The sequence below is a fragment of the Pleurodeles waltl genome, chromosome 11, assembly GCF_031143425.1.
Source record: "Pleurodeles waltl isolate 20211129_DDA chromosome 11, aPleWal1.hap1.20221129, whole genome shotgun sequence".
Lineage (NCBI taxonomy): Eukaryota > Metazoa > Chordata > Amphibia > Caudata > Salamandridae > Pleurodeles > Pleurodeles waltl.
In genome coordinates this window covers 319609456-319753634 of record NC_090450.1, presented here as the reverse complement: position 1 = coordinate 319753634, position 144179 = coordinate 319609456, and the positions used below count along the sequence as shown (strand labels likewise).

Here is a 144179-nt window from a genome sequence, read left to right as displayed (position 1 = left end):
AGAAATATATTGAGCACATTACTGATCTGAAAGACGATTTAAAGGAGTTAGAAGCAACAGGTGCATGTGAAGCAATAGGGAATGGATCTTCTGCTGTCGGCAGATGGTTTGGATGTCTAGGAAGTGGAACTGTTGGAAGCATCTTGAGACCTTTGTTGATTATTGCTCTTTGTGGGTTAATCTTGGCTGGGCATTATAAAGGATACACACATGCACAGATGAAGAAGGAAGTAAAGATAAAAAGAGCAGACATGGATTTAAAAGACAGACAGTGCAGATACTATGAAGACATGAAGCATCTATTTCAGGTGAAAATATTTGACAACTCCCACAAGGTTTTGAGAGTTCAGTCTGATAAGAGGTTACAATCTGATGTGATGGCTTGATTAGTCATCAGAGAGGGGGCTCTGTAAATTTAGCTCCACCCCTGATGTCACAACCTTGACCTATATTTGCACACAACATTTCATATGTGTGTTTTAATTGCATTAATGTAAAGTGTTGCACTTGAATTCAGAATAGAAGTGTATTTACTGTAGAACTAGGGAATAATATATACTGTGTGTCTTAACATTATTAAATGAACACATACTTATTTGAAAGGATTTAGAAACTAGCCTCATGTTATTGAAATGTATTAACTCCAAACATGAGAATTAATCATTGAAATGGGTGCACTAATGTTTTTGTACTTTGAATTGTACTTCATGTCTGCACTAATCATTGAAATGTGTGCACTAACGTTTTTGTACTTTGAATTGTACTTCATGGCTGCTCATTTACATGTGAATTAAAAATGTCATTGCATTTACTAAAAGATGTAGCCTGAATTGAATTTGAACTTATGTACTGACAATTTAATTTATCCGAAGTTACATCTGCACAATGACATGCATTTAAATTGTGCACAATTGCCCTGCACCTTTGAGCTGACTAAACTAGCCCTGAATTTTTCTCAACATGCAAAGCAGCCAGTTCACTACTACCCACCGCCAGGCCTGAATCGACCGCCGAGCCGAAGGTAGCCACCTTCAACCCGGCGGTCGAGTATAGACCGCCGGTAGGAAAATTATCCCATTTCCACCAGGGATTTCCTGGTGGGATACCCCGCCAGGTAATCCCTGGGGGAATGCATACTGGTGTCAGGAATACTCATTCCTGTCACCAGTATGTGACACGCTAGGCCCCCCTCCCCTGCCACAAACCCCAAATACCCCCCAAGCCCCTGGACACCCCCTGAACCCCTAAATCTAAACCCTACCCCTCCTCCCTCAGATCTCCCTGTAGGCTCTCCCCAAGCCCCCCTCACCATCCTGCACCTCCTTTTAGGCCCCCAAACCCTCAACCCCCTCAATACACATGCACGCATATATAGACATACACACATGTATTCATACATGCAGACACACATCCCTCCATTCACAAACACACACCCCCATGCATGCCCTCATTCACTCAACACACACCCCCTCCCCCTTCTTTCTCAGGCAGCACTTACCTGTTCCGTCACGCTGCTCCGGGAGGGAATGGGCTCCTGGGATGCTGCTCCGCCGGTATCGACTCGTCTCCATACACCGCCAAGCCTATGACTGCATCATTATAGTCGTGGCGGTGTCTGGCTGATGTGGTGGTAAGGGTGGATCAGCATCCACCCCCACCACCAACCACCAGCATGGCGCCTGGCAGCCCTCACCCCCATAAATGGCGGTGAGGCTCCAGGTGTCATTATATGGCAGGGTGCCAACCGCCGCCACTGGCGGTCTTCTGTTGATCGTCAGCACGGTTGTCGGCGGTGTATCCTGCCATGTTCAAAATGACCGTCTGGATGTGAGCAGGCAATCCCTTATTTATAAATTGTAGCTAAAGATGTCCAGATGACCAAGGTCGATGTCAGTCTCAGGACTAGTCTGGGGGAAAGTGTAGATGTTGCATCTTGCAACATGACACTGAAGAAGACAATGAAGTTTCTGATGGATTAATGAGGGGCGTTACTTGAAAGAACTGTGTGGTATTGCCTAATGTTCTCACAGATTGTTTTTAGCCATTATTCCTTGCGTATTGAGAGGTACAGAGCTCTGACTTTTCCCCTTATCCTTATTGTTAGAAATGGGGTCTTTGGTTGGCAGTCAGGTTACCCCCTGTCCAAGCAAGGACCCTTACTTTAGTAGGGGTAAGTCACACACAATCCAAATTATCCTGTGCCCACCCTCTGGTAGCTTGGCACTGAGCAGTCAGAGTTAACTTAGAAGGCAATGTGTAAAGTATTTGTGCAATACATCTTGCAATAACACAGTATAAACATCACACAAATACATCACACAGGTTTAGAAAAATATAGAATATTTATCTGAGTAGATTAAGGTCAAAAGGATCAAGATTTGATAAATACAAGTTGAGATATCACTTTTGTAATGATAAATAGAGTCTTTTAGTTCTGAAAAACAACAATGGTTTCTTGCGAGTGCAAAGTTCCTGGTTTGCGTCTAAATTATCTGCACGGGACTGCAGAGGAGGAGATGCATGGAACACAAATATGTGTGCTTCGGTTTCTCTGGGCGCACATAGATGATGCGCCAATGCTTTTCCACGGAGCAAGGGCTTTGCATTGATTTCCGGCGCGCAGGCTTTCGATTCTCTTCAGGTTGCAGGGTATTTGGACACCCCGGGGACGATGCGGAGAAATCCTGGGCATGCAGGATGAAGTTACAGGAGCTGCGTCGATCCGGAGGGCGATGTGGGGAAATTTCTGTTGCACGGCAGGCGCTGCATCGAATCCCCTTGCAGGAAGCTGGGCTGCGTTGTTGTGGCTCGGCGATGCTTCAATCTGGTGGGCCATGAGTCGAAGTTCCGGTTGCAACGCTGGCACTGCGTCAATCTCCACTCGGGAGCCAGGCTGTGTTGTTCCGTTCGGCGATGCAGTGATTTTCTCACTGCAGGGCAGGCTCTGTGTCGATTCCGGCAGGCTGTGGGTTGATTTTAGCTGCACAAGGAGTTCTTTGCAGAGATGAAGTCTTTTTGGTCCTGAGACTTCAGGAAATGGGAGGCAAGCTCAATCCAAGCCCTTGGAGAGCACTTCTCAGCAGAGCCAGAGAGCAGCATTGCAGCAGGACAACAGCAAGTCAGTAGTCCTTTACAGCAAAGCAGTCAGGTCGGAGTTCTTTGTTCAGTCAGGCAGCTTCTCTTAGCAGGTTGCAGGTTCTGATTCAGAGTTTCTTTCCCAGGAGGTATCTTGTCAAGAAGTGTCTGAGTTGGTAGGGTCAGAGACCCGGTTTAAATACCCAAATGTGCCTTTGATGTGGGGAAGACTTCAAAGACTGGCTTAGAAGTGCACAAGGTCCCCTTTCTGTTTCATCCTGTCTGCCAGGGTCCCAGTAGGGGGTTTGACAGTCCATTGTCTGAGGGCAGACTACCTTCCTTTGAAATGTAAGTGTCAGGCCCTCCACACTCCCAGCCCAGGGCATCATTTCCTTCTTTTTCCAGCATTTCCCTGACTTTTTGAGATTTTTCCCCCTATTTAGAAATCCCTATTATTGTAGGTTTCAAGCTAAATGGCTTTAGACATTATTCATGTTTAGCAGACGAGGTTGTTCTCTGCACATCAAATCGTATTGCCAATGTTCTGTATTGCTGTAACTGAACTTGTTGTACACCTTGTGCTGATGTGCCTAAACTTCTTCAGGAGATTTGGTTATCCTGTTGTGATTAAGTATCTTTACAGCGTGTTTATGAGATTGGTTTATATTAACCTGTCAACTTGTAATAAAATCCTTAACTTTATTTCTAAATCATGGTGCTCATTATCTAGCCTAATGTGCTGAACCGTTAATTGGAAAGTGTTGCGATTAATGCTAACTCTCTTCACTCTTGGTTTGACAAGAAAGGTTATTCAGAAAACTGGAGATTTGAAAAGGTGAAAAAAGGTGAGAGGTCAAAGTGCCCAATGTGCCATCAAAGCCTATGCAGAGAACAATAAAATACATTTATAATTTTACAGTCTCTGTATATGAAACATCAGCTTGCAAGCCAACAAGAGCTTCCTATTGATATAAATTAACAACCGCTCAAGAGAAAGGTTCGCCATGCTCATCTACTTTAAATAAAAGTTCAAAATTTCACGGAGTAAAACAGGTTACTTCTGATTCAAAAACTATGTAGTAAGCTACTGGGAAAAGACAATCCTTCTCATATTCCATTGCCAGAATCTCAACAAACAACAAATATTCACACTCCTTCAATATGTTATGCCTCTTCTGAAAGACAATAAAAATCGCTGAGACACTTTCAAATTACTAGCCATTGCCAATCTTCCTGCACTTTATGAAAAATCATTTATTATAACGTTACAAACTGATTTTTGTGCTCATATCCTCCTTGATGTGATTCGGTCAGGAGTCGGTTTCACCGATAGGACAGCAGAGGTGCTAGGCAGTGTGCTGGAGATAAACAATGATTCCAATTGCAGGGTCAGGTGAAAGCAAATTTTTACCTTCCCTCTTTGGCCATCCATGTTATCCTTTATCAATTCCTATTGGACTAACTAAAATTGAGTGGCCATGTTTCTAAATAATCCGAACATGACTGGTCCACTGCATAGTCAAAAGATACAGAATGTAATATTTGGTGTATTCCAGTGCTTAATTTGTAAATAAAAACATGCTGGTGTCCAAAGCTCTCTTTTGAAACACATGGATGGTGCGTTTATATGTGCGAGTCATCTCGGGCCTCTTTAATCCATTTACAGCCACTCCCTCCTGCTTCAGCTCACTCATGCAGCTTTCAGCTTTCTCCCTTTGTGACGCTTTTCCTATTTTCTTTTCCTCCACGTTTCCCATACATGTCTTTTGCTCACAGTAAATGCTTGATGCAGAAAACTGCCCCTTCAAAAATAAGTGCCGGTGCCCAACACTGGAAACCACTGGTTCAAATTAAGCACCTGTGTATTCTTTTTCCTTACCACAACAGTAACACCCAGGATGTCCAGGCTTTCCCTTGTCTTTATCTATAAAAACCTATGGCGTCTCTTGAACATCATTTGAAGTCAAGGTGTTAGTCAGTACTCACACACAGACTGAACAGTTATACTTTTATCGGATGGGTGTCTCAGACAGCTTCGTCTTCAACTGGTGTTTGGGCATTTAGAAAACGAATTGTCCTAAGACACGCTTAATCCTATCGATAAACGTTTCCCAGACAAACCAAAACTCCTAGGGTATGTAAACGCCAAACATAAATCAAGCTAAAGATTGTATGCAGCTTTAAAAAAAAAAACCTTTCACCTTTGAAATGTCGGAACTGCCAACGCGCCCCTTACTAGATAATTTATTCACTCTGGGACTCGTTTTAGGCCAATGAATATTTTGACCCTGATTGAAGACACCTTAAGACGAGATAACTAATCAACATGTCAATCAATAAGTCAATAACGTCATCAATAATCACCATAACAAATCAATTAGATTGATCAATAACATTAATAAGACTCGGAAATCACCATGACCTTTCAGTCATGAATAACCACACCAGTTTAGTACGATTTTATGATGTTTATTCCATATTGATTACAATTCTACTAGTAAGTTTATTAGTCTCAAAACCATGAAACACATCAGCATTGTCATAATATGACAACTCGAATAAGATTTCATCAAAGCAAAGATCATGAACATTAGAACATAACACGTCGTAAACATGGATTAACTTTTAGCAGAGTATTATTAGTGCATTATTCAACAAAGCATAGATTCAGTCATTTGTCTATTTGCGTCCGTTTAATGACACCCTTAACTAACCTCAAATTAGCATTGGCATGTTGGGCTTCATGCAAAACAATTTAGTAACACAAATTTAGAAAACATCTAACTATGGTCTCTGTCAAAAGAAGCAGTTGGTACCTAGAAAGGAAAGCCAAACAGACAATTACAATTTCATCATCATATAGTTGCCCTCCGTAATGGGTCAGCATACAGAGACAGTCTTCGTCCTCAGGACATCAGTTGATTCGCCATCAGCCAGGAAACAGAGCAAAGTTCAGCAAGACGAGGTAAGTAGGAACACTTCCCTCATAAGGAGTAGAAGTATAGAACGGGCAAGGTAAGGGTGAGGATGGTTTGAAGAGTCAAACAGCAAACTTTTTTAGGCAGAGTGACAAAGTGTCTGGGTAATAGCAAGAATAGTTCGCAATGGCATCTCTAATGGCTCCACCTGTCAAAGGTTTTTATCCCTTTTCTGTTGTACAGTCCCCTAATTTCCAATTTGGCAGGTTTGGCACACCACTATCTCCATCCAATGGTTTTCCAGTCGTACCATCAAAATTGTCACCTCATAACAGTTCTCACGTAGTTTATTGGTTCTTGTGATTGACGTCTCCAACGGGTAGAATGTCCGGTATGATTTCATATTCTTGTGGTCCTCTCGCATCCCCAGTCAGTGGTTCCATTGTCTATACCGGTTTAGGCAACCTTGTACCTGTTGCGAGTCTACACTGTTGCATTCAGCAAGAATGTTTCCTTGAGCAAGTCGAGTTTCATGAGAATGGATCTACTACAGTTACACTCATCTTCTAGCTTCTGGAAAAATATGATTACATGTCCTTCAGCAAGTCAGCACACTGCACGTTAGAAAAACACATTTAATATGAAACCGGGCAGCTAGGCCCCGACTCATGCTAACTAAGGCCTAGTGAATTAATTAGCAAAACCTTAATGTATAGCGCTTAATACTAATACAAAATCATACATTAGTGCATTAATAACTCATTATTAGTCAATTTTATTAGTCCCCGTATATATTGACGGCCACTCCCCATGGGCACATTTCGGACTCATGTTAGTAAAACACATTAATACATTGTTTATGCGGCATTATTATGCATTAGTTCATAAACATTTCATGTTAATTTTGATTATAAGAGCTACGCTCCAACACAACTATTAGCACATCTCAGTGCAAACTGATACTTTTAAGTCATGTTTTTTCGTGGCCACCCAGGACAAGGCCACATATATCTTGCATCTAGCATGTATTATCACATGCATATATATTGTATCCTACCTGCTTGGAAAAAAATGTTTGTAAAACTGCAGAGGTTTATAATCCTGCATTCCCCATTTACGCACCTTGAAAATGTATTGGTAGTATAGTATTGTGGAGTCAATATAAGTTCAGATCGATATTTTAAGCTTGATATTTTTTAAGAACAGCCTTGTATTGTACTGTGTATTCTTCTAATACAAACACTTGTTCTTAATCGATGCCTGTTCATGCCGTAAGGTAACTAAGACTGAAGCCTCCGCCATGCACAGTTTTCTCATCCATCATTTCTTTGAAAATGTTGCAGAGATATTATTAATGATGTCATAGAAGATGTCATGAGTGATGTAATAGCCAAATGCCACAAAGGTGGCCAGCCCTTCTCTGCGCAGGGCCTTCAGCCGTGAGTGGTGGGGGGATTTGGCCACAGGGCCTGGCCATGCACCCACCTTCCACAAGCCTTATTAGGTCCTGGGGATCCTACCCCTAAGGCTGAGAAATGAATAAAGGGAGGAAGCACGCAGCACTCCTCCCTGAGCCTAATTAGGTCCAGGGAGCCCATCCCCTGGGGCCAAAATATAAATAAAAGGGGAGGAGAGCTGCACAGCCCTCCTCCCTGACTCTTTATAGACCTCAGGTGCTGCATCCCTCACGGCTGTATCGTTTTGAAAAGGGGAGGGGGCCGTGCACCCCCTACCCTGGCCTATTTCAGCCCTGGGGACCCCATCTCACAGGGCCCTAGTTTTTAAAGGGGAGGAGGGCTTATTTTTTCACTATGGGATGCACATTTCCTTTTTCATTTTCTCTTTAGTGATGTGGTGGTGTTTCACTGTGGTTTAGCTCTATTCATTTTTTTTTCACACTTTTCACCTGTGTGGTTTGTTATGAGGGTTCAGCTGAGTATCATAAAGTGTTCTTTGGTTTTGGTCTTTCTCTGTGACCTGACATTTATCATGCTTTTACAGCCCTGAGGAAGTCTAGTTTCAGACGAAACATGTGTTAGCTGTTTTTTGGACTGCATATCCTATTGTGACATCAACCGCTTTTATGCAATGTGTTTATATATACAATGAAGATGCTTAATGTCTCATTGTTTTTCTCATCCGTGGATATAGTTTTGTAACATGCATGGTATGAGCTTTATAAATACATGTATGTGAATAAATAATCTTCCTATAATGAATTAATACAGTTTCAAAATTATTTTGCTTATGCTGTGCTCCAGTCAATTGTACAATATATATATATATATATATCTACATATATATATATATATATATATATATATATATATATTTATTTACACACACACACACATATATATAAAAATATATATATGTATATGTATGTATATATATATACATATTTAGATAACATAAGTCATTAAATTAGTCCATAATCAAAATTAAAGCACCTGAGAGAGCGTAGTTTAAATAATACATATACGAAAATGCTTATATTAATTCTTAATGATGATGCATAGAAAACGACAATAATAGTGATTTGCTTAACGTGCATTCAAATTATGACTATGATATATGTGGTCACCAATGTGTATGCGAACTAATGACAATAATGAATAAAAATTTTATGCTATGGTTAATCAAGCTTATATTAGCGTTTACGATATTACATTGAAAATATTATAGGCCTTAAGTTAGCGTGAGCTATGGGGTTTTAGCTACCTGGCTTTCATATTAAAAGCATTTTTCTGTTTTCCAGTGTGCTGACTCGCAAAGGGCCAGGACCCTGCAAATGTTCTTTTCTTCATCCTAATGTATCAGTACAATTCCGTTCTCATCCGCATGCTTGCTGCTTTAGTATGAGTTTATACCCAAAGTTGAAACAAAAGTAGATTAATGTAATGTACAAGGACGTTTAAACCATGGACAAAGGAACTCATGACCCGAGGAAACGTGCCAAGTGATGAAATAACCCCCGAATGTGCCACCTCCGAAGACGTCAATTATGAAGGCCAATCAAAATGTTATGAATTATCGTGGGGGTGACAATTAGAATTACCTAATGTATAATTTGATAGGTTAAAGATAGTGGGGTATAGTAAATGTCCAATAGAATTTTGGGGGAAGGTATTACAAAAAAGGGATAAAAACCCATGTCACAGAAGGGTCGTCGGAACTAGGTAGGGAATGCTATTGATTTTATCCAGAAACTCTGTCACTCTGTTCGGTGACTTTGAGACTTATTAAACCATCCTCACCCAGAGACTGCCCCTTTGCACTTCTCCTCCTTATGAGGGAAGTGTCCCCTGTCCTTTAGACAAGTTTAGACTGATGGCGTTTTGACTGATGTCCTGAAGACGAAGACTGATCCTGTGTGCTGACCTAATCCTTGGAGGGTAATTATGACAATGCAATCTGTAATTTGTCTGTTTGCTTTTCCTTTCAAGGTACCAACTGCTCATTTTGATAGAGACCATAGTTAGATGTTTTCTAAATTGGTGTTCTAAATTGTTTTGCATGAAGCCCAACATGCTGATGCTAATTAGTGGTTAGGATAGGAGTTCACTTCGACTGACGCAAATAGACAAATGACTGACGTTATGCTATGCTGAACTGAGACGTATATGACATTTGCTGTATTCTGATCTATGTTCACGCCGTGCTATGTTCTTATGTTTGTGATTCTTGCATTAATGAAATCTTATCACAGTTGCCATATTGTAAATATGCTGTTATGCTTCCTGGTATTGAGATTAACTCTTCTGCTCGTAGATTGTAATCAATAGGGAATAAAATTCATAAAATTCTATCAAAGTTGTGGTTATTCATGGCTGAAAGGCCATGGTTGCGCCAAAAATGTGATTAATGTCTTTATCCAAAGTAAAGTGCATTGTGGTGGTAAATATTGATGACATTATTGATATATTGCTTGACATATTGATCAGTTATCTCGTCCTACGGTGTCTCACCACTGGGTCACAAGATTCATTGGCCTAAAACGAGTCCTAATGTGTAATAAATTGACATAGAGGGACGCGTTATCACACCCACTCAGGCAAGGTTACGAAATTTAGGGAAAGGTTTTATTTTCGTTTCGCCGATCCAATGGCCTTGCTCACACAATCACTTTACCGTGCACACCTCGTAAAATACACATCTAATTCATAAACAGTGATGACGGACTAGCATAACAAATTTAATTTTGTATTCTCATGGGCGCCATCTTAGAATGTATCTAGTTTCATCCTAACATTTGACTGAGAGTACTGGGGTTCATAGTTTACTGTAGCTGAATCATGTATTTACAAATATTTACAAAATGTTTTTGACATTGCTCTATTTACCATAAAGGCCAATAGGAATGCACAGTGGAGTTATGTACGATCAATATATTGCATCTCTATAGCACTCAGTAATGGAATCTTTCACATTATTTGTTTGCATTCTTATATAGACACTGTGTCTATAGATTAGATATTTTTATATAGCATATTATTATCATACCATACACCTATAAGTACTAGGGGTTTACATTCTACCTCCATTCTGCTTGCTTCATATCAAACATCCTCAAAAATTATCTCTACCAAAAACTGTCATATTTAAATCATGAATTTCACAAATTTTACACATAGCAATGTGAACATGCATCATAATATCATCAAAAAATGTTGAGTCATAACTCAATAAAGTTCAGTATCGGGGTCATTGACTCTACCTGGCCTCTAGCCTTGCGATGTATATTCATGCTCTCTACCAATTCATTATTTATCTTGAGGATAGAAAATAAAGCTAAATACCATCTATTGGCTCACAGGTACAGTACATCCCATACCCCGTCATGAGTTGCTCTAATGTAAATCTCATATCTTAAATAAGCCATATATCTACCCCTGCCCTCATCATATTATCAATCAACATCCTCTATCTAATCCATCTCGCGGCTCTCTTCCTCGAAAGACTAAATTAATAATAATGTCCGACAAACTTCATTTAAAGAAAAAGAAAAGGAATCTAGTGTTGTTACCATAAACAGCACCTCACGTGATAGGAAGGATAAAAAAGTATATACACCAAAATTAAAAATGGTTTCTCACAGAGGAAGCATCACGAGAAAAGAGCCTCAGCTCAAATAGTTCATTCAAAAACAAACCTGGCTGACACATGTCCATAAACAATGTAAATGTGCACTCAAACCCTCGTCGAGATTAAGTCCATTTGGTATGAAGGTTTGTAAATCTATGATAAATTCGGACTCTTTTCTACGCAACTGTGCAACCCGATTACCCCCCTCGGGTTAATCGGGATATGTTCAATACCATAAAACAATCGTTTGATACGATCTTTCCAAAGGTACTCTTCAAAATGTCTTGCTACAGGGTACTTTTGATCTCCATGTTCTATAGCACGCATGTGCTCCAGAACTTGTTTTTTTACTGTACATGTTGGGCTTCCCACATATCTTAAAGAGCAGGGACATTCCAGCACGTAGATCACATACTGTGTACTACACATTCTGAATTGTTTGATGGGCCGTGTATGTGTACCAAAAGTTCTATACTCTTTTTTCCTCTGACTCGCTTTACATGCTTTCCACTTTCTACATGGAAAAAAACCGTGTAACCCAAAGTTTGTATCAACTTGTCTCACAGTGATATCGCTATGTACCAAAACATCAATTAAAGATCTCGCCTTACCGAACGTAATCCTAGGTCTCTCTCGTAGCTTGGGACCCACAATGTTGTCATTCTTTACAACATCCCAATATTTAGACACACTTCTCTTTACTGCTCTTACGTTGTTATTATATGTTAAGATGAATCTAGTTATTGGATTTTCATTCTTTTTGGATACCTTCTCATTAGAAAACAAAATTTTGTCTCTGGATATACAGTCCACCCTTTTACTGGCTTCACGTAATACCCAACTAGGGCATCATCTATCTTTGAATCTCTTTATCATAATCTGTTTTTTAATTCCATAATCATTATCTGTACTGCAATTTCTTCTAGTTCTTAGAAGTTCACCATACGGTATACTCCATTTAAGGTTGATGAGATGTCCACTCATGGCATGCAGCAGGCTATTGCCTGCCATTGGTTTTCTAAACAGGCGAGTTTCTATTTTACTACCTTGAATTTCAACAATACATCTAAGAAATCAATGCTAGTCCTGCTACAATCAAGGCAAAAATAAGATTGTTATTGGCATTATTTAGCCTGCATAAACACTTTTTCACTCCCTTCATGCTACAGGTCCGGACATTTACTGAAGAGTTGGTGTCTGAGGTCCCCCTTTTACACCCTGGCTCTGGAAGGTGGGAGAAACTTCTAGACTGTGGCTGTGAAGTGCACGGATTTCCCTGTCTCCCCTGCCCTGGCCCAAAATTTGGGGTTGCTAGGCTCTTTGTGTGATGGCAGTGCACAGGTTATTCTGTTGCAAGTGGGACTGTGCTCTGCTCTGCCCACCTATCCTGCCAGCAGATGGCCTATTCACAAACTCCTAATGTACCTACTGTGTGACTGTCTGGGAGGAATTCACAAAGTCTGTCAGTTACACCCAGTCATGTGACACACGACATGCTACAGGCACAAAAGGGCCAAAGGCAGAAAAATGCCAACTGTCTAAAAGTGGAATTTTTATAATTGCGATCTAAATCCTGACTTTACCATTAAATATGGTTCCTCACCAAAATTCCAAAGACACCAAACATGATAAAGCTACCAATTGGAAATCACAGCTTATTAAATGCAATAAGGAATCCACAATGTTATCCTCTGGGAGGGATAGGCCTCACAGTAGTGAAAAACGAATTTAGGAGTTTTCACTACCAGGATATGTAAAACTAAAAAGTACATGTATGACCTTTTAATTATACAGACCCCCTTCCTTATTGGCTTCTCAGGGTACTGCCCTAAGGGTGGCTTGTATGCACCAGAAGGCGAGTTTAAGGCTTGGTAAAGGGGTTTAAATGCCAGATCTGCAGAGCAGTTTAAATCTGCCCTCAGCCCGCAGTGACAGACCTGGGACATGTTTTATCCTACGGACATGTGCAGCGTGCAGTTGGTCTCTCAGGTCCTGGCCACACTCAGACAGACCCCACCCCCCAGGGCTGATTTTCTTAAAAAAGAGAGGGGGTGCATGGCCCCCCTCTTCAAGGCTTTCAATCCACCAGGGCTGTATTTTTTATTAAGGAGAGGGGGGCATTCAGTCCCCCCACTTCCCTTCTTTACAGGCCCAGGTGACCCCATTTTCAAAGTCCTTAGTTTTTTTTTTTATTGGGGTATTCGGCCCGTCTCTCTGTGCCTCTATTGGGCCATGGGGACCACATCCCCAGGGCCTTTCTTTTTTTATGGGGAGGAGGGCACCCAGCCCTCCCATTCCTGAACCAATAGTTGCCCTGGGGACCCCATCCCATGGGACCTTTGTTTTTTTTTACTTGGGGGTTGGCAGGTGGCTCCCCTCCCCAAGCCACTTTGGACCCTAGGGACCCCAACCCAAGGTACCTTTCTTTTTTATAGTGGGTGGAGTGTAGCCCCCTCCTTGAGCTAATAATGGCCCCAGGGATCCAATACCATAGGACCTCAGGTGGATGCCTGAGCTCACACCAGGGGCACCCACAAAACACTACATTGTGGGCAGTGTGGGAAGCCCCATGGCACACTTGGCCCCAGCTGGTTCATGAGCCAAACCCATCTGGTGCTGGCAGGAGTGGGCACCTTACCTTTGCTCCCATCCAGGTGGAAGCAGCGTTTTTTACCTGCTCCTGCCTGGTGGGGGGCAAAATGGAGTTCTCTGCCCGGGAGAGTGCAGGCAAGAAACCACAGTTTCCCAGGAGTGACCGCCCCGGGACATAGTACATTAATGTGCCCCAGGAGATGGGATCTCTTCAGCCAATATCAGCACATGGCCTCCCTCCCCTTCTGTTAGTATTTTAGCCCCAAAGGTGTAATTCTCGGGGCCCAACAGTGGCTTTTGGAGGTGGGGTGCATGCCCCTTCTCCATTATTATCTAATCAGCTCCGTGGATACGGTACCCGTGGCCCAATACAGGCTCACTGAGTAGGTCACATGCCCCACTCCACTGTATTTAGGATTTGGCCCCAGGAATGGGGTCTAAGACCCTTCTGGGATCCCCCATCCTAAGAAGGCCAGGAAGGCATTTGCTATCCCTGCCCTAACCTTTATATGCTTTTCTTTATTACACTTGAGACAGGGGACTAAGTCCCCAAGTCCTCTAATGGATGCCTGCAACATTATTTCCAATAAGCCCCCCGAAACCTTCCATCAAGAAACTTGTCAAACAATTGTATGTTTTTGAAAATGTTGTGAAGCTTGATTAATCGGTGCCAAAGTTATTAGCAAAACAAAAAAATCTATTCCCATTCAAAAGCTGACCTTTGTATAACTTAACCACCTAGTAGTGACTGGCACCAGCATACCACACTAAACAATGTATCAGCCCACATCAACCACTGGCTAAGTTTACTGTAAGTGATGACACATTCACACAAAGGGCCTGATTGCGACTTTGGCAGTACGTTGACCGCCATGGTGGTAGCTGCAGTCTGACCTCCGCCTCCTTGGCTGTCTGACTGACGGCTTCTGAGCAAAGCAGTTGGAATGTCACAAGACCACCGGCACTGCCAGCATCTGAGCTGCCGCGACTGCAGTGGTGGAGGCCCTGACTCTCGATGTTGACAGAGACTGCAGCGGCACCGTCGTAGGTATTATGACCTGCTTGACCTCCAAGCTTGTCATGGCAGTGACCCCACCAGGAACAAGTCGGCAGACAGGCTGGTAAAGAGGCCCAATAGAGGGTCGTAGGTGGAATGAGCTCATGTAGGGTGAGGCAGGGGACATGTAGGGCCCCCTATGCCTCTGAAGCCTGTGAGTGCACTGTGTGCCATGTACAACATGGTACATGGGAATTGTGTGCACGACGAGCTGGGGGCAGGGTACCTTGGCCAGCATTAGCTGCATCCTCGCTCCCATAGCCGAGGCATGCTGCAGCCATGTCTGCCTCGCTGATGCACCTCCAGCCCCGTAGGAAACTAAAGAATGTGGCAGTCTGGAGGCCGCAGCCCTGATGTCTTTCAGCAGACCACCACCTTGGCGGTCTGGCGATCCCACTGCCAAAGTGGTAAACAGGCACAAAGTACTTACCTTTAGTGCCAGGGTGGTACTTTGGCTATGTGTGCTTTTGAAACAACAAAAAAATAGTTTTACCTTAAGCCAACGTTTCTTTTAATATTGATGAGTGCCCAACAGCTCACCCAATATTAAAGTTTTACAAAGCTGTGACAAAACAAAACAAGCTCTGACAAAGCCAGAAGACCAGGAGGCATCTCCAGACAAATTTTTTTTACAATGTTTGGTATGCTTTGGCCTCCAATGAAAGTCACTACATTGGTGCTCTTTATGCAGTGTTATTAAGAGAGTTTTTTTTTGTTATTGCAGTGACGGGCTGGAACAACTGTTTATCTTATAGGGCATTTTCCCTAAGGACTTGTCCCACCCGAGGACAGTTTTAGAAGGTTTATTGGTACAGGCACACACCAGAAATATACGGAGATAGAGACTGAGCTAGAGGAGGGCTGGTTAGTTTTTATTCCCAGACCTGCTACGGCAAGTAACCCAAATCAACTGTGCCTTCCCACTGATTATGACCGTATCTTTTTACCTTCTGTCTTTCGCTGTTCTTTGCTATTCTGTGCAGTGTGTTTTGTTATTGTGCCTTTCCACTGTTTCTGACCAGATCTTTTAACCTTCTGTCTTCCGCTGTTCTCTGCTATTCTGTGCAGTGTGTTTTGTTATTGTGCCTTTCCACTGTTTCTGACTGTATCCTTCTACCTCCCGTCTTCCACTGCTCTTTACTATTCTGTGCATTGTTTCCTGTTGTTGTGCCTTTTCTCCACCGCTTCTGACCGTATCATTTTACCTTTCGCTGCTCTTTGCTATTCTGTGCATTGTTTTTTGTAGTTTTGCCTTTTTTCCACTGTTTTTACCTTCTCTGGGCCATCTCGACCCTTGTGCGCTCCCCGGCTCTGCTTATTCCCCGCCACAGCGCCCCTGCGGTCTGGCCCCCTCCCGCCCCCATTCGCTCTCCCGTTCCCGCCCGCCTCCCAGCTGCCCCTCCCTCCCACCTCCCCCTCTTAATGGCGGTCGCTGTGCGGCCGCGCACAGCGGGCGCACCGCTGGCATGCCAGAGCAAGCCCGGCTGTGCCCGTCCGCACCTGGATCGCGCCCAGAGCCAGTCCCCCTGGCCCAACCAGCCAAAATCCCCCCAGACTACACTACCACCCCCACTCGCTCCTCTCCCTCAACGCCAGAGCCTGCCCTAACTGCTTTCAAACCACCCCCACACAACCACAAGGCCCCTTCTCCTGCCGCACCTGCCTATTCTCCTGCTCCACCCCCCACGCACCCCACACCAACACCAAACACAACAGCCTCCACACAACAACATCCGCACCCACCAACAAACCCCACAACCTACACAAGCCCCACGCCAATGCCACCTCTACCCTCAGCAACACCACAAGCATCCCCACAAACACTATCACACATCACAACAACCACACCACCGCAACCATCTCAGCTGTCTGCTACTAAACACCCGGTCCCTACACAAACATGCCATAGAACTCTGGGACCTCATCACATCACACTCACCTGACATCGTCTCCCTCACAGAAACATGGACAAACCTCAAATCCGAGCCAGACATAGCCACACCCACCCCGGAGGGCTACAAACTCCAACGCAAAGACCGCCTCAACAAACCAGGAGACGGCATCGCCATCCTTCACAGAGACACCACCAAGGTCACCACCAACACCCTCGAAACCTTCAAAAACGCAGAATACATGCACTTCCTCATACACATCAACAACACCACCACCCTCAGAGGCACACTCATATTCAGACCCCCAGGACCACGCCCCCATTCTGTGACACCATCAGCACGCACGCTCTCACCACCACAGACTACATACTCCTCGGCGACTTCAACTTCCACCTGGAAAAACCTCACGACCACAACTCCTCCTCCCTCCGGGACAACCTCACCAACCTGGGACTCAAACAACTGGTCACAGCCCCCACCCACTTGGCTGGACACACACTCGACACAATTTTCACCTCAGGCCAACACGTCACCTACACCCACACCACCAAACTCCAATGTACGGATCACCATTGCGTCCACTTCTCCTACAACAAACCACCCACACACCACCACCAACACACTACCCCCTACTGCATGTGGGACAAGATCCCCACTGAGCTCCTGAACTCCCAACTGACACAAACCCCCCCCAACATTACCGACCCCAACACCATCGCACACAACCTCAACAAATGGTCCACCTGTGCCGACGTTCTCGCGCTCCTCAGAAAAAACATCACCACCCGCAATATCAAGAACGCCCCATGGTTCACCACTGAACTCCACGAGTCCAAACGCAAATGCCGCAAAGCAGAGAAAACTTGGAGACAAGAACCCTCCACCACAAACTTCTCTGCCCTCAAAACCACCACAAGCATCCACCGCCAACTCTTAAACACCGCCAAAAGAGCCCACTACAAAGAACGCATTGACAACAACTCCCAAAGCAGCAAATAACTCTTTACCATCATCAAAGAGCTCTCCAACCCCAAAGCCAGCAATTGAGACCCCACACACACACAAACCCTCTGCAACTCCCTCTCAAATCACTTCCTTCGCAAAATCCTGGACATACACAACAGCTTCACACCACACACACCCTCCACAAGCACCCTCCACCCACCCAACACAAACCCACCACACCCCCCCCCTCAACCTACTCACCACCTGGGCCCCCACCACCGACGAAGAAACTGAAAACACAATGAACTCCATTCACTCTGGCTCCCCCTCCGACCCATGCCCCCACCGAATATACAACAGGGCCAGCCCCGCCATCGCCCCCATACTCTGAGCCATAATCAACAGCTCATTCGAAACCGCCACCTTCCCAGACCTCTGGAAACACGCGGAAGTCACTGCGCTCCTAAAAAAACGCAAAGCCGACCCAGACGACCTCTCCAACTACTGCCCCATCTCCCTCCTCCCATTCCCAGCCAAGGTCACGGAAAAAATAGTCAACTCCCGCCTATCCCACTTCCTCAAGACAAACCACACACTCGACCCCTCCCAATCTGGGTTCCACAAGAACCACAGCACAGAAACCGCTCTCATCGCATGCACCGACGAAATCAGATCCAGAGTCGACATGGGCGAGACCGTAGCACTCATACTCCTGGACCTCTCCGCAGCCTTTCACACTGTCTGCCACCACACACTCCGCACGCGTCTCCACGATGCCGGGATCAGCCACAAAGCCCTGGACTGGCTCACCTCCTTCCTTGCCGACAGAACCCAAAAAGTCAGTCTCCCACCCTGCCAATCCTCCGCCACCAAAATCACCTGCGGAGTCCCACAAGGCTCCTCCCTCAGCCCCACACTCTTTAACATCTACATGACCCCACTAGCCAACATCCTCAAACCCCACGGCATCACCATCCTCTCATAAGCTGATGACACACAGCTCATCTTCTCCCTCATCCTCAACCGCAACACCGCCAAATCCAACCTACACACTGCACTCCTTGACACCGCTGCCTGGATGACAGCCAAACACCTTAAACTCAACTCCATCAAAACCAAAATAATCATCTTTGGCCCACACAAAAACACTTGGGACCCCTCGTGGTGGCCTACGTTTATGCAAAACACACAGCAATTTGGAACCAAAAGTACTGTTGTGGACGCTATTGTAAATGTTGCGTCCCAATCAAGTTTGACCTATGACCACTGTTGCTTCTATAAGGGTAGGACCTGCACCGATACCAGCTGTGGAGTCGGTGTGAGGAGGGGCTGGATGATGAAGCATGCCACCTCAAGTTGAATGAAAGCTTCCATCCTTTAAAACAATAACAGTAACTCACCTCAGGCAGACGAAAGTGACAGGAAGTACTTGTTGGTGTCATTATGATTAGGAGGCAGTGCTCCGTGATCATTTAATCCTCTGAATTGTCTCTGTGTAATTTTCCAGTCCTTTTGGGAGAGAGTGACCAGACCAACACGCGTTCATTGTGTGTGTAAAGGCCGTTTTTATTGGAACAGGTGCCCTTAACCCTACCCCACCGTGCCTTTGCCTTACAAAACTAAAACCTCACTAGACATCAATTCACCTGTCCCCGCCCCTCCCCCTCCCCTACCCTGATCCCTCTCCCCCTTATTCTCGTCCTGTCTCCTCCTTCCACTTGTCTCCTTTCCTTTCCCCCGTTCCATCCGCTTCTTTGAACCTGTCCGCTAATGAGCAGTCTCCTGCCTGTCCCTCTCTAATTAATACTCCTTCCCGTCCTAATACCTGAATTGCCCTGCCAACTCCGTCCTCCACCCGAGCTTTAAATAGCTGCCCTGCAGCTGTCCCTGCCGCGGCCCGCACCTGTCCCAAGCGACAACCTAACCCAAGAGGACACCTGCTCCAACAAACCCAACCTAAAAAAGGGGGAGGGAGGGAGGGAAAAGAAAACGCGGAGCCCAAGACACACGTCCCAGCCACCAGGTCACCTTTATCAAAATGGTGACCGGACACACAAAATGTCAGGTTAAATAATGTACCCACCCCCCTTAACTGGCACCCCGGACACCCAACCGCTTCGCGGGTCATTCCACCTCCCCCAAAAACCCCGGGGGGAACTCCTCGTTCCTCCTCTTCCCCCCGAGGCCCCACTGGGAGAGAGTGACCAGACCAACACGCGTTCATTGTGTGTGTAAAAGGCCGCTTTTATTGGAACAGATGCCCTTAACCCTACCCCACCTGGCCTTTGCCTTACAAAACTAAAACCTCACTAGACATCAATTCACCTGTCCCCGCCCCTCACCCTCCCTTACCCCGATCCCTCCCCCCCTTATTCTCGTCCTGTCTCCTCCTTCCACTTGTCTTCTTTCCTTTACCCCGTTCCATCCGCTTCTTTGAACCTGTCCGCTAATGAGCAGTCTCCTGCCTGTCCCTCTCTAATTAATACTCCTTCCCGTCCTAATACCTGAATTGCCCTGCCAACTCCGTCCTCCACCCGAGCTTTAAATAGCTGCCCTGCAGCTGTCCCTGCCACCAGAAAAAGGCCCTGACTTTTTCTGCACCCCCCAGGGCTCTTTGAATAACTTCTTCAACTGCTCCTTCACCTGCAACAGGTACAGCTCCATCCCTACAAAAGACAAGTGCACCCCATCATCCCTGAAAAACTCGACATCCTCAAACTTGAAATCTCCATGTTCTAAAAAAGTTAATCCTCGACCTGCACAAAAACCCTTCATTTCTTTGTTAAGCTTACGCCTAGCCCTCTCGATCGCCCCGGGCTTCCTCGCCCCTCTCCATACCCGACACGGAACAAACGCCGTAAATACTACGTGGCAACCTTTCCACTGCTCCAGCAAAAGCTGCAAGTCCCTTTTCATCATTTTCAATAGGTTTAAACCCGTGGTTCGCACTAAATCATTCACTAAATCATTCTCCCCTAAATGAATGACGAGCACGTCCGGACAATGTCCCCTGCCCATTGTGGCTTGAAGGCGAGGCAACAGCTCATTCCATAGCATCCCCCCTTTTCCTATCCACTTAAACCGGTAGCGCGCTGAATCTAAACCCAAGTTATCGCATATTGCCGTCCGCCGAGCCTGTCGATGAGCCCACTTTATAAACGAGTGTCCAATCACCCAAATTGCCAGGTAATCCGCTTCCGGCCCCAGGACAACACCTGAAAAAGAAAAAAGACATGAATCTACTGAAAGACACAATAACCACCCAAACTCCTTAAACTTCCCAACCCCGCACGTAACGCCTAAAACATTCTGATTTCCACCTTCCCAGGGCCATCAGTTACTCTCTACCCCATCCTTTGTTACCCGCCTCTGTAGCCACCCCAATCCGAAAGGAGTGCGTGCCAAATTTCATCGCATCCAGACCAATACTGGCCAACCCTTTTCGCAAAACTGCTAGCAGCTGTGCTGCGGCTACCCTTCTGCCATCCGCATGACAAAAAACCTGACCGTCCCAGGAAGTAGCCCCTTCACGCAAGCGGCCTCCCCAAAAAACTGGGCAAATAGACCTAACCGGATAAGGCCTAAGGTATACCGTAACCCCCAAACCTTTTTGATCCGTCTTTGAATGCCGAACGCGCAAAGCCAAGCCTTCTACCCCCTGCAGTACCTCGCTCCATCTGATACCCGACCTCCCCTGCAATCCCAGCAACTCCGACGCGCGAAACGCCCCGAAGAACAGCCACGCCATCAATGTTCTGAAGATTAGGGTCTCATCCCCATCATAACATATCTCCCCCAACACCAGAAGCAATTTTTTCAATTGCTATAGATATTGGCTGCCGCACACGCCCCGTCGCCCCCAACGATTTTTCCCAGCCCTGGAGAATCCTCATACCCAATTCCCCTGCCGAGGGAGGGTAGCCCCAAAGTAACTTTCCCATAAACCCCAGCGCCGACAACTGACTCTGGACTGCCCTTTTCCAATTAAATCCATAATAATTTGCACCACATCTTCCACGACCTCTTCCTGCCTTACCCGTTGCCGAGCCCCGGATCCTAAGAACTCTTCCCATGCTTTCGCATATGCTCGCCGTGTAGACGGAGCCAAAGAGTTCAAAACCAGCCGTAGCATTCGGAATTGCCTACTGTCCAAAGAACTTCCGGCATGCGGATTCTTCTCAGCGCCACACCCGTGGTTAATCCATGGAACCGCTCCCACTTCGAACGAGACAAAGCATCCGCTATGTCGTTATTCGCACCCGGCACATGCCTCGCTCTAAAATGTATGTCGTGCCGCAAGCATTGGAGAACAAATACGCGCATCAACTGTAAAACTCCTGGTTCGCGCGCCGACTGCCGATTAACCATCTGCACCACTGCCATGTTATCCACCCGGAAAAGCACCCGCGAATGCCGAAGTTCCGACCCCACAGGCAAACCGCCACTATCAACGGAAAGAGCTCCAAAAACGCGATGCTGCGACCCCCGTGTTTCCATTCACTCGGCCACTCTATTGCACACCAACATCCCCCCCAGTACAGGTCAAACCCAAAGGCTCCCGCTGCGAACGAGACAAAGCATCCGCTATGTCGTTATTCGCACCCGGCACATGCCTCGCTCTAAAATGTATGTCGTGCCGCAAGCATTGGAGAACAAATACGCGCATCAACTGTAAAACTCCTGGTTCGCGCGCCGACTGCCGATTAACCATCTGCACTACTGCCATGTTATCCACCCGGAAAAGCACCCGCGAATGCCGAAGTTCCGACCCCACAGGCAAACCGCCACTATCAACGGAAAGAGCTCCAAAAACGCGATGCTGCGACCCCCGTGTTTCCATTCACTCGGCCACTCTTCTGCACACCAACATCCCCCCCAGTACAGGTCAAACCCAAAGGCTCCCGCTGCATCAGAAAAAAGCTGGACGTCCCATTCGCAATCCCGCCACACCTTCAGGGGAATGCCATTAAAGGATTCCAAAAACGTTTCCCACATGCGCAAATCCTCACGCACCCCCACCTTCAACAGCACATGATGATGTAGAAGGGCGTGTCCTGATAAAGCCAGCGAAAGTCGTCTGCAAAATGTCCTTCCCGCGTGCACCACTCTGCACGCAAAATTCAAATGACCCAACAGCACTTGAACCTCCCGCACTGTGACCTTGCGCCGGCCCAGCATTTCAGAAATCCGGTCAATCATGTCCTCTTTTTTGTCGGCAGGCAATCTGGCCATACCCTTCACCGTGTCCAGCTCAATCCCCAAAAAAGACAGCGCCGTACTTGACCCCACTGTGTTCTCGGGAGCCAGGGGCACACCCAGGTCTCCCATTATTTCCACAAAGCCGCTCAGCACCACCGCACAACGCGGGCTGTCCGCCGGCGCCGCAAAGAAAAAGTCATCCAAATAGTGTGTTACCCATTGGTGACTCGTAATCCTCTTGAAAATCCACTGTAGAGCCGTACTAAAATGCTCAAACAGCGCACACGAGCTGGCGCACCCCATGGGCAATTCTTTGTCCACATACCATTTTCCTTGAAACTGGATGCCCAACAATTCAAAGTCATCTGGATGAACCGGAAGGAGCCTAAACGCTGACTTCACTTCGGTTTTTGCCATCAGAGCCCCTGGGCCCAACTGCTCAATCATCTCAACCGCCACATCAACCGACGCATATGACACCTTGGTGAACTCCTCCGGAATGAAATCGTTGACGGACGCTCCCTCTGGCCACGACAAATGATGAATTAGCCGAAACTGCCCTTTTTCTTTTTTGGGAACTACCCCAATGGGGGACACGATGAGATTCTCCAAGGGCCACTCCGAAAAGGCACCCGCCATACGACCCTCTTGCACTTCTTTGTGCAACTTCTCTTGTACCAGCTCTTCTTTCCCGCGAACAGACCGCAAATTCTCCGCCCACCGCCGCTTCCGCGGACCTTGATAACCCAAACGAAAACCGACACGAAAACCCCGCACCAACAACTCTGCGTCCCCCGGCCTGTCATATCCCGCTAAATAAAATTCTAAACGGTCCACCTTAACCGGCGTAAGAGCCCTTACTTGCCACTCCTTGCCGCAGACGCTGCCCGTCTCGACCACCATAGCTAGAGCCCGGGCCCCCACTCTGGGTTCCCCCCGAGCTCGTTGCGTTTTGCTGGCCGCCACATAAAGTGACCGGATGTCTCCCAGCACACTTGGAGCATTTGTGCCGGAACTTGCAGTACTCTCTGGTACAAAGTCCCTTATTATAGTCCCAGCAGGCCCCCGCTCGACCGGACCCCGAAATGTTGGACCTGCCTGGGCTAGAGCCCCCGGACCCCACCCTTTGGGTGGGCCGCTCCCGAAAGGGCCGATATATTATGGGCAAGCCACTGGCCGTAAAAACGGTCTTGCCAAATTTGGCGGGACCCATGGTGTGCTGCCACAGATCCGAATCTATTTCACCCCACTGCACCTCCGAATCCGCGGCCAATCGCGCCCTAAACTCCTCACCATACTGCCGCCAAGCATAACCCCCGTAGTTGAGTTGTGCCTTTCGTATGATGTCCATATACTTAAACAACGCAACGGACCGCTCCGGAAACCGCTCACAATAAACACTAGTGAAAATCAGGAAGGCTGCCGTCCAATTCTCTATCGTTACCGGCACCTTTGGTCGCTTTGAAAGCTCCCACTCTTCTTCTTTGGAGCCCTCCTTCGCCCTGACTTCCCGATGTAACAATTTAAGTATATCAATATATTCCCCTTTCCAAATTTTCTCTTTTGTCACCGACGTTAAATGCGCCCCTAGTGGTTTGGCCGTTCCCATGTATGGCAACTTGACCCGTTTCAACACCGGCTCCCTTTCCTTCTCTTCCTTCGCCTTCCCCGCCCCTTTGTCCTCTGCACCTCACTCTCCCTCATTACGCGTATCCGCCTTCTGCTCTGCCGCACCGTCCGTAGCCACCCCCATGTCTTGAACATACACTCCCTTCACCATTCGCACTGACTCCTCCCTCGCTTCCGACGCTACAGATACCATCGAGGAGGATGAAACCTTACCTGGAGACAAAAGCGGGGGCCGCTCCTGTACCTTCCGCTCTTCTCCTCTTACTCTCTCCTGAGAACGTCCCCTAGGCCGCAGAGCTGCGTGTGTTACCTGCAAAGACTTACGGACACGGTTAGAAGCTCCCCGCCCCTGCCCCTGCCGCTCCCACCACTCAGCCTCACTCCCACTAGTACGTAATTCCCCTTCTTCAAGACTCACATCAGACATCTTTTCCTCCCTAAACGATCCTCTCTCTACTCCATGCTCACCAGGGCCACCACACCACGCACAACCCGTATACTCCCCTGCGTTCTCCGACCATCTCGTTGACGGGCCCAGACATTGCTCCTCCCAGGCAGCGGCGTCGGGGGGCGCATCACCCACACTGCCACACCGCCCAGAAGAAGCGTCCGCAGCCTTCCGCCGTCGTCCACGCCATCCTGATGATGCCATCCGGCTAGCCGCCCCAGGGCTCGCCTTCCCTTCTTCCCAGGGTATCAGAGCCGCCTCCTGCTCACCTGGGTCCTCCTCATTAAAATCCAAAGGGCCCTGCCAAACAAGGTCTGGTGTACTAGGGTACAAAAACACCCTTTTTTTATCCCGCACCCTGCCCTTTTTCATGCCTATATCTTCTCCCTCCCCGCTGCTCCCATCCTCCTCCAACAATGTACCAACTTGCAGTGACCCATAAACCCTTCTGGAGGCCCTCAGTGTCCCTTCTGTTAAAGCGCCCTCCCCATCTGACCATTTATCCTCCCCTTCACCAGTCAACCCTTCCTCATCACTGCTGCTCCAAACGAGCATGGTGGGCCACCTTTTTGAGACTGGGACCTTAGGGTCCCTTTGCTCTCCGATTCCTGCTGCTTCCAACTGAGACCCCTCCCCCCCGCCTGACTGAGAGGCCTGAGACCCTCCTACTGCCTCCGTCCGGCTGCCTGCAGGATCCTGAGCCCCGAACCCCTCCCCCTGTTCCGCTTGTCCCGATGGGTCCGCCCTGGCCCTCCCAACTGCCACCCTCGTGCCCTTGACTCGGCCTGCACTACAACGAAGTAAAACCTCAGCCGCTGCCTTCGTTACTCCCCCGCACCGCGACACACCGCGCATCACCAAGGGGCTGCGACGAGCGAGATTCCTGCTCGCGCGCAGCTCTCGGCTCCGCCCCGCCCCTAAGGAAACCCTCGGGAATCCCGGGTCCTGCCCACGTCTTCCGGCCCTCCCGCGGCCCACCCCCGAGAAACCCTAACCCGCCCCCCGAACCGCCCTCCGCTGCAGAACTCTTACCTGCGCTCTGCGTCCGCAGCGGCAACTCTGGCCGAGGCACGGCACACCGGGCGGCCGGGCACCAGAGCCTCCTCTTTTACCAAATCCATCCGGCCTGCCTGCCGGAGCAGCGCCAAGGCCTCCATCACCTTCGGATCCATCCTCGTTAAAGCAGCTTCCCCTTACTAAAACCAGGTAAGCTCTCTCTAACTCTTATCCTCACACAACTAACGAATTATAACCAAAAACCTGCCCTGACTTAACCAACTGACGCCAATGAAACACTGAGATCAACACCACGTGAAAAAGAAAACGCGGAGCCCAAGACACACGTCCCAGTTTATCAAAATGGTGACCGGACACACAAAATGTCCGGTTAAATAATGCACCCACCTTCCTTAACTGGCACCCCGGACGCCCAACTGCGTCGCGGGTCATGCCACCTCCCCCAAAAACCCCGGGGGGGAACTCCTCGTTCCTCCTCTTCCCCCCCGAGGCCCCATTGGCAGGCAGCAGCTGACCCGGTAACGGCTGGCATGTACTCTACATACAAACCAACAGAACGGGAGTATTACTACGTTGGAGCTTAAATGGCGCATGTAAAGACCACTGAAAGAGAAGAACGACAATGCAAAAAAATCTGTAAATAATGCGAAATGTTTTAGATATCTACGCAGATTTGGACCAATAATGGAATAGATACAATAAAAGTAAAAGTGTTTACCTTTACACAATTTACGTTGTTTGGCAGTCATTTTAATGTTAGCATGTACAAATTCCTCCATCAACTGGGTTATATAGCTGCTTGCAACAGAAGACACCCTAGTTAATTATAGCTGCGTGGTATTCGAAGTATTACTTAAAATGAATGATACAAGCTTGAGCCTTCAATCTTTGGATTGTTGCATTCTCCACTGACGTGTATCTTTCCATAGTTTACTGTTCCTTATTCATATATGGGTATGTTGTTTTCTTGAACACTTCCTTCACATATTGGGATATAACACTAGTGTTGACTGTCTTTAAGTTATTTCGTCTTGGCAATAGCAATGTTCTTGTCTTTAGTTCTTTGTTCGCCCTAGCATCAGTTGCCCTTTTGCGTCTTGGCAGTGGTGCTGCTCAGGGCTTAATTTGCAAAAAAAGAGGTGCCGGTGCTCAAAGCCCTTCTCTTAAACACGAGGCTGCTGTAATTAAATCTACCAGCACTGAATACTGAGGCAGCGTAATCCTGAAGCCATCTCGGGCCTCTTCATTCCATTTACGGCCACCCCTGCCCCTTCAGCTCATCCTGCAACTTTCTATTTTCTCCCTCTATGACGCTTTTTAGTTTTTTCTTCTTCCGTCCATACGTGTCTTTTGCTCGCAGCAAATGCTTGAGGCATAAGAATAAGCCCCGGCCCTCACAAATAAGTGCCGGTGCTCAGCACCGGAAACAACAAGCACAAATTAAGCACTGGTGCTGCTCTTGGCAGTTGCTTTGTCCCAACGCGTGCAACCTTTTACTCTTCCTGATCAGGTTCGTCTTTTACTTAATAACATGACATGCCCGAGGCCGGACTATGCTCGGACAAGTAGGAAAGGTAACCTAAGGTGTTCTGATCGGGTCGTGGTATGGGTGCCCTAACTACTAAGATGGCAGTCAAGAGATACTAATCATGCAACACTTCTAGGGAAAAACACAACCATGAAGAATGCTAACTTGGAAGTTCCACAACTAAATGTATTTGCTTTTCAGTACAAATCAGCCTTTTACACTGCAGCACTAGTGTTTCATGTGAGACATAAGAGCCCCTTGGGTTTTTGAATGACTGCTTGTCACTAGGCTTGTGCATCTTTCTTACTTTAGAAAAGATAAAAAAAGTGATGGATGGAGTGAGTCAATTAATGTCAGTCACTGGTAATCTCAGTTACTGGAATTTCGTGCCACATTTCAGTATATGGTGTCTTGCCTATTATGCCATTCCAGACAGAGACCAGCTATGTGCACTTCAAATGTGGTATTGCACCAATAGGAACAGTACAGCTCGAACTGGCAATCTGTGTCCCCGTTTGGTAGGAACACAAGCAACCACATACCACTTTCTGTCTTTTTGGGTCTCATCAGCGAGGTGCAGCTTCAGTCCAATACTACAGTGAGCACAGCGTCCATTTCTGAGCGCTTAGGGCACCTGAGTTGTGAAACACAAAAAAGGGATGGTGCAAAGCTTGAGTGTCACAGTGAACAAGACAATGATGGATTGGAATGTAGCCCAAGTAATTATCTGTGACTGAGACTAATTCAAGTATTCCATCAGTTGAGAAGCCAGAATCGCAGTCCCTAGCTAAGAGTCTTAGAGTTAGATTAATGAGATGTTTATTATAATACATTTGGCATAACATTCCACAATTACATAAGCAACTCTTCAGTTCCAAGGCGTGATCACGTGTGATCTGTACATTTAAAATTATGAATTGAATTAATGGTGGGATTGCGTAAGGCATTGTGTTCTGGGTCAGTGACTAGTGCTTTATGGTCTTGAGGTGTTTGACAGGATCTAAGCTGATGGACATTCAGGAACATGAAGCAGGACATTGGTGAGTGGGTGGAGTTGGCCAAGGCTGTGCAGAGAATAGACCCTAATCTAGATTCACAGCAGCCTCAGCATAGAGCCGTAATGCCAAAATCAGAGTTGGCTCAGTGGCCCAGGAATGAGCACAGGGTAATGCAGAGGAACATGACTACCATTTGGGCATCAGGGCGCCAGTGCAGGCCTTCTGTATCGTTCATTGAGCATGCTTATTTAGAATAGACCCTATGTCCCTTCAATAGATAAAGAATTATATTTAAAAACAAATATTTCATGAAAGCTTGAGTTAAAATGCACATCGAGAAACATTGGAAATACACACCAACATAAAATTCACCTTCCAAAATTGGTCATGTGGTTTTAAGCATGTCCCTATTATCACTTACATGCTAATTCCAATGAGACTTTAAAGGGGCATCGAGTTTTTTTTTCTTCATTTTGGCACCTTGTGGTACCGCCACTAGAATGGGCAATACGTTACAGTGATGTTAAGAGTGCCATCGGCAGCGAAGTGATCTGAGATGTTTCCTCCTTCTTTGCTCACATGTCCTCTGGCGAAGGCTGCCCTTCTGCAAACTAGCTTGTCCATTCCAGTTATTGCAATGTGTTAGGGGTTCTCCATCTTCCCTCTGCAACTTGTACGTTGTAAAGATATTTACTGATAAGCACCTAGGTAACACCAACAAGAAAACGGACTGCTCTCGCCAACTCCTTCCAGCTTTCTTCCCTCAGAGATTCTTTCCCCACATTGTATAACACAGCTTCTTGACATAACTGTCTTCTATTGACAAATTCAGCCCATATTACATCACTCACACTACGAAGAGTAAACAACTCAATAAAAATATATTTAATAGCTCACAAAGAAATTTGACAAGCGTGTGTACATTAGAAATGTATGCGGTGACAATATAAACCATATGTACAGCAAAAACGTTTGAAATAACAATGTGGTGCAAATAACAACAATCATAAAAAATAACCTTTCATCGAAGTAGGTTGCCTCCTGTTCCTTCTAGGATAAAACAAGGTTGAACATTCGAATGAAAAACACCCCTCAACTGAGTTTTCTTGTCAGGCAGTGGTGCAGTTTAAGGTTTATTATGAAGTGATAAATGCCCCTTGGATTCAGATGTGTTTAATGCACTTGCAAGATGTGACACTCTCCAAACATCAATGAGTCTAAAATCACATTTCTTTTTACCTCTAGAATCTTATGAAGACCCATGAAATACGGGGTGCCTTCCTTCATAAACCTTGTTTTCTTTACCCATACCACATTACCAACGTTCAATTTGTCAGAACAAATCTGTTTTTATGCTTCCCTTGGTGTTTTGTCATTCTTTCTCTCACACACTTGTCATCCAAGCAACTAAGGCAGAAAGAACAAGTGATGGACGGAAAGCTGAACATTGTAAACACATTCACCCGCAGTACAGAAATCTGGGCCTAAATCCATCATTGTTTTTGCTACCCATGCCATTTCAGTTTGGCCCCACACATAAGAAAATCAGTCTTGACCCTGTTCCTCATTGGAACAGTCCAGCCTGAACTGCCAGGCCAGGTCCTCCCTGGACTGGAAACAAGCACCTGGGACCGGTTTTGGTTTATCAACCCTCATCACCCAGGCTAGCTTGACTCCAGTGGTATGGGAAGCACAGGAGCCTGATCTGGGCATACATGTCACAGTAGGGCAAGAAATGCAAAAAGAACAAGTGATGGATGCAATGCTGAACATTGTCAAATATTCACCCCCAGGACAGAGATCTGGGCCTAAATCTATTGGTTTTTTTGGTATCCATGTTCCTTCCAGTTTTGACCCAGCCATTTGCAAATCAGTCGTGACCCTAACCCGAAAGGGTTGAGTCTAGCCTGAATTGCCAGGTCAGGGTCTCCCTCTACCAAAAACCAGCATCCTGGGACCAGTTTCAGTCATCACCCCTCATCAGCCAGGCTAGCTTGAATCTAGTGGCGCAGTGAGCACAGGACCCATGTCTGGGCATACCCTTCCCATTTAGGGTGACAAAAGCAAAAAGAACAGATGCTAGTCCAGGACCTCCTTGGACTAGAAACAAGCATCCTAGGACCGGTTTCGGGGTATCACCCCTCATTGGCCAGGCTAGCTTGATTCAAGTGGCACAATGAGCATGGGGCCTACGTCTGGGCATACTGTTTTCTACATAGGGCGACAAAAGCAAAAAAGAACAGATGATGGACGGAAAGCGGAACAAATCAAACATTCACCCCCAGTCACAGATCAGGGTTTAATCCATCAGTATTTTTACTCACCATGACACCCCAGTTTGAACCCAACCAAAACGATTGATTAAACGCAGATCTTCGTGACTAGGGGTGAATGTTTGCATTGTTCAGCATTCCGTCCATTATCTATTCTTTCTGCTTTTGATGCCCCAGTGGGAAGGGTATGCCCAGACTTGGGTCCCATGCTCTCTGAGCCACTGGATTCAACTAGTCTGGCTGATGAGGGATGATACCCGAAAAGGGTCCCAGGATGCTTGCTTCTGGTCCAGGGAGGACCTGACTTGGCAGTTAGGGCTCGACTGTTCCCCTGGGGAACAGGGTCAAGACTGATTTTCATAGAGCTGGGTCCAAACTGTGGTGGGCAAAAAGACTTTACTTCTGAAGGAAGCTTTCTCAGGAAAAATCTGAAACTTTATCCCCCAGCAATAAGGACAAATCAACCCTCTGCCTCTTTCAAGATAGAGCTTAAATCTCGACTCATATTATGACAAACTGCAAGCTGACCTTTGAACGTTGAGAAAAGCAGCAGTCAGAATCAAAATATATTCGAAGTGCATACCATTCAGTCTACTTTGAGGCTGAATTTGAACTGAGCAATCTGACCCTATTCCTCATTATTCATAAATCTTGTCTGCAGAGTTGGCATTGGTTCTCTTTCCTATCCGGTATTCCCTGTAGAGCAGTGATACACAAAGTACGGCCCGGGGCCAAATGCAGCCCTCCTGACATTTACATGCGGCCCCCAGGTCAACAGCAGCACTGTGCTTCTGTTTATTCGACTCAACACTGGCACTAAAAATTGTTAAACAAACGGGCAAGTTTTTATTTGGAGCCTAGTTGAAGTTAAAGAAAATGAGTAACTAGGGTGTTCTGGAACTGTTAACTTTAGAAACACCTTCGTTATTAAAGACATCTTGCAACAACAATATAAAAGTATGATCTGTGTGAAATTCAAACAGTGCATTTCACTAACCTGCAGAACAATTTCACCTTAGTACACAACATTATATCAGAAGTATTTTTTAAAGTGATAGTTTTCAAAAATTAATTTAGAAACTTTCATCCCCTTCAATCCTACACACCCTGACAACAATGTGAACTGTGAACTAAAAGGCAAGTCAGTTGTTATGTGAACTCTTTGGGAGGACTGGGTTTCTATAAAACATGAACAACATTATAGTTTACAAAATCAAACACAGAAGGTTTTATACAGCATACATCCTGAAGACATATTTCAAGGTTATTATATGTGTTGATGAAGAAAAAGGAAAAAAAGGAGGTAAAGTGAAATAAAATATTTGCCTAGGATCACACAATATAATTAAATAGAGTAGCCGGGATTTATACCCAAGGTTTTGGTTTCACATTGGGCAATTCAGACCCTAGATGTATATGTTTCACTTCCCCTACACACACTTTACCATTACTCTTCCTCGCCCTACCTTCAGCCCTCTGACTGCCACCATGCTGGGAGGAATGCGGCCCTCGTTCAGATCAAAGACCAAACAGTGCGGCCCCTGCGAAGATATTTGTGAGTACCCATGCTGTAGAGTTTTGTATATTGATTTTTAATGCGGACGCGTTTCTGTACTTTTTTATGGTGCTTCTGGACGTCCCTTTCCTATGTAAAAAGCCCAGAGGGTCTGGTCTGTTCTATAAAAAAAAAAACTGTAAATAAATAGGTGTTTGTGAGGTGGCCTTTCTCTGCTGCGTTACATTTTACCTGTTCACGCTATGTGTCTGGAGGGGATCTTGCAGTGATGCTTCCTTCGCTATTCCTCTTTGTGTAGATGTGTGCTGTAAGTGCCGTAGTGTGAATTTTGCACTGCTGATGTCCGTACCATATCTGTTCTGTGTATGTATGAGAGGGAAGCTTGTACTGCTTATATCCAAGTAGTACAATTCATCTATGGCCTAGGAAAGCTGGATACAATATTTGCACTATACAAAAACCGAAACGTTGGACTAACGATCACAGTCCTCATTTACTCATTTGACTGACATATTTTGAAAAAAGTTTACATCTTTGCTTCACTAACCACGTGTTACTTTTGCCTCTTTGCGGTGTTGCCCCTACACAGCCTCGCCACTAAGGATTCTCGCGAGGCTTGCTGCCCTGACCCCTCAGGAGAACCACGTCCTCCTCTTCCACTTAAATATCCCTGTATCACAATAATTACAATACATTTGTTTAGTAGGCCTTTAGACCCTTAAAACATACATCCAGCGTTTAAATATCTTCATCAGCCAAAAAATTTGATCTGCTATGATAAACTTAAATTCATTAAAACATTCCCAAAATTACACAAAAGGTGACCTAGTATCCAAGCAATTTTCTTATCTCTGTCTTAATTAATATTCATTACACGTTTCCTTGAGGTAATTTAATTTCAGGTTAGCAAAGGCCTGAAATCTCATTCTCTCCTCCTTCCACAATAGTGTGCAGGTCATTTGTAAATGCTGTGTGACCAGTTTGAAATTTTCAAATTTCAAGCCTAATATTCTACTCAGAAACCCTCTCTAAAAATGTAAAGGTTTACTTCCTCACAAAAGATTAACTTTGAGGAGAAAGCACTTTTACCGCTTGATCTAGTCTTTTGATTACACCCTATTCAATACTATTTGCTCTACTCTTTGGATTACACCTGCACTGTGAAAACTCTGAATGTAAAGATTGTCTGAGATTTCTTGGGTCACAGCTGTTATCCCCTTAAAGCTTCAGATGCCAACGGTTCTCAGGATTTTCACATACCTTACATTGACTGGTTGGAGTACTGTTATCTCTACAGTCTCTAGGTCCTGCTTACGTTATTGCTACAGACTACACGTCTGACCTTATTGGCTTCTTCTTATTAATTTATAAGAGGATACAGTAAAGATTTGATGGACCTTTGGACTCGTTTAAGTTGCTGACACCTTAAGTCGGTCCATATCATAAATATCATCTATCAAAAAATAAAATTCTTTGGAGTCAGTAACTTTCACACACCATGACCCATTAGGTCATGAATAACCACACCGTTAGTATCAGTTAGAAAATGTATTTCCCTAGATTAACAATGCTAGTATCACATAAATTAGTCTCAAAACCACATGATATACGTATAAAAACAACACCGGTTGACCGAATCTTCAAAAGAATCTCAACTTGACTAAAGCATTAATAACTAATCCCTCTAAAGCCAAAGTACAAATCAACAATAAGAGTAATTGCGCAAAAGAAATTACATACACTTAGATTCAGCAATTGAGTAACATCAAATAGCAATTTAGTTGGATGCAGGAAACCTCTCTAACTTCAGATTAGCATCAGCATGTTGGAGCTTCATGCAAAAAGATTTAGTCAACATTAATTTTGGAAAACATCTAACTATGGCTCTATTAAAAGCAGCCGTTGGTACCTAAAAACAAAGGACAAAGCAACAGTAAAGACATTAGCAATTTGATATACCTTTCCTTATGGATCAGCAAGCTGCGATAATCTTCGTCAGGCGGACATCAGTGCGATTAGCATTGGCAACGGGACATGTAAAGGGGTAATGGTTCAGAATCAGGGATTCTAAGCTTTTCGAACCATTAGAAAGAAGTGTCTAAGGTAGGCATCATTTGACATCCGAAGTCTAAAGAAATTTAAGTTAAAGATAAAAATTCCCTAAATAAGAGAATTATCAAAGGCGCAATGAGCTCCGAGCATTGAGCACATAGGTGAGTACCAGCATTAAGCATGGAGCACAAGAAGAAAAGTGAGCAAGAACTCTTAGTGCAGTCCGGTTAAGTTGAAATTGTCCCACATTGGTCAAAGAATCGTACGATAACCATTAGTCCAAAAAATAATAATAATTCAAATCTAAGATATAACTAAACAGTCTTTCACACATTGATGATTGCCTCCTCTTCTTCTGGGCACGTTGTTCGACTCGTCAAGAATCAATTTTAATATCCTTCTGTCCTTCCGTCAGTACATCCATTGTTAGTTCCAGGGAACATCGCTTTCTCACACACTAATCTTTACATTGTATCTATAACTATTACACAATTTTCTAACAAGCAGTTCTCATGGGAAAAGAAAAAAAAACATTTTGCTACTACTATGATTTGGTCAACCTTCAGTTAGAACAAAGCATCTTTATTATTCATTAACATGAGATCATATTTTATTCTGATATTGCATTTCTAATAGAAGGCAGTGCATTATTATGGCCTAGACCTCACTAACTTGAGGCCTTCAGTTAATTTAAGCAAATATATAGCATTTAATCGTAAGTGAAACACACTACTACAAATTTCACATTCACATAAGTTCTGAATAAACCTTAATACGCTTTTAGTAGGACATTATATAAAACTGTAAACTTCGTACTTGTATAGCGCACTACTCACCCGTTAGGGTCTCAAGGCGCTGTACGCATACCGCTGTGGAACCCCTCCTGGCTTTTCCCTGTGAGGTGCCCACTCCTGGGCAACCTCCAAGGTGAAGCCAAGCATCCAAGCGCTGTTGGGGCCGTTGTGGAGATTAAGCAAGCTATTGCCCAGAGTTACAGAGTGGGACCCATGAATTAGATTAGGCACCAATGCGAGAATTATCAGGTCTGAGGAAATTGAGCCCAAGACCCGCCGAGGCAGGAGTTGAACCCTGGTCCCGGGCCAGCTTTCTGCATCAGGGTCTGCCGCACTAACCATTGAGCCACACTTCGTAGGTAGCGGCCATCCAAGTGGGCACATTTTCGAGGTGCACATTATTTTCTATATTAATTCAGTTTCTATGCAGATTCAAAATACAGAATACATGAAATATTTATTAAAATATTTTCAATGCTCACACTACTCCGTTCAGCTTAGCATCAGTACTTGTTCTTCTCAACTGCATTAGATTTTCCAAAACAGGCTGTACAACTAATCACTGCTGAACCTTTATTTTTTATCACTTCTCATATTTTGAAGCAACCACTCTGGTCACCTATTCAGGACCAAAATATACATTAAAGTGCTCTGTGAACTCCATTGCTTTCCATGTGGCAAAACAGATCTCCTAAATTTTTCTCTACTTTGATATCTGCTAGTGTGCCGTCTGGAACTCTTAGGCCCATATTTATAATTTTTTAGCGCCGCATTTGTGTCATTTTTTGACGTAAAAGCGGCACAAACGTACAAAATACAATTATATTTTGTAAGTTTCCACTGCTTTGGCATAAAAAAATTATGCAACTGCAGCACTAAAAAGTATAAATATGGGCCTTTGTTCTTAAGACTCTTTTTTCTGAAACTCCTACGAGCTCAGAAACAGATATTTTTGATGTATCATTCTGTTTAAAGGATCTGGGTTCATTTCTTTTAGATTTCTTGTGGTGCAAGAATATCGAGGACAGAATATCGAGAAGCAACATATGAAATGTAAGTGCATATAGGGAAACATAGATCTACTATTTCTAACTCCACTTCCACTTACCTTGAATATAAATGAACTGGGTAGGTGCATATATGTGGAGTTAGGTTTAGAAAACAGATTTACTTACCTGTCAATATTTTTTTCGATCTTTTGTCTTTGATATTGTGTACCATCAATATTCTGGGGTCTATACTCAAGATGCACACCTTCTTGTGACTTTATCTATAAATCTGCGTAGTCACTACTGACCTCCATGTACCAGGGCAAAGCCTTTTGGCATAAGCCATTGAAACAGGCATTAGAAAATGTAATAGGTTTGGCCATAAAACTGCTCTTTCCTGGATTGGCAAATTTGTATGTGTGGTTGCATGGCTGGATTAAGACTCACTGTGAGAATGGGTCAAAAGTTGGATGAACAATGGAGTGACAGAGTTTGTGAATAAAAAATGGATGAGTGGCAGCAGGTATTTTTGGTTGAAAGGGTAAGTTCATGGATGATTGGTTAAATAAGTTCATACATGTTGTCATGGATGGATGTGTGTTTGAGTACATGAATAGATCGGTGGGTGAGTGAGTGCTCAAATAATGCAGGAAGGTAACACTAATCATATAGATGGAGAGACAGTTCTTGTGATAGCATTATTTAAAATACAAGTTTAGTTCAATGTTTTTGTCAAATATAGGAAAAAATAAATAGTTTCACTGGTTGTTAATAAATTGTCTGCATGTTTTGGCACAGGCTTGACACAGAAATATGCAAAATCATGATAAAGTAAATATAGTGGTGAGAGCGCATAATTTGGCTGTGCCATTTTGCGTTTCAGGAGTGATATACAAATGTAATCAATGGCATATGTAATGTGTATTCAATTATATTCATGCTAATGTGGTGCATCAAACATCATATTATTCAAGGTGCGCTAATGAGTAGAATTGTAGATGAGTTAGATCAGTTCATAAAACTTTATTCGGTCCATCATGTGACCATAAAAGCACATAAAATACAACAATCATCACTGCACTCACCATATACCCCAATAAATAAACCTTTTAAAAATATGACATGTAAAAATCATTTCAAGCAAAACATCCTTAAAAATACATTTCTAGGTACCATATACTGTAGTTTGATAGCAGCCCTAAAGTAATTCACAATGGAGACATACATTTCTGGCGTAGCAGCAGATTGCAAATATCTTAAGCCTTCTTTGTGAAGTTTAAAGTGTGTATGCTTTAATATAGGGCAAAGAAAGTCAGTCCAGGACACTGAATACAGTTTACAAAGAAGCATAAAGTGCAGAGTTCATTGTGTTGATACCCCGTCACATGGGCAGCATGAAAAAAGTATACTCTTGAGCCCTCTATGGGGAAGGAAACTAAATGATGTATTAAATCCAACCTTAGCCTAGTGAGGTAAAACCTTTGTTGAGGATTAGTTAACCATGTCAGTACCCATTCATGCCCAAGCTGTTGGTGAGCTGCATCAAATTTAGAACAGAAACCATCTGAAGATACCTTACCATATGACCTTCATCTTTGTGAGACAGGTAACATTTTTTAATAATTCCCTTAATTTGAGGCCATGTCCCTTCGGGGAGATCAAAAAGTTGCTCCATCCAGAGGGTGCACAAATTGCTTTTAACGTGGGCGAGCCACGGACAGCGTGACATTAATCCAAATTCAGGCAATCCAAGATTACCTTCTCATAGAATGCCCCTTTAGGAGTACTCCAAATTTTGGCCGAAAGCAACAGAAAAGCCATACCCACACAATCTTTCAAGTAATCCATTCCGAGTTCAATAAAGCTTGCTGTACTTTGTGATATTGCTAAAGGCGACTAAGGAACTCATTCTCAATTACTTGCAGTTTACCTGGCACAACGCAGCCCCATAAACACCCAATGATAAGCATTTGATCTTATACATCTGGATCAATTCTTCAATCGGTTCACGCCCAAACAATTTGTAAATCTAAACAGCGCTTCAGAGACTGCCCCCATTTGTAATGCTCTTTGAGTAATTAGCCACTCCCATGAACCACATACATGAAGTAAAATACCTAAATAGCAAAAAAAGGGAACTTTCAAAACGCGGATTCTTCCTATGTGAAACTTTTTGATCTTAGTTGATTTAGGGCCACAGGTTAGAACAAAAATGATTTCTGATGATTAACCTTAAGGTTTAATTTACTCATAACATCTTTAAAACCAGTTAAAAGATTTTGAAGACCATTAGCAGTTAGCCCCAGAAGAACAGAGCCATCTGTATAGTGGAGGACTGGCATGGCATGCACACCAATTTGTGGAATGTCTATATTATAGGATTCTAGAAAGGTACCTAAAGAACTGATGTATATTAAAAACAAAAATGGGGCTAAGATACATCCCTGTCTTACCCCAATATGTTTTGTACACTCTCCAGCAAGAGTGTAATGCACCTGGTAGATGTATTTGTATGTAGACCCTGTACCAACGTCACCAGTGTGTGGTCAAACCCAACTGACCCATTAAGTCCCACAATATTGCACAGTCCACTTAGTCAAAAGCACAGAAGCGGTCCGTAAAAACCATGTGAAGGGCACCTCTCCTGGCCTTGACGTATTTACCCCAAATGAGAGTCAAGTTTAAGGCCTGCTTGACCATTCCCAAACTGGGCCTAAAGCCATATTGTAGTGGGGAAAAAAGGATTGTATTGGAGAAAAAAGGATGATGACTCAGCCCAAGACTCTAGTTTTTCTAAAATAACCCTTCCCAGAATCTTTACTGTAGAGTTCAACAGAGAAATAGGGAGATAACAGGAGGGAATACTGCGGTCTCCTTTTTTTAAAGATTGGGTCTATGATGGCCTCTTTCCATGAATCCTTTAGAATTCCTTTAAACTCTGCCCTCAAGACATTAGTCAGCATCGGGTCCCAGAAATCGATATTGTGTCTAAATCAGTCAGTAGGTACCTCATCCGGACCCAGCTCTTTGCCTTTGGCTGCTCCCTGGATTGCTCTAACAACTGCTGCATAGTCCATGAGGTCAGCTAGTCAATCTGCACTAACCCCAGGAGAGGCAGAACCTGAAACATCTCTTTGAGTTACTAAAACATCCTCAGGGTTGAAAATAGCTGTGAAATGATCCATCCAGTCCTGGGCACTAAAGTGACACTCAATTCCAGAGAAGAAATCATTGGTAAAAAAGGGTTGATTAATAACCTCCCAAAAGGATTTACTATCACTTAGGGCTGCCACTTTTTCTAAGTCCTCCCATGCATTAATCCACAATTCTCATTTTCTTTGTAATAGGGCTTGCTTGTAAACTTCTCTAGCCCTTCTTATAGCTTCTGGGTTGCACAGAGTATAGGAAGGGGCCTTTTTTAATGCCTCAAGTGCTGTTGTGGCTAAACCAAGATTTCACTGGGCGCTCCTTTACTGATTTATTTGAGGCTAACTCACGTGCAACAGTACAGAAAACAACCTAAAAACTTTACAGGATCTCTATGGGCATCCTATTAGTTGACATGCAGCAAGTGAAATCATCAGAAATTGTATTGATAAGGTTGCTGGAAAAATCTTGAGGACTGATTTTACTCCAATTTAAGCGAACGCCACCATTAACCGAATGCTCCATACGAAAATTATTTGCCACCTTTGTTTCCTCATAGTGGTGGATGATAAAACAAGCATGAATAGGATTGTGATCACTGAAAGGTAGGGGATGTACTCTAAAGGAACCCAAATGGTTTGCCAGATCTGAAGATAAAAGCAAGAAGTCACTACAACTACTCTTTCCCCTTTCTCCAAATGTAGGAGGAGCAATATTATTTTGTCCCAACATGTCGGCTCCATCAACCAGGTTATAAGACAGTTAGTTTATTTATATCTTCCCAGTAAAGAGTATGTAAGAAGTGCCCCCTAATACGCCCCTTCCCATCTGAGAACTCACATCTGCACACAGCACTCTACTGGCATTTAGGGCCGTATGTACGAACACTTTTTCCCATAGACACATAATGGGTAAAAACCTTTGCTACATCTGGCCCTTTGATATTAAAATTGCCTGCCCAGATAATGGAAGGTGAGACATTCTTCAGCCTATTATGAAATGCAAAAAGCGACTTCCCCAGATCCTCGACTACCTCAGGTGTTTGTTTTGCGAAATTATGATAGTAAAAATGAATTGAGATCAACACACTATCCATTCAGAAGTATACGATTTGAAAATAGGGGTGGCTGCTACAGCCTCCACCTTATAATTACTCCATGCACAAGTGACAAAAACTACCAATCCCCCCTTCCCTCTCCAGGCTGCTGTGGTTATGGTGGCTGAACAATAGGCTGTATACCCATTTAGAAAATAGGATTTTAGCCCATGTTTCTTGACAACAAATTATATCATATTTAAAGATGTAATTCAGCCAATCCTCATTGAACAATTTATCACTAATCCCAGCAATGTTCCATGATAGAACGTGTAGGCACTGCCCACAGTCTATGCACTTCACATCAGGTGTCCCTTTAAGTTTTGCCTGAGCTACAGGTTGCAGATGATCTGGCAAGGACTTTACCCTGTTCTGCTGAGTGATGTGTGCCTTCTGAGGCAAAGGGCAATTCCCAACTCTGTTGCTAATATCAATGCTGGGGCCTTGGCTGCAAGATGAATCCTCAGTAGGAGTGACCTTGAGAGCTAGCTGTAGAGCCATATTGTCAATCCAGCAGCTGATGGGACCTGAGGTTGATTAAAGGCCTGGGCACCTCTTTCAGTTAATCCTGGAAAATATCCTCTGCCAGGGGAATTTATTAGCAACTCAATATGGCTCTCAATCTTCCGCAGGGAATTCACTAAAGCATCAGTAATAAGTTCCCCAATATTTTATAACAAATCCCCCTGGGGGAATAACAGCCCCTGGCTGACTCAGGCCCCTCTACAGCAACATCGTTGTTTTGGCTGGGAGCATTATTAATAGAAGAGGAGTACTTTTATCTCTGAGATCTTGTGATGATCTCGCCTCTTTTTTTTTCCCAGTATGTGATTTGGCAGTCACTCCTTCTCTTCTAGGGAGAGACACTGTTAACACAGGGGTAATGCAGTCTGTAGACAGATCCTCACATACCACAATGGGGAAAAGTGGGACTACAGATTGAGCAGACTGAGTTACTTTAGAGATGCCTCCCTCCAAACTCAACGTCACCAACTCCAGCAACAAGGCCGGGGCTAAAGATGAAACAGAAGGCAAGAATGATGATGAGCCACTTAAATGTCCTTAATAAGGACGCCTACAGCTCTTTGTAAACAGCCATCCAGCGTTGTGTTGGCAATATTAGTGCCTTGAGTCACCACTGTAGTCTTACGTCTGCTCATGTTAGTTGATTATACTGTCCCAGCAGACAATCCTACTATATGACAAGAGACCATCCGAATTACAGCCAAATTAACCACTTTGCGCAACTTATCGGATTCAAGTGAAAACGCACAAAAATCATAATACTGTATAGAGCGCCTGGAGAGATTGCCCAATAAACCTTTACAGTCAAATTAGTTGTGGGCCAAGAGGGGGAGCCCAGTCTGGCCTCGACTGGCTGCGGACAGGCACAGATGGGCCCGCTCTGGGCACGGTCTTCGCCTGGAATAAATACTGTGCAGCGGGACCAGAAGATTAGCTTTGATGGTCGTTTGGTGGCCCTCCTGCCACACAGTCACCTAGGAGGTGTAGGCCCCCTGACCCTTCAGCCCTGTGATCGCGCAACACTTGCAGTGGGACCAGAAAAGTAGCTTCATGCACCTCTGGCACAGACTCTGGTCCTGGGTGGCCCTCTAACCGCACAGTCACCTGGGAGTTATAGGCCCCTTGGCCCTCCGGCCCTGTGATCGCGCATCTGTATGCGTTTTGTATTACATTTACAGATTGGAAAATAATACATGTATGATTATTATGTCATAGTTAAATGTTATATCATTACAGTTATTCATCATTCATTGTATTCATGAAGTGAAATGCACTTAACGTTATGTATTCGAATGGGCATTAAATTCTATGATAAGTTGACTTGAGACAAGGCCTGAAATGTTTTTCCGTGTTTAACCTTCAACGCAGAGTTTTGCTCGCATTGCATTTTCTTTATTTGCAGGTGCCTCTGTACCGGTCCACAGTTAATATAAGGCCTGTAGTTTGGTTTAAGATAAAGGAGAAGGGGAGGGTATGTTGGCAAGGATGAGAAGAGTTAAGTAAAGGACATAAAGATGAACTCCTCTCCGAGCTCATGGACATGGGAAGTGTCCAAGGTCGTCCTGATGTTTGGTTTGTGAGATGAAAGCCTAATGGGACTTGCAGATTCCAAACTGTGTGTGGAAGGTGGAACGTTACTGGCAATGATGATGTCAAGCCTCAAAAGTTTTGCTAGGTCTAAAGTGGTGATTAATTAGTTAGGTGAGGCAAATTTCCTTTACCCTTTGACTACAGCTGACCCTTAGAGAGCCACAGATCCCTCTATTTTACCTTGGCTGAAGGTACTGTATGCTACACACATCTCTCTTTTGCAGAGCTTCTACTGAGGTTTCTGTTATGCTGACACTTTTATTATAATCATATTTCTTACATTTTCTGAGAAAACTTCAGGTTTTTCCTTAGCTTAATTAGCATATTTAGATGTCATTAGTTTTAAATGGCTAGGCAGGAGGATCGCAATTTGGACTCTGATCATCAAGTAATTTTCCTTATCTTTTGTATTGCTGCCACTGAAATACCAATATGCCTTATGCTTGTAAGATTTAACCTGATTGTATGCTTTAATTCATCTTTGGTGATTCTGTACTTGCACAGTATGTTTCTGAGACTCATTTACAGAAGTCTGGCATTGAATTTGTAATAAAACCTTTGTACTTTAATTTTCGCCTCTGAGGGTCAATGTGTGGCAGAATGGTTTACCTTATAAATTGATTGAAAGTATTGTTGTGCTTTTCCTTATTCCTTTGGACTCCTAAAATGATTCATCAAAGCTAGAAAAACTAGAACATGGGCCGTAGGCATTCGCATATGGCAGCAGAGGATCCCATAGTAATGAGAGCTAGGGGCCAGATGTAGCAAAGAAACATTTTGCGACTTGCAAATAGCGAGTCATAGCGACTCGCTATTTGCAACCCGCAAAATGTTATGCAGAACGGTGTCTCAGACACCGTCTGCGAGTCGGTATGGGGTCGCAATGCCGTTTGCGACTCGCAAATCCTTTCCTACATCTGGCCCCTGATCCTTTATTCTAGATCAGTTAGTCACCAGAGCCCAGTCCCTTGTGCCCAAGTATAGACTTGGAGGATCGGGGGGGATTTGGAGATTTGGAAAAGAGTCGTATCAGCGATGGATGAGTATCAGTAGGGTTGCAAATTGCAGATGTTTAGTTTGTGGTGTTTGTAGATTTGGATGGTGTTTTGCAGAGATGTTTTGAATGTTTCTAGAGTGTGTTGATTAGTGAAGAAGTTGAAGAGATTATCAGGTCTGATGTGGTCTAAGATAGTATTAAAGGTTGTAGAAGACCCCATATTGTAATTGTCAGTTAAGGTTGGAGGTGTTCGTCGTGAGCCCTCGTCAATGGTACAGTTTTAATAGGGACTTATTTTTGTGTGAATGTGAGATAATTGGAATAGTGGATATTAATGCACAGAGTGAACCTACACTGATTTGGATGATACCCTGCACGCCAAGTTTTAATTTGAAGTGTTTAAAATTCTTGTGTGAAAGGAAACTGTTCATTCTTTAGTGGCGCAGACAAAGGTTATTTTATTAAATGTTGTTATATGTTTGTGATGTTGAAGAGAGTGCATGCATGCAGAATGTAAAAGGGGGTGAACGGCTGCAAGGAGTGAGATTGAGGTCATAGTGCATGTGCTAGTATAGGTCAGCTGGCGTATTGCTGCAATGTTATTGGTTGAAGACGTCATAAGGGGTTGCGGAGATTGCGCTGCAGCTATAGAACTTAGACTTCGGGTCTTGTTGAGCACGTGAATTGGACATTGAAATAGAGACTGAAGTCTCAGTGGCGAAAGGTATGTGCTTCGACATCCCTGAAATGGCCTGATTCTTTGCCTCTTGTGCTGATGAGTTTCGGCAGTGTCCCTGATCGAAAGATTTGACTGTCTCCCCACAAGATCATTATGGGGAGGGAAATGAGATTTCTAGCGATTCCTGTAAATGCACTTGTGAACGGTGCAGATGTTATGGTCCTTGACTACTTTAAAGGGCTAGCTGATGTAGTGTGTCCTGTGCCTCATCAGATTGGAGCAGTCACAGCCCCTCAGCATCAGGAGCAATGCCATGACCTCATCCCAGGTGACTGGGTCTTGGTGAAGAAACATGTAAGAAAGACATGTTTGGAACTTCGATGGACGAGGGTCATACCAAGTCATCTTGGTTACAATGACTGCTGTAAAATATGGATGTCTCCCCAACTGGATTCATGCTCCCATACTCTCAGAGTTGAGTGTCCACGAGAGCACCTGTTCCAGCAGTGCTGGTGGTGACAGAGAGACAACAGGAGCAGCTTAGTCAAGCTGTCTGGGGTTAAACAGTATCTGAAACAGCAGAGGGGCCTTGAGCAAAACACAGTTTAAACTGAAGCAACTGAAGTCTGTCCTGTGGTGGTGGATGACTCAACTCAGATTCATTCCCTGACGAAGTACCTAGTGCTGGAAGAAGGGGAGTGGAAGCCAGAGACCGATGGCCCAGAAGAGAGAGAAACTCAATTTGTGTAAAGGACGTGTGCCACAAACAATTACAGATGATACTGAGAACTCTAATCTAAGTGAGAGTGAGAAGGATGGACTGGCACCGAGGGGACCAAAGAGAACAACAGTGGTCTGTCGGAGGTACTCTTCACCTGAATGGACATATTTCGCTGCAAATCGCGGTACAGCAGACTGGCGGCGGACCCCCACCTCCTCCCCCTCAACTAACAACACGGGAGGAGCAAGTCTTGACCATCTTGCATCCTGAGGGCCTCGGAGGAGTAGTTGGAGGAACGGACACTGGTAAGTCAAATCTTAACTATCACATCCCCCACCCTACCTGCATGCTATCACACACCCCCACGCTCACACCCTCCCCTATCACCCAAACTCCTCACTAATGTACTAATAACACCAACTACACATCCCAACCCAAAGACCTGCACGACACAACTAAGCATGGACACCAATCACTAAAGCATGCCCACTGCACATACCCAGAACACCCCCCAACCATCAGCACACAACCCCACACACAGGAATGCCTGCACTGGGGTTCACGCACACCCAACCATTGCACACCATTACACACACACATGCACTAATCATGTACTTATACCCCCGCAAGAAGCCGAAGGAACGTCACCACACCAGAGGGTCCAGACAACACCACTCCACCCCCAGAAGAGGCCCACAGTGACGACAGCAGCTCTGCCCCACTGGAGCTTGATGACCAGCCCGGACCATCGTGGGCCTCAGGACAGTCGGTTCCCCTTGCCCAGCCACAGCCCAACACCGAACTTCTACCCTCTGGTAACACCAGCACAGCACCCACCCAGCGGGCCCAAACCTCCCTACCCAGGACAGGTCAATCCGCGGTGTGTCCACCACTACAGGGCACCCAGGGTAACCCACCACCCCAACAACAACAGGGACCTGGGGGCAGTGGTAGTGGGCACACGGTCCAGGGGACGGAGGCACAGGAACATAGGGGAACTGGGAGGGCTGCTGTGCGACAGAGGGAGGACAGGCCAAGGAAACCAACTCTCCACGAGGCCCATCATGGGAGCATACCACCACTCCCAGGAGACGATGGCCACTGTCCTGGACAAATTGCAGGAGACCCTGCGTCTGCAGGAGGAGCAGTATTTGGGGTTCAGGGAGGAGCTCAGGACCATCGGCTCCACCCTGGGCACCATCGTAGGGGTGCTGACGGACATTCAAAAGACCTTGAGGGACACCGTGGCACTCCAAGGGACCCCTGACACTAGCCACGACGATGAACTGCCTACCACCTCCACCGGCGCTAGTGGACAGGACGCCCCGCCACAGGACCACCACACCAGCACCCCATCCCCTGAAGACGGACAACCACCACGCAAGCGGGCCCTGAGATCCAGGAACAGGACAGAGCAAGATGGCAAGACCCCCGCCAGGAAATAAGACCACCCTGATTGTCCCCCCACTGTCCCACTTTGTTACCCTGTCCAAATCGGAACAGCCCCAGCTACACTTCCAATGGGCAGATGTGCAATGTACCTGTGAGACTAATATACTGGACTCTGCCATGGACATTCCTCCACCATCACCCATCACCATTTTACAACCCCCCTTCATTTTTAGCACTTAAATAAACACCCTTGAAACACTTAAAAAACTGGAGTCAGTCTATGATTTCAATGACAGTGTCATAATGGGTTACCCATTTGAAGGCTAACATACCAATGTCACACATCACAAGCCCTTCAAGGATGCAAGCAGTTGACACGTAGGTTACCACATTTGTAAAACTGAAATGGAAGGGGACAACTCAGTTAACAAATAGTGAGTGAAATGTCGGTACAGGATAGAGGTAGACGTGTGAAAGTTAATGTAATGTTAAACCTGAAAATGTACACACCTGAGTTTCACTGGAAATATTGCTGTATGACTGACTCCCTGTTGTCGTTTTCTTCTTCCTCAGCTTCATCCTCATCACTGTCCACAGGCTCCACAGACTCCACAGTTGCAACAACACCGTCATCTGGATCATCCTCCTGCAGAAAAGGCACCTGGCGTTGCAATGCTAAATTATGGAGCAGGCGATGATGATGTCGCACACCTTCTTCGGTGAGTAGAATAGGGACCCACCTGTCATATGTAGGCACCTGAACCTGGCCTTAAGAAGGCCGAAGGTGCGTTCGATAACCCTCCTAGTCCGCCCATGGGCATCATTGTAGCGCTCCTCTGCCCTGGTCCTGGGATTCCTCACTGGGGTCAATAGGGGTCAATAGCCAGGAAAGGTTGGGGTAACCAGAGTCCCCCAATAGCCATACACGGTGCCTCTGGAGTTGACCCATCATATCAGGGATGCTGCTATTCCGCAGGATGTAGGCGTCATGCGCAGAGCCAGGGAACATAGCATTTACCTGCGAGATGTACTGGTCTTCCAAACATACCATCTGGACATTCATAGAATGATAACTCTTCCGGTTCCTGTACACCTGTTCACTCCTGGGGGGGGGGGGACCAGAGCTACATGGGTCCCATCAATGGCACCTATGACGTTGGGGATATGTCCAAGGGCATAGAAGTCACCTTTCACTGTAGGCAAATCCTCCACCTCAGGGAAAATGATGTATCTCCTTACGTGTTTCAGCAGGGCAGACAACACTCTGGACAACACGTTGGAAAACATAGGCTGGGACATCCCTGATGCCATGGCCACTGTTGTCTGAAAAGACCCACTTGCAAGGAAATGGAGCACTGACAGCACCTGCACGTCAGGGGGGATTCCAGTCGGATGGCGGATTGGTGACATCAGGTCTGGCTCCAACTGGCTACATAGTTCCTGGATTGTTGCACGGTCAAACCTGTAGGTGACGATTAAATGTCTCTCTTCCATTGTCAACAGGTCCACCAGCGGTCGGTACACCGCAGGATTCCGCCATCTTCTCATTTGTCCCAGCTGACGGTGCCTAAGAAGGACAACAGCGAAGAAACAGTCACTATTCCTCCAGGTATGTACCCACAGTCACACACAAGACTACACCAGACAATGAACCCTTCCTGTATGTGTGTTGAGTGTAGGCCTCGGTATGTGTGACGCAGTTGAAAAAGAATCCATGTGGGCCCCTGAAATGGCGGCTGCCTGACCTCTAAACTGGGACAATGGGATTGTGGGGTAACAGCGCTGGCGTTGCACACCGTCGCGGTAGGCGGTCGTAGACCGCGGCGCAATGCTGCATTGGTTAACATTGGACCCTATGGGTCCCAGGAGCCAATGAACAGGTGCGCTGGCGGTGATGATGCGCAATGCCGCGGACGTCACCGCCGCGGACGTCACCGCCATTATCTATCTGTTCAATCACTAGATACCTGACCTTCGACAGGAGAGGACCTACACTGCTAGTGCTGCTGTGACCTCGGTCTGGAAGCGACGATAGCTGCTGTGTCTGGGGAAAGGGCCCCTGCCTTCACTGCACAGGAGATTGAGAAACTTGTGGATGGGGTCCTCCCCCAGTACATGCTACTCTACGGTCCTCCAGACCAACAGGTTAGTACACAGGGAGCAAGTTGTATGGGCTAAGCCTGGGTGGACAGGGCTGGGTGGAAGAGGGAAGGGGGCAGAGTTCATACTACAGTAAAGCATGGGAATAAATGGGCCACATGGTCAGAGTAGGGAGGGGGCCACTCACATTGATGGTGCAGTTGGTAATGACTGTTCCTCTTCCCTTGTGCATGTCATGTAGGTCAGCGCCCACCAGAAGAGGGACATTTGGCGTGCCATCGCCAAGGAGGTCCGGACCCTGGGGGCCCACCAGAGACGGGGCACCCACTGCGGGAAGAGATGGGAGGATATTCGCAGCTGAAGCAAGAAGACGGTGGAGGCTCAGCTGGGGATGGACTCCCAACATGGGAGGGGTGCCCGTCGCACCATGACCCCCCTGATGTTCCGGATCCTGGCGGTGGCCTACCCGGAGTTGGATGGGCGCTTGAGGACATCACAGCAGACACAAGGGGGTGAGTACAACCTCATTCTGCGGACTTTGTGTGCAGTGGAGGGGTCTGGGTGGGGGAGGTGGGCTGTGGGTGTCCCTAGACCAGGGCGAGTTAGGTAGGCAAGGCCCCTCCGTAATGTGGGCCATGTGGCACTCTACCCCACCTCAGAAGAGTGGCAAGTTGAGGTATAGTTGCCCCTGTGGCATCTATGTGCACAGATTTCCACCATTGCCATGTAGGCCATATCCCAGAAATTGCATGTGCAGAGGCCAGGAGCACGGCGTAATGCATGGGGCTGCTGCGTCTGTCTTGTCCGCCAACGGTAGTGGTATGCCATGTACTAAAACTCTCTTACTTCTGTCTCCCCCTCCCCTTTTCCTGCTCTCCCTGTCCTTTTGTACATCAGCATCATCAGGCGGAGGTACAGTGGCACCAGAGCATGAGGGAGCTGCATCCCACATGGCCATGGAGGGCCACACCACAGACTCTGAATGCACCAGTGGGACGGAGGGTGAGGGGAGCTTCATGTCGGCCATCGGATCAGCAACCAGCGACACGGACTCGTCCGACGATGGGAGCTCCCTTGTGGTGGCGGCACCATCTGTGCGCCCCACTTCTACAGGTACAGCCGCCACCTCCCCTACCAGCATCGCCCTCCTAGCAGCCCCTCAGCATTCGCCTGTGCCCGCTCACCCAGGAGGGTGGGCATCACCTTCGCCCCAGGCACCTCAGGCCCTGCCCCAGTCACCCCTGCTGCCCTCAGTGAGGAGGCCATTGACCTCCTCAGGTCACTCACTGTTGGGCAGTCTACCATTGTGAATGCCATCCAGGGTGTAGAACGAGAGTTGCAACACGGTAATGCATTCCTGGAGGGCATTGGTTCTGGTCAGGCTGCCCTTCAGCGAACCCTGCAATCTCTGGCCTCAGCACTGATGGCAGCCATTGTCCCTGTGTCTAGCCTCCCCCCTCCAACTTCATCCACCCAGACCCAATCCCCTGTACCCCAGCCCATCCCAAGCACACCTACAGACCAGCATGCACACAAGTCAACACACACAAGTAGCTCAAGCAAACATAGGCACCACACACACCACAGGCACTCACACAAGCATTACACCCATACAGATACAGCAACATCCACTGTCTCCACTGTGTCCCCCTCCTCCTTTTTTCCCTCCTCCCTCCCAGTCTCGTCTACACACACACCTGCATGCACCACATCTACAGGCACTAGGACTCGCACCAGGACACCCAGCACCACAAGCCGCTCACCTGCACTCACCACCTCCACTGCCATTTACACGTCCCCTGTGTCCTCTCCCAGTGTGTCTGTGACGCCCCCTCCCAAAGTACCCAAACGCCAGCAAACACTCACCCAACATCCATCCACCTCACGACAGCCTCCAGTACCTGCACCTGCACCCAAAACAGCTAAAGTGACACCTCCGACAACCACCTCCTCTTCCTCCACTCCCAGACCCCCTCCAGCTACCCATCCCAGTGTCCGTCAGAAACTGTCCCTATGTCAAATTGACCTTTTAGCCCCAACGCCCCCCTCCAATTCATCAGTCCCGTCGTAGCACCTCAGCAAAAAAGCCTCCAGTACCAGTGGTGCGTGTTCCAGGTTTTTGGAGTGCACCGTCCACCAGGGCAGGCAGTAGGACCCGGAGCCAAGGCACTGGCAGCCCACCCCCTGTAAAGGCTCTGAAATTGGAGAGTGGACGACGGGACCGTGTCAAGACTCCTCGTGGGAAAACAAGTGAAAGGGGTTCGAAGGCGATTGGTGAGTCCGCTGTAACTCCAAAAAAGGTCCAGAGGAAGTCTGCCCAGCCTGTTGTGAGTGTCACGGCGGAGAAGTACGCCATCTTTTCCGGCGGTCCAGACACAACCGCCAGCACCGTCTTCACTGGTCCAGAGACCACCGCCAGAGTCACAGCCCAGGAGGGCCCAAGTATCGTCACTGGTCAGGAGACCACCGCCAGAGTCACAGCCCAGGAGGGCCCAAGTATCGTCACTGGTCAGGAGACCACTGCCAGAGTCACAGCCCAGGAGGGGACAGGATGCCACAGCCCCGCTGGCCAATGATGGAACGTCATGCCACACACCAATGTCCAGTGTGGCGATCGTCATGCCACACACCAATGTCAGTATCAGAACCGCCATGTCAAAGCACCGCTGAACAGGGCAAAAACCGCCATGTCAAAGCACCGCTGAACAGTCCTGAATCACCATGGCAAAGCACTGCTGAACAGGGCAAAGACCGCCATGGCAAAGCACCGCTGAACAAGGCAAAGACCGCCATGGCAAAGCACCGCTGAACAGGGCAAAGACCGCCATGTCAAAGCACCGCTGAACAGTCCTGAACCGCCATGGCAAAGCACCGCTGAACAGTCCTGAACTGCCATGGCAAAGCACCGCTGAACAGGGCAAAGACCGCCATGGCAAAGCACCGCTGAACAGGGCAAAGACCGCCATGGCAAAGCACCGCTGAACAGGGCAAAGACCGCCATGTCAAAGCACCGCTGAACAGTCCTGAACCGCCATGGCAAAGCCCCGCTGAACAGGGCAAAGACGCCCATGGCAAAGCACCGCTGAACAGGGCAAAGACAGCCATGTCAAAGCACCGCTGAACAGGGCAAAGACCGCTTGTCAAAGTACCGCTGAACAGTCCTGAACCGCCATGTCAAAGCACCACTGAATAGTCCTGAACCGCCATGGCAAAGCACCGCTGAACAGGGCAAAGACCGCCATGGCAAAGCACCGCTGAACAGGGCAAAGACCGCCATGTCAAAGCACCGCTGAACAGGGCAAAGACCGCCATGTCAAAGCACCGCTGAACAGTCCTGAACCGCCATGGCAAAGCCCCGCTGAACAGGGCAAAGACCGCCATGGCAAAGCACCGCTGAACAGGGCAAAGACAGCCATGTCAAAGCACCGCTGAACAGGGCAAAGACCGCTTGTCAAAGTACCGCTGAACAGTCCTGAACCACCATGTCAAAGCACCACTGAATAGTCCTGAACCGCCATGGCAAAGCACCGCTGAACAGGGCAAAGACCGCCATGGCAAAGCACCGCTGAACAGGGCAAAGACCGCCATGTCAAAGCACCGCTGAACAGGGCAAAGACCGCTTGTCAAAGCACCGCTGAACAGTCCTGAACCGCCATGTCAAAGCACCGCTGAACAGTCCTGAGCCACCATGGCAAAGCACCGCTGAACAGGGCAAAGACCGCCATGGAAAAGCACTGCTGAACCGGGCAAAGACCGCCATGGCAAAGCACCACTGAACAGGGCAAAGACCGCCATGTCAAAGCACCGCTGAAAAGGGCAAAGACCGCTTGTCAAAGCACCGCTGAACAGTCCTGAACCGCCATGTCAAAGCACTGCTGAACAGTCCTGAACCGCCATGGCAAAGCACCACTGAACAGGGCAAAGACCGCCATGGCAAAGCACTGCTGAACAGGGCAAAGACAGCCATGGCAAAGCACCGCTGAACAGGGCAAAGACCGCCATGGCAAAGCACTGCTGAACAGGGCAAAGACCGCCATGTCAAAGCACCGCTGAACAGTCCTGAACTGCCATGGCAAAGCACCGCTGAACAGGGCAAAGACCGCCATGGCAAAGCACCGCTGAACAGGGCAAAGACCGCCATGGCAAAACACTGCTGAACAGGGCAAAGACCGTGTAGGAATGAATGGACCGCCACATCAGGCATCCTTATCCCATGTGCAGCTGGGACAGTAACAGGACAGGAACTTTCACAGGGAGACTCATCCAGTCTGGGCACCAGTCCCCCTCCAGAACCAGTGGAGACCTGCATCAACTTGAGAGACTTGAGCTTTGCACTCCCCAGGATGGCACAGTGGGTAACCCACCCACTGTAGAGACTTGAGAGACTGTGGCTTTGCACTCCCCAGGATAGAACAGTGGGCAAACCACCCACTGTATAGACTTGAAAGACTGTGGCTTTGCACTCCCCAGGATGGCACAGTGGGCAAACCACCCACTGTATAGATTTGAGAGACTGTGGCTTTGCACTCCCCAGGATGGCACAGTGGGCAAACCACCCACTGTAGAGACTTGAGAGACTGTGGCTTTGCACTCCCCAGGATACATCAATGGGCATGTAGCCCCGTCGTGGATCTGGCTTCGTATTCATCTGGCTGAGGTGCCCCCCCTTCCCTTCCCCCTGAGGTGCCTGTAGTGTTTCTATCTGATGCCCCGGCAGTGTTCTCTCCGATTTTGGTCAGGTATCTATTGTGGGCCTCGCCCATGCATTTTTGGACTGTTGGTGCACGGACATTGTTGTGTACATATCTGCACTACTTCTTGTATTGTATATATAATTATGAGTGATTTAGAGATATATATCTGTATATTTTTGTATGACATGTATATTGGCACATTACAATGTTTGACCGAAATTCGCTTTGTGTTTTCATTCTTCCGGGGGGATTGTGGGTTGTTAATGTGATATTTTTGACTGCATTGGTGTGTATGTTGTGATATGCGAGGGTGGGGGTGGGGGTGTTTGGTGTGTGTCCCCCTAACTTTTGCCTCCCCCCTCCCCCGTGTCGTAGGTGCAGTACTCACCGGTATCTTCTGCGCCTACGTCGCTGTTGGTCGTAAAGGAGCAGAAAGACAAGGGCAGGTAGTATTTGGAGTTCGGGGTCCATGGAGTCGTCGTTCCTCGTGGGATATGTTAAGGTGAATGTTTTCCCATAGCAAAAGCTGGTTCCGCCGTGTTTTTATCCACGGTGAATCCGCCCCTGAAAAGGTGGTGGATTGGCGGGTTGTAATAGTGTGGGCGGTACATTGTCTTCCGCCTGTCTGTTGGCGGTGACCCCCGCGCTGCTTGTCTGTACCGCCGTGGCGGGCGGTGTGTTAAAGTGGCTGTCTTTGTTGGCGGTTTCCGCCAGGGTCATAATTCCCTTTTTTTGTTCGTCGGCCTGTTTGCGTTATTACCGCACCTTTTACACTGTCCGCCAGGGTCATAATGACCCCCTAAGTCCTAGAGATGGAAACCTTTATAGGCAAGATGAAAAGCCTTTACACATGGATGTTTCTAGAGGGAAGTATTCAGCAAATATATATTTTAGGCTGCTTTGTGAGTACATTAATACTATGGATGCAAAGGATTGGTACGTGTGTACGCAATTACCTTCTTCTGTATCAGAAGTTATCACTTACCATCATATTCCTTTGATATATGGAGCTTCTTATAGCCTTTTGTTGAGCCTATTTTTATAACAAGAGACATTTTCAATATTATTTTCGAATTACGATTTAGTGTTTACAGAAGTTCCTTTGTTTAAACATCTGAACAGGAATCCTTATTTTAAGGGTGCAGATATAGCAGGACATAGCAATGGCATGGGGCCGGTGCGGGATAAACCGCCAGTGAAAGGCTTGTGGAAATTGCCTCATTAACCGCCAGCCAGCGCTGCTTGCATCGCTGCCCTGTCAGATATGTAACTCCGCCATCACCAGGCTACCTTGTGGCGGAAGCCTGGCGGTGGCGGAGTTACAAAAGTGGCGGTCATGCCATGAACATTATATGGTGGTCTGGACTGCCATTGCGTATGGCGGTAATTACCGCCACCGCTGGCATGGCGGCCCAGACCGTCATATTCATAATGACCGCCTTTGTGTCTGATTTGTTGCATCAGTACCTGGTGGACTCTGATCTGATCTCTCCCCAAGAATTGGGAAAGAAGCCAGACAAATGGGTCTGCACGAGGGTGAGCAGAAAAGATCACACAGGTGGTGGCCACAAAAAGAAAGATACAGGTTAGTACCAGGAGAAGTGTGGAGACAAAGAATAATCCAAAGAGTCTTCATCAGGCCCACAAAATTCCTCTGTGGGTTGGGGCAAATCCTGTTCCTCTTTCTCCAGCTTCAAAAAGCCTTGGTGTTACGTCTGTAAGAACAAAGGCCACTATCCAGGAGACAGCTGCTGCCCTAAGAAAGGCATCACGCCAACCACCACTACCAACCCCACTTCTACTTCTAGTGCCCCTTGCAATGGCAGTAGTGGTCGGACTACTAACAGTAGTCAGTCTAAGGGTTAAAGCTGGGCTCACTTTAGGGACTGTAGTGGGGTCTGGATTGGTTAGAGAGACCACTGAAGCAGTATTAGTCTTTGATGGGGGCATTGACTTTGCCACCCTTGCTGTCTGTCCCTTAAACATCGGTAAGTACAGGCAGCATTCTCTGATAAATGGTGTTGAAGTTGAGGCCTACAGGGACACAGGTGCCAGTGTCACCATGGTGACAGAAAAACAAGGTGTCTCCAGAGCAACACCTACTTGGTCACCAGTACCAAGTGACTAATACTCATAACAACATTGTGTGCCACCCCATGGCAGTTGTTGATTTCAGCTTGGAGGGGATTACTGGTCCTCAAAAGTTGCGACGTCCACAGACCTACATGTAGAGTGTTTACTAGGGAACAACTTGGAGACTTCAACTTGGGCTGAAGTGGAGTTAGAGGCCCATGCAGAACAGCCAGCATTTTTGCCCTGACTAGAGCACAGGCAAAGTAGAAAAAAGTTCAGGGAATCTTGGAGCCTGGAACAATGGTTCAAGAACTTGCCTATCCTAAGAGTAGAAAGGGCAAGAAGGTGTCCCCTACTCCAGCCTCCAGTGAGGATTCAACCCCAGAGCAAGAAGAATCCACTCCCCTGGCAGAACCGACACCAGAGGAGCTACAAGCTGACACAGCTGAGCTCTTGGGTGCAGGGGAACCTGCCAGGGAGGATTTCAGTAGGGCACAAAAGACTTGTCCCACACTGGAGGATTTGAGGCAGCAAGCTGTCACTCAAGAGGCAGGGGATGTCAGTGGCACACACATGATGTATCAGGAAGACAACCTCTTGTACTCAGAGTCAAGGGACCCCAAACCTGGAGCCACCAGGAGATTGGTGGTCCCTATGCAGTACAGAGAATTTTTGTTAACCCTAACACATGACATTCCCATGGTAGGTCACCTGGGGCAAAGCAAAATTTGGGACAGACTTGTTCCTCACTTTCACTGGCCCCGTATGTCAGAAGACACAAAGGAGTTTTGTTGCTCCTGTGACATCTGTCAAACCAGTGGCAATACAGGTGGCACCAAAAAGGCCTCCTTAATGGTTGTGGTACCCTTTGAAAGGGGAGAGGTGGATATTGTTGCCCCCCCCCCAGACCCTCCCACAGCCTCTGGTAACAGGTTTATACTGGTGGTGGTGGACCATGTCACCAGGTACCCCAAATCTATTCCTCTTAGGACCACTACAGCTCCTGCAGTGGCCAAAGCCCTTCTTGGAATGTTTTCAAGAGTGGGGTTTCCTTAAGAGGTGGTGTCAGGCAGAGATGCAAACCTCATGCCTGCATACCTAAAAGCAATGTGGAAGGAGTGTGGTGTTGCTTATAAGTTCACCACCCCTTACCAACCTCAAACCAATGGCTTTAATAAAACTCTCAAAGGCATGATCATGGGACTCTCTCAAAAACTCAGGAGGAGATGGGATGTCCTATTGCCATGCCTCCCCTTTGCCTATAGGGAGGTCCCTCAGAACGGTGTGGGCTATAGCCCCTTTGAAATTCTGTTTGGGCACCTTGTTAGGGGTCCTCTTGCTCTAGTAAGAGAAGGCTGAGAGCAACCTCTCAATCCTCCCTAGCAAGACATAGGGGGTCATTCCGACCCTGGCGGGGCCGGGGACCACGGAAGCACCGCCAACAGGCTGGCGGTGCTTCCCAGCCCATTCTGACCGCAGCGGTAAAGCCGCGGTCAGAAAAGGGAATCCCCTGCATGGGCTGAATCTCCATGGCGGCGCTGCGCCAGGAACAGGATGGCGGGAACAGGTGTCGTGGGGCCCCTGGGGGCCCCACCATGATATTCACTGTCTGCTTAGCAGACAGTGAAAATCGCGACGGGTGCAACTGCACCCGTCGCACCCCTGCAACTCCGCCGGCTCCATTCGGAGCCGGCTTCATTGTTGCAGGGTCTTTCCTGCTGGGCCGGCGGGCGCTCTTTTGGCGGTCGCCCGCCGGCCCAGCGGGAAAGCCAGAATGGCCTCTGCGGTCTTCTGACCACGGAGCGGCCATTTGGCGCTTCCCGCCAGGGTCAGAATGACCCTCATAGTGAACTATGTACTTGGCCTCAGATCAAGGATGGCTGAGTTTATGAACGCGGGAACGGGGGACCTCCGATGAGATTCCCACCCTGCCCGCAAGCCACTCTCAACCACTATGGAACTCCCCAAAGGTGCGCCGTTACTGGGGGGGAGGGTGTAGGAGGTTGGCCTGATTTGTAGTGGGTACCCTAGGTACTTACACCTTATGCCAGGTCCAGTTATCCCTTATTAGTGAAATGTGGGCAGTGTTCTAGCAGATCAGGCTGTCTAGGTGTCGCTGTAGCAAAGCAGCTTAGGCTGAACTAGGAGACATGCAAAGCTCCTGAAATACCACCACAGTTACACAGTACTTATACACAATAAAATACAATACTCAGTGTTACCAAAAATAAAGGTACTTTATTTTAGTGACACAAGGCCAAAATATTTTAGAGGCAATACTCCTTCTGGAGGTAAGTATTATACACAACATAGACACTAGAGACCAACACCAGGTAAGTAAATAGTCATAGAATAGTGCAAACACTAGAAAATACAATAGAATGCAATAGGCCTAGGGGCAACACAAGCCATATACTAAGAAAGTGGAATGCGAATCACAAAATTCCCCCCTAGGCAAGTGTAGTGTCTAGAGGGGTGCTGGGAGTGTAAGAAAACACCAAAGGTAAGTAAAATACCCCACCCTACTCCAGGAAAGTAGGAGTAAAGTACTGCAAGTTTCCTCAGGACACACTACAAGTCATGATCAGAGTTATTGCAATAACCAAGCAAGACTGCAAGCAACAGATGGTAGATTCCTGGACCTGAAGACCTGTGAAGAGAGGAGACCAAGTCCAGAAGTCACAGAAGATTCCAGGAAGGACAGGAGCCCCTGCCAACCTAGAAGGTGGTGCAAAAGAGGATTCTCTGGTTAGAAGAAGTCTGCAGAAGAGCACCAAAGAAGATGGTGCAGGACATGTCCCACGTCAAGATGTTGGATGCAGGCTGTTTCCGGCACTGGATTTGTCCAACAAGCCTTGGTTCAAGTAAAGTCACGTTTTGCATCAAAATGGTGCTACCTGGACCCAGGAGGCACCTGGGGGCCTCAACTCAGACTCAGGAGGCAGAGGGGGCTCCCAACACTAGAGAGACCCTACATATGACCAGGCAGCACCCAAGGGAGTCCTAGGACACGGGGACAAAGAAGGTGCAAATTGCTGTTGGTGCAGCACAGCAAAAGAAGGTCCCATGCAGCCGGAGAACAACTCAGCGAGTTGTGCGTTGCAGGATGACGTGCTGGGGACCTGGGCTACACTGGGCACGAAGGATTCTTGAAACAAGTGCACAGAAGCCCAAGGAGCTAGAGATGACGCGGTGCACAGGGGTACTGTCGCAAACTGGGAAGGCAAGCTCTTACCTCTGCCGAATTTGGACAGCTGGACCTTAGGACAGTCTGAGTAGGATGGGTCCACCACCTGTGTTCCAGGCAGCACTCTTGTTGCCAGGAGAGGAGTCCCAGAGAACCAGTTGTCGTCTTGGAAGGTGCCTGCTGGAGCAGGGAAGTGTCTCCGTCACTCCACAGGAGATTCCTTCGGTTCCTCCGGTGCAGGGTGAAGGCAGGAAGTCCTCGGAGCATGCACACCTTCTAAACTGTTGCAGTTGCTGGTTGGAGCTGAAGTTGCAGGGTTACAGTAGCCTTTCTGGATACTTTGTCGCAGTTACAGCAGTTCCTGGAGCAGTCTGCGGTTGACCCGACGGTCAGAAGCTGAAGCAGAGGATGCAGAGGATTCCTAGAGGAAACTTGCAAACTGATTCTGAAGAGGAACCCACAGCACAAACCCTAAAAAGCCCTGAGAGGGGGATTGGCTACTTAACCAGGTATGCACCTATCAGGAGGGGTCTCTGACATCACCTGCTGGTACTGAGCACTCAGATATGTCCAGAGTGTTCCCACACCTTGGAAAACAAAATGGCTAATGCCACAGACACACTGGAGGAGCTCTTGGCACCACCCCTGGGATGGTGATGGACAGGGGAGTCATCACTCCCCTTTACTTTGTCCAGTTTCGCGCCAGAGCAGGGACTGGGGGTCCCTGAACCGGTGTAGACTGGCTTATTGAAGGAGGGCACCATCTGTGCCCTTTAAAGCATTTCCAGAGGCTCTGGGAGGCTACCCCTCCCAAGCCTGTAACACCTATTTCCAAAGTGAGAGGGTGTAACACCCTCCTCCCAAAGGAAATGCTTTGTTCTGCCTTCCTCGGACTGAGCTGCTCAGACCCCATGAGGGCAGAACCCTGTCTGTGAGGGGGCAGCAGCTGTAGCTGCAGTGCAAGCCTCAGAGAGCTCGTTTGGCAGTACTGGGGGTCCATGGTGTAGCCCCCAGGATGCATGGGATTGTCCCCCTCAATAGCAGATTTGGAATGGGGGACTATTCCATGATCTTAGACACCTTACATGGCCATATTAGGAGTCACAATTGTGAAACTACATATAGGTATTGACCTATCTGTAGTGCACGCGTGTAATGGTATCCCCGCACCAACTAAGTCTGGGGAATTGGCCCTGGACATCGTGGGGGCACCTTTGCTAGTGCAAGGGGTCCCTCACGCTTAGTAACTTTGCACCTAGCCTATAGTAAATGAAGGTTAGACATATAGGTGACTTATAATTTACTTAAGTGCAGTGAAAATGGCTGTGAAATAGTGTGTGCACTATTTCACGCAGGCTGCAGTGGCAGTCCTGAAGAAGGGTTTGTCTGAGCTCCTCATGGGTGGCAAAAGAAATGCTGCAGCCCATAAGGATCTCCTGGAACCCCAATGCTCTGAGTACGTAGTTACAATATACTAGGGACTTATAAGGGGGGGCAGTGTGCCAATTGGAATTGGAATATGAAGTCACTAAACTATAGTGACTAATTTGGAAGCAGAGTGAGCATAAGCACTGAAGTTCTGGTTAGCAGAACTTCAGTGAAACAGTTAAGCACTACTGACAACACACACATTAGGCCACAAACTATGAACACTGGGGTCGTGACCAGCAGGGTCCCAGTGAGACAGGCAAAACATACTGACAAACAGACAGAAATTGGGGGTAACATGCCAAAAAAGATGGTACCTTCCTACAGAGGGCACCCACAATGCCCATCTCAAAGAAGAGACCTCTCGATGTCCCCCCGACCCATGCTGAGCACTGCTGCGGTGCAGCCACTTGTCTCCAATGAGAGCTGCTGCTTGTGTCGGTGGTGCGCTCCTCTGGGAGCTGGACATGAGCCCCCTGGGGCTCCAACAGGACACAGCCACTCACTTGGCCTAATGGAGTCCTTGATCAGCGGGTCCTCCACACGGGGGGCGATGCGCTTCTGCTGCGGCGGTGATCCTCCGAGAAGCAGTTCCTGCTTGTGCCCCGGGGGTACTGCAAAGAGTGCTCCTGTACCCCAGGGGCAGTAAACCCAGAGCGCGCTCCGTGTGCGTCACAAAGTTCTTAACAGGCCCGGTTCGTGGCGGTGAGGCGCCCTCCGGTCACACGGACAAAGCACTCTCCGCACGCTTTGTCCTAGAGAAATCAAAGCGCTTGGCATGCGCTGGGACCAAGGCAACTAAAGTGCTTTGAAAATGAGCTTTTAAACAGAGCTATCAAGTAAAGTGAAGTGCTCCTCCTCACATGCTAAGCTCCATTACAGGAGCATTCAAAGATAGCACTGAATCAAGAAAGTGAAGTACTCCTCCCGCTGGAGAGCCCCAAGTTTGCAGACGATAAGGGCCACAGCACTCAGCCTCTGGAGGATACAAGGGGACACAGGGCAGCAGACCCAGCAACAGGCAAGCACAAGGGGGAGGCAGTCAGTGACAGTTTCTTCTAGTGATCCAGCAAGTCAAAGGTCAGCACAGCAGAAGCAGTCCAAGGCGGTTCCTGATGAGTCCCTCCAGCAGCAGTCTTTGTCCAGTTCCAAGTATGTTTCTTGCCTGTCTTTATGGGGAAAAAATCCCCTGTACTTATACTCAGTTTTGCAAAGCATTCCCAATGAGGACGAGAGGAGGTTCCGACCAGTTACAACTGGTTTTAGGAATGTCCCCTCTCTCCTCCAGCACAGGCTCCAGACATCAGTTAGGGGTAAACAAGCCCTTTGTGTGAGGCCAGGACACAGCCTTTAAAGATGCAAATGTGCCCCGCCTCCCCGTCTCTCAGCCCAAGAAGATCATTCAATATGTAAATGCACCTCTGTGACACCTCCACCCTCTCGGTGTATGTCCAGGGTGTCTGAAAAGTATTAACAAAGCCCAGCTGTCACTCTGCCCTGATATGGATTGGAGTCAAGCTGCAAAATACCAGACACAGAGAAATGCTCACTTTCTAGAAGTGGTATTTCTGTAATGGTAATAAAAAATCCACCTACACCAGCAGGCAGCATTTCTCACTACCATTACAACCATACCAAACATGTCTATGCTACCCCTCATAAATCAGACAATACCCCCTAGACATAAGGCAGGGCATTTCTATAAGAAGGCAGGACAAACCTATAAGAAGGCAGCCTTCACAGCAGTGAGAAACCAAAATAGGCTGTTTGTCACTACCAGGACAGGCCACACTACCAGGCACATGTCCTGCCTTCTACATACAGAGCACCCTGCCCATAGGGCTATCTAGGGCCTATCTTAGGGGTGACTTACATGTAGTAAAAGGGGAGGGGGAGTTCTGGGGCTGGCAAGTAAATTTAGATGCCAGGTCGCTGTGGCAGTAAACTGTGCACATAGGTCGTGCGCTAACAGGCCTGAGACAGGTTTGAAAGGCTACTTCTGTGGATGGCACAAGCTGCTCTGAAGGCCCACTTGTAGCATTTAATTTACAGGTCCTGGGTATAGGGATACCACTGTAAAAGGGACTTACAGGTAAATTAAATGAGACAATTTAGGTATATGCCAATCAAACCAAGTTTACCAGGAAGAGCACAGGTGCTTGAGCACTGATTAGCATTGATAAAGTGACCAGAGTCATATTGTCAGCCAAAAAGGGTCAGAAAAACTAGGAGGGGAAGGCAACAAGTTTGGGGAATGACCCTGTAGAAAGGGCCAGGTCCAACACTTAATATGTCAGAGACTGCATCAAAACTGAATTTCAGAAGATGCTAGGCATGGGAGCCATTGAGCACTCAGACCGCACCTGGGCTAGTCCAGTGGTTCAGGTCCCAAATTCTCACTCCCAAAATGAAAAGAGAAAAATTAGGTTTTTTTTTTTAGTATAGAGGGCTCAACACTCTAACAAAAACAGATGCTCATCCTATCCCTAGAGCAGATGAGCTAAAAGATGTACTGGCATCTGCTAAGTATCTGAGCACATTTTATTTAACTGCCGGCTATTGGCAGATATCAAATTATGCTAATCCCAGAGAGCATTTTCAACCACTGGAGGGCATTATCACTTTACTGTGATGGCCTTTTGTCTGAAAAATTTACCTGCCACATTTCAGAGGCTGGTGAATACAGTCCTCCAAGGACTGGATGCCTATAGTGCAGCTTATCTCGATGATATTGCTGTCTTTAGCTCCCACTAGACGATCACCTGGTCCACTTGTGGAATGTTTTGGAGGCTCTGCAGAAAGCAGGCCTCACTATCAAGGCCTCTAAGTGCCAGATAGGGCAGAGCAAGGTTGTATATCTGGGCCACCTGGTAGGTGGAGGCCAGATTCAACCACTGCAGGGGAAGATTCAAACCATTCTTGGCTAGACTCCCCGTACTACTCAGACCCAGGTGAGAGCCTTTTTAGGCCTCACTGGGTCTTACAGGAGGTTCATTAAGACCTGTGGCTCCATTGTAGCCCCTCTTAATGACCTCACCTCAAAAAGAATGCTCAAGAAAGTTTTATGGATAGTTAGCTGTCAAAAAGCTTTTGAAAATCTAAAACAGGCCATGTGCTCTGGACCTATTTTAAGAAGCCCTGACTACTCCAAACAGTTCATAGTTTAGACATATGCCTCTGAGGTAGTGGTTGGGCCAGTTTTATCACAACTTAATACAGAGGGCTAGGACCAACCTGTAGATTTTATAAGCAGAAGGTTGACCCACAGGGAAAAGCGTTGGTCAGCCACAGAAAGGGAGGCCTTTGCTGTGGTTTGGGCTTTGAAGAAGCTGAGCCCATACTTGTTTGGCACTCACTAACTTGTTCAGACAGACCACAAGCCCCTTCTATGATTAAAACAGATGAAATGTGAAAATCCCAAACTGTTGAGGTGGTCCATATCCCTACAGGGAATGGGCTATACAGTGGAACATAGACCTGGGAGTTACCACTGCAATGCAGATGGACTCTCCAAATATTTCCACTTAGGCAATGAAGATTCATCTGGGCAAGGTTAGCCTTATTGTCCTTCATTTGGGGGGTGGAGGGTTGTGTAGGAAAGTACCCTCTTTCTCACATGGTTATCCCCACTTTTTGCCTGTTGTCAGCATGTTTTGACAAAGTGCACTGGGATCCTGCTAACCAGAACCCCAGTGACTATGCTCTCTCCCTTTAAACGTGGTTGCTTGGACCACAAACACCCCACATTTGGCATACTGGTGCCCCCTTATAAGTCCCTAGTATATGTTACCCAGGTAACCAGGGCACTGAGGCACCAGGGGTGCCCCATGGGCTGTAGCATGTATTATGATGAGAGCCCATGTAAAATGTGTTTCCAGGCCTGTCATTGCAGCCTGCGAGAAAAGGGGCGTGTGCAGTTTCACTACAGGTCACTGCACCAGGCCACTATAAGTCACCCCTATGGTAGGTCCTCCTAGCCCAGAAGGCAGGGTGCGGGTGCCTGTGTGTGAGGGCACCCCTTCATGAGCAGAGGTACCCCCACAAATTCCAGCTCCATTTTCCTGGACTCCAAACCTGGGCATGTTTAGTATCAAACATGTCGGAATCACACCCCAATACTGTTGCCAGTATTGGAAGTATAATTCCATGCACTCTGGGGACTACTTATAGGACCCCCAGCATTGCTCCTACCAGCTTTCTGGGGTTTTCCTCTGTATAGTTTACTTTAACTTCTGGCCACTGGAAGTGCAATTGGACCCTCCAGGAACCTACATGCTGCATGCCCAAAGAAGACTCTGCTTGTAACATTGTTTCTAGGGCTCCTTCCAGCTTCTCCAATATTTCCCCACCTGTGCATCCTCTGAGGGCAGCAAGTCTTTAGTCTGCATGAAGGAAGAAGGAATCTCCCTTGGAGTGAAGGAGCCATTCCCCTGCAACCGCAGGCACCAACTGCAACAACAACTGGATGTGTGGATCTCCTCTCATCCTGAGCTGCTTGGTCCCTGGATCCTGGGTGGCACTCTGAAGTGGGTCCCTTGGTCCTCTCTAGCAGCTCTCCAACTTTGGTGAAAGAAAGTCCTTGCCTTCCCATGTAGGACAGTACCCCGTGCACAATGTCTCGTGCAGCTACAAAGGCTTGTTGGCATCTCCTTCAAGGGCTTTTCAGGCTCTGTGTAGCCCCCAGCACACTTCCGCGTGACACACAGCCCTCTGCCTGCTTCTCCTGCAGCGTCGGACCCTTCTTCAGTTGTGCTGCATGGGGTCCTCTGCAACTCCTGGGTCCTCCTCCAGTGGGTCTCCTGTTGGGGCTGCCTTTTCTACTGTGGACTGTCTGCATCACTGATGGTCCCCTGGGATTCCCCTCTATTGGTTGAGTCCTCCTGGACCTTGCCGGTCCACGGCAGCTCCCCTTTTCCTCTGCGGCAACTCTTGCCTTTGCCAAAGCTTGTTTGTGGCTTTTCCTCGCCAGAGACAGACTGCAACCTTCTTTCCGGCATGACACGCCGACTGCATCCTCCAGGGAATCTTCACCAACTCCAGTGCTGCATTGCTGACCGTCTTCGTCCTTCTGTCGACCAACTCCTGCAACCACAGACGGGTGGGTAGAGGCTCCAGCCACCACAGGACACTTCTGAGATGTCTGTACTTGGTCCCTTCTTTTTCAGGTCTTCCTCTTCAGGAATCCACAGCCGGTTTCTTGCAGTCTTGTCAGGGTGGCGCATTATATTTCTTTTTAGTCCTTTTGGTGGTTTGGGGAAAATTCTGTAACTTACTCCTTTCTTCCTGTCGCAGGGGGGACACTGTGGTAGTTACCTTTTGAGGTTCCTAGTTCCTACAGTTCCCCTCTACAGATTCCAGTTACCTGGGTGGGGGTACTACATTTGCATTCCATTTTTTTAGTATATGGTTTGGTCCCCTCCCCAGGGTCACTATTGCCTATTTTTTATTGCACCATTTTCTATTGCTTTTTATGCCTATTTCTGATCACTAGTGTACGTATTTAGTGTGTTTACTTACTTCCTGTTGGGGTGATTGCCTAGATAATATTTTTGGTAATTGTGTAACTAAAAATCAAGTACCTTTATTTTTGTAACAATGAGGCCACCATTACCAGCCGCCTACCAAACTCTACCGCCATCAGACTGCCTGTGTAGCCTGAACACTGCCGGCCCTATTAGGAGTTCAGCGCAGGTCCTTAACATTGAAGCTGCCTCATAATCGAGCCAACACCAATCTAGCGGTAAGGCGGGTGCAGCAGCACCAGTCCCGCTTTCCACTGCTCATAATTCAGGCAGTGGAAAGTGTGATGGGGCTGTCCCTAGGGCCCCCTGCACTGCCCATGCCAAGTGCACAACCAGTAGATTGGCCCCCATGGGCCCCAGGCACCACCTTTCCATCAGCCTTTGCATGAGGAAAAGAGCAGACACTGAGCTGGACGAAAGTCAGTGTAAATATTGTGATGGTATAAAGAGTCTGGAATCTAAGCGAAGGCCTTGAAAACAATAAGGTTTTAGTGAGTCTCATTCAATAAAAGGAGTAAGTTTGTGATAACTTAAATTGTCATCAGAAGGGAGTTGTGAGAGAATAACCTGGCTGAGCTAATATGCGTTTAAAAAGTGACATGAAAATGAAATCAATGACATATGTAATGTGTGTTCAATTGTATTCACGTTAACGTAGTGCATCAAAAGTCATATTATTCAAGGTGCACTCATAAGAAGAGTTAAATGCTTGTTTTGTGATTACATTTATCGATTGGAAAATAACATAGGTATGCATTTAAATTCTATGTATTTGTATTATGATATCATTGTTAAATGTTATATCATTACAGTTATTTATCATTTATTATACTTATGAAGAGAAATGCATGTATACTTATGCATTTGAATGTGCATTGAATTCTATGTGAAGTTGAGGTAAGTCAAGGCCTGAAAGGTTTTTCCACATTTAACCCTCAAAGTGGAGTTTTGCTCGTGTTGCGTTTTCTTTATTTGCAGGTGTGTCTGCGCAAGTCTACAGTGAATGAAAGGCCTGTTTTTTGGTTTGGGGTAAAGAGGTATGGAAGGGTATGTTGGCAAGGATGAGAAGGACTAATTGGAGGACAGGAAGATGAACTCTCCGAACTCCTGAACATGGGAGCCATCTAAGGACGTCCTGATGTTTGGTTTGTGAGATGAAAACCAAATGGGAGTGTGTGGAAGGTGGAACATTACTGGTGATGATGACATCAACTCTCTGAAGTTCTGCAAGGTCTAAAGTGTTGTTTACTTAGGTGAGGCAGATTGCCTTTACCGTTTAACGAGAGTGGACCCTTTGAGAGGTATAGATCTCCCTACTTTACTTTGGCTGAAGTGGCTCTATACTACGCAAATCTCTCTCTTGCAGAGATTCTACTGAGGTTTCTGTCAGGGCCAGACTGGGAATCCAAAGCAGACCTGGCAACTTTGTCAGACCAGCCCCTGGGACGGGGGGGAGGAAGCACTGACAATTCTGTTCTTTTGTTACTGGGGGCCGATACTGCAGCACTACCCCCAGTAACACAACTGGCCCCCACCACTGAAAAAATGCCCCCACACTTCCAGCCTACCGGAAAAATGCCAATGCCTGCTAAGGCCATTCCGGCCCAGATTTCTGTTATACTGACTCTTGGTTTATAATCCTATTCCTTGTCTTTCCAGAGAAATCTTTAAGTTTCCCCTTAGTTTAATTAACACATTTAGATTTAATATGTTTTAAATAATTAGGCAAGAGGATCACAATTTGGACTCTGATCATCAAATACTTTTCCTTATCTTTTGTACTGCTGCCACTGAAATACTGTTATGCCGTATGATTTAACATGATTAGACGCTTTAATTAAACCTTTGTTGAATCTGTACTTGTACAGTATGTTTCTGTGACTCATTTACATAAGTCTGGCTTTGAATTTGTAATAAAACCTTTGAGCTTTAACTTCGGCCCCTGAGATGTGTGACCGAATGGGTTACACTGAATTTTTTTTAAAGCACTGCTGTGTTTCTGTTTATTCCTCAGAACTCCTAAAACAAATGATTGGAACTAGAAAAACTGGAAAACCGCCCAGATGTGTCCCCAGAGACACAAGTGACCAACTATGCACGATTATTCAAAATGCAAATCTGTCGATTCAAAATGTACATGAAATTGTAGGGTCATCACGTAAGATTATGCATAATTATATAAAATGAAAATCCATCAATTGGCGATATATATTAGTGCGAACTATGTCCTCATTAATTTGAGGACACATATTCGGCTAAAAAAACTTTTAAAAACACAATTGGCCAAACAACAGTTGCTCGGCTTTGATTATTCACGTTTTTTTTGCTCTCCCATGCTATAATTTTGCTGTGAGCAGCAGCATAATTAAACAACGTGGTGAAAATAAATAATTTGTGGAATTTCCTGTTCTAAGCGTAAGGCAACATTTACTAAAACATGGCTGGATAAAAGATGGAAATTGTGGACGGATGGATGAGTGAAAGGGTAAATGTATGGACAGATGAGTGAAAGGAAGGAAGGATGAATGAGTGAAAGGATTGATGGATGAGTGAAATGGCGGACAGATGAAACTTTCCAAAAGCGTTTTCTTTTTTGCCTAGTTTGTGCATGAAAAGTTTCAGGGTGATTAATTAAGCGGGGGCGAGAAAAAAGGGGATTCCCAAAACACGTTTTCCCAATTAATTTTCCCATTGGAGCTTTAGACACAGCTACAGCCGAAACCACTGAATGGATTTACACCAGATCTGACAGAAAGCTACACTGTGTTCCAGAAAGAGTGCTTTTTGTTTTTTGATGTAAATCCGTTCAGTAGTTTTTGAGCAATTAATACTCAACAACTTTGTATGTCTAGGGATGCAGAGCCTCAGCAGGTCTGACAAATATCCTGCTGAAATGTGAGTGGCTGCCACCACATAAACAAGGAAGTGGTAGCACCACTGTAAGTAGATGTGAAGTTAAGGATTGTAAATCTACCTTTATGTGTGTCTATATAATTTCCTTCACAGTATTGCGGAATTGATATTCTAAATGCAATATTTTTGTGGAGCACTATTTAAAACTAGATATTCTTGTAGAACACCTCTAGAGCAAAGGATATGGGAAAACTGCCACAGCCCTGCATCACTTGTTCAGTCCTGTTGGCCAGAGACATTTCTGGAGGTCAAAATTCAAAACCAGAGAGACAGCTCCCATTTAGCTAATTCTAATTGCATTGGAGCTGAACCAAATTAGAAAATAAAATGCACTTGCTGTGGTTTGGGAATACTTTGAATCTGCATGAACAATTGGTATTATGCCAACAGCTTGAAGCTGGATGTAAGCTGTCCCTTTTTGTTTTTCCATTGATCTCCAAAATTCTTCACATTTATAGAGTAACAAGGGCAGATAAATGGATAATCTTTATTGCTTGATTAATAAAAACCATTGCAACATAGTACATACTAAAACGCCAGTCTTGGACGAATGATACCAGCTACAAAAGTCAAAAAGTTAAGTCCTTAAAATACTTAAAACGGTGGGAGTAGAAACTGATGCATCTTCATATTCCACCTTATTAAAAAGGAAGAAACAACAGTAAACAATCATGTGCAAAAACATGAGTAAATAAAAAAATCAAAAATAAATGATTTCATGAAGAGTTGATGCTGCCCTAAACGTGGGCTATCATTTACGAATCACAATCCAGGGCAATCTTCAAACTGGTTACTGCTGCTCAACAATTACCACAGGTCATCCATAGCCAGCTTCTTATGAAACAGTTGTAAAAACTTCACCCCCCTGCAGCAGAATGGAATCGACTCACCCTTAAGCCAATTCATTAAAGCCAATCTGTAGGAATGCAAACTGTGGGACACAAAATGCTTTTTTTAAAGATTTCTTCTTTCCAGGTCCAGAGAAGGGCAGGTACAGAGGGCGTGCAACAAAGATTCTCAGTTAGAGCCACATGAACTGCAACTTTAGTCAGGATACTGTTTTTTCCAACAGGGGCGAGCGTCTTTTGTGTCAAAGACCATTATATGATATAAAAAGAACTGAAATTTTATGTAAATAGAAAAATGTTCTGCGAGGTATCCTTGTGGAGACAAAGTTGAGTAAGTCCACAGAACTGTCCAGGCAAGCCATCTTTTAGACAGAGAGGCTTTGTCTGTGATAAGCGACAGGGAGTGGACAGAGATTTTAACTAATCTGTTAGATGCAGACTTCCACCATGCTACACTTCCATGCTTCTTCCATGCCCAAGCCTTGGTTAAATTGGTTTAGGTAGCTTCCCCAAGTTCCTTTTCTATTACTGATTTGTTACGCCTGCACTTCTTGCCAGCAGGAATAAATTGCGATCCATAGCCCCCTAGATGCTTTAAGGAAGGCTCCCTTACGCTGAAAGATCTGATTTTTTAGGCACAACTCCAGCCTGACCTGGGGCAGGGGGGCACTCTTCAGAATGTTAAGAACTGCCTTATACTCTTTAATATGACTGTTGTTTAATAAAAGGCTCTCCCGGCCCTGTAAAACATCAGTCCCTTAGGAAATGTCTGGGAGCAACTGAGCTGACATGTCTTTTAGGAGGTGAGACAGATAAGGACAGACCAAATTCTTCTTGAGCAGTTGTAGGAAAGTACCATCTTTCTTGGCATGTTACCCTAAATTTTACATGTATGTCAGTATGTTTTTGCCTCTCTCACTGGGATCCTGCCAGCCAGGACCCCAGTGCTCATAGTTTGTGTCCTGATTGTGTATACCTGTGTAGTGCCTAACTGTGTCACTGAGGCTCTGCTAATCAGAACTTCAGTGCTCATGCTCTCTCTGCCTTTAAATTTGTCACTATAGGCTAGTGACCACTTTTACCTATTTCAATTGGCATACTGGAACACTCTTATAATTCCTTAGTAGATGGTACGTAGGTACCCAGGGTACTGGGGTTCCAGGAGATCCCTGTGGGCTGCAGCATTTCTTTTGCCACACATAGGGAGCTCAGACAAACCTTTACACAGGACTGCCATTGCAGCCTGAGTAACATAACGCACACGTTATTTCACAGCCATTTTCACTGCACTTAAGTAACTTATAAGTCATCTATATGTCTAACCTTCACTTGCTGAAGGTTAGGTGCAAAGTTCCTAAGTGTGAGGGCACCCTTGCACTAGCAAAGATGCCCCCACAGAGTTCAGGGCCATTTCCCGGACTTTGTGAGTGCGGGGACACCATTACACGCGTGCACTACATATAGGTCAATACCTATATGTAGCTTCACAATGATAACTCTGAATGGACACCTGTACTGCCAAACCAGCTCTCTGGGGGTTTCTCTGGAGCTACCGCTGCTGCCACCCCTCAGACGGGGTTCTGCCCTCCTGGGGTCTGGGCAGCCCAGTCCCAGGAAGGCAGAACAAAGCATTTCCTCTGACAACAGGGTGTTACACCCTCTCTCTTTGAAAATAGGTGTTAAAGGCTGGAGAGGGGTAGCCTTTCCCAGCCTCTGGAACTGATTTGAAGGGCACAGATGGTGCCCTCCTTGCATAAGCCAGGCTACACCGGTTTAGGGAGCCCCCAGTCCCTGCTCTGGTGCACAACTGGACAAAGGAAAGGGGAGTGACCACTCCCCTGTCCATCACCACCCCAGGGGTGGTGCCCAGAGCTCCTCCAGTGTGTCCCAGGCCTCTGCCATCTTGTTTCCAGAGGTGTGAGGGCACTTTGGAGGACTCTGAGTGGCCAGTGCCAGCAGGTGACGTCAGAGACCCCTCCTGATAGGTCCTTACCTGACTAGGTGGCCAATCCTCCTCTGAGGGCTATTTAGGATCGCTCCAGTGGGCTTTTCCTCAGATTACGACTTGCAAGAATTCATCAGGGTTCCTCTGCGCTTCTCTCTTCGACTTCTGCCAAGGATCAACCGCTGACTGCTCCAGGACACTTACAAAAACTGCAACAAAGTAGCAAGAAGACTACAAGAAGCGACATTGTAGCGCCTAATCCTGCCGGCTTTCTTGCATGCTCTGGGGCCTGCCTGCCTTCACCCTGCACTGGAAGCCACAAAGAAATCTCCCGTGGGACGACGGAATCTTCCCCCTGCTTCAGCAGGCACCAAACTTCAGCTTCACCAGTATTCTGGGTCCCATCTCATCCTGACGAGCTTGGCCCTTGGCACACAGGTGGTGGACCCAAGTGACCCAGACTGTCCAGTGGTCCAACTGTCCAAATTTGGAGGAGGTAAGTCCTTGCCTCCCGTCCCCAGACAGTAATTCTGTGCACCGCGTGATCGGCAGCTACAAGAGCTTCTGTGCACATTTCTAAGAAATCCTGCATGCACAGCTGAGTTCTGGTCCCCAGCACTCCGTCCTGCAATGCTCAGCTCCCTGAGTTGATCTCCGGTGTCGTGGGACCTCTCTTTGCAGTACTGAGATGTCTGCCATGTTCAGACTTCTTGAAACCGTGTTCAAGGACTTCTGCGGGTGCTTCCTTCCTGTCCGAGGGCTCTCTGCGTTGCTGAGGGCCCCCTCTGTCTCCTCTCCTTAGTGGCAACATCCTGGTCCTTCCTGTCCTGGGCCCAGGCAGCACCCTTTTTCTCCAACTGCGACTTTTTCAGCTAGCAAGGCTTGTTTGCGGTATTTTGCCAAGGAAACAACTCTGCATCCTCTAGCATGCTGTGGGACATCTTCTGCATGAAGAAGAACTTCCTTCCTCCTTTCATTGTTGCAAAACCTGCTGCTTATTCCAACCAGAGGCAGCCATTTTGCACCTTTATCCGGGGTTTAGTGGGCTCCTGCCCCCCCGGACACTTTAGCAACTCTTAGACTTGGTCCCCTTCCTTTGCAGGTCTTCAGGTCCAGGAATCCATCTTCAGTGCTTTGCAGTCTGTTGTGGTCCCTGCAAATCCTTTATCACGACGAGTGTGTTTCTGGTGAAATAATAGTACTTTACTCCTACTTTACAGGGTCTTGGGGTGGGGTATCTTTTACACTCTTAGTGTTTTCTTACACTCCCAGTGACCCTCTACACACTACACTAACCTAGGGGTCCATTCTTGGTTTGCATTCCACTTTCTTAATATATGGTTTGTGTTCCCCCAGGCCTATTGCATCCTATTGTATTCTACAGTGTTTGCACTACTTTCTGACTGTTTTACTTACCTGATTTGGTTTGTTGTGTATATTTTGTGTATGTTACTTACCTCCTACGGTAGTATATCCTCTGAGATATTTTTGGCACATTGTCACTAAAATAAAGTACCTTTATTTGTTAGTAACTATGAGTATTGTCTTTCTTATGATATAGTACCTATATGATATAAGTGGTATTGTATGAACTTTGCATGTCTCCTAGTTCAGCTTTGGCTACTCTGCTATAGCTACCCTATCAGCCTAAGCTGCTAGAACACTACTACAATGTAGTAATAAGGGCTAACTGGATCTGGCACAAGGTGTAAGTACCATTGGTACCCCCTATAAGCCAGGCCAGCCTCCTGCAGCAGCTTGAAGCTATATATTAATGAGTGGACATTTGCCTGAATCAAGAGCAGGTGACACTTCCATTTCAATCAGGGTTCAAGATAGACTCCTAGAAATTTGTATGGCTGCACCTCTTCCCCTTTTCCCCCCCCAGGAACAAGGTGAAAGGTTGGTGATTTGCACCAAGGAGCTGCATCAGTTTTGTTTTGGTTAGGTTTATTTCTAGGTCTTCCTGATCCATTAAAGTTTTAAATGCTGTTATACTCTGTTGCAAACCCTGTGGAGTGTGACTCAGTAATAAGAAATTGTTGGAGTATTGTAGGCACCTGACTTTCCCTGGGCCTAAAGCCGGAGGTAGGCTATTTACTTGTGAACACACCAGTGAGATCTGCCAGATATAAATTAAACAGGATTGGAGCCAAGACACAGTCTTGCTTTAAACCTTTGTAGATATTCTTTTTGTTAGTCTGGTGCCATCTCCAATTTTAACCTGACCCCAGGTGTCTGTATAAAAATCTTTAATGGCCCTTAACAGATTATTCGGGATTCCCCATTCGGCCAGTTTCGACCAAAGTCTTTCCCTGGGAACCCAGTCGAAAGCTGATTTAAGATCTATAGAGCAGGCGTAGAGGCTCAACTTCTTGTGGCTGGCCTACAAGAAGGGAAAGAGCTATTAAATTTGTTGTTGTTCCCATGCCTGCCCTAAAACCTGTTTAAAATCCCCGGGAGTAGATTATTTTAGTCTGCCCAGGTTTGGAGGTCCTGTAACAGACAGGATGTACACAGTTTGGCTCCCACATCGATAAGAGCAATTAGCCTGTAGTTCGAAGGAAAACCCGAAGTTCCACTTTTAAAATTCTGTGCATAATGCTGCCTCTCCACGACTTTGGGATGCATTTAGCATGGGTAATGGTGTTAAAAAATGGGGAAAAGTACTGCGCCCAATACACTGGATCTCCTTTAAAAATTGCACATGGGAGGTCGTTGGGTTCTGCAGTCCCTTCGGACTTCATTTTCTTAATCAGACCAACTAATTGGTTTAGCTCCCACACTTTAATCATAATCTGCCCTTTCCAAGGTAGCCAAAAGTTTCCCTCCTTCTTGGGAACTTTGGGTCTGATTGTTTCCTAGGTGTGGCTGGGTCCCCAGCACCTGAGATGAAGAATTAAATGGTGTTTTTCCAGCATTTATTGAACCATACAAGCTGCAGATATGACTCTCCCAAGAAGTTGAGTCAATCTCGAAGCTGTGGTGTCTGTTTTTAGCGAGTGCCAACTAATTCACCAATTCTCAGAAGCACTTACTGTTTGGCATTTTACATGCCCAGCGTAATTTTCACCATGAGGTTTCTTGAAAACTTTTCTTTGCCTCTTTCACCAGTTTCCTGGACTGTTGCACAATTTGTAATTTCTGAGTGCCCAAAGCCTTGTTAAACAAGGGCTGACGGTCTCATCCTCTCTTTGAATCGAATGCCTGTTGCTGAATTGTAGAATTAGCGGTGGTCGGAAATTTTGTGAGCAGACAGAGAATTAACTCAGCCCAATCCTCATTTTATTCGCCTTTAAATGCAAGCTCTATTTATGGCAAGGCCGTTAGGTTTGTTCTCACCTCTAGGGACCCTGCTCTGTGATACACCCCATCCATCACCACAGTTATCCCTTCCTGACGCCATTTTATTCTTTTTTAGGTTGGGCCCAGAAGGGGTGCAATGAAGCTGCTCGAGGTTTGCAGCAGCTCAAATTTGGATACCAGTTCCAATGTCTGTGGGAAGTGATCGCTCTCAGTTCTGCATTTGATTAGAAAATTCCTCACCAGGGGCATCGCAGAGTTGTTTATCGGAATGTAATCAATAATAGAGCAGGTTTTGCAACTTTAAAAAGTTATGGATGCTGGGGTGTCCTTCTTACAGCTCCCATTTAACAATGTTAGGCTTACATTTTCCAGGTATTTCCTATGTGTGCTAGCAGCTAGGTTCTTTGCATTTACCCCTTTTGTGGCCAGCAGGTTAAAACTAAAATCGCTGGTGATGATGAATTTGGTCTTGTTATGCATTTATAGAGTAAGGCAATGACCAGAGGCTTAATTAGAGACAGAACTAAAGTCAGAATCATTGACTGTATCCCATATATGTGTAAGAGCTATTTTCTTAGGACAGAGAGCAGAAGATCTATGAAACCTGGAGTGCTGAAAAACCTGTGTTTACCTCTACTGGATCTCAGGCTCTCTTGTACTGCTTTATTTAGTAACAGTAAATTAGGCTGATTCCCCGAGTCACTGAATCTAGAGGCTTACCACAAAATGATGGGTCCCCCTTTAGAATGTGATGAGGACCCCTTAGTCTTAAATATCTTACAGATAATCATTGGCTATCTGTCGATTAAGGGACCCCCTTGAAGTGCTTGGGCCCCCTTGAGGGTTGGGGTTCCATTGCACCACAGGATCTACAGGAGCTTTTGTTATGCCCCTGGGTCCCCCTTGGGATTGGCCCCCCCTCCACTGCTGGAGCTAATGTTACCCTACTACCTAAATCACTGCCAGTCTGATCCATAGAAGCTGATCCTAGTGAGCGTCATACCCAAGAGTAAAAATCATAGCACTTGTGAGGCTAGTCTATGTGACCTTATTACAACACTTTCCTTTGTGGCACATCAACTACTATGAAAGTTTCACCCCGAGATGGAAGTTCACTGTGAATCCTTCATTACAAAAATAAAGCTCAGCCCCATAACGAACAGCTGCAGGTGCAAGGCTGGTATGTGTGAGCAGTCTTCACAATTTGTCTGTGCAACCCCCTAAAAGTGAAAAACTAAGGAGCAAATACCTACTTATTTAGGCAGTTTATAGTAGTACCTGGCTTCTGTGTTTTCATTGTCATCCTCCATGCTTTTCACAAGAATTGCTTTAGCTCCCTTCAGTCACTCGTGCCTCAAAGAATGAATCCGATTACCTTTATGGCACCCTTCTTCAGTGATCATGAATGGAGAGACGAAACTACCAATATTTTTAAGTGGGGTAAAGATGCATCTGGAAAATCTATCACAGCCCTACTAAATGCATCTGGGAAATACAGGAAGCAGGTATCTGTTTAAACCTAGTATTCATAGTGTTAACTGGAAATTCATCCCTGCTCGGGTCATTGGCGAGTACAGAGACGGTATCTGCGTGCAGTCTCTGGACTCATTTGGCTGACTGGTGGCTTACTCCCAGGCAAAGTCATCAGAGAAGCTCAGCAGAACTTCACCAGGGTCTTTTGGTTTGTTCCCTGTGGTAGGGAACTGACAGCACTCAGATCCACATTCTGCCCAGATAGATGTGCAGTAAGCTGAGGATGGACAACAACCTACTGGCAAAGAGAGTCAGTGCATTCTGCTAAAGTACAAAATCCAACCAATCAGGATAGAACAACGTTTTCCTTCTCAAAGGGGTTTCCTTACCCTCTAATCAGAATATATGTTGGTGGGCACTGCTGACAAGCAACTGGCAAGGTTTAGGCTTTTAGAGGGAAACTTTGTACATTCCCTTGTGACAGTCCTGGAAGAAAGAGGTGAGAAATTACCTGTACTTATTGCTTTTTAAGGTCAGCATCCATTCTCCATCTTGTAGCCATAATTCTTGTAAAAATATCAATGTTTGGATTGAGAAAAGTGTAACTCTATGGGCAACACCAATAGAGTGGATGCAGAGCATTAACCAAACACTCACATTTTTATATTCGTTTCGTTAAACTTTATTTCTGCAAATATTGCCATAAAAGTCAAGACAAGAGATAAATACAACATACATATATACATTTCACAATTAAATATAAGATACAATACATACAGTTGGCAAGAAATATATGGATGTCTCCATGATTAAGCAATACCGCATATAAAAATATAAATATCAATTTATAAATTAATTAAAAGCCAGAACTAAAAAATTAATTAACTTGGATCGAAGAAACAGTGCATCATATACCTATACAAGGAAGGGAAAGAGCGGGCCACCTAACAAAATATTACAGTTTGTGACCAAGTCGTTTTCTGATAAGGTACACATTAAATAAAAATCTACTCGTGCCAAACACCACTAATTGTGAAGTATTAGACTGATATATGCGCTCTGCTTCTTTGTTGGATCTAACCCCCACATATTTACAAACGGGTTTGATCCAACAATCCCTTGGTTTCTTGTATACTGGGCAAAAGAAGAGTAGATGAACAACATCTTCTTTAGCCCCTAAAGTACAGAGAGTGCACAATTCACAACCTTTTACCCCTCCCCAATTGTATATGTATGCATTAGTCTGTAAGACCCCATACCTAAACTGTAGATATAGTGTTTTTGCCAGTGGAGGACCGATCTCATCCAAAAATTGTTCGAAATTAGGTGTATCTTTTATGTTAAAAAAATTCAAAGTCAGAATACCAATCGATGAACTATGCAATAGCTCTCCGTTGACATAAGACCAAAAGGTGTCCTTTACATATTTCCTGGTACATATTGCCATATTCTGAGGAGCTTCCCATAGGTGTGATAAACCTAATCTCTCATACCACTTAGATACATATTTTAACCAAGGGGTATTCATATGACCATCTAACTGAGTTAATTCAGTCAATCCACTCTTGTAATCACTCAACTCCGGGGTTACCCATAACCTAACCCAATACAGCAGTGGTCTTAATAATGCTTGATAATCTGCTCTTTTAAGGTTAATATCAAGAAAAACAGGAACTAGAGGAGTTCTTGTCGGTATTTTAAGTAGCCTTCGTACAAAGTGGTTTTCCGTTTTTCCAAAGTTATTGTTACAATAGTAGCCCCAGAGTTCAGCACCATAAAGGGCGGCCGATTGGGCCTTCGCTTTATATACTTCAAGTGCCGGTGAGATTGCTTTAGAATAACTAGCTCCGTGCACTTTTAAAATAGGCATTGAGTTTTGTTTAAGGGATAAGATGCTTTTATCCATCTGTCCTTTCCAGGACAGGTTACTATCCAGCATTAACCCCAAATAATTATAGCTCCCTACCTGTTCCAGTTTTTGATTCTCCAAGGACAGATTATTCCTGAGGGATTTCTTGGGGTTTATGGACATATACTTAGTTTTGGTAGGATTTATTTCTAGCCCCTTCCCCACACAATACTTCTGGAAAGAATCCACCAAATTTTGCAAACCTCTCGGTGTTTGAGAAATAAGGATGGTATCATCGGCAAATAATAATGCCGTAACCGGTTCACCACCTAGCTTCGGGGAGTCATGTACACAATTCCTTAAATAGCTCGGAATATCATTAACATATAATGAGAAGAGTGTAGGTGCTAACACGCAAACTTGGCGCACACCACGATCTACAGGTATGGCCCTTGAGGTTTCACCTTCTTTTCCCCATCTAATTTTTGCATAGTTCCCTGTGTGAAGCTTGATAAGTTCTTTAAGTAGTTCCCCAGGGACCGCCATGTTCCTTAATGTAATCCACAACAAATTGCGCGGAACAAGATCAAAGGCGGTCCTTAGATCCACAAATGCCACATAGAGACTACCCTTCCTTATGTTTATATACTTCCAACAGATGCACATAAACCTAAACACCTGGTCAACCGTACTGATTTTTATTCTAAAACCAGCCTGATATTTGGTTAGTATTTTAGTCTCTTCAATCCAATCTAAAAGCCTATTTAAAATGTGTCTGTCATATATCTTGTGTAAAATATCTATTAAACCTATTGGGCGGTAATTACTTGGATCATAGCGATCACCTTTTTTAAAGATTGTTATGATTTCTGCCCCTTTCCATGAATCGGGGATCGGTGTGCCTGCCACAATGGAATTACTCAGGTAATTTATATAAGGCCCCCACACATCCACATCATATTTTAGTAGATCGCCGGGAATTTTATCAGGGCCTGGGGCTTTGCCCATTTTCACAGCTAATAAAGCCTTATTAGTTTCTTCTAAACTAAAAGGTAATGGAGCAATACTCATTTCTAAGTTTGTCTCATAATCCCCGAAGGGCAAACTCTCCTTTTTATTAGCATAGAGCTTAGTGAAGTGATCACACCAAGTATTTTCATCTAGGAAAATATCCTTTGTTGATCTACCCTGCTTATTTCCCTTGGCGATTAAATTCCAGAACATGCTCTGATCCCGTAACTTAGCTGCATTCAAGAGATCCTCCCAAAAACTTTCATCCCATACTTTTTTAGCTTGGGCCATAGTGTTTTTGTAGGCTAGTCTACCGCTTTTTATATCCAAACAGTTCCCGGATTTTACTGCCTGGATCAGTCTTGATTTTGCTATTCGACAATCTTTATTATACCATGGGTTCGCAGTCTCAAGATGGTTCCTTATCCTATTACTATCTTTTTTATAAATTTTACTCAATAGTGGAGTTAGTGCATCCACCAGCTTAAGATGTAAATCAAGGACACCATGTGTTCCCACTAATGCTGACTGTAAGTCTCCTACCGTCTCAGTAAATACATTGTAAATATTTATCAGCGTCTTTTCTGTTCCCAGGATATATGGCCATCTTAGAGCATGCCTGTTATTGGTTACCTCTAGCTCCGCGACCGTGGTATTTAATAAGGTCTCTTCTTCGGATCTAATAATAAATGATTGAGAGTCCAGCCATAGTTGGAGGGGGAAATGATCACTCTCCGTCCTATGGTCTATCTTAAAATCGATTATTTGGTCCCATATATTCCGGGTAGCCATTACAAAATCTATATGTGACCTGGAATTTCCCTTAAAATAGGTTGGAGCTGCTGGTCTGTCTGATCGGAATCGACCATTACAAGCCCTTAGATCATGTACCACAGTCAACTGTAAAATCTGTAAGGCGGCTTTTGTGCTTTTAGCTGAACTTGCAGATTCTAAGGGCAAGATATCATTAGCAGCATCTTGTTCATCAAGTAATTTTTCCAACCCCAAGACAGGCTCATATTTACAGTTAAAATCCCCACCAACTAACACCTTTACATTATCTCCTAATGAATCTAAAAAGGAATCCAAGAGTTTTACCACCTCTGATTCCTTGTTAGATGGGGACGGTCTATTATATATATTTATTAAGTGTATAGTTTCTTTCCCTCTTATATCAATTTTAAGGCCTAGTAGGTCCGGAGAGGGGAAGGATAACAGGGTGACATCTATTTCTAGAGTCACTTTAACCCAGATAACCAGCCCCCCTGAGGCTCTACCTCTAGTTGATGGAATAGCATAAGAATAGTATGTTTTATACCCCAACCTATGGGGGGTTTCTACCATCCAAGTTTCCTGTAGGAATATGATATCGTAATTCTCAATATAGGAACACCATACCACATCCTCAAGGTTCCTGGCTAAGCCAGCTATATTCCAAGATATCAATCTAATATTTGTTTTCCCTTTTACACAGGGTGAAACTAATACTATTGGTAAGTTGTCTTTTTCTATAACATCCTCTAGTTCAACTAAAGGATTTAACTCTTTGTCTTGATTATAGTCTTTACTATTATCATTAACCTCCATAATCACTGTGAGGCACTTATCAGGTACGCCCAAACTGATTACCTCGCTCAAAATAGAATAAGGGGATTTAACGCTATTTACCAATTTAACTGTCCATGAATTTCTGGGGCTCGAAGGTACTATAGGTTTCGGTTCTAAATATTCTATATTCTGTTTTTGCTCCCACGTCTGGGTATATACTAACATTTCTGTGATAGATTCCCCTGCTCGTGGGAGTCAATCGTTTTCATCCAAAATACTCAGTACCGAAAATCTATTTTCAATTGGAATATAAAAATTTGTGTTTCTACTATTAGTCAAGAGTCTGTGTTTTTTAGAAAATTCTGATGTACTGGCTAAATGTCTATAAAAATAACCCAGAGGGTGCACACCCACGTCAGACTCCTCTACATCCAAAGAAGCTGCTCTAAGAAGAACAGTCGCAACATGTTGAGGGTGCCTAAAATTAACAATTACACAATCCCCCTTACATTTTTTCCTCGCGTTTCCGATCCATGGTACCCGTCTAGTAGACAGTATATGATCGGATAGATGTGGGGGGAAACCACAATTTTTGTTTAACCAAGCAACTGATTTCTGTTTGAGAGAATCATGTGATTCCTCACGGAAATTCATTGCTGTTGGCTCTAAGGGAGGAACATTCGAAAGGACTATGACATATGGTTCACAATCAGGTGGAAGATTAATATGATTTGGTCTGTTCACTGGAGTAGTGTACCTCACGATATTAGATGCAGCTGCTTTCATATGAGAGGTACTATCCACCATACGTGGTGGCTCCCCAGATTCTGGTAAACATGACCTCTGTGCTACAACCAATTGTGCAGAGTTACCGGATTGAACGGGTAGCTCAGACTGTTTCATAGTCTGTTCCTTACACATCTTATCTAAAAGACCACCCAACCTAGATACCTCCGTAGATAAGAATTCAATTTTTTCCATAAGAGGTTTAGTCATATGGTCTAGTTTTTCCTCAAATAGCTTAGCGATGTGACCCAAGAGATCACAATTCACATCGTCCTTATTAATTATAATCTCGTTATTAGCTACATTACTTCTATGACCATATTCTATCGTTGGTTTAAGATGTACGTTCCCCCGCTTAATTTGCGTTTTTCTGCATTTTCTAACAGCTCTCTTAGGAGGAGAGTGAGACAATGCGGACTCACTCGGGGGCTCCAATGGGTCTTGAATTAGTGGTTCTAAAACTAAGGGTAAAATGGCTGAGTTTTCCAAAGGGGAAGCCTCAATATTAAGGGAATCCACCATAATAGAACCGCTACCATCGTCTACAGAAGAAAAAAATTCTGAGGTGGACTCCTTCCCTAAGGATTTACTTCTATCAATGTTTATCTTGCTCACCATTTTAACCAAGTAATTATCCAGGGTGGAAATATTTTTAGCCATTCTACACCACCCTCACGTATATAGCAACCACTACTAGTATTAATAAAATACTCAATGGACTGTCTAGTATTTATAGCCCTGCCCTACACAGAACTAATATATCGTAACAAAGTATAGGGCACCTACATATATCAGCAATAACACAGAACAACAAGTGTATTTGACCCAGAAGGCGCAATAACTCAATTAAATGGAGCCCAAGTATACGGCTTACTAAAGCGTTATCAGATTAAATTGAAGCAATTAACAGCTTAGCGAATTGGCCCAACCCGACCCCTTCCGGCCCCCTAACGGCCACACAACGGCCCGCCCTTTGCCCGGGCTTAGCCCGGCGTGGCCCGCGCGCGGTCCCGCGAAGCGGGGGGCAGGATCAGTTTAATAGCGCCTTCGGGTGCGCAAAATGCGTTGGTTCCGCTTCCGGGGTGCAAGGGGACCTGGATAATGTAGTCCCGTCCTGTCCCGACAAACGCTCCCCCAACACAGCGGTCGCGATGTCAGGTGACGGCGGGGGGGAGACGTGGAGGCCAGCAGAAGGAACAGCAGCCCCGAGGACCACAGGGGCACAGATATGGTACAGGTATGCAGCACGATGCGGGCGTAGGTAAATTCTGCAAACAGCCCCGTAATGAACATTATAAACAACATGCATGTCTGTGAACATTTAAACACTTCAAAAAATTAACATGAAGGGTCTTACCATCTGCCCCAAGCTGCTTGACCTAATTTATATATGAAAACCAGTAGGTCCTGTTGGAGTGTGACCTTTAAAATGAATATTAACATGAAAAGCTTGCAATATATTGTGTAATGAAGCTGCATAGAAAATCTGTTAACGTAGAAAATAATGCACTTGTTTGAAATGTGCCCACGGGGAGTGGCCCCCAATGTATACGGAGACTAATGAAACTTATTAATGATGAATTAATAATGTCCTAATGTATGAATTTGTATTAGCATATTATAGCTAGGGTCATATATTAAGGGTTTGCTAAAATTAATCACTAGGCCTTAGCTTAGCGAGGGTCTGGGCCTAGCTGCCTTGTCTCATATTAAACTGTGTTTTTCTAATGTGCTATGTGCTGTTCTCCTGAAGGACACGAAGCTGTACTTTTCCAGAAGCTAGTGATATGTGTGTGTAGCCGTAGTCAATTCTTTCACATGGGACCCGACTTGCTCAAGGAGACATTCTTGTCGAATGCAACAGTGTAATTCGTGACAGGTACAAGGCTGTCTAGACCAGGAGAAGACAATGGGACTACTGACTGGAGCGTAAAGTGTAACTTTTCTTACCTGACATTCCACCCGATGAAGATGACAATTACAGGAGCCAATCAACTGCATGAGAACTGTGTTTTGTGGAAAATTCTAGTAAGGTGCGTGGAGAATTATTGGACAAAGATAAAGATGCACCAAAATTGATCCAATGGGAAATTAAGAACTAGTTCGACTTTTTTTAATATAATCGCATGACTCAAGGCGAAATCAGCCATTATTGGGACACTTTTGCCATTACTCTGACATCCTGCCTTAAACCATATTTTGCCAATGCTCTTTTGAGCCATTGCTGTTTATTCTTCCTAATACTTTAAACCATCCTCTGTTCGTTCTTACCTGATACTTACTTCTCCTCTTTATGAGGGAAGAGCCTTATTCTTAGCTATGCCATACTGAGACTTTGCCTTGTCCTATCCTTGCTGATGGCGAATCAACTGATGTCCTGAGGACGAAGACTGATGCTGTTTGCTGAATCATTTGGATGGGTAACTATCTGATGAAATTGAAATTGTCTGTTTGTTTGCCTTTTCTTTCTAGGTACCAACTGCACTTTTGATAGAGGCCATAGTTTAGATGTTTTCTAAATTTGTGTTTGCTAAATTGTTTTGCATGAAGCCCAACATGCTGATGCTAATTCGAGGTTAGTTAAGGTGTTCACTAAAATTCTGACGCAAATAGACAAATGACTGAGTTCTTGCTTTGTTGAAACCTGTATTCTGAGACTTTGCTAAACTGATTCTTATTAATGATGTATTAATGCTTAAATTAATATTCTTTATGCTTTTATTTATCTGGGTTCAGATTATGTATGTGAAAAGTTACTAATGAGGTTGATTGCTAATGAGATTAACGGAGATGACTATTAGATTGTAATCAATAGGGAATAAATGTTCTAACTTTTAACTAAATTGGTGTGGTTATTCATGACTGAAGGGTCATGGTGTGTTCGCTTTATTGATTCTTATTAAATGTTATTGATTATCTGGTTGATTAGTCACTAAGAGGTTGATTGGGTTATTGAGATATTGAATTTGGAATGTCAGAAAGATACCTCGTACTGTGAAGTCTCCGAACGAGGTCAAAAGGTGGCATAGGCGGGGCTCCTTGTAAGTTTACTTATCAAAGTTTTGATGCGCTATCAGTTCTTAACATAGATACAACATACCCCAAAACTTATAAATGTTGCCACCTGGCAGGATTTGTGCACTCAGGGTCAATAGGGCTTATGGGAGTGGGGTGGAAAACAATTGAGCACCTCCCCACCTCAGTGATACCCAGAGGCACCAAAGTGCTTGTTAGAGGTGGTGATAACTTTTATTATGCAAACTAGATCTTGTGTAATCATGATTATTTGGCTACCTATAGGTTGGAGAATGCCTAGAATTTACTATCATTAACTTCTGGTATGCTCTCACCCCAATATTAACAATTATTCTTTGAAAACTGCAGTTGTAAGTTGATGGGTCTTCTTCCTATGAGTTAATTAAAACAATGTTCCATGTTAAGAAGGGTGTGTCATAGTGTGATATGGGGCGAGGGATGGTGTGAATATCAAATTTGCCAGCTAAGAACCTGGTGGATAGCAGGGTGGAGAGGTTGGGTGACAGAGGAATCCTGCACCCATGAAAAGTTAAACATATCGGTACAAATTATATACTTTTTAAATAACGGACACAATTGCTTTTAATAAATGAATAAATAAATCTTTTTTGGACAGTTGTGCTGTCATACTATTGTTAGACCCCAACCAACTCCATATTTGTTTCTGATGTTTTTGTGGGATAAGCCTCACCTTTCTGGAGAGGGTGTGACCCCTGGTGCCCTCTTTCTTTTTTTGTATCAATTATTTTATAGACAAATCTATGAATTGAGAAATAAAAGCAAATACAGTGACATGCGCCGTCAGCTTATACCTATATAGAGATATAAATGTTGACTGCAATACACATACCAATAACAAACAATACTTATGTACAATATTTAAGAGAGGAAGAGGAGCATGGGAGAATAAGAAAGGTAAGGGAGGGGGCTAAGTGCAAAAAGGGAATGGGATTAAACAATTCCAGGGCTGCCTTTAGCTCTTAATGTAGCTCTGCAAATCGAAACATAAAAATACCAGGAGTGTTATTATGTTCCTTTATCCTGCTGCACCAGGTTGCTCCCTAGCAACATAAAATTGTGCCATTGATATTTACAGTGCATTCTCCAATCCCAAATTGACAATTCAAATGTATGGCTGAAAATGTATGCCTGCCAAGTATCTGCCATTGGAAACCTAGCACTTACTACTGAATAATTATACATTACAACTCTGTCTAATTATGCAGCAGTGACTCACATGCCAAAAGTGTGAAGCGAGTGGATCAACCATGATTTGCCTTGCAAATCAAATCTGTGAATGCCTAGTAATTTGTGAGTTGGAGGGCATCCCCAAGCTTCCCCCTCTCTCTATTTACCACTTTGGAAATCTTCTGAGATTTGGCCCAGCAATTCATGCATGTAAAATCCCCTGCTAGGGTCAGAATGGAATGTAATAGCCCACACATTTGTAGGTGTGCAAGGGTTTCTCTAAGAAGGAAAATGTTTTCCCATGGAGAAAATAAAACGTCTAACTACAAAGCAGTCTTTCCCAATGACGAAATGCACTGTGTATACTATCTGTGTTCTGGAAATAGTAACATCCAAAAATGTTACATGACTGAAATATCACATAACGTTGCCTATAGTATCCCTGCAACTGATGACGTTTTCCAAGTCTACTACTGCCGATTTTAGTGGATTTCAAATAGTAGTAAATGTGCACTCATTTATAGGAGAATGTCTATAGGTAGAGATTTACTACTTTCTTTGTAAATCGATAACTCTGCATATTTAAATGTCCAATCAAAAAATTTACATGGCAAATAAAGTTGCAAAATTGTGACTGCTTGAGTAGTAGGGAAAAGTGCAAATAATATTTGCACTCACCCAAGTATACCACAAACTGCATATTATTATTGCTATCTTTATAGTATAAGAAGTGAAGAAAATACACCTTCATCCCTTTTTTTTAATTTGCAGTATGTGGCTACCTTCAAGGAAAAATAACTGTGTTCCATTCTTGATATATAAATAGCAAAAACGGTGCCAAATCACTATTTTGTTGCTTCTTGAAATGTGTATGAGAAAACACTTTTAAATATGAGAAGTCTGTTTGCTAATTTAGTAGAAAAACCAACACAGACATAGCTGGCCCAACTCATGGCTCCCAGATTCAACTATCAGGCCAATAATACATTTATCTGGGAGGAGTTACACACCAATCCCCCCACCACCCCCATTGACGATACGTCCCTGCGTTCTGACTGTGAAACGGGAGGGATTTTGGTAACCATGTTTCTTGCATCATCATCCATAACAGAGGTGTGAAAGTTGTGATTTGTGAAAATGTTCACATTTGCAGAAATGTATGACCAATATGTAAAAGTCCTTAAATTACAGTGAATCACGAGAAATGTGTGAGAAAAACAATTCGCAACTTCACACATCTTTGATGGTTGTTTATGTGTCTAAGTACCTGCAGTGTCTGGGAAGATTGCACTGTAGGAACTTGCCCAATTGCTCCAGGGTTATAAGAGTCATTACTCGCTGTGTCTGAGTAAAGGCACATAAATGTCGACAGACAAGGCATGGGTTAGTCATCCTCCTGGAGGCATGACCCAGACTTTGAAAGTTGACTGGACAAACTCTAGTCCTTCATCCCCATGCTCATGGTGACTTAACAGAGACATGTAGGATCAGAGAGACTGACCCAGATAGTCTGAAGAGACTGACTCATCCTGGGAAAGCACACAAAGGCTATTAGCTGGGAAGGCAATGATGCACCCTTATGTAATTCCTGCTGATAATGTCACTGCAAAATGACTCCGCCAACCAGCTGGCACATCACATACCAAACAAATGCGTTACAACCAATAGGAAACCACTTGTTTCCAGCCCTTTAGGTACTCCAGGAAAAAATTGCTTAGCTCTGCCCTTAGTGATTAATTGAATATAGGTCTAAATGTCTGGGCTATGACTACTGAAAGATGATGAAGTGCTAGGACATGCAGTACCTCATACTTTAAAAGATGTGCTATTAATGTATAGAAATAACAGTTGCTAGGTAAGCATTATTTTTTTACAGCATTCTACTTGTCTGTGCTGTAATACCGAACATTCCAATCACACCTCTTTCAGAAGAAAAGTATGTTCTCACATAGAAGAGCGGAATGCCTGACCTGCACAGGCATGACAGGGAGGGTTAAAACATTCTCATTCATTTTAGTAACAGACTGAGGCAGCAATGCAGCTAAGAGGTGGTCTTTCCCCTTTGAAATGTACAAAGGATTGAAAATATTCCATCATCATGCGGGTGAACACTGTCTTGAGGCAAATCTGAAACAGGTCACTGGTGCACTTTCTTTCAGACGAAACATCAGAAAGTGTTGATGATCACATCCATGAAGAATTACTTGGTTTAACTCTGCTGCATGTGGATTAAGTCGATATACAATTGAAAGATTTAAATACAAGGCACATTTAAGGACCTGGCAGCATGTGGATCTGAATAGCAATGCAAATCTGAAATATTTTGTCAGTCGCTTCTGCCAGTCACGGAAGAAAGAAAGGTGAACGGTAGTGGATCATCCAGTCCATGAACTGTCTGGTCAATGGACAATCCATTCAGTTCCTGTAGTTCCCCCCTGCAAAACAAGGTCCAGGGAGAGCCACGCGAGTTGCAAGAGTTGACCGGTTTGAGGACAATTTGGGCAATTTGGGTGTATCTCCACGGCCCTCATTTTATCAAGGAGAACCATACAAATGTTTTAAGGATCCGCATCAGGGTCAGATTGGAAAGGCAAAGAATGCGCTCTCCAATAGGTCCTGTAGAGAGGTAAGGACAGGTGCTTTCAGTAACTTGTATCCAGCCTTTGTTGCAATCCATTTACTCGATAATTAGCTGGGCCCAAATATATCCACCATATATGAAGAGAGCATTTGGCATGCACTCTTTATGTGCAATGTCTACAGTACTTAGGGGGTCATTCTGACCCTGGCGGTCCATGACCGCCATGGCGGAGGGCGGCGGAAGCACCGCCAACAGGCTGGCGGTGCTTCCTGGGCTATAATGCCGCGGTCAGAAAAGGGGAACCGGCGGTTTCCCGCCGGTTTTCCCCTGGCCCAGGGAATCCGCCATGGCGGCGCTGACCCCTTACCGCCAGCCTGGGTCTGGCGGTTTTGACCGCCAGAACCTGGTTGGCGGTAACGGGTGTCGTGGGGCCCCTGGGGGCCCCTGCAGTGCCCATGCCAATGGCATGGGCACTGCAGGGGCCCCCTAACAGGGCCCCACCAAGATTTTCAGTGTCTGCCAAGCAGACACTGAAAATCGCGACGGGTGCAACTGCACCCGTCGCACCCCTTCCACTCCGCCGGCTCCATTCGGAGCCGGCATCCTCATGGAAGGGGGTTTCCCGCTGGGCTGGCGGGCGGCCTTCTGGCGGTCGCCCGCCAGCCCAGCGGGAAACTCAGAATTACCGCAGCGGTCTTTTGACCGCGCAGCGGTATTCTGACGGCGGAACTTTGGCGGGCGGCCTCCTAAAGATATTAAATCCTAATCCTTAAATGCTACTAAATCCTATGGCTTCTTTTCCAACTTTTATCCAAAATAGTGCAATGGATTGCTTTGACCTATGAGTCCAGAGCTGCTCAATCGAACCCCATATGATATAAGTGAAATGATGTGTTAATCATCCAGTAGAGGATCATTCATCTGCATTCATGTACAATTTAACTAGAAGGATTTTGTTCAAAATGGGAAGGAACTTAAATCCCCGTAAATGCAAAGTGGTAACTTTTGTAAGCAATGTACACATTAAAGGGACAACAGTAGATATCTGATCAATCCAGATGAAGGCAGCAGATCTTTTGGAAGGAAAGTGGGAGCCAAACCTATAATTCATTTTCTATAAAAAAGCTTACATATTTCTCCAAATCCATCAAACTTTACTCCAGTGTATTCCTGCACCATGAGATCTCTAAAAGGAGAGTTTATCAAAGAAGCGTTGGTATAAACCTGTGCATTCTATGTGATGCAAAAACAAGTTCTAATTCTTATTTCAACGTCCATATGCCTCAACATGCTGGACCAGAGCTGAAAGACAGGGAGCAGGGTGGTTGCCACATGTAGTCAGACTTGAGTGCTCTATTATTTTCCCTGTTCAAGAGAAACTCCGTGGGCTTCAGTCTTTTGGGACAAGAATGTCCCCTGAATGGTAAACAGGTGTGCTCCACTGTCCTGAGAGTTCACCTGCATGTGGAACTGGTATTCTAACTTATTTTGTCCCTGGCATCATGTTAACCTAGTGTGTGAGCAGAGGCCTCGGCCTGCGCCTCCTATAGTGAGGTCAAGGACTTTTTCTTGAGACCTGGATGGGTGTACTACCTGTGCCTTCATAGTAGGCAGCAGACTACTATTCAGGCTCTAGGATCCTCAATTAAAGCCACTGAGACAGCGTAACATGTTTTGGGAATCAATTGTGTCACCACATCTTTTTCTCAGTGTAAGACAGCGGTAGTCTGCTGATGCCTCTTTGGTAGAATTCCACCTTTATGTGAAAAGCACAACCTTGTGCCGAACTCCCATTTGCATGTTGTGTGTGTGTGTGTAAGTATGTGTGTGGTGCTTGTTTTGCAGATGTATAGTGGCAAAACTGTAGGTGTCTGAGTTTGAACATCGGGGCAAGTGGGATCCATTTTGAATGCCCATAGTCTAGCATGACACCAGATGGAGAATATGATTAGCTTCCCCACTCATTGAACTTGTATTGCCTGCATTCCTTTTTGCTGGAGTGTGGAGACCCTGACACTGAAGTGAGGAGGATGGTGAAAGGGATGCTGTAACAGCATGGGTTATTACTAGTTTTATTGTTTTCTTTAGCTACTGAATGTTGTAATGAAACAACGTAAAGTTTTCTCTTCACAGTAGCTGGTCGGTATGTTCTCAATGGGAGCCTTTATGGTATCTGCCAGGTCCACCCTTCTCTTAGCCCAGAGTGGAAACAAAATATACAGGCCTTAAATCTTCTGGCACGTTTTATCTTCCTTGCCTCATCACTGATACCACGTGACAGATAACACCCCAACACAGAAAAATTACCCAACATAATATAATTTCCGATAATCCCTTGGACTCACACTTTTAGGTGTGAGTTTTTTTTTCAATACACTCGGTCCTCAGGTGTCTTTGTTGGGGCAATAACGCCACCAGTGTACCCCTCCTAAGCCCACCGAATACCTCTTGGTTAGTGCCCACCACCACACAATGCCAGACCACCTGCCCATCACTTACCTGGAGCCACAGATCCTGGATGGAGCCACCGCAGTCTGGCCTGTATCGCCTTTCTCCAGGGATGCACCAACTCTGCTCTCCTACCTCTCTGGTCTCTCTGGCTTTCACTTAGTTGATTCAGGTGGTTCGTCTTGTCCTCAACAGTTCTGCCCCTCCTCCAGCCATCCATTGTCTTTTGTGTCACCACATTGATGTCACTGCTCTGCACGGCTTCAATCGGGGTGTCAGCTTCTCCCTTCCAATTACCCTATCCCGCAGTTCTGTTTAGTCTTCTTTCTCATGCGATGTTGCTTCCACCTTCTCCTCCGCATGCCCTACTCCCAGTGTGGTATGCTCCTGATAAACAGGCTGCCTGCGATCAGGGGGCGTGATCAGCCCCACAACAAGAACGCTATTTGGAGACTCACTCGACCGGCTGTGTTGGCCATCATGGAATTACCAACTGCTTCCATGGCCCCTTGACCAAAGATACCCATAGAAATATGGTACTCTTCCTGAGTAATGTAATTTGGTAGAAATGGGAATTGGGACTGTAGTTGCTATTGTTCAGGTGATGATGTTTCTAAGTCCAGGTACAGATATCTCACACTTTATTGTGCAATGGGTTCAGTACTCCTACTTAGAACGAGCCCAGTTGCTACCTGCTGTTAGAGCCACCTCTTTGCACAAAGGCTGAGTCTGAGGAGCAGCTTGAAAATGAAAATTTAAATAGAAATTACACAAACCAGTTCAGAAGCCTTAGACAGCAGATCCATGTCTCCTGCCTGGAAAATGTGCACAAACGTGGGACGCAAGTGACCATTCTTTGTTCCATGCCAAGTTTTTCTTGACCAAAGATGGGAATGTTCTTCTGAGTTTTTGAAGAGATGTTGTGCAACCAGGGCTAGTGTTTTCCAGACAGCCAGTCTTGCAGAGTTGGGGGACACCACCTTCTGGTCTTTCTGCTACAGCTGGAGTAGGTGAGGCCTAACTGAATTGCCTGGATGCCTGTCTACTTACTGAGAGTGAGTGAAGGATTGTGTCTGGCCAAAGGTGGATCCTGTCAATGAGGAGAAGCCCAGCATGTTCCAAACATGAAGTGTACCTAGAAAAAGTTGACTTTCTCAAAGTGTGAAGCCAGGAGGGACTTGTGTTACAAGGCACTCCCCAATCACTCTGTTCAAGTATCCATATAAGACTGTACCTGAACAAATACTTGTGTCACCCAGCAGATTGCTGTATGCTGAGAAACTGGTGCTGCTGATGCAGCCAGAAAGGTTTGCGTCACTACTGAACAACAAGACCTAATTTATCTTCAGTTCCACAACTGCCAGTGGACACCATCACAAGGAAATTGCCTGGCGGATGTAACCTCCACCACTGTAGGTGAACAAGAGGACTGCAGCTGGAAAGGTCAGACTTTGATGTGCAGGCCTGCCCTACCTATTACCTCTGCAACAATTGTCCCAAGTGAGGCCAGGAGCATGGCATACACATGAGGAGAGCCACTGCCATGAGGGTGAGAGCTGGCCTGACCCTCCAGCACTGCCCAAGCTGAAACAGGAGCCAGCAGATAAAAGAGTAGGGCCTAGACTGTGCAAAAGACTGATGACTGAATGTGTACAGACAGGTCTGTTGCACTCACTATGACATTTTTTGCAAGAAGGGGTAATGAGACATTGAACTGTAGCTATGCAATTCACCATAAACAGAAATTAAGCTATTTGCATCTGCGCTTAATCTTGTCTAAAACATGTAGTGTTCTGGGGACTATAGATACAGGGTCTAAACCTTAGTGATACTACTGAGAAGCAGGGTGAAGGACCTCACTACCTACTGCAAGCTAGGTTTCAACACTATGGCCCCCATTATGTCATTGGCAGTAAAAATGTCTATCACTGTGGTGACGGCCGCCAAAAGACTGTTACCGCGACTACCATCTGTCCGCCATACTATGACCACTGCCAGACTTCCACCACAAGTAGGGCAGAAATCCGGCAGTGATCATAGTGGTGGATGGTGGTAAGGTGGCACTGCTACCACCAGCAAAGCAACGCCAGTAGAACGTCACCAGCCATATCATGACCTGTGATACAGGTGCCGGAAGACCACCTGGAAGAAGGTAAGTTGGGCTTCCAACAGGGGAGGGGGATGGGGGGTGTTGTGTGTGTGGTTGTGTGCATGAATGTGTGAGTGTGCACGTGCATGCATCTGTGTGTGTAGTGTTGTTTGTGCAGGTGTATGCATTTGTGTGAATGCATGTAAGAATGGTAATGTGAGTGTGTGTCTGCATGTCAGTGTGAATGTGTGTACGAATGTATGCGAGCATGTCTGGATGTATGCGTGTATGAATGCGTGTATGCCAGTGTGATTGAGTGGGTGTATGTGTGGTGCATGTCTGGGGGTGTGCCTGTATGGGGGAGTGAGAGGATCGGAAGGGGGGAGTGTGGATGGAAAGGGGGTGGGGGGCTATCTGGGCAGTGTTGGGGGGTGGGTGAGCTGCCTAACAGTGTCAGAGAAGGAATTCCCTGTCACCGGTAAGGCCTACCACTATGGTTTTAGTGGCGTTACTAATGCCACAAAAACCATGGTAGTAGGCTGGCTCAAAATGCCGCCGGTGTCACTAGAGCGGCCGCCAGACTGAAGATTGACATCTCTGGCCCGGCGGCTGCTACTGCCATGGCGGTCTGAGTGGAGAAGAGGCAGGTTGGCTGCAGCCAACCCCTCATTCTCATAATGTGGCTGTATGTACCACCAGCCTGTTGGAGGCACTGCCGCCACATTACCACTCACCACTAGGGTCATTATGACCCTCAATATCTTGTCCATTAATTGTGTAGTATTCCGTTCTGCAGTTTAATCAAAGTATTTTCTTTTCTCATTAAAGACAAGCATTAGCCTGGATAGTGTTACTGTCTGTTGGTTGGCAGTTGAGTTGAGAGCGCCCCCTCTCACCCATACACCATAAGAAACCTGTGGCTTCTTGCCCTTACTACCCACATCATTAAGTGGAGAAAGAGTTGTACTTAGCCCACTTGACAGACCCATGGAAGGATGGAGCCCAGGAAAGGACTTGTAAACAACCTTAACAAGCCAGTAGCCCCTGTTTGTCCAATGCCTCCCACCCACAAATGGTTTGTGCTAAAGCTATTCCCCTATTTTGCCGGGAGTGCAGACACCACTGAGATCCTCGTTGCCTCTTCATCTTCAGTGTGTGCTGCGGGGCGCCCTTATCTCTGGTATGTGTAGGTGGGTTATGGGGGTGCTGTCTCTCTTCAGTCCTGCCTTGATTTCTCTGTTGTGGTCTTGAATACAGTTGCTTTGGGGATTATTCCTGTAGAGCACAGTACAGTTGTGCTGGGGCTATTGTACAGCCATATTAATCAGGTTGAGGAAGGCAATGCCTAGAAGAAATCATGGTGACTGGAAGGACAACTGTTGATATAGCGCCATATTGAAGGCAAAGTCTCTGTTACATAACATCCCAAATAAATATGGCACATGTTTTACATTGTTTGTCTATTTGAATCAAAAGTATCAAAGCTCTTTTTCTTCCATTGTAGCTTTTTTGATTATTACCATGTTTTATGTTTTGCCTGAGGGACTGCATGCGATGGCACTTAAGAAACATTTAATGTTAACTTAAAGGGGACTTGGAGCCAGCTCATTCCTTAACATTCATTGTCTTCATTGTAACTCTTATTTGATGGCTCAGGATTGGCAAGCACGTGCCAATTTCACATTCTCTTCATTTGTTTCTCCCTTGCGTAGAGCATGCACCAAGTATTGATCATTTTTTTTAATTTGTGTTTTTCCACTGCTTATGCTGGGATTGAGGTACTTTTTTCTTCTTCCCCATCGCCATTGTTGTTGCTTGTTCGCCCGTTGACCCTAATATGTCATCGCTTGCCCAGTCTTTCTTCCCCCATCACCCCTCCCCCTCTGCTTGCCCATTCTTTCTTCCCCATCACTTCTCTCACTACGCCGCATGTGCATTGAAGCTTGCTCAATTGTTATTTCCCCCACCACTCCCTTGTCATTGCTTACCCCTTCATTGCTTACCTCTTGTTGCTCGCACTGCTGTTCTTGTTGGTTCCCAGTCACCCTCCGCATTGATGCTTACACTGTGACACCCACCCCTACCCACCTCACTCCCACCCGTTGTGCTTGCTCCATCCCACCCAGCTCCTTCCTACCCTACACCACCCCACCCCTTCGGCCACTAAAAAACACATTGACCAAGCCAGAAAGCTTTCCCATAGGTGAGCTGTTTGGCTTTATCATTGTGATTTTGGCCATGTTGTACAGCAGTACAGCTGCAGTACAGCACGTTTCAAACTAAAAAAAAAAAAAAGCGCAGTGGTGCTCCCAACGCTGAATGCGTCATTTCGCGGTTTATAAAATTATTTTCAACCATGCTGCACAGCATGGGTGAGACCTATTGGCTTTGCCAATACCTGTTGTATATGAAGCACTCTGATTGCCCCTATGGTACCTCGCAAGGATTCCGGTTAGTGTTCTGTACTCACTGGGTAGAAAAGTGGCTACTGAAAGAGATCACCCCCCTTCCAATAGAAAATAACCTGGATAAAGGCGAGACTGCTGCATTGGGTCTTTGATAGTTAACCTGTACATAGTTATAATAGAAGGATGATGTTGCAACCTTTTCTGTGTCAGTTATTCTGAGTTCGGTACATTTTGAGTACAACCACTTATTGTGCAATGTTTGGCAGTAGAATACGTGATCAGGTTAAGAGAATCTACTCTCACTGTTTCCGCCCCCAACAGACGTTTAAAACGTCCTGCCTAGAAGAGCAGAGACGAGAAAAAATACAAGCGCCTGATGAAACACAGGTCCTTAAAAGGTCGTTTCCAAAAGATTGTTAAAAATGGTTTTACAAGTCATTTCAACCTTTTATCTGCTGCCCTTTGTGGAAGTGGTTTCATGTCCCACTGTATAAACACAAACGCACACTCACAAGACCCGCATGTCCATATGGCGCGGTGAGACAGCAGCTTAGAGCACCACCTGCATTTTTGCTTGTTTTAGCTGTTCTTGCACACACTGCCAGCTAAAGGATAATTTCCCAGCACACTAGAGATTTGCAGTCACAGCCTCTAGTTACACAACTGATGCAACGCTTTGCTTATTGTGCAATCGCACTATCGGGGCCAGGATATTGCTTAGCTGCTTTTCCTCTTCCAAGGTCACAGAGGTCTTGGGAATCAAAAAAGGAACTAGGAACATAAAAAGTTGACTCATAAACCACACGAAATAGTTTAGCTTTTTCGAATTCTGAGTCGAGAAAGAAATAGCCGCAAGTATTTTAGGTATGCCAGGAGAAGGGGAAATTGTTTACTGTTTATATGCGAGGAATCCAAGGCAGGCAGCCCAGGCAAGACGCCAGAGGAGAGGAATGCGTCAGCCTTTGCTGACACCACTGAGGCAGCCTCCTCCCCAAACCCCGGGGAGAAATATCAAATAATACAGTTTCCCCCGATTGGAGACTGCTACCACCCTACTGCAGGCTGACGTCTACATGTGACTGGAGGACTCTCCCAGCACTATTAACGTTTTATAGGCTTTGATTTCCCAACGAAGCAGTCTCCCTCTGCCAGAGATCCGAGATTGAACCGTGTCTGATGCAAATAGTCTAGGGTCAGATGTATATAGTCACAAACACTCCAATTCGGCGTTTTGCGACCGTTAAAATTATTTTTCTAATACACTAATCCCTATTTAGGAGTCAGAACATTTCTCCAACTCGTAAAATAAGATGACGAATGGATACCGATTCAGTAACTGGAAGAGGCCTATGGTAGACATCCCTTCCAAACCCCCGAATCTGTATCTAATATATCAATGTTTTGTGACCAAAATCCGGTCCCAAAACATTGATATTTTAACACAGCTCAAAGGAAAAAGTAATGCATTAAAAAATGTGAAGGGGTCATCTTCAGACCCCTTCCTCTTTGTAAACATAAAAAAAGTTTGTTGAAGACTTGACAGTGGTCAACTGTTAAATCCTAAACAAAAACTAAGTTAACTTTAAGAAAAGTCAGGCTGTATTTAAAAGATCGTTTATTTTATTGAAAAACAATAATGGCTATGGTGGTCTGCTGCCCCAGGGGGAAACTATCCCTATGAAGGCCACCAATCACACGGACTCACAATTTGTGACTTATCCATTAATATTCATGAGGTTGGTCGCATTGTGACCCAGTACGTTCTGGATTATTAACAGCTGATCTATTAATACACTAGTCGGTTCTTAAAAATCTTAACAGGTCACAAAAATACTGGTCACAATTTGCGACCAGTATTTTCCAAGAAGGTATTCGTACAGATGGCTGTAATGCCTGTGTTTTTCCACGAACGCATTATTTGTACTTTTGGACTTATGGGTTCTATCTAGTAAAGAATGCGTTCCTTTATTACTTTTGATGTGTCCCTGATACGCTGGGATTGACAAAACATAAAGTCCTTGCAATGTGCTGACAATTAATATGACAAAAAATTGTTTAAGGATTCCCAAAATTGTTATAACTAGTCTTAAAACTGTTTTATAATTGAAAAACCTATATCGAAGCTATTACGCAAAGACAAAACCCGGGACTTGGTAAACTACTCTGTTTGATATAAAATAACATGACATCTCATGTGTCTAAATGGCTAATTTACCAGACGACTCTGTATAATAGGGAAGAACTAATACAGTTCTTGGATTATCTTTAACAAATTACTATTTTTAAGTACTTCAGTTTAATTCATCATCAGCCGTCGGTGTGTAGCTTGGAGCTCTCAGGCCCAAGATCGTTCTTCATCCCCAAATAACAAATACTATTGGGTCACAGAACATGTCATGATAGAGCACTTGGATGCTCTTCTAGTGTTTCAGTGCTATAAAAAGAATGACTTTTTCTGAGGGCGTGGGGCGTTTGCCATTGCTTCTTTTTGGTCTCTGTACAGATCTGGAAGTGTGATGGTTTTGGGAATCTGTACTTTTCTTACTCTGGAGCTGGTGCATGACCACTTACATGCCCTGATTTCAACTGGTTGGGAAATTGTGACCTTTGTACAGCCATTTTTTTGCCAGTATCAGAATAAATAGCTGCGCTCGATTTACAGCACTCAATATTTGTTGGGTGTGATAAAGTCCCACGTGATTTTTTTCCAGGTGAAAATCGGCAAGTCAAACTTGCTGATATTTACCGGGGCAAATTGCCTGGAAAATGCTCATAGGTTCAGAGTCTTGCGCAAAATACACCAACATTCCAATTTTATGCCCAGTTCTGACGGACTTATATTGCAATACACAATACTTATAGCAAGTGATAAATAAGGAACCCCAAAGTATTGGATTTAATCAGATGCAATAAATATTGTATCTCCCAAAGAGCCACATGTAATCCAGGCCATAGGCTTAACCGGTGCCTCTAAATGCACATTGTCAGGAATGAACATAATGTGTTTTAAAGCCACAGGTAATGTAGTTTTGGGAGTTTTCTTCATTTGGTGCATGCCGAGAATTTGTGTGATTATGGGGTATTCAATATATCTCCTGTTTCTTCTATTGTAAATACACGAAAGTAGGCAATATAAAATGTGAAAATAAGAGCTGCACATGGCATAGTGTACTTTACACTGCCCCGCTTTGTCTACGTATCTCTCTAACACAAAATCGTGACTTCTTTAATCTGCTCCCACGTTTGCACCAAACACAGAACTCTTCTATGCAGGGCATCTTATTTTTGAGTAGTCCTGCTGACTGAAAATATATTCTTTAATGCCTTCTTCGTGGAGCATATCTAGGCTGTATCAAATACCTAACATGAATATATACTTCAATTTCTTCTTAAGTTATCTCTCACCTCTTTGTAAGACAAGGGATAAACATAGTTCTCCATTGTCTTTCTCACTTGGCCTGCCAACACAATCCACGTGAATTGCTTTGTATTAAGCTGACAGCTTTTCACCTGGTAGGTCCCAAGAAATATTTCTATCAGTCCCCTACAATATATACAGTCTACACAGTCACATATGCAAGGAGCATGTACATGAATACCTCAAATAGATGTACACCCTCAGGAATACGCACATTGTACGGGGCCTCTCGTTAAACGCAGAGTGTATACAGACGATCTCTGATATATTCAAAGTATGCCTGGCCTCTGGCTTATACACAGTATGCAGTCCTCTCATAAGTGTACAGTTAATACATTAGTCCTCTGATATTTTAACTATATGGAGACCTCTAATGCAGGTTTGAAGTGCAAGCCTCAAATTAAGGCCCTCATTATTACTGCCATTAGGCCACACGGGTGGCCTGAACACTGCTGCCCCTATATTGAGTTCCCCGCTGGGCCGGTGGGCGGAAACACTTTTTCCGCCCACCGGCTCAGCGTGGAACAGGGCCTTAACATTGCAGCCGGCTCCTAATGGAGCCGGCTGCAATGTGACAGTGCAGCGGGTGCAGCAGCACCTGTTGCGCATTCCACTGACTGTAATCCGGGCAGTAGAATGCACGAATGGGCTGTGCATGGGGGCCCCTGCACTGCCATGCAAGTATATGGGGAGTGCAGCGGCCCTCAGAAGCCTCCCTAGTGCCCCATTCCGCCAGCCTTTCCATGGTGGTGTTAACTGCCACGGACAGGCTGGCGGATGAGGACTCGTAATCCACAGGGCAGCGCTGCCCTTGGAGGATTACAACTGCCGGGACCGCCAGGCTGCAGGCTGGCGGCAGCCTGGTGGTGTCGGTGGGTGGACCGTGGTGGCTCCTCCACGGTCATAATGTGGTGGTCAGACTGCCACGACCGCGGCGGTCCGACCACCACCATGACCCTCATGGCTCAACTTTTTATTATCATAAATTAGTGGATTCATTACCAGCCATATTCAAGAGGCCTCCATTTTGTGAATTTATTTTAGGCTTAAATGCTATGACTGTATCTGATTACGTCATGCCACGCATACACCAGCCCTCTTACGCAGTGCCTGTTTAAGAAGCTCCCATACTGTTTATTTCTCACAGACATCCATACCATTAATATAAATGAGGCCTCTGTATTGTGCACATTTCTGATGCTTACATCAGAAGTTTCTATATTTAGCATATATCTGAGACCTACATAATATACACTATCTGAGGCTTCTGTACTCTACATCAATTAATCAGTCAATCAATCAGTGACATTTATATAGCACAACTTATCACCCATGGGGTCTCAAGGTGCTAGCAGGGGACGAGGGTCAGTCGAAGAGCGATGTCTTGAGGTCCTTCCTAAAATGAGCCACAGATGGGGACTGCCTGGGGTGGAGAGGCATTGTGTTCCAGGTTTGCACTGCAAGGTAGGAGAAGGATCTTCCTCCAGCTGTGTTCTTCCGGATGCTGGGGATGGTAGTGATTTGCAATTGCGCTGAGTGGAGTTGCCTGGAGGGGGTATAAAAGGAAAGGTGGTGATTGAGGTATGCAGGTCCGACATTGTGAAGGGTCTTATATGCATGGGTCGGGAGTTTGAAAGTGATGAGTTTGTTGATGGGGAGCCAATGTAGGTCTCTCAGGTGGGTGTAGATGTGGCTGTGCCAGGGGATGTCCAGGATCGGTATGGCCGTGACGTTCTGAATTCTCTGGAGTGTTGCTTGGAGTTTTTTGTTGATTCCGTCATAGAGTGCATTGCTGTAGTCAAGCTTGCTGCTGATGAGTATCTGGGTGACTGTTCTCATTGTGTCAAAGGGGATCTACTTGAAGATCTTCAGGAGCAGGCAAAGGGTGTGGAAGTATGAAGAGGAGATGGTGTTGACTTGGCGGGCCATGGACAGTGATGCGTCAAGGATGATGCTGAGGTTGCGAGCGTGGTCGGTCGGAGTTGGGGCAGTTTTGAGGCAACGGGGCACCAGGAGTCGTCGCAGACGGAAGAAGAGTACCCCAGGATGAGGATCTCTGTCTTGTCAGTCCGCAATAGTCTTCATTCTGTTGTGAAAGTTCTTTTTAGCAGTTGATGGTTTGTTGGTGAGGGAGAGAATGAGCTGTGTGTTGTCAGCGTATGAGATGATTTTGAGCCCTTGGTGTCTGACAATCCCGGCGAGCAGGGCGATGTGAATGTTAAAGAGGGGGGGGGCTCAGGGAGGAACCCTGGGGAACTCTGCAACTGGATTCCGTTAGCTTCGAGGTGACTCTCTGGGTTCAGCCGTTGAGGAAGGAGCGGATCCATTTAAGGGCATTGCCGCGGATGCCGGCATCATGTAGTCTGGTGTACAGGGTGGTGTGGGAGACGGTGTTGAAGGCAGCAGAGAGGTTGAGGAGGATAGGGGCAGCTGTCTTGCCATAGCCCATTAGGGTGGGGATGTCATCTGTGGCTGCCAGGAGTGCGGTTTTAGTGCTGTGGTTGCTCCAGAATCCAGATTGGGAGGGGTCAAGAATGTGGTCTGCTTCGATAAACTTGTTGAGCTGGGCATTGATCACTTTTTCAATGACCTGGGCAGGAAAAGGAAGGAGTGATATAGGTCTGTAGTTTTTCAGCTCCATAGGGTCTGCAGAAGGTTTCTTCACGAGGGGCTTTATCGCCACATGTTTCCATGGTGCAGCATAGTTCGGGAGTGATGATGGCGTTGGCTCGATAACAGATGGGGTGGGGCATGGGTCAGAGGGTGCCTCAGAGTGAGTCGTATTTATAAGCTTGAAGGTGTCCTCCAGGGTGAGAGGGGCCAGTGCTCCAAGACCAGTTGGTGATAAGTGTCCGCGGTGTTGGTGGGTGGGGAGTGATCCTCTGCTTGCAAATCCTTCATAGATGTTCTGGATTTTCTGGTGGGAGAAGAAGGCAAGGCTGTTGCAGAGATCTTGGGAGGGAGGAATGTCCGTGGTATCCATGTTGGGATTGGTGAATTCCTTGACTATGGTGAAAAGTTCCTTGCTGTTCTGCACGTTGGTGTTGAGCTTCTCCAGAATGGCAGATTTCCTGGTTGATCTGATGAGCTGGTGGTGGGATGTGATGGCATCTTTGAAGGCCCTGTGATCTGTAGCACTCTTACTGCTTCTCCACTTTCTCTTGAGTCGTCTGCATGTGCTCTAGGATTCCTGGAGGTTGGGGGTGAACCTGCTATGTCTCCTGTGGTGGTGATTGCCAGCGGGTTTTCTTAGGGGGGCTAGGGTGTTGGCACAGTTGGTGATCCAGAGGATGTGGGCTGAGGTTTCGGCGTCCACGGTGTCTGGTGGTGAGGAGTGGTGGAGTGTGGTGGTGAGTTGGGCTTCTGTGTTCTTGGTCCAGTTCATGCACAGGGGGTGGTGGGCTTGGTGCAGTTTGACCGTCTTGGTGAAGGAGAAATGGACGCAGTGGTGGTCAGTCCAGTGGAGTTCGGAGGTGTTTGAGAAGAAGATGTAGTTCCTGGCAGAGAAGACAGGGTCATAGGTGTGAATTGCTGAGTCCGTGGGGAGGTTTACCAGTTGCCTAAATCTGAGTGTGGTGAGGTAATCCATGAGAGTGGCCGTGTTTGGGTCCTCTTTGGATGTTGAGGTGAAAGTTTATGATTGCCAAGGAGTTTGTAGTCCATTAGGTGAGGGCATGGGGGTGATGAATTCCGCCAGTGCTTCACTGAAGGCTGCATTTGGGGGGGTCTGTAAATGAGCATTCCGTGGAAGGTGGTGTTTAGATTAGTCTGGATCTGAAAGTGAAGGTGTTGGCAATGGGGGTCTGGATATCGATGCTGGTTGGGAGGCGTGATTTTTTGTGCACGATTGCAACACCTCCTCCAGTCCGGTTGACGTGGTCTTGATATATGATCTTGAAGCCGTCAGGGATGGCGGTGGTGATGTCCCGAGCTGAGGAGGTGGTGTTCTGGGTCTCTCTGAAGGCGATGGAGTCAAAGAGGTCCCAAACTTCTATTGCATGTGTGATGAGGGAGCGAGTGTCGAGTAGTATACACCTGAGATGTCCCAGGGGCCCAGCAGAGAGGGATTTAGGGTGCAGGGGCAAGTGAAAGTGCAGTTGTGGCAGGAGAACAGACCTTCGGTGTTCCTGGGTGAGGTGCTGTGACAGATGGCTGAGTCTCCAGTGTTGAGGGCGTAAGGGTCCTGGCGTTGTATCTGCAGGTGGAGTGGGGACCAGGCTCTGTAGCGCTGGACACAGAAGCCACCATTAAAAAGGGATTGGAGAAAGGAGGGACCACTCAGCTGGGAGGTGGGAGGGTGGGAAACACAGTGCTGGCCGGGGGGGCACAGGGGCAACAGCGTCAGGAGAGACATGGGGAAAATGGTGAAAGGAGGTAAAAGAGGCAAAAGGAGGCAAAAAGAGGATAAAAGAACAGAAGAAAGACAACAGAGAAAAAAGGCTGACAAATGGCACAGAAAAGACAGAATGCAGCTGAGAGAGGGACGGAAGGCAACCACTAGGCCACCAGGGATGAGGTCCAGGCAGGAGCCTGTGGTTGAAGGAGGGCCTCCAGCACAATGAGCCAGGCAGGCTCAGAAGGGGAAAGGCTGCAGCAGTAACACGTGGAGCTGTCCTGAAGGAGCGAGGCTAATGCTGACCAGAGGTCAGTGAAGTCGTTCTACTAATCGTGCAGTGGCTGCCATTAAGAAGGGGAGGAATAGGGGAGAGCTTGCTCAGCTGGGAGGCAGGGGGGTTGGAAACACGGCACTGAGAGGTGGGCGGGCCCGCAGGTGTGGCAGGGGAGACGCGGGGAAAATAGAGAAAGGAGGAACAAGAGGCAAAAAGAGTATAAAATAACAGAGTAAAGGCAACAGATCAAAAAGGCAGAAAAGGGGCACAGAAAAGGCAGAATGCAGCAGTCTCAGAAGGTGAAAGGCTGTAGCAGCAACAGGTGGAGCTGTGCGGGTGGAGCGAGGCTAACCCAGAGGTCAGCATACTGTGCATATTGAGCACATGCTAGAGACTGTGAGAGCAATATCTTGAATGTGCTGCTCACTGATGAAGACCACAGCTGTAGGGGGAAAAGAGGGTCTGAGGTCAGTTCTGGGATGGCATATGGCAGAAGAATTATTTCCTCTTCTGGGTTTCTGGGGACTCACTATGAAGTGTTACAGCAGGTTCTTATGTAACTGTATGTTAAATTCTGCTCTGTGAAATATTTTGAGACTCTGTGCATCTGCCATTAATATGATCTCGCAGCACAAACATGTCTGGTATCTTCTTATCCAGATATCAAAGCCTGTCTCAAACTGGAGTCTTCCTCAGTTTATAAGAGTCACACCTCTGATATTTGCATATTATATAAACATATGCAACTGTAGACAAGAGGTAGTAGAAATAATAACAAAAGTGCTTTTTCACTTAATACAGTGAAGACGCCAAACTGAAATACATACTGGGTGGAATGAGAATGCCATACATACATTGTCTGCTAAAAACACAGGTCAAGATCTATGTACAATTCATGCAGCACAGCAAATCAAATAAAGGTGATGCATTGTGTTGCGTGAATGGATGAGAGCAGCATCATCTCTACTGCGATGTGGCGCTTCTCTGTTCTCTCCCTGAGCTGGAACATGTTTGGCTGTCATGAGCCAATACAGAACCCCCTGAATTATAGTGCAAGAGTGTTTGTAGTGTGTGAAACATCGTTTTTGTACTGGAATGAATCCTTTACAGTACAAAAACTATGCTTTAGGACATTTTCCACTTTACAAGTGTGCTGTAGAATGCAGCACACATGCAAAGATGGAAAAATGTGAAAAAATAAAACCATTTCTCCGAGTTACAGCTACCTCAGGGAGGCACACGATTTGGTGCACAACCTTGTCTACAGTTCTTTATGGAAGAGGATTTGCATCAAAACCCACAAGTGGTTCCATCCGAATGCCCACACACCACCCAGGGAACTCCCACTTGAATCAAAGTATCACAAGGCAGCGGATGATTTGTATTGGATTGTAAATCCCACCACAACATGTCACGTCAGGTTTGTGTTAATAAGTAATACACACCCACACAAAGTGTTTGTAAATCTGGGCCAATATGTTTTAGGACCAGCATTGTGCTAAATTGTAATTTTTATACATACCCTACTTAAATTGCCTCCATTTGAATCTGCAGAATGTCGTGTGACAATCCAATGCTGACATGAACTTCAGGCATCTTTGCCTATCATCTCAAAACTTCTTACAGCTTATGAAAAATTAAACCTTGACCCAAGACACTAAGCCAAATAATGACCAACCTCTAATGATTCATTTTTCTGCAAATATTATAGAGAGCATAGCCTTCACAGAAATCCTTAAGATCTTGAAATAAAAAGCCTACCATTATGATTACCAATCTGATTTCAGACCTGTGAGAAGACTTTTGCCGTAATCTTCATCTTAGATTACCTGAAAATTGCAGAATACAGTAAAGGAATTGGCACGCTTATACTACTACTAATAGTACCTATCAACTTCCTGTAATACAATTGATTATCCCATCTTACTACTGAGGCTAGAATATTTTTGTATTCTAGGAACCATCTCTGATTGGATCATCTCTTACATCTATAAAACAACAAACATAATTGACCTCCCACTATGCTCTTAATCCCCTTTCTTCACTGACTCTGACATCCCGCAAAGTTCCATCCTTTTTCACCTCTTCCTCAATGCTTATCTCAGCCAGCTTCCAGAAATCTTCACTTCCTTCAGTGAACCTGGTACAGCTATGCAGAAGAACTCAATCTCACCCTTACGCTAGAAAACATAACATAGCTGCACTCCTCGAGCCTAGGCCATTTCCTCTGGGCCTCAGTTGGGAGTCATTGCACATAGGTTTAGTGTGTGTGTTCTTGCCTGCAGTTACGCCATGTTCTGGGGTCTGTAATATTCCTGCTCGCTTACATTCCTGATGCCCCATATTTTCAGGGTCTGTATTTCATTCCTTTCACGCCATTCTTTTTCAGGGTCTGTATTTTAAAACTGTTCATTTGTCGGACATTCCTCAGGCAAATTTATCCCCAGTTGAATTTCTGGCACCAGGGGTGTAATGTCCCACAAGAAAAAACAAAAAACCTACAGTTTTGGTGTTTATTTCATTCTGACCCAGTCTTGTTTGAATGCCTCCTCTTTTGTTTTAGTGCATTTTTTGATTAATTTATCCGTAAATAGAATGGAATTAAACGAGGATGAGGAATTTTTTGATGCAGTTGATGCTTCTGTTTACTGCGCAGTTTCTGAGGCTATTGCTCCTTTAGAGAAACGTTTGTCTCTACAAATTTCAAGAGAGTGTGCTAAGATTTCTACATCCTCACCTCTCCCTTCAGCCCCTGTTTTGCAAAACATTCATGAGTGCCCTACTCCTGCCAAGCATCGTCGCACAACAGGAGTCAATCAAGATTTGTTTGATCAAATCAAACAGGCGTTCATTTCTGATGACAATAACCCAATTATGGATTCTTCCTCATCAATCCCTTATGATCAGTATTCTGATGAGTATGTTGATCCTGATGAAGAACCCGGCCCTTTCAGACCTTGGCTTCCTTCTTCTCAGGTTTCTCCTGATCCTATCCCTCAGCCTTCAGACATGCTTGATCCCGATAATATTCTCCATCCTCTGTCTTCCGATTGGGCCCCGTCTGACAAGGTTGCCACATATATAGCAGGGCGCATTCGTAAGCCATTGGAAAAAGAGTTACGCAATTGTCCTCGTCCTTCCCTGTGTAAAAAAGTAGCTCAGACTCCTGATCTAAACCACAGAATGTCAACCTTATGTATCAAGGACCCTAGAAAAAGGTATTGCCAGGTCCTGGCGGGCATGTCAGGACACGCTTTTGGATATCCTTGTGCCTTTAACAAAGATCTTGGATATGGCTGAGGATACAAAAGCTTCTGGCTCTGTGATTTCCCCAGAAGTCCTTTCTGGATGGGCACAACGTGCTGTGATTTTCCTGGGGAACGCAAATTGTGTTCTTTCTACTGAGCGTCACTGCTCTCTTTTAATTAAGGTGGACCCAAAGTTAGGAGACCTGGCAGACTCTGAAGCAGGACCCGTGGCTGAGGGTGGTCTTTTTGGAAAGCCATTCATCAAATAACTTGGGAAATTCATGAACACTTTCACATCCCTAGAGAAGGCTCAGTCTTCAATTAAAAAAGTTTTTCCCTCTCGTGTTTTTTACAGGGCCGGTCGACGCAGGGGCCACTCGTCCGGCTGCCTGTACTCTCAAAACCCCTTCAGAGGACAAGGGCCCTGGTCAGGACAACCTCAAGATCAAACCCGATTCGCCAATTTCTACCTAACCCGAGGATGGCGTTTCAGGAACAGAGGGAACATAGGTGTCTCCACTCCCGCTTATTCAGGTAAAGTTCTCCCTTCTTCTCTGTTAAAAGTAGGGGACCACCTGGTGAATTTTATCCAGGCTTGGGAGTCACTCACAGCAGATGCATGGGTTGTACAAACAGTCAGAGGTTTTCACATAGAGTTCCATGGGAGTCCCATTCAAATTGCTCCGCCTCAACCCATTCAATTTTCTTCTCAAGACCTCTCTTTGGTGGACTTAGAGCTCCAAGCTATGTTGGAAAAGGAAGCTATCTGTCCAATGTGTCCTCATCCTCGTGGCTTCATAAGCAACATTTTCTTGGTCGACAAAGCAAACAGTGGTTAACGCCTGTCATAAACCTTCGCGACTTCAACGCTTGGCTTGTATATTGTCATTTCAAAATGGAAGGAATTCACCTCCTTCGCGATGTTCTATGTCCCCTAGATCGATTAGCTTGTTTAGATTTAAAAGTTGCTTACCTTACTGTTCCAATTTTTCCTCCTCACAGGCGTTTTCTGCAGTTCATTTGGCATCAACAAACTTATGAATTCACCACGCTTCCGTTTGGTCTTTCCACAGCCCCTTGGTGTTTCACCAAGGTTCTCAAACCAGTGGTGGAACATCTCAGAGCAGGGTATTCATCTAATCGTCTACTTAGATGACATTCTTCTTTTAGCACAATGTCCTCGGAAGTTGACTCTTCATTTGCAAATCACTATCAATCTTTTGTAACATTAGGTTTCATTGTAAACGAATCCAAGGGCCAGATGTATCAAAGGGTTTTACCCATTCTGGGTCAATGGGAAAATGTGTTGGTACATATGGCCCCAAATCTCTTCTAGTCCCTTCTCAAAGAAGAATTACAAAAAGAAATAGGAAGATTACAAAAATTTGCCACAAGCTTTGACGTTCCTTGGCCAGACATCGGATTTCTCTTTGTCACATTGCCCGTTTAATAGGTCTGCTTTCTTTTTCCATCCAGGTGATTTTTCCTGGCCCCCTCCATTATCGCGCCCTCTAGTGTCTCAAATCGTCTCATCTTCGCAAAGGTTATTCTTATGCTCACATGATTTCTCTTTCGGAAGAAGCTTGGGACGAAATTAATTGGTGGCTCTCCCATATGGAGGCCTGGAATGGCAGAGCAATTTTTGGCTCAGCTCCAGATCTCCTCATAGAATCGGATGCCAGCAGATCAGAGTGGGGTGCTTGTTGTGGAGATTTTTCCACTGGTGAATTCCGGTCCACGGAAGAACAGAATTTGCACATCTATTGTCGGGAGCTCTTAGCTGGCTCGTTTGCAGTCAAGTGCTGGACCAAGGATTCTATTCAGTCTTGTATCCTCCTCAGGATGGACAATATTTCTGCCGTCCTTTATCTCAATCATCTGGGTGGGACCCGTTCCAAGGCTTTGTCAGACCTTGCAACCAGTTTCTGGCATTATTGCCTAGATCGTCAGATCTCTGTCACAGAGTATCTCCCAGGCTGTTTCAATCAGATGGCGGATTTCCAATCCAGACATTTACGAGACTCCAGTCTCTGGAAACTCCATCCCGATATGTTTTCCAACCTCAACGACCAATGGGGGCCGTTTCCATAGATCTTTTTGCTTCCTGATTAGACCATCAACTATCCAAGTCTTACAGGCGCTTTTCTCCAGAATTGGACTCAGGAGAACGGTTAAACCTTTCCTCCTTTCGCGATGATCACTCTCACTTCCGCTCAAATTCGTCACCAGCAGGCCAATGTAGTCCTGATCACTCCTATATGGAGATCTCAAGTTTGGATTCCACTTCTTCTGGAACTTTCCTGGGATTTTCCAATCCAACTCCCCCTGTTTCCCTCGATCCTCACCAATCCGGATCATATGCCTCACCAATTAGTTCTACAGGGATCTCTCTCTCTAATGCGTGGCGTCTTTCAGGGGACGATGGTCAATCCCAGGCCTTTCGGGCCAAGCTCAGGACCTCTTGTTCAAGGCTTGTGCTCCCAGCACTTCCAAACGATACAAATCAGCTTGGTCTTGCTGGTCTCGCTGGTGTTTGCGACGGAATCTCGATTCTGTTGATGCTGATGTAGTACATATAGTAAATTTTCTAGCCAGTCTGGCTTCAGAAAGCTTAGCCTTTTTCTCTATTAATACTTTCAGATCCGCCATCTTGGCTGGACATTCTCCTTTGAACTGGTCTCCATCAGAAGAACACCTTCTGGTGTGTCGCCTGCTTCCGGGCATTAGGCTTTCTCTTCTTCCTGAACCTCATTATTCTTCCCTTTGGGATGTCGATCATGTTTTGAACCTATTTTTGTCTTGGAGCCATAACCATTACTTATCCAGGTAAGAGCTCTCAGTGAAGCTGGTGATGCTCCTCTGTTTAATTTTCTGTAGAAGGGTTTCTGATGTCCGTGCTTTTGATATATCTGGTAGAACGTTTTCTCCATTAGGTGTTACTTTCACGGTAAGTAGAAGAACTAAATCTAATACAAGAGTGATTTCCTATCCTGCTTTCCCAGATTCTCCTAAGCTTTGTGTTGTTCAATGTCTCAAAGCATATGAAGACATGTTTTCGGAACTTCGCCCTCCTGGTGAACGTCAGCTTCTCATTGCCCTTAGGAAGCCTCATAAAGCTGTCTCTTCTCCTACCATTGCACGTTGGGTTTGATGGGTTATGGAGGAAGCCGGAATTGATCTCTCTAGGCTTGGAGCACATTAACTCGAGGAGCCGTGGCCTACAAAGAGTTCACTTTAGGTGCTCGCCTAGAGGAAATCATGAATGTTGCAGATTGGTCTTCAGACTCTACTTTTAAAAGGTTTTATTTTAAACCAGTTCTTGAGATGGGTCACCTCGTAGTGGACAAACTTTGAACCAGCATAATCCTTGCCTCCGGTCCTGACATAGAATGAAAAAGTTCCTAGCTATTGTAATGGAAAGTTTCAATTCCATTAAGGGCACGGATGTGAGGATTGTCCCACACGATTTTACTTCTTTTCTTCACACATTCCCTTACCTGTTGTTAGTAAGTAACATCATACTATTTTTTTTTCCAGTTTTATTATGGTTTGCATATCTTGTACCTGTTTCATTATCTACAATCTCATGTTTTTCTTTCAGGACATTGGTCTTTTCTACTCAATCACCTCTAACATGCGTTATTTTGCTATTCTCGTAGGATCAGACGCAGTTAAACAAGATGTTTGAACGTCCTTCTCAGCCTTCTCTTGCTACGAAAGAGCATTTGCTAACACTGAAGACGGACGAACATTGGGACTCTCGTTTGCCGTTTGGTTGTTGCGGTGCTGTCCCTCGTTATTGGCCACTTTCGTTTTTTAATTCCTGATCCCTTCTGTTCTTGGGATCGGTAGTTTTGTTGTGTATATTCCTTGGCTGCTATTTAAATAAAGTGAAGAAAGTGTGGCATAATCCCCGCCTCCGTGTCATTAATAGAATTTAAACTTTCTGTTACAATAGCTAGGAATTTTTTTATTATATTTTGTAAATTTGTGCGACTTTTGCATCAAAAAATGACACAAATGTGGTCAAAAAAAGTATAAATATGGGCCTGTGTGTGTGAATTTTTTTGTTTACACTGTATGTGTGTGAGTGAAAGTGGAAGTCAAAGGGCATGTAATTGCACTTCTGCTACCGCCGGCATTTCCGTGAATAGACGTCCATGGTATTATTATTTGTGTAATCAATACACTTGTCCTTTGCAGTCCCATAACAACAAAAGTGCGCACCTCTAAATAAAAACATGATACTATTATAATTTATTTTTAGAGGTATGTATGATTGCCACAAGTTAAAAAAAAATACACAAAACTCATTTTTCTGAGAGGGCCGGCATATTTCAGCTCGATTTAACACAATTATGGATCCCATGCATTTGTCAGGACCGTGCACCCTATATATATTCGTAAGTATGGGATCGTATGCTGCTGCTTCTGCCAATGCGGAAGTTATTTCTCAAACCCATTCAGTATAGAAATCGCAACACTCAAAGGCTTTGTACATGCAGACATAGTTGCCGTATAACGTATAGTGACGAGAAGGCAGCAAAATAATTGTGTGAAATTCATGATGACCATCTATCAAATGGTAAATCATCCAGAGGTTATCAACACAACATGGCCCCACGGCTTGTGTCACTCCCTCAGGCAGGTCTTGCCCTTCATTAGCCAGTGCTTTCTATTCTGGGGCTTGAAAGACTAAACTTAAACTGGGTGAAGTTGAATTCAGTGTCCCAGAAAGCAAGGTTTTGTTGCACACAGCCTGGACTGGCTGAAGGTGTCACACATGACAAGGGGCTTTTGGCCTATGAACAACCTAAACAGATGTGGATAAAGCAAAAGCCTAGTAACTTCAACAGCAGTCCTGCTCTGTCCAGGGCACATCCTAGCAGCAAAGGTCCACTTAGCAGCAGACTTACCAATGTTTAAGCACTACTAATTAACCCAACAATTCGCAGACATCTAGCAGCACACCCAGACCAAGCAAAGCGGAGGAGACACTGGCTACACTGCATTAATCCAATATCAATTCTTAGCTCTGCCCCAATAGCCCTTCGTCGCTTTCCAATCTCTAACTGTATTGCAGGGGGTTCTAGGTATATATTTCACTGTGTTTGGACACCCCCAGGCTTAAACAAAACACACATGCACACATATAAATGCAACTTTGAATGTGTGATATTGAGACAGAAAGTTGTCCGACTGTTAGAGGAAACTACCGAAGACCCACACGTTTATGGCAATTACTTTGTGCTTACGCTATATTGGGCCAGCAACGTTCCCCAAAATGTTACTATTATCACCCTGATCAAGGAGTTTCATCAGCTTTAGGTTGAGTGTGATAGAGCGGTCCGTAGTAATAATTTACTTGTGTTCGGACGCTCTTTAGGCCGATTAATCTTTTGACTAAGTGGGACTCTCCGTACTCTTAATCGGTCACCTTAATCAAATCAATAATCAATAACGAACATAAGCAATACCTTGATCAACATAACACTTAACAATTAATCCAGAATACATTTCGGCGAACCCTGACCTTTCAGCCAGGAATAACCACACCAGTTTATTGCAAAGTTAGTGAATTTATTTCCCTATATTAACAAAGCTAGCACAATATAAATGTGTCTCAACACCAAATGATAAACGTAAATGAACATTAATAGCTGTCCATAGCGGCGAAACAGGTGCAATCTATGCAGCATTTGAATCACAAGGCATTCGATAATAGCAATGCAAATCACTAATACTATGATCTGTAATGAACTTATTGCATACATTGGTCAGCATAGCAAGGTCTCAAATTGCATCGTGCGACAAAAGGAATCCTCGTCTAACCTCAAATTAGCATCGGCATGTGGGACTTCATGCAAAAACAATTTAGCAACATTAATTTAGAAAACTCCTAACTAGGGACCTTATCAAAATCAGCAGTTGGTTACCTAAAAGAAACACAATGCAATTGTACAATTTCCTTTCATATTTACCAATTACGATCAGCAATCAAGGAAGTCTTCGTCTCACAGGTACCGTTCTTCGGTCAGCATGGGTACCGTTTCGATCAGCATGGGACGGGGCAAAGGGGCAGAGGTGGACGGGGCAATTGCCTCACGGCGGCAAGGTAAAACTACTACTTCATGCAAAGGGATCAAATCAAAGTTAAAGTCTCTAGGGTAAGAATCATTTAAAGTCTCTTTCTCTCGATTAGAGAAAGCATCAAAGTCTCTCAAAATGGCGTCGCAGCAAAGTGGGCCATAATAGCTACGAAGTCAAAATGGCGGGTAATGGCTGCAAAAAGGCAATAATGGCTACCTTCTTCTCGTGCACCTGGGTTTTATAGACAACAGTTCGAATCCAGTAGGGTCTCCATTGGAGGGTTCATAGGTTAGCTTCAAATTGTCCAATCAAAAACGACAGTTCTCAAGCTTTTACTTAAGCATACATTATCCTTGGAGATGGGTACGCAAGTTGCAACATTGTATACCAATTAGCTCACTTTCAGAGCCTCCATTGTCCGCACCTGCAAATCGACCTTGGAGTAAAGAGAAAATATGCCAGGCTGGCACGAAACCTTAAGATAAGCATGTGAACGGTTTCTGTGGAAAAGTACAGCTTCAAGCAAAAATACACGTTTAATAACACATTGGAAAAATACGAGCATCTAAACCGTGAGACCAGGCAACTAGGCCAAAGCCTCCGCTAAAGTTATGCTAAGCTAAAACATTTCAAGCAAGCAAATCATAGCACACGTTTACGATTATGTCGGATTAGTGCAATTCTAATACACCACGTTATATAAAGCACGCTTATAAATGTTGACAAACTACTCTGAGGGCACATTTTGTCCCCGTACAATCTTTATTAGTTCGGTTAAAGTCACACATGATTATTGCAGCACTACGTTTACGCATTAATAAATCAAAACCTTCATTTTCTGCTTCATCAATCCCTCCTCTGATGACTACTGGTCATCACACAAATCATGCCCACAAATTTTATTCCATTAAAATTCTGTCAGTTCTCTTTTCCTTTTGATTCCCCTAGTTTGCGCTTTGTATTCTTCTGCCATTCTTTTCATAATTTTCTCTTCTTTTCTTCTTTTAATTCTTTCCATAATCATTATTATTCCCCTTTTTATTCCCCAAATTCCAAATACACAAATTATTACTATTAATATTCCTTCTATTATTTTCAGTAATATCCCATTCCAAATTCCCCCAATCCAATGTCCCACTGAAGCAAGTCCTTTTCCAACCTTCTCCCACACTCCTGGTTCTTTCAGTTCCTTCAAATCTGCACTCTCTTTTGTTAGATTAGCAAGCATAGTTTTAATCTTCACACTATTGTCAGGAATATATGTACAACAGTGTCGTGCACCAAGCATTTTGCAAACGCCACCATCCTTTGCTAAAAGAATGTCTAAAGCAAGCCTATTTTGAAGAGTCATAGCTCTTTCCGCTGCAAGTTCAGCATCTATCAGGATTATAGCACCTGAAAACTTTGTTAACATGTTATCCACTATAGTAGACAACTTTCGTATTTTGATGGAATTTAACACAACTCCCAATGAAGGAATCATGGCTCCAAATATATCTCCTACCACAGCAGCTGCGGTCTCTCTTTTCTGGATACGATGGGATCCAGATGTCTTTTGAATCATCGATAGGTCATCCAGTTGATAAACCTTTGGGAACACTATACCCAAATAACATCTCCCCCACCATCCCTTTGGAAGACGATAATAGGCATTATACCCACAAATGTAATATACACCTGGAATGACAGGGTCAAGTCCGTTCATCATGAATGTCCATTTGGCCTTAAAGATAAACGTATGTTTACACTCACTCGCTCCTACAAAAATGTTGTCATAATAAGATTCACCTCGATATATACAAAATTTCCCTACATGCCAAGCATCTAAAGCTATTTTCCCTTGTGTCTTTATTGCGGCAAAATCATAATTATCTACTGAAGTCCTCTTATGTAGCTCCTTTTCTAATTTCACATTCATTTGTGCCCTTCTATCATCTGTGCGATCTAAAAAAAGCTTATCTCTACTGCAGAGAGCGAGCAGGTAAGATTTTCCCTATGAGCGTGAGACGTTTCAAAAGGTTGCATTGGCTCGAAAAATTCCCTCATTATCTTAGCATCCCAATCTTTAGCAATCTGGCTTAGCTGCGCTATTATAGGAACATAAGCAAAGGTAACATCATAATTTGAATAAAAATACTGTATGTTAGTTTGACCATAAAATCTAGACATTACTATACTACATGTAATCCCGTATGTAAGAGGCATGTGGTGATAAGTCACCCCTTCCTTTACTGAGGTCGGTATTTGCGTACACACATAACAATCCTTCGCATCCATAGTCTCAACATATTCTGTTAGCAAGCGATAGAAAACATTATATGAAAGTTCTTTCTTATCATGCAAAAGTCTCTCATCTATTTCTAGTCTTTTCAATGCAGTTAGTTCAGTGACAGTGACAGGAGCAAAAGTAGAAGCATCAATTTTCTCATTCTCACCCTTGCCATGCATTCCGAGTACAATTGCCATTATTATTAGTACACATGCAATTATCAAGCCTATACACACATATTTACAATATTTCTTTCTACTGTTTTGCGTCATGATCTGTATAGAATGAGAGCTAGAAGCACCTATAAAGAAACTATTTAGCAATTCAGTTACAAAGCTGAACGAGCGCAATGTTCACACAGTCTTCTTCAAGAGGCCAGTCACTTATCGGTTAGCAGCATTTGTCTCAATTCGGCAATAACTCAGTCTTTATCGGTTTAGCAAATGTCTCATCCGGTTTAGCAATGTCTCAGCTGGTTTTATCACTTTAGATTGTAGCAGGCAATGTCATTTATCACCCTTTCAATCAACACTGTCCATAAAACTTTTCTTTTCTATTGGTATCTCTTCCTCTTCTTCGTTCTCGATGCTTAGAGATACAAACTCGTCAGTCCAATCGTCATTGACTGCATATGCCCATTCAGGACCGGAATATCTCCTGTTTGGTATCCTTTTCCTTTTCAATTTTGCTTCTCTTTTCGATTCTGCTTCGCTGGTACTTTCCTCTTTTGTCAAGTCTTTTTCCTCACTCGAGGTTGGTACCACGACAGACACTTCCTTTCTTTTCTCTTTCACTTTTGGCCTTTCTCCGTCGTTCAAACCTTCTCCAGTCCTTTGTTTTACTGGTGATATACTTAGTCTCCTCTTTGCACCATGTCCATTTGACGGACCTGCAACCTTTTCTGTAGAAGTTTGAACTGTTTCGTTCTGTTCTGCCTTGTCCCCTCTTTCTGGGGAATCAATCACGTTCTCCTTTTCTTTTTCTGTATCGTCTGCTTCTGGGAAAGCCCTCCTCTGATCAGGCTCTCCTGCTTTTTCACCTTTTTCGAGCCCTTCGTCACCGTTACTTTCGTCAGGCTCTTTATCACTTTCAGCTGCTTCAGGTTCTTTTTCACCCTCAGCTGCTTCAGGCTCTTTGCTACCCTCAGCTGCTTCAGGCTCTTTGTCACGTTCAGCTTCTTCGTCGCTGTCTGAACTTTCTCCTTGGTCTTCCCCAAGTGAGTCGGACTCTTCGCCCTCCAATAATATCTCTTTCTCTCCTGCTTCTGCCTGTTCGCTTTCAGTTTGGTTTTGTTCTGTCTCAGCACTCAGCACTGTTTTATCAGGCACCGGCAGTTTCAGCGCTTCAACTTCCTCATCTGTGGGACACAACACCTTCTTCGTGTGACTGGCGTGGATCCAGTTGGGAACCCCCGCACACTTCACCGCGGTAGTTGTCGTCAGGATCACTTGGAAAGGGCCTTTCCAACGGGGTTCCAGACACGACTTCCTCACGTGCTTCTTTACCACGACCCAGTCACCCGCTTTCAGTGCGTGTCCTGGACCTTGGATCGGTGGCAAGGTGGTCGCTTCCACCTGGTGAGAGAAAGAGCGAACCACGTCAGCCAGACCCTTGCAGTAGTCTAACACCATATCATCTGTAATATTCAAAAGCGCGTTTGCGGGAACTGCAGGAAGTCTCATAGCCCTGCCCATGAGAATTTCGTGCGGGGACAATCCAGTCTTTCTATCAGGGGTGTTTCTCATTGACATTAGCACCAAGGGCAATGCGTCAGGCCATTTCAAATTTGTTGATGCACATATTTTCGCCATTCTTGATTTCAGTGTACCATTCATCTGCTCCACCAATCCTGATGCTTCAGGGCGATAGCTACAATGCAGCTTTTGCTCAATGTTCAGCGCTTCGCAGAGTAACTTTATCACCTCGTTATTGAAGTGACTTCCCCTATCTGATTCTAAAGAGATCGGGAATCCGAAACGTGGTATCAACTCCCTCATCAATAGCTTTGCAACTGTAAGGCTGTCATTTCTACGTGTGGGGTATGCCTCAATCCAGTGACTAAAAATGCACACAATCACCAACACATATTTCAAACCTCCATGCACGGGCATTTCAATGAAGTCCATTTGCATTCGACTAAAAGGCCCGCTTGCCCTACCAATGTGACTCGCGTTCACAACCGTTCCCTTTCCTGGGTTCATCTGCTGGCAAGTGACACATCGATGGCAAACTGCTTCTGCAGCTTGACGAAATCTGGGGTTAAACCAATCAGTTTTGAACAATCTTATCATGGCATCTCTCCCTAGGTGAGCTTGCCCATGATAGAACCGCGCAAGCTGTGATAAGAGACTGTTTGGCAAAACAAATTTTCCCTCATGTGAAACCCATAACTCGTCTGGTCTCTTTATACATTGTGATTTAATCCAGGAATCTCTTTCATCCTCCCTGACATTATTCTGTAGTGCTTTTAGTTCCTCTATTGTATCTACGACCTTCAAGGCAAATGCTTCAGCTGGTTCGAGTTCTGGTTCACTTATTGAATTCCATTCATCTCTGAGTAATATACAGTTCAAGGCACAAAATCTTGCGACTTGATCCGCATATGCATTTCCCAGAGAAACATAGTCCTGTCCTTTCGTATGAGCACTACACTTTACCACTGCAACTTCGGCTGGCACTTGAATGGCGTGTAACAATTCCCTTATTCTCTCCCCGTTTTTCACTGGGGATCCTGAAGAAGTCAGGAAACCTCTCTGTGACCATAGTTGTCCAAAGTCATGCACAATCCCAAACCCGTACTGACTATCAGTGTAAATGGTGACTTTCATCAATGCAGACAATTGACATGCTCTTGTAAGGGCTACAAGTTCTGCTACTTGTGCAGAATAGACTCCTTGAAGCCATCCCGCTTCCAAGACCCCTGTTACAGTGCATACAGCATACCCTGCTTTCAAAATTCCCATCCCATCTCTTAGACATGAACCATCAACAAAAAGAATTTGGTCATTTTCATCAAGCTTAGTATCCTTAATGTCCGGTCGAGGTTTTGTGCACAATTCAGTCACCTGAAGGCAGTCATGCTCGACGTCTTCAGCGTTCTCAATTTCAGCATTTTCTCCAGGAAGCAAGGTTGCTGGATTCAACGTAGTGCACCTTTTCAGCTGCACATTCGGTGAGCCCAGAATTATCGTTTCATACCTTGTAAGTCTTGCTCCAGTCATGTGTTGCGTTCGGGAGCGGGTCAAAAGTATCTCAACTGAGTGAGGGACCATGACTGTTACTGGGTGTCCCATCACTATTCCTTCACTCTGAGTGAGGCTGATACCAACTGCTGCTACGGCGCGCAAACACCCTGGGAGTGCTGCTGCGACCGGATCCAAAGTAGCTGAAAAATACGCTACTGGTCTGTTTACGCCACCATGGGCTTGAGTCAAGACAGACAAAGAACATGCATCACGTTCATGACATAACAATGTGAAAGGCTTTGTGTAGTCAGGCATACCTAAAGCTGGAGCCCTGCACATGCACTCTTTCAATTCAACAAAAGCATCCATCTCATCTCCTTTCAGCTCAATTTGATCCAAGGCATCCTTCTGGGTCAGTTTCAGTAAAGGCTTTGCTAGAGTCGAGAAGTTGGGAATCCACTGGCGACAATAGCCCACCATTCCCAAAAACTTCCTCACCTCCCTCCTTGTCTTTGGTGGACTCATTTGAAGTACACTTGTTATTCTTTCCTTCATTATTTTCCTTGACCCTTTCTCTATCTGGTGACCCAAGTATTTCACCTTCTTCTGACAGAACTGCAATTTGGAAGGAGACACCTTATGTCCATTCCTTCCCAAATGGTTCAACAGAGCAATGGTATCGGCTGTGCAGCCACTTTCTGTCTTTGATGCAACCAGTAAGTCATCAATGTACTGTACTAGGGTTGACTCGAATGGCAATTCTAATGCTTCCAAATCTTTCTTTAGAATCTGATTAAAGATTGACGGTGACTCGGAAAACCCTTGAGGGATTCGACACCAACTGTACACTCTGTCTAGGAATTTGAAACAAAAGAGAAATTGGCTGTCCTCATGAAGAGGCACCGAAAAGAACGCTTGTGACAAATCGATGACTGAGAACCATTCGGCATCGCAAGGGACTTGAAACATTATCACAGCTGGATTCGGTACTACTGGGCAGCATTTGACTATGATGTCATTTATTTTCCTCAAGTCCTGCACGAGTCGGACCTTTCCACTCGGCTTTATTAGTCCCATTATTGGTGAATTACATGGACTGCTTAACACTTCTTTCAGTAATCCCTGTTTTACAAATTCGTCAATAAGTTGAGCAACTTTCATGAGGGTATCTTGTGGCATGTGGTATTGTGGGGTCTGGGGAAAGATTGCATTGGGTTTTACAGTCACTTTCACTGGTTCCACTCCTTTCATCAATCCCACCTCTTTCCCTGTCATGTCCCACACTTCCTTTCCGACTGTTTCCCGTAACTCGGCTGGAATATCTTCTTCAGTTATCATCGGGAAAAGGCAAATCAGAGGATACTCTTCATCGACAGTTTCCATCTCATCCCCCTCTACACTGTCCTCTTCTTCCCCATCACTTCTCGTCTGGATTGTTATTCCTTCGTTCGAACACATGATTGAACAACCCAATTTGCACAACAAGTCCCTCCCTAACAGTGCTATCGGGCTTGAGTCACATACCACAAACTGATGTACCCCTTGATAGTTACCGATACTGACTGGTACTGGATCTGTTATTGGGTTTGTCAGGTGCCTGTTTGCTACTCCCACCACTTGAACTGTCCTCCCTGAGAGTGGCAAATTTGGTACTTCACTGCTCTTAACAGTTGAACGTGTGGCTCCCGTGTCAACCAAGAACGAGACACGATGACCCATTACTCTTCCCTCCACGTACGGACCCCTTTGATCAACTTCCAAGGATGCTGCAAGCACACAATCTCCTTCTTCTTCTGAGCTTTCACTCTCCCATACATTGTTTATTCCACTCTCACTGTGTAATGGGAACTGTTGTACGGTGCCATTTGTACTCATTACCTGACCCGAGACCTGTGGAGGAACCATCACTTGCTGCTGACTCATTGGTGCCAAAGGTATTTGCATTTGCTGATTAGGTACCATAGGTAACTGCTGTTGCATTGGCTGCATTTGCGTCATCTGCATACGAGGCATCTGCATCTGCTGCGGCTGCATAGGTTGTAATCCCTGCAATTGATTTATGGTCTGAAAATTTGGGCTTGGACCTCTCATTTTCGGTCCCCTCATTGTCTGAAATGCATTGACATCATTGTTTTGCTGACCAACGCCTGCACCTGCACCTGCACCTTCCTGCACCACCATCGGGCACTCGCGTTTCCAATGACCGACAATTCCGCACACGTGACACGGCCTCACCTTCTTCATTGCCTGCACACCAGTCACAACAGTGTTCAAATCCGGACCATTATTCGCAAAACCTCCTCTGCCTCTGCCTCTGGCCTGTGGCTGAAACGCCATATTTCCCTGCAACTGCGGCTGCGGTTGCGGCACCTGCTGTTGGAACCCTTGCATCCCTTGCAAACCCTGCAGACCTGTCTGAGCTGCCTTAAGCTGCATCATCATCACCTTCTCTTTCAACCTTTTCTGTTTCACTTCAATTTCGTCACTACAATATTTCGCATAATTCAACACCTCATCAATCGGTTTCGATTGCCAGCAAATCAAATGCGACTTTATCATCTGACTTATCTCTGGTCTCAGCCCTTCCACAAATCTGAACACAAAATGAAGCATGTCCTTCGCCTCTATTGTTTCCGTGCCACTGTAGTTCTTAAACGCCTTTAACAACCTCTCATAGTAACTATGAATCGACTCTTTAGCCTCTTGGGCCGTTCGATCGATCTTCTGCCAATCCACATTTTTTGCGGCGACCTTCGTCTTCAAATGCTCAATCACCTTGTAGTACAAGCTCATCACCATAGGTGATGGTGCACCCGTCTCCCTGTCTCTTTCTGGTTCACTTGTCGGCCAACCTACAGCTCTTTTGCAATCCTCCCACAAATCTGCTGGAACCACAATCTCAAAGAGAGTGTTCAGATCTTCCCAGAGACATTTTGCAAGCTTCACAAACCTATCAGTCTGTTGATACCATTCAATCGGCTTCTCTCTCAGTTTGGGAAAATCGTCCGTAAATGACTGAATATCGCTTCTGTGCCATGGTACATGTATTAATTTTCCCCCTGCTGTCTCCCTCATTGGCAACATTGTTACTGTATCACTACTCTGCGGTCTTTTCTCATTGTGCTCTGTAGCACTGTCCCTCCTCTTTTCCTTTCTCTTTACCCACCTGCTTTCCCACTTGTCTAAACACCTCCACACTTGTGCACTCTGCAGCAATTCTCTAAGGTGTGCCTTCATGCCTGCTGACCTCATGTGTTCAAAATCTGTGGTTCCAAAGTCCAACCTGTAGCTTCTGCTCAAGTGTTTCATCTTGTCTATGTCAACCCCGTTTCTGTCAGCTGCTTCCTGCAAGCTTTTATGTACCTTGTTCACTTCCTTCGTAATCCTGGCACATAGATACCTCAGCTCTTCTTCCGTGTAGGACTCTAACCTATTCACACCCATAGTCCCTTCCACCAATTCTTGTGCTTCCATGTTCAACCTGACCCTATTCATATAGTCTTCTCCTTTCCCACTGGCTGAACTTTGTGTGGAATTTAGACTGTTGAACCACTGTGTCAGCTGTTGCGCATTCACCCCCATCAGTGTAGCGTTCACATCGACTGCCATTGATGGTTGCGGCAACTTTTCAGTATTCGATGTTAAAGGTATTATCAGTGGGGGACTCGACCTCACCAGTGTCGACTGAGCACATACGGGACTAAACTCCATCAAGGTCCCAGATCCAGTTGGCTGAGCCACTATCGGAGTTATCCCTGGAGTGTTTTCTATGCACCTTCTTTCTGTCCCATTCTGTAGCATTGCTCCTTGACCGCTCATACCCAAATTAGACTGACTGTACAGAGGTACCGGCGGACCTACAGTAATGGGTAGCGATATCGCATCTGGATTCTGTCCATTCCCCATGTTCTGAGGCATGTTCATGCCCACACCATGGGTCATCATTGCCGGCATGCCCATCTGACTCCCCGTCATCTGAGCATGTGCGTTTCCCCCCTGCATCTGCTTTTGAGGCATCAAAAACTGGGTTGATTCGGCTTGTGACACTGTCTGGTTGTGACCATTCTGTACTCCCCCCCTTACGGTTGGATCTAGAATCATTCCTGCACTATTATCACTGTTGTAGTACCCTGGCATCTGCGGCTGATAATTTTCTGCTGGTTTCAACACGGGCACATCTGGATATATTCTCCTAACCTGCGGTATCTGCGGGGTGAACAATAAACTCGGGTCCTTAGACCCCGATGATGTTCCTAAACTCTGGGTTTCACTGTTCTGTACCGATGCCGGAGGGGCAGAACTGGTACTTGGACCTTGTCCATTCTCTGCATAAGGCGGTGGACGGTCATTCAGCAATTGCATTATTAACTCCTCATCCTCTAACTCCTCCTCTCTTCTCAACTTTTCCTCGTCCTCTCTATCCTTGGAACACTTCCTGTCTGTCTTACAGGTAGCTTTCTTACCTGTCTCCTCTTCTTCCTTAGTAATTGCGGGGAACAATTTTATCCCCTGCAATACATCTGACCTCCACACCTTCTGTGCATTATCCCACCTAGCATCCGCTAGTGTCTTTTCTACCTTTCTCATCCTGGTCTCAAACTTCTTCTGCTGTTGCTGTCTGGCCATTAGTTCCCAAATCGCTAGAGCCTCAAACTGTGCTGGCCTTGGAGGTACCTTCATGTCGTACATCGTGAACCTCAAATTCTCTAGGATCCTTATATTGAATGTCCCATGTATCGGGAACGCTACGCTCCCATGTTTCTCTGTCAGTTTGTGCCATTGCTTTAGCCAAAGACACGGAGCTACCCCCTTCTCTTCCATTACAATGTAAGCTGGTGTACCCTCGGGCGGCGTCTCCTCTCCTACGCTCGCTTTAATGTAAGACTCCCCCTTCATCGCGCTCCTGAATGCTTTAAAGAATTTCATTTTCTCGTCTTTTATTTCACAAAGTTTGTAATCAATGGGTGACTTTAATTCCCGGAATACTCTTCGCTTGCCTTTCCCCTTCCAATCGAGTCCCACGGACTGCGTCCAATCCGTGTGCGACCCTTCTCTGCAACCAACCTATCCCAGCGCGGCTCCTAGTGACGTCACACTCACACACACTGCGGCTGACAAAGCCTCGCGGCTAGTCCTCCTTCACTCAGCTCCTCTCGTAACAACTTCTTGCATGTATCGCGAGCTACCAAAAATTAAAACAGATCTGTCGGTTTACTACAGGAAGGGTAACACAGTCGCTTCAGGGCCTTAGGGACCTTTCACTAGCCTCGGCCGCTATTCCGTCTTTCTCAGTCCCCACGTTCGCAAGCAAATCTGACCCGCAGACCTACTCTCAACTTGTCAATGATCTATTCTAGTGCACTTAGAATCTTGTCAAAGCCTGAAGTCGAAGTTTCTTTCACTCCCCAACACACGTACCGACTCGTTGACCACGCCCGATCAACCTACTAAACCGCCCAGACCACAACATGGATCAACATACTCCGGAGTCTCTTGACCTCGCAGGGCCCGTCTCAACAACAACAACCACGTGGACCTTTTTATGCACAAAGCGCCACACGCACATGAAGTTCGACGACTTCCCTACTCTCACACTCGGAGCCGCACCTCCGCTATTTCTATGAAGTTCGACGACTTCTCTACTTCTACACTCGGAGTCGCACCTCCGCTATCCTTTAAAAGAAAAAATCCTCGCAACCTTTTCACACACCCTGCGGCAATAAGCTGTGCAAGCGCAAAATCCTAACTTCACTCATACCATCACTAGTACCGCCAACGCCGATTCCACACCTCCATTCTCTCCATTCGCAAGCTCCGAGATCCCGGGAAAGTCGCGGTGGACCTAGCCCATCATCATTCTGTCAATCTGTTTTACCCAAGAAAAATCTAATTCAACTTCGCGAGTGTGGTCTCAAAAATCGAAACCGTTAATTCAACACCATGTACTTTAAGAGTACAGGGTCCCAAAAGACGAAACCGTCCTCTGCTACCATCTACTGATAGAGCGGTCCGTAGTAATAATTTACCTGTGTTCGGACGCTCTTTAGACCGATGAATCTTTTGACTAAGTGGGACTCTCCGTACTCTTAATCGGTCACCTTAATCAAATCAATAATCAATAACGAACATAAGCAATACCTTGATCAACATAACACTTAACAATTAATCCAGAATACATTTCGGCGAACCCTGACCTTTCAGCCAGGAATAACCACACCAGTTTATTGCAAAGTTAGTGAATTTATTTCCCTATATTAACAAAGCTAGCACAATATAAATGTGTCTCAACACCAAATGATAAACGTAAATGAACATTAATAGCTGTCCATAGCGGCGAAACAGGTACAATCTATGCAGCATTTGAATCACAAGGCATTCGATAATAGCAATGCAAATCACTAATACTATGATCTGTAATGAACTTATTGCATACATTGGTCAGCATAGCAAGGTCTCAAATTGCATCGTGCGACAAAAGGAATCCTCGTCTAACCTCAAATTAGCATCGGCATGTGGGACTTCATGCAAAAACAATTTAGCAACATTAATTTAGAAAACTCCTAACTAGGGACCTTATCAAAATCAGCAGTTGGTTACCTAAAAGAAACACAATGCAATTGTACAATTTCCTTTCATATTTACCAATTACGATCAGCAATCAAGGAAGTCTTCGTCTCACAGGTACCGTTCTTCGGTCAGCACGGGTACCGTTTCGATCAGCATGGGACGGGGCAAAGGGGCAGAGGTGGACGGGGCAATTGCCTCACGGCGGCAAGGTAAAACTACTACTTCATGCAAAGGGATCAAATCAAAGTTAAAGTCTCTAGGGTAAGAATCATTTAAAGTCTCTTTCTCTCGATTAGAGAAAGCATCAAAGTCTCTCAAAATGGCGTCACAGCAAAGTGGGCCATAATAGCTACGAAGTCAAAATGGCGGGTAATGGCTGCAAAAAGGCAATAATGGCTACCTTCTTCTCGTGCACCTGGGTTTTATAGACAACAGTTCAAATCCAGTAGGGTCTCCATTGGAGGGTTCATAGGTTAGCTTCAAATTGTCCAATCAAAAACGACAGTTCTCAAGCTTTTACTTAAGCATACATTATCCTTGGAGATGGGTACGCAAGTTGCAACATTGTATACCAATTAGCTCACTTTCAGAGCCTCCATTGTCCGCACCTGCAAATCGACCTTGGAGTAAAGAGAAAATATGCCAGGCTGGCACGAAACTTTAAGATAAGCATGTGAACGGTTTCTGTGGAAAAGTACAGCTTCAAGCAAAAATACACGTTTAATAGCACATTGGAAAAATACGAGCATCTAAACCGTGAGACCAGGCAACTAGGCCAAAGCCTCCGCTAAAGTTATGCTAAGCTAAAACATTTCAAGCAAGCAAATCATAGCACACGTTTACGATTATGTCGGATTAGTGCAATTCTAATACACCACGTTATATAAAGCACGCTTATAAATGTTGGCAAACTACTCTGAGGGCACATTTTGTCCCCGTACAATCTTTATTAGTTCGGTTAAAGTCACACATGATTATTGCAGCACTACGTTTACGCATTAATAAATCAAAACCTTCATTTTCTGCTTCATCAAGTGCAAGTTAGTTTAGCCAAACAATTCTGATTTTTATAAAGCCTGTCATTACTTTTACATGTCTACAATTGCGAAGGCGTCACTTTCAATCAGGACCTATCAACATGCCTGCAGGTATACCTGTGTACTAAAGTTTAGGCCTTTCTGACCGAAATGTACAGTTTGCTGTACATTAAGCAGCACAGTATGTGGCATTAACATGCAGGGAGTTTTTTTCTCAAAATACCTAGCCTCTGCTTCCACATGAAAGATTTTCACTACGTTGTACTGGACCCTCATTATACATGTTTGCACCACTCCAACTTCATGCCCTGCAATTGTTGCTTTGAGTGCCACCTGGTTTCGACTCCTGCTAGATCATAGCTGGCATTATCAAGGACAGGATGCAGGCTTGAAACACTCCAGCGCCTGCCCAGTGCTTTCGTCGATCTTCTAAGCACACTGCAGCTGTTGTGTACTTCTGGATAGAGGTGTGGTGTCTTTACAGAAGCAGCAACAGACTCCATGTAGGCTTCGGACAAGTTCTGTAATGCTGGCTGACGGTACCTGCCTATTTCGAGCACTGGTCGAAACAGTTTCAGCAAAAATGTAGCTCGCCTAAGTATGCTTTTTCCAAGTTATTTCCTGCTGACAAAGCCTTGAAGTTGCATATTTTTTTATCCGCTGGCTTTCGCTTGATCTTTTTTTCCTTACATTCTCTGCTCACATTCCATGAGTCCATGTCGCTTTCACTTCTGCCCCTGATACCCTAATCTCGCTAGCTTCTTCGCCTAAGGGAGTCTACTTCCATGCGTCCTTTGCTAATGAGCCCCTTCCTCATCACTTCCTCATTTCCGCACCCCAGAGATGTATTTCTATCAAGCCTTGTTAAATCAATAGAACTGTTTTTTTCCATGCCTTTTCTATACTGCTAACTCCTACTGCTCTCTACAGACTTTCTGCATACTATCTCTCCTGCTGTCTTTTCGTCCCTGGGACGTATCACTACCATTTTTGTATTCTTGTTTTTTTCTGTTGTAAAACAGGGCTATAAGTTCCAGAATTCAAGGGAAAAAAAGCCTGGATTGGAACAGCTTATTACACATAGACCTGGGAAACTTAGCAGCTATGCCCTAATAAAACATAGTGGGGCACACGTGTCCCCACACTCATCACACTCTAAAACTGTATCTTGTGGATGTTTCCTTTGTTGAAGGCTTCCTATAACACACTGGCAATGATTCAGTTGGTACCCCACTGCCTCTCTGTCCCCCCCACTTTGCTGTTCCTGCTGCCGGCCTCCTCGGTGATGCCCCTCTGTTCCCGGCACTGGGGCACAAAGCACAGGATCTCAATCCCGATTCTGCTCTCATGCTAAAGCCAGCATAAGAGCTAGTGACAGCTATTTAATGTATATGGCAGTGTGTTGTGAGGGGGGGGCACAATAATAATAATAAAAAATAAAAAAAGTCACCTGCGTCTTTCTCATGGCGTCCTCCTGCTCCTGGAACCTCCAAAGAGTGGGACCAGGAAAACCACAAACCAATTCTGATGCTGCTTTCATGTTGGTAACCAGCATTAAAGCAGAGTCCTGACTGGAGGGATCGTGCTCTTTCAGGACTCATAAGAACGCTGGAGACCTGTGCTTTCTGAAGACAGCTGGGTTAGAGATGTTTAAAGTGTGCATGTCAGGCTGGAGTTACAAGATGGCCAGCCAAAGGGACATGTGCTCTTTAGACAAGTGCACTGCTCACTGCTGCTGCCACTCGGCAGCAATTGCCACGCCCCCTTCTGACACTCGGTTCAGGATGGGGCACTGAAAAATAAGATGGTAATAAACAAAGTTTATTACAATTAATTTTTTCATTATGGGGGCATTTTGTGATGGGGCAACGCTCCTCTGCTCCAATGGAGGGGCCACTCCTGATAAGAGCAGCACTGGGATTGGCCTGAGTGGGCTTGTGTAATGCTCGCTCAGGCACAGGGAGCCTGTGCCATTTCTCCAACCTGGCTGTGTAACACAGCTGGTTGTAGAAATATAAGTGCGTATGTCAGTTTGGCCGGCCTCAGACGGCCGGCCAAACTGACATGCGCACTTACAAATTCCCACCACTCCATGTCCCTGCCATGGCCCGTCCCGCTCTAGACTCCCATGGCTCAGTCTGACAATGACAAGACTGAGCGGGGGTGGCACTCCTCTGCTATTACGGAGGAGCTGCCTCTGTTGCCTGACTGCACAGGGGGGCGACACTCCTCCGCTATTATGGAGGAGCCACCCCTGCCTATGACCTGCCTCCTATGAACACAGAATTAATATATCTCAGTCTGAATCCTCCAAATGCTGCTTCCTGGCACTATTACATGATTTTAACGGCCCTCAATCTAGGGTGTGGAGGCAGTGGTCATCAGAGGACTATATGGGCATGACATGGTATGCACCATAAAAGGGAAATTTTCTGACTTGTTGTTGTTAATAGTGATTATAGCATCTACTTTTATTTTGTTGTTGTTTGTGTGACCTTTGAAAGCCTATGGCATTGTGGCATTCACTCGTCATCTTGCCAAAGTTGATAGGGTTCTCTGTTTACTCGCTTTGTTAAGTACATTAGTATCTGTCTTCTGACAGTTCCTATTAGGGCTCAAGCCAGTTCCATAGCGAATCATTTGCCACCTATCGGGGTACACATAGCAGATATGGATTGGGGAGTTCAACAACTACTACAGGGGCACCAGAGAGACTGATGCCACAATGACTGGGTCTCTTATCATATACTGACCAGGGCAGAAAATGTGCAACTTGATCACAAACCTTCTGGATACAGACAATGACAATAACTGTGATAGGGCGTTCATAGCTCTTGGAACCCATTTTAAACCCCAGATCAACTTCTTCTATGGAAGGTTTGCCGTGAGAAAAGCATTCTCAAGCAGTGTGAAGATCGCACAAGTTGTCCAGTGATTGTGCAAACAGAATGGAAACTAACCTGATGCAAAAATCACTCAAAACCAAACCAGATAAGCGCAAGCAACCAATGAAACGTTTTTGCCATAGGAGGAAAATACCCTTGTGGGCCAGTTCTCAAGCTAAGGCCTGCTACCATATCCCCCAACAGTAATTGTGGGAAAATGTGGTGGAATACCAAACCCAGCCATCAAAGGGTGTTCTAGACAAAAGAAAAATGCTCGATGTGCAGATGCCTGAACCACTTTGCAATTGAATACTAGAGTGCAGAATGTAACAGCAACAACAAAAGACAAACTTTGCCATCCAGGAAGGTAAGCATGGATTCTGCTAAAGGCATTGATTTAGTGAGAATGTACCCATAGGTTCTGGCAGTGGTCATTGAGGAAGAATTCGAGAAAGTAATATTCACATGAGAAAGGTCAAACAGAAGAAATTGCAGCTGAAGTACAAGCTGCAACTACAAGAGCTTCACATTATGCCCTTAATCAACACTAGTGCCTACATGAATATCTTGGAAATCTAACATTTACCTACCGTTCCAACTTAGGCCACAGTTAGTAAAAACAAGCACCTGCTTTTACATAAATGGGGGTTTGGAGACAATATCGACTAGATGGTAGTTTTGAAACAACTGTATGCCACGAGGCAGAGAAGTCAATATTGCAAGCTTTGTAACCAAGGTGAACATGGGCACACTGAGGCCTGCAGTAGACTTGTCACATACCCATTGCCAAATCTCAATGCCTGCAAGCTCCAAGAGCTTTTGCAGGAATTCCATCTCCCCAAAGGCCTTGGATAGTTCAAGACATGACTCCTAAAGCTTCACATTAACTTGATGGCCAATCCAAAGAACCTATGACACAAACATATCCTGTTCCACATTTGTCCCCAGGTGTAAGCCAGAGTTTGGAATGTGGTAAAAGATGTAGCTATTGAGAAAGTACCGAAGCCCACCCTTTGGTGCTTGAATGAAGATTACCAACAAACCCAAAAACGGGGGTAATCAGGAATTGCACAGGCATAAAATTCCCAGTCAAAGCCATTAAGAGGGAATGGCACCTGACCCTCACCATTGATGATATTGCTGGCTGACCTAAACGGGGCCAGATGGTTTACAAAGCTCGACCTCAATGCTGGGCACCACCAACTAAGGCTGGATGAATCGAGTCAATGTCTCAGAACACTTTTCACCCACAAGATTCTCTAACAATATTAGATGCTGAAGGATGGCATCACCTCTGCTTCGGAAATATTTCAGACTACCATTCAAAAGCCATGACTGGCCTAGAGGGCATCATTAATGTCAGTAATGTTGTTCATACCTACACCATGACCATCCAATGACATCATTAAAGAATGAGAGTAGCCCTCATTAGAACTTTAAACTGCAGCCACACCACTGACAGGAAGATATGTTGATTTTTGAAACACAGCATACAGTTCTTTGGCTACATATTCTAACTCAAGGGTGTTAGTGCAACCACCCTAGAAGATACAATAAAAGCAGGCCTGTCCCAAAACACTGTAGAGTTCAGGTGTTTTCTTAGCATGGCCCATACTGTGACTGGTTCACCCTAACCTGGCAATCGTCACAGAACCAGGAACAATCTTTAAATGCCTTGACCATGATTGCTTTCACTAGATGGGCACTATCAGATATGGGGTCCAGATACTTAGCAATCACACTGGGTGCCAACTGTTTCTCAAATACTTATTTGGCTATGACATCATAGTCACCAGAGACCAAAGACTGCACATGTCTGTCTTTCAGGTCACCGTTCTTCACTGCCACCCTTGAAAATAAAGTGGGATTGATAGGTAAAATACAATTGATTCACAATGAACTCCTGTTTAGAGGTAAAGAACTCCTTGAAATACCTTCCAAGACAATTGAGACCTCCAAAAGAGTCTACCTCACGACCACCGGTCACAGATCCTGAAGAGATCTGTAAAGAGTATGAAAATGACCAGTGTCTCCAAGCTGTACTCACCAGAGCTAGGTCTAGTCACGGGGAGACTTAAGTAAGAGGTACCCACAGAAAGACAGTGAATCACACTTAATGCTCCCAATTAATAGAAGGACTTCTTCTGATGCATGATTTTTCAATTTTAGGCACCTGGAGGAGTAGCTGGTTGCCAATGTTAGAGGGCACTGGGGCAAAAGATTGTTGAGACAATTTGTTATGACTGAGTTATTTAAGTAATAGAATGTTTTCTGCATAAAGCAAGCCCCTGGGAACTGAGGGCCATATGAACAAAATTACTATTTTGCGATTTCCAAATTGCAAATCCATAGAAATCGCTATTAGGGAATCGCAAAATGGCATGTACATTCCCGCTGATTCCCCTAATAGCGATTTCTATAGATTCGCAATTAGGAAATCACAATTTTGGAAATCACAAAATTGCAATTTCCTAATAGAAAATCACAATTTAGGAAAAGTAGCATTTTTGATGCAGAATGATGATGACAGACCAGGATGTTTCTAAATACAGGGTGTGGCCAGTACCCAGAGGCCTAGGAAGCAGATGGAAGTCAGGAGTGCACCTGGCGTACTACCTGCAGTGGTTTTGCCAGTGCCAGAAGAACACCATGGCAAAAGACGACGGGGACAAGGATTCAGAGAGCAGGAAAAGAAAGGTGAAATTCTCTGAAAAGGAGCTCCTGACTGAGAAATGTGTCTCCCATATGACCAACATTTTGGGAAGTCCTTCTTTTCTGTACCAGGAAAGCCAAAGGACAAAAATCTGGACCAGCATGCGGGAAAAGGTAAACTCCTTAGGTGTCACCAAGAGGACCATCCCAGTGTTATGCAAAAGATATTATGACTTCCAATTTCTCACTAAGGAGACGGTGGCCAGCAGGATGGCTGACGGTCGTGGAACAGGTGGTGGCCCCCCAAAACACCCCCTCTCATCCCCATGGAGACACTAATCAAGGGTAGTCAGGAACCAGAGAGTGTGACAGGAATGTCTGATATTGACACCTCCAATACTGCAGGCACCAGCCAGGGTAAGTCATCATACCTTTACTTACTTTACGTACCTTAATGTTAGCAAATCCAAAAACAAACATCCCAGCATAAATAGCTCCATTGAGATGCTTGCCCTACCCTGGCAAAGCATAATGGGAGCTGTAGTGCGCATACGTTACTTGCTGTACTGTGTGCTGATGACTACACCAAACATTTGTGCACATCATAAACATGTTGCAAACACATGAAGCATAGTTACAACATTATTGTGTAGAAACATAAACCATTTATTTACACTAACTACATCCTGTATACACATACTATATGTCAGGATCTATGTGGATGCAATGCAGACCATCTTCACGGAAATATTGTGCAGAATGACACAGGTCACAATAATCTTGCAGGCAGTCTCTAGTCTGTAAATAAGTGTGTGGCTGGTCTTGAGTGGGCAGCAAAAACGGGACTTCAGGATCCCAATGGTCCTCTCCATGATTGCATACATTTTTCTGTGTGCCCTGTTGTACTGCCTTTCACTTTTTGTCCTTGGAGTCAGATACGGTGTGAGTATCCATGGGATGAAAGTCATGTGCACTGTCACCTTAAGAGAATGAGAAGGGAAACTATTAGGCCACATTACACACCATCCTTGCCACTCTATTCATTGAGTGTCCAATTATCTTACCTAGTAGGAAACCATAACCAAACTCACCCTGTGAGAGTCAGCTGCATATTTCAATGTGCTAGAACATGAATGAGTCGTGGATGCTGCCTGGGAATCTAGCCACAAGGTCTGTTATGCCACAGCAGGCATCCTGTGTGAGCATTTCCTGTTCCTGTGATTGGACTTATTGGCTGAGGGGGAACATATGGCAATATGTGTGCCATCAATATAGCCTATGCCATTGAGGAACTGTGCTACCCCGCAGAACATCAAGTTGGTTTATTGCTAAAATTGGGGGGTATTTGGAAAATATACATGGGTTCATTTTGCTCACCATGATGTCCAGAAATTTGCGAAAGAACCTGGAAAGGCACTTAGTGACCCCCACCATTGCTATGACCCCCCTGGTAACAGCCAGAAGTTAAGAGGCGTAGGCAGCACAATCCCAGCACATGTGGTGGGAATGCATTGCTTCTGAGGGTTGGGGCCTGTAGCTGAGGTTGTAAGACAGCAACTAAATCAAGAATTACCTGACTACTTAGTCTGTATGTCTCATAAATCTCTTCCTCAGTCTGTTCAAACAGGGTGACTCTCACCCTAAAAATCCTCTCCTGTCTGCTTCTTCTTCTCTCTCTCCCAGGCTCCTCAGCAGGGCATAGAAAGCCACCATTATGAAAGAACCTGATATATTTTGGGTGCCTTTGTATATTTTACACCTGGTTACCACCTGATCTTATTCAATGGTAATTGCATCTCCTAAATGCCCATTTTGCTACTAGTCAAAATTAGGGAATCCTTTGTACATGCTGTTAGCGATTTGCAATGAGACAATCCATACATGGGATTTCCTATTTTGCGATTTCCTATTTTGTGATTTCTACAAGGTAGGAATCACATTTTGTACCACCGCAAGTGCCTTTCGTACATAGCGAAATGGCATTTCACATTTCCTAATGGCTGAAACTGCGTTTCGCAGTTAGGAAATGTAAAATGCCTTTATACATATGGCCTTGAGTCCTTTGCGTCACTGGAAGCCAGTGAAGGTTTCTCCATATCTCTGTCATGTACCTCTGCTACAACTTTGACAGCAGTTATTTGAATGCTTTGTAGCTAATCAAGAACTTCACCTGAAAGGCCTAGAAACAAATGGTAACAAGCAAAAAAGCAAGCTGTGACTACTTGTTAGTGGAAGGGCTTAGGAATAAATGAAAGGTTTTTCCTTATGAAATACAGGAAACAAAAGCTGTTGGAGGAGGAGACATTTATATGTTCATTGAGGGATAGTGAGTAATCAATCCAGGCCCCCAGACATGGGGATGGGTGGAAGGCCGAAAGCTGCTGATGAAGTTGAGTCTTGTCAGTGCCCCTATTGCTGCCAATGACTATTATCCCAGCTTTGTTTGTAAAATTTTGAGACGTTCGGAGCTATCCACACTTTGAATTCTAATAAACATAGGATTACGTTCTGTAGGGAGTCAAGCACCTTTTCTGGAGCCTAATAGCAAGCTGTGCATCATCAGCATACACCACTTATCAGGCACTGTGGCATTTAATTAGCATGAGTAGGTGGACAATGTGTATGTTGTACAGCAACAGTGATAGTGGGAGCCCTGTGAGACATCATATCTGAGTGGCATAACGTTGGACAGAAATGGATAAAAGGTCACAGCCTGTGAGTGACTCAACAGAAGAGAGATAGACCAGTTGGCCATTAGCTCAGATAACCCTATCTCCCTCCGTCAAGATAGAATGGTCCAAAGACAGCTGGCAGATTCAAGCCTGCTGACGCCTCCTTGATATTACGGAGTTCATCATGCACTTATAGCAGTGTTGTTTCTGTACCTCGCTTCGGTCCAAAAATTAATTTGGGTCTGGACAGGGGCACCCATCCAATCAAGCTAGGAAGGTCATTTTATTCTCAATTGCCTATTCTAGCTTGCTACCCAGTGCAGGTAGCAGGATTAAAGGGTGGTCGTTTTCCACTATTCAGCTGTCCAGATTAGTTTTTTAATCATGAGGTGAAGTCCCCATGCTTTTCATTGCTTTAATATATTTCCAGTGACAAGTGGCTAATTTCCGAGATACAGCTCACAATAACTGTGGTGAAGGATTTCAGGGCAGACATCAAACAGATATCATTCTGAGATCCACAATTTAGGGTGGACAACATGGGCTAGACTTTGTCTAGAAGGTAGGGGGCAAAATTATACCTGCCTCTTTTAACTAGAGCTGATTCAAGCTGGTATTTCAGTTATGGACCAGAAGAGGGGCTAAAGAGACATCCTGACATTTTAGACCAAAAATGGATAGCTAAGTTGTTACAGAATTCCGGAGAAACAGGCATAGAGTTATTAGTGAAGTATCAATGGAGAAGTGAATTTTTAACCATTGTTTCTTGAGCAACACAGATTCACCCGAGTCAATGAGAACTGTGGCTAGTTGTGACATGCAGGAAGTAGCCAATGTGTTGAGAAAAATACTCTAAAATAACTACTTAAGACAATTTCAAATCGTAAGTCAAAAGAATAACATCCAAATTAGTATTTTTTTAGGACTTTAGAAGCCCTCTAATTAATATGCTCAACATTATACAGGTCAAAAAGAGGATACACCTTGGATTTTATTTACATCCATTCCTTCTTCTAGTAGCAACTTCCGGCTAAGTAACGGCCCTGGGAAGAAATGACAGCATAATTTTAGACAAGGCTGGAAAGTCCTCCTTTCATTTTAGGAGGAGGGAGGATTCAGATGTTGGTGAATCAAAATTCTCAGCGTCCACATAACCCTGACCGAGGAGGAGCAATGCCGGGGTATGGGATTGGTGTGTTAGACCAGATGGTCATCTGTCTCCCAGAAAACATACTCCCAGCATCCGGTTTCTCCACTGTACCGGCAGATCACTCTCCTCCCAGCAGACATGCTCCCTGCCACCACCCCCTGTTCTGAATTGGCAGATCATTCCTTACCAACAGATGCTCTTACAGCTTCATCTGCCAGCTGCATCAATGCCTTCTATTTCTTTCAAGAAACAATATCAATCAAGAAACGCTGTAGATCGGCCTCACTTGATCAGCGAATATAGCCCCTACCAAAAGATAAGTGGATTGCATATTTCAAAGTTCACTCACTTTCTCACATAACAATCACCACATATAAAATTACAGTGTAAAGTAATTCTGCACATGTATTTAAAGTCATTACTATCAGAAAAGCAAAATTAAAATTACACAAGTATCAGGCAACTGTGGTGGACAGCACAATTGCAAACATTTAGGCCCTCATTGTGATCTATCCGCTCTGGCGGTCTAGAGATGACCGCCAGCGCGACTACCCCCGCTGGCCGTATAATGTTTTCCCTGCTGGGCCGGCGGGTGGAAACAGTGTTTCCGCCCGCCGGTTCAGCGTGGAAAAGGGCCGTAACATTGACAGCGCCTCCAAATGGACCCGCCGCCAATGTTGGTGTGCAGCAGGTTCAACTGCACCCGTCGCGCAGATCAGACCTGCACGATGGGGTTCTGCACAGGGGCCCCTGCACTGCCCATGCCAAGTGCATAAGCAGTGCAGGAGCCCCCAAGGGGCTCCCAAATCACCCCAAGATAACCATTCCGCCAGCCTTTCCCTGGTGGTGTGAACCGCTGGGAAACGGCTGGCGGAATTGGTATCATTATTACCCGGATGGCAGTGCTGGTGGTGACGGTGTATTGCGCCGTGGGGTTTTGGGTGGGTCATTATATGGCGGTCTGGGCCGCCATGCAGGATTGTAATTCACTATAAGTTCTACTGCTCACCATTAGTTTTTTTTGTAAATACTGAACCTTTTTCCTTATTTTTCAGGATTTCTACTTCACCAGAGAGGCTTAGGCCCAGATTTAAGAGGGCCTAGCGCCTCCTTGTAACACATTAGCGTCATTTTCTTTACGCAAATGTGTCCCAATGAGGCTAAATTTGCAACAACATATTTGTAACTCCTTGCACCACATTATGCCTGGCACAGCATAATGTATGCAAGGGAGGTGTTCCTCCGTTAAGAGGACCACAAAAATGGTGCAGAGGAATCTAAGAGATTCCACTGCACCATTTTTGCCGGCTATTTTTAACGCCTGCACAGAGCAGGCATTAAAAGGGGGCATACCATTGTTTACAGTCAGTCCCTATGTACTCTGCAGGATTAGAGCCAACATTTTGGCGCTAATCCTGCACTGTACATCAATAGCACCAAAAATGTTCATGCTATGGCCCCTACCCTGCGCAATGATGCACTGTTTATTAAATACAGTGCACACATGGTGGCGGTAGTGGGCGCTAAGGGGTGTAAGAAAAGTGGCGCTGCATTGGATTTAGCTCCACTTTTCTTAAATTAGGGCCCTAACCTTTTGTATGCTTTTTATGGGCGAGCGCGCAACTGTTTTGACCTATGTTAAGTATTGTTGGCTTCTCACCATGCCCATCTCATGCCCATCACTTTCACTCATTCGTAGGCTTGCCTTTCAAAAATCACTTGATGTAATTTGTAAATGCTTTATCATTGTACCGCCTTGAGGCTGTTTTTGTCACACCTTGCACACTACTCCTGTTATATGGATTATTGCATGATTGCTGATATACTTGAGCGAGGGCGAACTATGGCCCATATTTATAGGAAAATGACGGAGTGAGACGCTATGCCAAAATTGGCAGCGTCGCGCTCTGTCATTTTCACAAGGCAGGGATGCGCCATATTTAATTGAATACGGCACACCTCTATGTTGTCCCCTGCGCTTGCGCTAAATGTAGCTGCCAGCGCCAACACAGGCATCCTTGCACCATTGTGAAAGGATGTCTGCATTGAGGGGTGTGATTGTTTATGTGCGGGATGGTGTCCCTTCCTGCACTAATGGTGCTATGGCACACACAGAAGTGCCAAAGCATCAGTTTCAAATGATTGTTTATGTGCAGGAAGGGACAGCTTCCTGCACATAAACAATCATTTCTGGTATTTTGCTCTCTATGCGTGCTGCAAACAAGAAGAAATACAAGTATCCCTCCTCGTTGCACCTTGCTAACGCCACCCCTGGGGTGGTGTTAGATTTTGTCTCTGCCTCAGGTTTACAAAATCTCGTAAATTTAAGGCAGCATCAAAATGCAGTGGGTGTTGCTGTGGCACGCCCATAGCTACACCCATTGTACGCCCCTCTGATGCAGAAAACTGCGTCGGAGGGGCCCATATTTACAAGGAGGCGTGATGCTCCTGTGGCGCTATGAGCTCCTAAATATGCCCCTATATCTTTTGTCTCTGCCCTATGTGCTGCATGGCGGCCATGTCACTCACAGCAGAACAGGCACAACAACATGAACTCGATTGGCGGTATTGGAGCGCTGGTCACATTGTTCACCATTACCTAATCAGAGTCATTCCTTGTGGCTCACACCTTAAAACACTTAAAATTGGCAAATGCTTTACGTAAAACATAAATCCTCAAAGAAAAAGCGGCACTCCCGGCACAGCGGGAGAGCCGATACGACAATATTGACTGCACTTGGGAAAACTCGCCCCATTATGCTTTGCAGGGCATTACTTTTACAACACATTTTTGCTCATAACTCAGCCTGTGGTGGTCCTAAGACAATGGGACCAACACGTTCAGTATGACATACTCTTTCTGTCTAGGTCGTCTCTGGGTCCCCACACTAGGTTAGTGGAGACTCCGAAATAATAATCCCTCCCACCATTCAGTGTCTTTATAAGTTCTCTTATGGCTGGAGTTTTTGTTTTTTAGCTGAGAGTAGTTTGTGTTTTAAAGGCATTGTTTGTAATATCATTACAGTAGGATTACTATTCCTACAAATGTGTAATGCACTACACTGTCTAAAGGTTAAGTATATGGTTGCATTGCATTAGTTACTGAGATTTGTTTGTGTGGTTATTTCCTCTAGGGGCTTACTATATAGTTACATGACCATGTTTATTGCAATTGTTATTTATTGCATTATGGTGTCCTATAGGGGCTGTTCTAAGCATTACAGTCATATCAACATACCAAAATATTCATGGCATGGAAACAGGCCCCATAATGCTTCACAGGGCATTACTTTTACAAAACATTGTTACTCATAACTCAGCCTGTGGTGTTCATAGGACAATGGGACCACATTCAAAACATTGACCATAAAGTGCCCTTTCTTTCTGCATCATCTCTGGGTCCCCACACCATGTTAGTGGGGACTCCAAAACAATACCCCTACACCATTTATTATATTTTTAAGGTTCTTATGGTTGAGACTTTTGTTTTATAGTGGAAAGAAGTTATGGTTTATGGGCCTTGTTTGTAATATTATTGCAATAGGTCTTCTAGTTTTGAAAATGAGTAATGAACTGTTTTCTCTAGGAGTTACATATATGATTACAGTTGTATTATATACTCCTATTAATTTTTCATGTGATTATGCTCTCTAAGGGTTGATTGTATGGTGGTATGACCATGTTTCTTCCAAATGCTATTTTTATTGTGGTGTTCTCCAGGGGCTGTTCTGAGCATTGCAGTCATCATACTATAGTATTCCTAATACTTAATAGGAGACTCCGCATATCCATACTGTCCTTGGTTGTAGATTTCACTAATTAATCCAACTACTCCAGGCAAAGTTCGCTCGCTTCAATGAGGTCCATCGAAGAATAAGGCAGGCAGTGGAGTAGGCTTTTGGGCTTCTGAAGGTCAGATTTAGGTGTTGTGACCGGACTGGTGGAGCCCTCGTCTACTCACCCGGAAAAGTGTGTCAGATCATTGTGGCATGCTGCATGCTCCACAACATCGCCCTGTGGTGGAATATCCTTTACGTCACAGAGGAGGAGGAGCCTGCAGTGCCACCAAGTGAGACCCCTGAAATGCCAAGTGAGGATTATAGTGATGAAGAGGGAGGAGTTGACTTGCAGGAAGATTTCATCACCAGCTACTTTTCATGATTGTAAATATGTCATGTGATGTAATGACTGTGACTGTACAATGAACTGAAGTTGTGAGAATGTGTGGGTTTGAGTGTTTAAGCAACAACTAGGGAGCTGATACTCTGAAATATTCAGCCAAAGGCTGCTTGAAGAGTTACCCTTTCACATATCCCCACCTTGATGATATTGCTTTGTTTGTGTCTGTCATTGCAATTTAATTACATTTCCAATAGTGTGCTATATGATTTGTGTGATAGGTTAGTTTTCAAGCCTATACTCCTTGTTTTGTCATTATACAGGTACCTTCACCATGACATCCTCATGTGGGCATTTCCTAGTTGTGATATTGGCAGGTATCTGATGCTGTTCTGACATACAAAGTGGACATGAATTGTTCCAGGCAATGTAGGTCACAGATTTGGGGTGTATGAGACCTGTGCCAAGGCAGTTTGCAAAGTGTTTGAGTGCAAGGTCAGAAGTGCACATTGGACTTGTTTTGTGTGCTTTGTTGAGCCAATTGCAACATATGTGTCATCATGTGGCCATGAAATATGTAGTTTTTAATTGCGAGCAAGGCATTCATCCTTCACACTGGCTAAACACTATTCTGGTATTACCTGTATGTAGCGGTAGATGTGTTTCATCAATGTAGGCCACAGTGCCTGTGCCACAACACTGACATATGTTTGTGTTGTACCACCAGATCCATGGTCACTGGATTATGATTGGCCTGTGATTAGGGACTGGTGTACTGCCATCTGTCTGTATCTTGGATTATGTGATGTTGGATTACTTTGGTGTGGTGTGTGATAAGTCTCAAGCTCCTGACATCAACCATGTTTAATATTTGCCTTTTCTACAGGACAATGTCTGATAAATCCCTCCCTTCCGTGGTCTAAGGGTTTGTACCCTGGAATATGTACTTTGTCTCAGTATGAGTCACACATTCTTATGTCACAAAGGTTCAGACATATGGACAGCCTATGTGCTGTACACTGAAATGAAATGTTTATTGTGATCAGAAACCTGTACTGATGTGTTTGTGTGTAATGGTTGTAATCCTGACCAGGACACTGTGTCCCTGTATCATATACCTCCTTGCACAAGTAGCTTGTGTCTTCATCTCATGGTTCACATGGTCTTACTTCTCTACATAGCAAAATGTTGAAATTAACTAAGCAGACAATAAGTTTGTGATGGGTGAATTTATTACAATGCTGATGCAGTAAATAAAATTTGGACCGAAAAGATGAAAAATAATAAAGCGAAGGCGTCAGTCATGGTGGATGAATTCATTGGAGAAGATGCCACACCATTGAGTGTTCAAAGTCCAGAGCACGACTCCCATTGGAATTGGTGGGTAGTTCAGGATCAGTCAGCAGAGTGAATGTGTGGCACACAACGGAGTTCCTTTAGGAAGAAGTCACTTGCTGGCAGTGGTGGGTGTCTTGCCATCAGTACCTTCCGGATTTTTTGTTTGCCGTCCCTGCTTGCATGGTGGGGGGGAATCTGCTCCTACTGAGGTGGGGATGTCTGGGGCTTGTGTCTCTTGCAGGGCCTCCCTTCCAGTGGCTGGCACTGATGAAGAAGGGCCTGGTGTTGATGCGCCAAAGGAAGGGGTAGAGTGGTGTTGTAGAGCCCACAAGATGGTTTGATGTCTCTCATCACCCTTGTTAGGGAGGCCATGTTGGTATTGTGATCCTCCCACTCTTCACACATATCCCTATGGATGTCCCTCTGTAGCTACTTTATTTCCCGGAGTTCGGTCAAGACCTGGCCCATTATGCCTTGGGACTTCTGATAGACCCCCAAGATTTGGCTGATGGTGTCCTGGCCAGGAGCAGCCCCAGTGGTCTCGCCCCGGTGTCCCACAGCCTCCCTGCCATGCACCTTACCCCCACGGCCTTGTACACCTGCCACATAGTGCCCTCTCCTACTAGGTTGTGGATGCTCATTGTTGGAGGTGTTGCTTTGCAACTCAGGATCCAGGACGGGGGGCACAAGATAGTAGACACTGTGATCGGAACACAGATTGGAGGGCGAATGGTTGCTTATGATGTGGATGCAACCGGGCTGGGAGCTGTTGATGTGGCCACAGTGAGACTCACTGTTGGTGTCTTACTGTGTTGCCCAGTTGGGCCAGAACTGTCCTCCACGTCCAGACATCCAGGAATGTCTTCTTCCCTGAGGACTTCATCCAGGGCGTAGTGGCAGTCTCTGTTCTGTCCTCTCTGTGCCCAGTGGCAGCTCTACCTGTTGATGTGAAAGATACAATATTACTGGTTGTATTATGACATCTACCTCCAACAATGTAGTGTTATATTAAGCGTAGACATTGTACAAAGTTATTTTGCAGATAATCTTATTGTGGCAAGTAGACATGATATTAGTTGTATAGACCTGACATTTGAAAGCATGGCAATTCCATCTACGTCAAACAGCTTCTAAAATGTGCAGATTATTAGCCCTTGGGAGGATGGCCTGAGAATGCCATCTTGCCACCAGTCATGCAAAACAGTGGCTAGGCAAGATATGTCTTTGGCTTTTTTGAGGCCTAGTTGATTGTTATGCAGGCAGACCCAGGACTTTGTAGTATATGTGCCTGAAGTCATATTGTGGTCAATGCATTGTGAATGTGTCTGCTGCCAATACCATTCTGGAGATGCATCTTGAGGCCTTTGGGATCACTGTTTTACACACTGGATAAGTTGTCCTTCCTGTACTCTATAGTTTCATCATGGGTTAGCTGGTCAAGTTAGAGCTAGGCGGTCAGACAGATCTCTGAGTTAAGCATGATCTGTATCTTAGGGGATCATTCTGACCCCGGCGGTCAGAGACTGCCGGGGCCAGGGTCGGCGGGAGCACCGCCGACAGGCCGGCGGTGCCCCGCAGGGCATTCTGACCGCGGCGGTTCGGCCGCGGTCAGATGCGGAAAACCGGCGGTCTCCCGCCGGTTTTCCGCTGCCCTTGTGAATCCTCCAGCGCGCTCCACCGCCATGGGGATTCTGACACCCCCTACCGCCATCCTGTTCCTGGCGGGTTTCCCGCCAGGAACAGGATGGCAGTAGGGGGTGCCGCGGGGCCCCCGTAAGAGGGCCCCACTTTGTATTTCAGTGTCTGCTTTGCAGACACTGAAATACGCGACGGGTGCAGTGGCACCTTCCCACTCCCCCGGCTCAATTCTGAGCCGGCGCCCTTGGGTGAAGGATGATTTGCCCTGGGCTGGCGGGCGGCCTTTTGGCGGTCGCCCGCCAGCCCAGGGCAAATCCCAAAATACCCTCAGCGGTCTTTCGACCGTGGAGCGGTATTTTGGTGGGGGAAGTCTGGCGGGCGGCCTCCGCCGCCCGCCAGACTTAGAATGACCCCCTTAGTCTCTTCCAAATGAGTAAACCTCGATTGAGAATTAGCAGGCAAGCATATCTGGACAAGTGACAACTGTTCTGATGTTTGGAGTTACTGAAACAGTGCCTTCTGGGAGTTGCACTCAGGTCACTCTTTATACTACACACACTTGACAAATGGTATCTTACCAAGTGAGTAAACCTCAATTGAGAGTTCATAAATCGATAGATTTGGGAAAGTGAACATTTTTTTTTTGTGGTTGGAGTTAGGGCCACAGGGCCAATTGGGTTTTGCATTCCAGTCATTCCCTCTACTTACCACCACTGTATAAATGTTATCCTCCTAGATGAGTAAACTTCATTTGAGAGTTAAGACGCAGGATTATTTGGGCATGCGTACACTGGGCTTGTGCTTGGAGTTGGAGAGACAGAGCCTTCTGGCCTTAAAGTTATGTCACTCCCTCTACTTCATACCATTCATAAATGCCAATCCCACAGGTCAGTACTGTCCATTTGTGAATTTTGAAAGAAGGGTATTTGGAGAACTGAACACTGGACTGGTGTTTTAAGTTAGTGAAACAGTGAGCAGTCATGTAACCCCCTGTGCTGCACACACTAACAGTGCCTCCTGGGAGTTGCAGTCAGGTCACTGTCACTATTCCCCAATACTTGACAAACGTTATCCCCCCCAGGTGAGTAAACTTCATTTGGGAATTGACAAACAGTGGTCTTTGGAGAAGATGACACTGGACTGGTGGTTGTAGTGACAGTAAGAGAGCCTCTTGGGAGATACAGTCATGTAACTCCTTGTGCTACACACTATACAAATAGGGGCTCATTCTGAGCCCGGCGGGCGGCGGGAGCCGCCCGCCTGGAGGGAGCCGCCAAATGACCGCACCGCGGTCAAAAGACCGCGGCGGCCATTCAGACATTTCCTCTGGGCCGGGGGGCGCTCTCCAAAAGAGCGCCCGCCGGCCCAGAGGAAATGCCCCTGCAACGAGGACGCCGGCTCAGAATTGAGCCGGTGTAGTTGCAGGGGTGTGACGGGTGCAGTTTGCACCCGTCGCGTATTTCAGTGTCTGCATTGCAGACACTGAAATACACAGTGGGGCCCTCTTACGGGGGCCCCTGCAGTGCCCATGCCATTGGCATGGGCACTGCAGGGGCCCCCAGGGGCCCCGCGGCACCCCCTACCGCCATCCTGTTCCTGGCGGGCGAACCGCCAGGAACAGGATGGCGGTAGGGGGTGTCAGAATCCCCCATGGCGGAGCAGCAAGCTGCGCCGCCATGGGGGATTCCAAGGGCAGCGGAAAACCGGCGGGAGACCGCCGGTTTTCCTTGTCTGACCGTGGCCGAACCGCCGCGGTCAGAATGCCCTGCGGGGCACCGCCGGTCTGTCGGCGGTGCTCCCGCCGACCCTGGCCCCGGCGGTCTGAGACCGCCTGGGTCAGAATGACCCCCATAGTGTCCTCCCAGTTGAGAGTTACCAAACAATGGAATTTTGACAAGAGAAAACTGTGCTAGTGGTTGGACACAGGGCCATCTTGGTCTCAGTAGTCATGTCAATTCTTCTACTTCCCACATTTGACAAATGGTATCCTCCCAGCTGACTAAACCTAAATTGTGAGTTGCCAGGCAATGGTCTTTAGACAAGTGACCACTGTTCTGGTGTCTGGAGTTGCTGAAACAGTGTCTCCTGTGAGTTGCAGGCAGGTCACTCTCTCTGGTACACACACTTGACCAATGTTATTCCCCCGGGTGAGTACACTTCAATTGACAGTTCAGTAACAGATGCATTGTAGCATGTGACCACTGTGCTAGTGCTTGTAGTAATAGGACTAGTGCCTGCTAGGAATTGTGGTAATGTCGGTGCCTGTACTACACACACTATACAAATATTATCTCCCCAGGTGTGTACTCTTAAATAGATATGTACATGTATTTGGAGAAATGACCACTGGTTGGGTTTTTGGAATTATAGAACATTGCCTGCTGGGAGTTGGAGTCATGTCAGTCCCTGTATTACACACAGTATATCAATGCCATCTCCCCAAGTGAGTACACTTCAAATGTGAGTTGCACAATAGAGGTCTTTGGACTGGTGAACACTGGGCTGGGAAATTGAGTAACAGTAAATGAGGCAAAAGGTGAACTATGAGCATGCATGACATAGCGTTTTGGTGACATTTTTAGTGCTATGACTTACCAGACTCCATTTCCCCAGGTATTCCTGTTAAGCCCTCAGGATGCAGGGTAGCCAATGCCTTCTCCTTCCAGGGAAAGAGATGTAATGGGACACTGGGAAGGCGGCCGCCAGTCTTCTTG

The 144179-nt window shown here is 45.5% G+C and overlaps 1 long non-coding RNA gene across 1 annotated transcript; it reads left to right on the top strand.

Annotated features, from left to right (window-relative positions):
• Nucleotides 1-25648: 25648 nt before the first annotated feature.
• Nucleotides 25649-109773, top strand: LOC138265666 (uncharacterized). The gene is made up of 4 exons (XR_011199400.1): nt 25649-26046; nt 32129-32211; nt 36016-36071; nt 109523-109773. It is a non-coding gene; the product is annotated as an uncharacterized lncRNA (long non-coding RNA).
• The last annotated feature ends 34406 nt before the right edge of the window (nt 109774-144179 follow it).